The 143,219-nt window shown below is 48.8% G+C and overlaps 2 protein-coding genes across 3 annotated transcripts; one reads left to right on the forward strand and one right to left on the reverse strand.

Moving 5' to 3' along the window:
- Positions 1 to 19,761: 19,761 nt before the first annotated feature.
- On the reverse strand, positions 19,762 to 82,946 carry LRRN2 (leucine rich repeat neuronal 2). 2 transcript variants are annotated; one of them, XM_059904677.1, is made up of 3 exons: positions 82,902 to 82,946; positions 21,868 to 23,610; positions 19,762 to 19,902 (listed from the first exon to the last, which is right to left on the reverse strand). In XM_059904677.1, the coding sequence occupies exons 2-3, from the start codon at positions 23,371 to 23,373 to the stop codon at positions 19,891 to 19,893; spliced, it is 1,518 nt and encodes a 505-aa protein (XP_059760660.1). In that variant the 5' UTR covers positions 23,374 to 23,610; positions 82,902 to 82,946; the 3' UTR covers positions 19,762 to 19,890. The 2 variants fall into 2 exon arrangements, with proteins under 2 accessions (XP_059760660.1, XP_059760650.1); XM_059904667.1 differs by lacking the exon at positions 19,762 to 19,902 and having other exon boundaries at positions 21,139 to 23,610.
- Positions 82,947 to 123,480: 40,534 nt separating this feature from the next.
- Positions 123,481 to 124,937, forward strand: LOC132353466 (transmembrane protein 135-like). Its single transcript, XM_059904689.1, has one exon. The coding sequence runs from the start codon at positions 123,481 to 123,483 to the stop codon at positions 124,855 to 124,857; it is 1,377 nt and encodes a 458-aa protein (XP_059760672.1). The 3' UTR covers positions 124,858 to 124,937.
- The last annotated feature ends 18,282 nt before the right edge of the window (positions 124,938 to 143,219 follow it).

Raw genomic sequence — 143,219 nt, forward strand, 5'->3', positions numbered from 1 at the left:
ACTATATTGCCATATTTTTATCTTTCTGGTCTCCACCCATCCCCCAAAACTAGGTTCTCAGATCTTGAGGGTGAGGGCTGGGTCTTGCTTAGCTCCGTATCTCCCCAGCTATAACAAGTGCTCAATAAATGTTTGACCAGTGAGTGAGTAACTAATAAGTAAATTAGTGTATGCATGAGTAACTGAATAAATGTGTGAAAGAATGCACAAACTAGTGAATGTATGAATAAATGAATGAGTCTATTAAGGAATAGTGGGGGGGATAGGTGAATGGTGAATTAGCGGTTAGGGAGAGAATTGAATGAATGAAGGGGTGCAGGCTTCCTTCCTTCTGAAGGGTTGTGTGGTGGTGACAGCCCAAATGGTCCAGTTCCAGAGCCTCAGGAAGAGTCAGGGCTGGGGTAGCTTGAGGGACAACGATCCTGGAGACTATTCACTCTCCCTGTCCTTCCGGCCACCATACGCCGCCCCTTCATGGACACAGTGGCACTGAGGGAGTGTGAGGCAGGGCACACCTCTGGGAGGAAGGGAGCTAAGTCCATGCTGTCCTCTCCCCTGACACCCCTGCCACAGGCAGGGAGGGCCTCTCCCTCCCCCGACACCATGTCCCCGAACAGATATCTCTCCTGTCTTGTCAGCAATAGAGCTGCTGTCAGGAGTTCGCATTATGTATGTGCTCGGTAACATCTACTGGGATTTAGTATTTAATAACTGCCACTCCAATATATCTTTTCTTAATCCCTTCAGATCTGCTGCTGTAGCAATTTAAAATATTTATCAACACTGTTCCTGTGTTCACTGGTTGGGTTGCAATTTTCTTGTAATTAAAGATTTAGAAGACATTGCTCAAGATTTACCAAGGATTGGTAGAGATCAAAGGGGGAGGGGAAGAGAGATCCGGCCTTGGAATCTGCTGCTCAGAATCCGAATCTGACTCAAAGGTGGGAGGTCACTCAGTGGTTCCCATGGCCCTCTCCTGCCCCCTTTCACACAGCCCGGAGCTGGCAGTCCAGCCAGTGGGCCTCGGGGCCTGGCAGTGAGACACAGGCCGCAGTGTGGCCCTGCCTTCCTCTGGAGTCCCTGCCTGCGCCAGCCTCAGCCTCGGGCTAGGTGCTGGGGGACAGCAGGGAGCAAGACAGAAAAGGCTCCTCCTGACATGGAGCTTACATTCTAGTGGCGGAGACAGACGATAAACATGTCAACACATTTTAAAAAGTCATTTTGGATTTTGAAAAATGCTATAAGAGGAATAAACAGGTAATGACTGAGGATGGGACACTAGTATCAGGGTTCTTTACTGTGAGCAGTAGAAGCTGACTCAGCAAAAGGAAATTTCTGGAAGGATAAGAATATTTCACAGGATCAAGGGAAAGAGTAAAAGAGAGAAAGAATAAGGGAAAGCACAGGAAACAGGGTTATTTTGTGGCACCAATAGACAGTCTCTTCAGGGGTAGCCTTTGGGAGAGAGGTCCCCCAACAGTGTTCTCTGTGAGTCCAGGGACAGAAAGTCCTCAACTCTTTGGCCAGGGGAGACCAAGCCACCTTGATTGATAGCTTCACCAGGACTGGATCCACTGGGGGAGGGGTGGTTATCCAAAACAAAATCCCAGTGATGATACTAAAAGATGGGGTTAGAGATAACGGGCACAGAAGGCCCTTCTGAGGATACGAACTGAAACCAAAACAGTGAGAAAGAGTCAGACACAGGAAGAGCCAGGGGAAGAGGGAACAGCAGGTACAAAAGCCCTGTGGTGGGAAAGAGCTTGGTGGGTTTTCAAGGGTCAGGGTGGCTGGCTCTGTCTTCCCTCACAGACTTGGCTTGGGAATGGGCCCATTGCCAGTCCTCAGAGGCTCCCTGGGCCATGTTATGGGGCCAGAATTTTGTTTATTCCAGATGGAACAGAATAGAAGGCCTAGGTCCAGAGGCATTCCCCTAGCTCCCGTGACAGGGAGACCAGTGAGGGTGGAGTTTTGGTCAAGTCATGTTTCTGGAGGCCTGTGGTGGACCAGGCGCTGTGTTAGGGTCGGTAGACTAAGGATGGATACGATACATGATGCAGTCCTCAGAGCACCTACTCTTGTGGGGCAGATACAGGCAGATCACGTGATAGAAGTAAGCTTGGAGCATGGATTTAAAACCTTTCTTCTTTTTTTTTTTTCATTCTGAGTTTTTTTATTTTTTTATTTTTTAGGCCGCATCGTGCGGCATGTGGGATCTTAGTTCCCTGACCAGGGATCAAACCCGCGCCCCCTGCAGTGGAAGCTTGGAGTCTTAGCCAGTGGACCACAGGGGAAGTTCCCAACCTTTCTTCTTTTCTGAGCTATGTGTTTAGTGCTGTATACTCCCCCGTAATACTGCTTTAGCAGCACGACAATGATTATTTTTAGTTTCTCTAAGCCTTTGTTTCTTCATGTATAAAAATGGGAAGAATAATAGTACCCTAATAATATGAAATTTTTATAGGGATTAAATGAGATAATATATGTAAAGTTCTTACATATGCCTGGCACAAAATGGTAACTGCTCAACAAATTTTAGTTGTTATGATTAATAATAAAAATCATGTAGCTCAACAAATTTTAGTTGTTATGATTAATAATAAATATCATGTAAGTCCCACTATCCTGAAACCAATGATTTTGATAAGTTGTGTTTTTATTTTCATTCAATTCAAAATACTTCCTAGTTTTCTTTTCTTTGGCACAAGGATTATTTAGAGGTGTGTTGTTTCATTCTCAAATATTTAGGGATTTTCTAGGTATTTTTCTGTATTGATTTCTAATTTATTTCTATTGAGGTCAGAGAACATACTTGGTATGACTTACAACCTTTTAAATGTATTGAGTTTTATTCATGGCCCAGAAGATAATCTCTCTCGATAACAGTTTCCTGTTTACTTGATCCATGCTTGGTTGTGGTTGGGTGGAGTGTTCTGTAATTGTGGATTAGGTCAAGTTGGTTGATAGGGTTGTTCAAATCTTCTATATCCTTGCTAATTATCTGACTTGTTCTATCAGTTATTAAGAGGGGGTATGAAAATCTCTAATTGTGGGCTTGTCAATTTCTCCTTACAGTTCTATTAGTTTTTGCTTCATGTATTTTGAGGCTCTGTTATAAGATATATAATGTTTAGAATTATTGTACAATAAAGCACAATATTGTATATTGCTTTATATACAATAAAGCAATACAGCCCAAAATGTCAACTGAGAAAGCTAAGAAATCATCTCTAGATACTGAAGCAAGACGCTTTTATGTACTCTCTTCAATGCTCAGGAATCACGGGCTTTTCCGGTCTGGCCTGTAGGAACCAGCACTATTCCCAGCTTGTGTGAGGGCTCAGCACTGTTCCCTTTAATCTTCGGTTTATTCTTCCCCCAGCCTCGAAGAGGTTCCTCACGTGTACGTGCTGATCAGTACTCAGCTGAGTACCTGAAGGGTGTTCGCTTTAGATCTCCAGAGTTCTCCCTCTGTGCAGCTCTTTCCTCTCCAGTTTTCTGTCCTATGAATTCTCCCTGCCTTGTACTCTCAGCATCAGCTCCTTAACTCAGGGAGCCCATCAGGATCCATCTGGGTTCCCTCTCCCCACTTGTGGCCTGGAGATTCTCTTAAGGTAGTGAGCTGGGGCAATTATAGGGATGACCATATTTATTTCCCATTTCAAAGAGATCATTGCCATTCATTGCCTGGTATGCCATGTCTTATAAACAGTTGTTTCATATATTTTTTCTGGTTTTTGGTTGTTTAAGGTGGGAGGGTAAATCCTGACACTGTTACTCCATCTCGGCTTGGAGCTGGTCTCTGGATTTTGGGGACCAGTTTTGGGATGCACTGTGGAACCTGTGGCCAAGTCAGTAGCACAATCCCAGCGGAGGTCCTGGGGCTTTGGGAACAAGCACACTCTGTCAGCTCACTATTCTTTTGAGAAATAGTTTTGGCTTGTTGTCAGCCCTGATAGACTACATCTCCGACCACTGGGTACCACATGACCTTGCAACCAAAGCTACTCATCATGATTGACAAGCCATAAATCCAGCCTTCCCAGCGGCACTCCGCACGTAATCAGGTACGGGTGGTATCAGCGGGACTGAGCCAATACCAGTGGCGCATCTAAGTTCTCGTCACAAGTCACTCAAACTCTGAGGGTGCCCACTCCTGATGCTCTGCTCTGCCACCTCTTTCTCAGTCGACACCTGTGGCCTCAAGAGGAGGTGACTGAGGAGGAGAACAGCCCAGACTGCTCTGCAGAACTGTTCCTGATACACTGACACCCACCCGAAGGGAACTCCCCTGGCACTGGAGCTCTTTCTGGAGTGCCCCTGAAGTGGGGAACAGATGCTGCCCAGTGGGAGTGCTTTGAGCAGGACAACTTGTTGACAACTTTACTTGGAAAGAGAGATGGCCTGAGGTAAGTCTCTCACTAATTCATGTGCTTTACTAATGGTTTGGCCAGATGGTCAAAAACTCGGAAGGGGTAAGATTCAAGAATTAGTGACAAGGAAGTTTAGAAAAAAGATGTGTGGACAGGCCTCTTAGAATGGGCACAGAATATGAAACATTTGTGTTCCGTGTGGATTTCACCAAGCTCCTACTGGTAGCCATGTGGACAAGATGGTCCACTTTGTGGATGTTAGTTAGGATTCTCCCTCAGCACCCCCGGGGTTTGCTCAGTGGACTTGTGAACAGAGTGGCCATGGTGGCCAGGCCGAAGGCTTGGCATAGCTCAGCCACATCCTCTCACCAAAACCAAGCTGGTTACTGCCATTGTTAAATGCCCAACATTCCAAAAGCAGGAGCCAACCCTGAGCTCCTGACTTGCACCATAATCTAGGGGGACCTGTCGGCTGCTTTAGACCACGTTGGTTAATTCAGATAATTGCCTCAGATTTCCTCCTAATTAAGATATAATGTAGCTCCTGATCCATGGAGGGGCTATGGTTTGTTCTCTTGGAACAGATACTTACTCCTAGTGGAATGAGAGTCCCTGCAAACCAGGCTCACATTTGTAATGGTGGAGGTCTGCAGCCCTTTGTTTGTTTACCCAAGGAATAGGTCTCTGGTGAACCAGTTTGTGGCAGAGGGTTCTTACTGCCATGGCTGGGCCATCAGGAGGGTCCAGAGACAGCTGTGAGGTGGTATATGAGCCAGAGCTAGCTACAGGAATGAAAAGCCAAGTGTAGAAACATCTATGCTTTGTGTAGGACTCAGTGTTTGTCATGTTGGTGAGGGCAAAGCAGTGTGGTGGTGGTGGTGGTGGTGGTGGTGTGTGTGTGTGTGTGTGTGTGTGTGTGTGTGTGTGTTGCATGCCAACATCTCCTCCTTCTGACCAGCTGGGGAGGGCTTTAAGGCAAGAAATGATTAAAGAGCTCTCAGAGGGAAGGAAGAGGGTGAGACATCCTCTGATCTTTGTCTATTCAGGGTCTATTTGTCTATGCTGTCACAGAGTAGTTTTATTTGTTGAATGAGAAAAAGGAAAAGAAAAAAAAATGAATGAGTGGATCTGTATATCCTTTGAGTTGGAAGGGATCTCAGAGATTATCTACTCCCATCCCCAGCCATTCTGAGACTCTCTTTGTTGGCATCCCCCAACTGGTAGCCGCCTAGTTTTTGCTTGTTATTATATATAAGAATAGATCTAGCTGAAATTTATCACATGCTTACTATTGTGAGGTACTCTACTTTACATGCACTAACCTCACATAGGCCTCAAAATTTGAGGGGGTAATTATTATGCTTATGTACCAGTGAACAAACAGTTTCAAGTAACATTCTCAAAATCACACAATGAGTAAATGACAGTCAGGAATTGAAGCCAGATGTATCTGACTCCTTGGCTTAAGCTCCCAAACACTACGCTGTACTGTTTGAATATGTATTGTGACAGAGCTCTCACCACCTTGCAAGATGACTGTGTTATTATTAGGCAGCTTTGACTGTTAGAAAATGTTCTCCCTTTGAGTGGAAACCTACCTCCCTATAGCTCGCAGGCACCTTCTGAGAACCATTCTCTTCTGCCCCCAGCCATCTGAAGATGGCTCTCCCAGGCTGCAACTGGGGAAAGCTCTCCTCTAGACCCCCACCCTGATCTCTGGAGCCCTTGCTGAAGGGGGCCCAAGTTACCAATGCCCTTTGTGTGTGGCTCTCAGGCTGGGCTGGGAGAGGCCTGACCAGGGCAGAGAGTTTCCGGACCAGTGCCTCCTGTCTAGACACTATACTGTTATTAATGCCATTTCACCTTCCATTAGCTTTTTTTTGGCAAGACAAATTCTTCCACTGCTCTGGCCTGCGTGGCTGAATTACTGTGGAGCTTAGCTCAAAGCAGGAATTATTATGAGAGAGCAAGAACTGCAAGCCCCCTTGGGTCTGGCCTGAGTCATCTGCGATTCCGGTCTCTGGGTCTATGTATTGGGCAGAGAGGGAGGGAGGAGAGGTTGCACGCAAGCTGGCTGGTCCTGGTTTGTGAGATGATGCTAAGCAACACTGTCTGGAGTGGAGCTGTGGGGTGTGTGTGTGTGTGTGTGTGTGTGTGTGTGTGTGTGTGTACATGCATGTGTTTGTGTGTGATGTAGCAGAGTAATCTTTTAGAACAGTTGTTGAGCACCTGTCTTAACCTCATCTATCTGGGCCTTTTCTTTCTCACTTTGGGTGTAACTGAATCTCATTTCACTGGAAAAACCCTCTTCCAGGCTGAGCTGAGCTCTGCACATGAGATGGCCTTCGGACTGTCCCCCCATCCCTCCAGCCCCCAGTGCAAATAGATAACCAAGGAGGCTGCATTTGCGTGGAACCCAGGGGGCCCCAAAGCCTGGCTCTTGTAACCTGGGCCAAGGCTGCAGGCATCGGCTGGCAGCAGCTTCATGCAAGCCCAGGTGGAGTGCTCTGGGGCCCCTGCGTGTGTGGGGGTGGTTGTCACTCTCAGTTACTGTGCTCCTTGCAGGGGACCCCATACTAATTGCCTCGGATTTCCTCCTAATTAAGATGTAATGTCGGGGGCTTCCCTGGTGGCGCAGTGGTTAAGAACCCGCCTGCCAATGCAGGGGACACGGGTTCCAGCCCTGATCCGGGAAGACCCCACAGGCCGCGGAGCAACTAAGCCTGTGCGCCATGACTACCGAGCCTGCGCTCTAGAGCCCACGAGCCACAACTACTGAGTCCGTGCGCCACAACTACTGAGCCCACGTGCCACAACTACTGAGCCCGTGCGCCTAGAGCCTGTGCTCCGCAACAAGAGGAGCCACCGCAATGAGAAGCCCGTGCACCGCAACGAAGAGTAGCCCCCGTTAGCCACGACTAGAGAAAGCCCATGCGCAGCAACGAAGACCCAACGTGGCCAAAAATAAATAAATAAATAAATATGTGAAAAGTAATATATGCTTTAAAAAAAAAAATGTAATGTGGCTCCTGATGCACAGAAGAGGACGAGGGCGAGAGGTCTTGGACACTCTGTCTGACCCTCCCAAGTCCCAAAATGGGTAGCGGTCGGGGAGCCAAAGGTGCCCACGGGACGAGGAAGGGCGGTGTGGGCTCTGCTCGCCCTCACCTACCACAGCGCCGTTGGTGAGTGAGGGCGGGCATCTTGGGCCTTTGTCCCGACGTTGCCCTTGGCTAGCTGTGTGACAAACGAAGGGCCACATTTCACCCACCTGCCACACAAGAGGATGGCACTGGAGAGCAGAAATGGCGTGGGCTCTGTGATAATGACAGTGGTATGTACACAAACTTCCCTGATACTAGTGTTCCCAGGATGGCAGCTCTGGGGGCCCTGGGGAGAGAACGGGCATAGGGGGTGGACCCCTTTCTGTGCTCCTCTCCCCTGAATCACTGCTCTTCTCTTTTGATTGTTCCCAGGTCTGGGACTTGCTGTTTATCAGCTACAGGGGGAAGATTCAGGATGCTGTAGGGGAGAATTTTGTCTTGCTAGATCTCTGCACTTCATGGGGAATGGCCAGTTAGAGCCTAGCTCCAAGAGTTGCATCACTTTTGTACCTGGGGCCTTGGGTCCCTCAGCCAGGCTGGCTCCCTGGGTGAATGGCCACAGGTCACAGCTGTCTCCTAGCAATGGGGGGAGGATCAGAGGGGGGCAGGCGGTGGTGACTGGGAAGAAGCTGGGAAGCCAGGGAGGGTGGAAGAAACCATAAACTCTTCATTGCTCAGTGTCACGGAGTAGGGGACAGCCAGATAAATTCAAATATCCTGATAATCCAGGGCTTTGGAACAGCTTCCCAAGGAACTCCAGGGTTTGTGCTTCATTTGCATGGTCCCTGCCCCCTTTCTGGCCTATCCTCATTTCCCCATAACTCTGGGGACACTAAAGGCCATAAGACAAGAAAGAGGTCAAAAGGTGGAAGGTGGAAACTGCCAGCCCCTGCGCCTCCCAGGTCTCATCAGCCTCAGGAATCAAGCCTTCATGCCTCATTCACACATTCATTCACTCATCAAAAACTTGTAATGGGCACCTACACTGAGCCACGCTGTGTTCTAGGTGCTGGGAGGCCAGATTGCAGGCCGTTGCTCACAGAAGCTAGTGTCAGGAACACGGGCGAGTCTCCAGGGAACACAGCAGTGGCAGAGTCCTGCCATGACCCCCATGGTAATACTGAGACTCAGAATCCGGGAGGTAATGGGAGCCTTCCTGGAGGAAGCGACATCTAGGTTGGGACCCAAAGGATGTCTAGAACTACTTAGATGAAGAGAGGAAGGAGGGTGATGTGAGGGAGAATGTTCCAAGCTGAGAGAACATTGTGTACAAAGGCCCAATAGAGACAGCGAGTGTGGTATGTTCTAGCAGTTGGAATGCATTTGTGTGGCTAAATCTCAGAGTAGGAGGGAGTGACACAGCAGATGTACCGAGAGCTAGGCAGGGCTGGGTCGTGAAGGGCAGTGATTTTGTGTCAAGGAGTTTAGTCTGAGGGCAGTGGGAGCCATGAAACATTTTAAGTAGGGAAGTGAGAGGACCGGATTTGAGTTTTTGAAGGAGCCCTTTGGAGGCTAGGTTGCAGGCCGTTGCGGTGGTTCAGGGGAGAGTTGACGGTGGCCTGGACTTCCATGTTCATTGAGAATAAGGGGCTCCCCAGCCAGCCTCTCCCCCGTCGCCCCCTGCCCTGTGCTCTGCTTGCCGGTGCAGCGAGCTCAGGGTAGGGGAGGCAGCTCACTCCTGTCTTCACCCAGATCGTCCCAGTGCTGAGCGCTCCGGTTACTTGAGCGCTATCGTTCTTGGGCGTTTGCTCGCTACCTTGGAAGACTTTGTTTTCTTTGTTCTTCCCTGGCCTGCTGGAGAGCAGGGCTCCTCAGGGGCTGAGGGATGACCATGAGACCTGTGAGGAGAAGGCCGGGAAGGGCAGGACCGCAGGCATTCTGAGGTCCTGGATTCTCATTTCAAGTCCAGAGATTCTGGGGAGCCCCTCGTTCTCAGCAACTCCTTAAGAGCAAAGCAGGCTGGAGAAATTGGAACCCTTGTGTGATCTTGGTGGGAATGTAAAATGGTGCAGCTGCTGTGGAAAACAGCACAGCAATTCCTCAAAAAAATTAAAAATAGAATTGCCATATGATCCAGTAATCCCACTTCTGGGTATATAGAGGAACGAATTGAAAGCAGGATCTCAAAGAGATGTTTGCACGCCCATGTTCACAGCAGCATCATTCACAATAACCAAGAGGCAGAAGCAACACAAGTGTCCATCAACAGATGAATGGATAAACAAAATGTGGTGTATACACACAGTGGAATATTATTCAGCCTTCAAAAGGAGGGAAGTTCTGACGCGTGCTACACACGGATGAACTCTGAGGACACTATGCTAAATGAAGTGAGCCAGTCACAGAAGACTGTATTGTTGTGGTATCTAGAATAGTCAAATTCATAGAAGCAAAAAGTAGAATGGTGGTTCCCAGGGCCTGCAGGGAGGGGGAGGTGGGGGAGTCGTCGCTGAAAGGGGATAGAGTTTCCATTTTGCAGGATGAGGAGGTTGTGGAGGCAGTTGTACAACAGTGTGAGCACCTTGGGCCACTTCCGAGCTGTGCGCTTAGAACTGGGCACCATTTTGTGTTGTGTGTTTTAAACCACAATTTCAAATGAAAATTTTAAAAATCAGGTGATTTAAGTTTAACAAAAGGCAAAGCAGGGACAAGCGGGTGGGGGTGGTATAAGCAGCTCCCCCTTTCTGAGGGTGGTAGGAAGTGAGAGGTCAACCCAGATTCTGACTCTCTTCCCCTGAGCGGCCCCAGGTAAGGACATTTGATTCCCAGGTGTCCCCTTGTCCTCATGGGATTGGGGAGGACAACAGGCAGCTGTGGGGGCAGCAGGAGGAGAAGTACTGAGCTTTGGCTGGTACCCAAATGGCCAAGGTCACAGCTGCTGTTTCCCCTAATGCACCACACACACACAAACACATTCAACTTACTCTCTCCTCGATATTAGTAAAAATAGTGGGGAGGCCGAGAGGTGGGACACATGAAGTTGCCTTGGTTCCACACTCATCTAGGGGTGTCTCTGCCTCCCTGTTTCTCCTACTTTCCAGAAAACTGTAGCTGAGGTCCAGCTGGAGGCCAGGGATGGATGGGATGATAAATAGGAAGCCCTTTTCACCCATATGGGGAAAAAGCAGCACGTAGGGGAAGGCCACCACTGATTTCCCCTTTGCTCAGATGCGCCGTTGCTTTCCTCACGTCCCCCTCGGGCTAAAGCAGCCAGACCCACTGGGGTCCTGGGCATGGGCCTGCTGGCAGCACACCCAGCTGGGCTGGACTGAGGTCACCCAGGGGCTTGAGTGTTTTCTCCGCCACCTCAGGGGTTCCTCGGTCTTCCTCTGCCATTTGGTGTGGTCCATTGCATGTTTATGTTCCCGGGCTCCTGACCATAAACACTGCAGTGTGCTGGGTAGGTTAGATGTACTCGTATTTCCTAAGCTGTTGGGCCTCTTGACTAGGACATGGTGAGTATCCAGAGGACTCAGGAAGGAAGACGGGTTGTGTATGTGTGTCTTTCTTGAAAAACAAGCCTTTTCTTGGCAAAGCCTTCACTGGCCTTTCCAGTCTCCCCTGGGTTGTCCTCTCCTAATCTCAGAAGCTGTGTGCCCCTCAATTCAGCTCTTGATCATCGCTGTCTTGTGTTATTGGCATAATATAGAAACTCTTTTATTAGCTAAGACTTGACTCCTTAACCAAATTATAGATTCCTGGAGGGAAACACTCTTCATTTCTTGTCTGACTTTTGAAGCAGGATCTTAAAGAGGGTCTTCATTTTATAAAAACATTACAGTGCTTCATCCATTTCCCATGGGCCTCTCTTAATTTTGGGTATCCAAATCATTTACTTCTGAGGTGACTACTGTGTATGATCCTTGTTGATTTTCTCTTCTTCCGTTGTTAATTGGTCTCCCCACCCCAGTCTTATTTTTTCAATAGCTTTGTGGGTGATTTAAATACTTCTCTAACATTGATTTGGTCAACATCATTAGAACCTGCACTTTGGGAGGCAAGATATGCAATTTCACTTTGCAATTGGTTTGTCTATTTGTTTTGTGTGGTAGTAACTGCCCACAGCCAGCAGAGGCTGACGAAGACCTTTGCCACAGGTGTTGGGTCAGGCTGAGACTGCAGTGAAACGGGAAAGAACAAAATTGAGTGAGGGGTTAAGGTTAGAGGGTGGTTGGTTCATTAGTAAGTATTTTTGTGTCATGTTGACTTTTGTGTCCCAGCACCACCTGTGAGAACTGGCGGGCTAATACTCAGTTAACAAGAACCTCTGTATTGCCCTTCTGACACTTTGATGGTAATTAGGAACAAACTCTCAGTTTGCAGTTGTAATTTCCCCTGACCACGGAAAGCATCTCTACACAGCTGAGCCTGCATGTGGAAGGGATAGCTTGGGGTGAGTTTCTTCCAGAGTTTAGAGCTAATGAGTGGGAGTCACAGGGCTGTGGTTTCAGTTCAGTCTAAGGAAAAACTTTTTAAAACGTAGAATCGTTAAACTTGATGGGCCATCTTGCGAGGTAACGAGCTCTCTGTCACTTAAAGTATTAAATCTGGGATGAGATGATGGGGCCGCTGTGGAGAGAACTCCTGTGGTGGGTGGGAGCTGAGGCTAGAGAACACTTCCAAACCTGAGAGGCGATTATTCTACATCTTTTGTGCTAGGGCACAAACTCTTGTGGACAGGACTGGATTCTTTTCATCCCCACGTCCCCAAGCACCTCATAAATACAGTCATAGCAGCTTGGTTGATTGTTAGTGAATGAATGAATGACTGGGTGGATTGAATGAATGAACCAGTTCTCATCTTCCAAATGGTCCTCAGCACCTGGCCACTCTAGCAGCCAAAGCCAAGGTTAAGTTTCCCCCAGTCCTTCCCAGGGGAACCAGAGTGGGCAATGGGGCTCTGAGGAAAGATTAGAGGTCCTGGAAAGAGGGGCAGCTGGGCAGCTCATACAGTGTGTTTCAAATGCATTGAGCTCCAGCTACAGTGGCTCTCAACCTTGACTGTACATTTAAGTCACCGGGAGGCTTTTTTAAAAAGTAGTAATGTCTGTATCTCACCTCTAGAGACTGATTTAATTGGTCTGCAGTTGCTGGGCGCCTAGTTTTCAAAGCTCCCCAGGTGATTCTAATGCACAGCCAAGGTTGAGAACTGCTACCTGACTAAGTGCCAGGTGATTTACATCTATTTTCTCATTTAATCCTCACAGGAACTCATGAGTTAGGTCACTGTTTCTCATAGAGTGGTCCTGGAGCAGCGGCACCCTCTTGGGAGCTTGTGTTAGAAATGCACATTTTCAAGCCTCACTCCAGATTCCAGGTTGAGCCCAGCAATTTGCGTTTTGACTGCCCTCCAGGTGATTCTGATGTGTGCTCCAGGCTGAGAACCACGGACGTACTAGCAGCTCTCATTCACAGATGAGGCAGACAGGTGTAGTCAGCACCCCAAGGTCTCAGGGATAGTAAAGATCGTGGCAGGGATTTCAATCCAGGTGTATGTCTCTGTGTAGACACACCACACTGCTTATGGGCAGGAGACTGGGATCTCTTGCTGATCCTGGGTTGATTCTTTCTCCTTCTCTTCACTTGGTGCCAACACATAGCTCCATCTGGAGCCCAAATGCTTTTGCCCTGGGGAAGCAAAGGGCAGAACATCCGAGGATTCATTCTAAAACAGTTTTATTAGGTGCTTAAAATAGCGTCAGGCAAATGGCTTGTAGAATGGGGACTGGAACGGAGCTGCAAATGACATTTACAAAGTTGTGTGTGTTTGTGCAAACACATGGACATGCACGTGTGCACACAGCTCATGTGTGTGAGTGGGGGGGTCAGAGAAGTTGAGGAATTGGGGAAGGGGAGTAAAGGAGAAATAGAACAAGATGGATGATTCTAATCTACTCAAGATTAAAGAGAAGGGCTTGAGCCTGGGTTTCCCAAGGCACTTGGGTGAATCCTGTGCCCTCCCTGGGCGCATGCTTGTCAGACGGAAGTTGTTAAGTGGCTGAGTGAGCTCTCATGTGGCTCTCGGGGCTGGGGGACCCATGGGGCTGATGTGGGAGGTGCAGTGGAGTTCTAGGGAGCTTGTAGGTTTTGATGGGCTAAAAGCTTGAAGCTTTGATTGAACGTTAGGAGCAGACATAGGAGCCCCTGCTTTGCAACTGAAAACAATGAGACTTCACTTCATCTTCCTTATTTTAAAGGAAATGTCTATGCAAGCAAATCTGAATCCATTTAGGTGCAGAGATGGCGAATGTTCATCAACCTAATCCTCCCTGACAGACCTGCAAATTGTTGTGGGTGGCTCTGTTTCCCTTGGCAACTCCCAACTAGAGTCTCGAGTTCTACAGCTGTGAGTGGGACACTAGTACCCTCTAATGCAGTAATTCTTGATCTTTCTGGGGTTTTGGACCCATTTCAGAGTCTTATTAAATCCAAGGTGCCCTTTCTCCAGAAAATGTCACGTATGCATGTGCACAGAAAAATTTGCTAGCCTTCACAGCAGCCCATGGACTCTCCAAGTCCATCTTTGAATGACTGGCTCTAGTCATTCATTCAATGGAGGGCCCTAGTCCAGCCCTGCCCTGAGCCAAAAGGTTGAGATTCTGGTTCCCCACCTCTTCTCACTGTGAAATCAACAGAGATAATGATAGCCAGGCCATTAGAAGGCAGGGGCCTAAACCAGATGACTCTGTGAGGCTGGCTTCAGCTGTGAGAGGTGGGACTTCGCCAAGCAGTGGCCTCTGAGCCCTGGAGCCAGGCACTGCCGCCGCTAACCCTTCTCAGCTGTGGCGCCTCTGCCTGGGCCAGCTCCGCCTCCACGGTCCTGGAGTCCATCTGTGGGCTCTTGCTCCTGCCCACCCAGCTTCTGTGATCCTTGTCAGTACAAGTGATTCCATCTCCTCTCTATTCTCTGTAGTCAGTACCTGGTTATTTCCACCCAGCTTCACACCACGTCCCCCCGCCCTGAGAGGAGTGCACGCCACTCACTCCTTGTTTCTGGTGGAGAACATGGTGTGGGTAGGTGAGCAGAGCATGGGAATTCAGAATTAGAAGACTTGGGTTCAAATTCCAGTTCTACCTTTATTGGTTGTGTGACCTTGGTTAAGTTATTTAAAATTTCCAAGCCTCGATCTCCTTACCTGTAAAATGGGAATAATAATCATATCTGTACAGCATAACTCACTGAGTTATTACTAAGAGCAAGAGAGAGTAAATATCAATGAGCTTAGTAATGTGCCACCAAGTACTGCCCCTTATTCTTATCATGTAGGTTGAGCCTAGGTTCTTTCTTCCCTCCTCACAGGCTGATAGCCTGATCCTTTTTGATTTCTGAGGGTAGCAATGAAGGAATGAGGAATAGTGCCTTAGCACTTCCTCAACCTACTTGTGTTCTCTTGTTGCCAAGGGAGCTGCCATTCCCAACACTGGCTTTTCGTGCTCTAAGACATCCACAAGCAAGACAACCAGGTCTCTTTTTGTGCACAGTAGGGGTGGGGACTATGGCAATTGGAAATTTCTACAAACAAGGCAGAGGGGAGCTCTGGGTTCCCTGGCTGGGGACTATAGGAAAGGGAACCTGGGGGGGCACAAAGATTTGGAGTGTGTGGTGGAGGCGGAGGGTGGGGATACTGATTCACAGCTGTAGCAAGGCAATGGACGTTCACAAGAAGCAAAACCAGATTTTGGATGCAGATGAAAGGAGAATGGCTCAGGAGGGCCCTGTGGTATGAGAATGATACGGGCCACTGGGTCAGAAGGAGGCCATGGGGACCGTGTTTCCTAATTGATGCTATAAAATGGGCACAGAGGCCAGAGGAAGCAGTGACAGGACTCCTGCCACCTAGATACTTGCTTGGTGCATTGCTCGGCTCAATGTTGAGCCTCCGATGAGCTCCTGACTTGGCCAGCCGACGTCTGAGCTCAGAAGAAAAGGAAGCCCGTGGGCAAGGGCTGCTCTGGATGCAGTTCTGATCAACAAAGAAGAACCAGTTGGTGAGGAGAGAGACCAGAACCTCCAGAGGAAGCCGCTGTGGAACTTTAGAGTTCACAGTATCTAAGGAAGGAAAGGATGAGGGGGCAAAATCAGACACCCAGGCTTCTAAAATGCATGTTCCAAAAATTCAGAGAAAAGAATTATAAGCTATGATTCCCAAGAGAATATAGTTCAAGAGGTTTTAAAACTGAAGTCCTGACAATAAAGCCACAAATTATCCTGAGTTTAAAAAAAGAGGGCAGCATCTAAAAATATACGTGGCTGCACAGAGAGTGCTCTAAAATCTGCACACAGATTTTAGAAGTTCTCATGTTCTCGAAAACTATTGACATACTTTTAAAGTGTATAAATTTGAATATAGCAGAGCAGTAGTTAGAAAAGAGCTTTTGGAATCAGACAGCGTTTGAATCCTGACTCTGCCACCTACTAGCTGTGTGACCTTGGATAAGTCCTTTAGCCTTTCTGGGCTCTGATATCTAAATTTGTAAAATGGGGTTAATTGTACCCACTTTATAAGGTACCTGTGATTGAAATGAAGTGGTGCCTGTGAAATCCCCACTAGGGTGGCTAGCACATAGTAAATGGTTGACTTTAGGCATTATTACCATTCTATAAAAATTACAAGGAGATACTCTTAATCAAAGGGCATCTGTAAAAGGATAGCCCAAATGGGTAACAATCGTACTGGGAAGGCTAAGGACAGGTTGATCTGACATGTGTGAAACTTATGAGGAACACACAAGCGTTCTTTTGGTAAAATCATCAAGAAGGAAGGTAGACGTCAGGCCTGGAACAGCCAATGCGTTGTCAGCACATTGCATTTGCAGTGTCTTTGCAACACTCCACGGCAATGCGCTGTCAGGGAAGAGGCAGGATAAGGACTCCTGCCACTGCTGTTTCTCCCTTGGAATGACTGACTGCTTGAACGACAAACACAATTAAGATGGAAATTAAAGCCAGTGAGGATCATCCCTCACTACCTTACATAAGTTCCGGTCTCTGTTATGAGGCACTGACACAACTAGCAGATGTGATGGAGGAGCCTTGATCTACATGAGCTGCCTTGAAGAACCGTGGGGAGAGAGAGAGCGGTCAGGATCCTGCGAAAGAGTAAATGTGGCTTTGATTTTCAAAAATAGGGGAAAAGATAGATTCAGGAAAGAGAGGTACACTTCGTGTCCAGCCCCGGCAAAGTTCTAGAAGTGATGGTTAAACGGAGATGATTATTGCAGTGGTCTCCTAACTGACCTCTCCACTTCTGCCCTCGACCACCACACACGCCCATGCTCTGTTCTCAGTCTAGCAACCAGAGGGATCTGCTTGGGCCAAATCATGCCACGTCTGCTCAGGACCCTCCAGTGTCTCCCCTCTTACTGGAAGGAAAATCCAAGTCCTTCCAGTGGCCGATGAGGCCCAGCATGATTGCCTGGCTACTTGTCTGCCCTCAGGTCTCACAGGTCCTCTCCCTGCCCCCCTCCCCCTTGCTCCGGACACAGCATCCTTGCTCTTGGCGTTCTCCCTTACTTTCCTCTCTTTCTGGACCACTCTTCCCCCAGATAACTGGTTGGTTCCCTCCCCCACAGCATTGCTCAAATGTCAGCTTCTCAACAAGGTCTTTCCTGAACCCCGCTATGTAAACCCCCCTATCCCGACTCATCCTCTTCCCTGACTTATGTTTTTCTCCATAGTACCCACTACCGCCCAACATGCTATATATTCTTACTTATTTGTCCGGTTCATCAACTTCCTTCCCTCACTAAAATGCAAGGTTCATGGGCTCAGAGATTTTTATCTGCACCCCTAGTTCTTAGAACTGTGCCAACCGCATAGTCACGTTCATTAAATATTTGTTGATTGGGAGGCAGAAGGGAAAACGGGAAGAAGGAAGGTGACTGGTACACTTAGAAAGAGGTCACTAGACCAGGGTGACCAACCGTCCTGGTTTTCCCGGCACTGAGAGAGGTCCTGAAACAAGGGACTTTCAGTGCTGAGACCAGCAAAGTCCCAGTTGGTCACCCCACACTAGATCAGCCAACCTCACTGACTTCTGCGATACAGGGACTAGTGTGAGAGCTGCCAGGACTGCCTCACACTCACTCTCTCCTCCTATTGGCACAGCCCCCCAGGAAGTCCGCCCCCTGGGAGAACGCAGGAATGTGGGCTGCAAGAGAGTGTATTTAAGTGGTTTGTATTGACAGTTGGCTGAGCGGCCACCTCAGATGGGTTGATTGATGGGCCCGTGTCGGGCTGATGGGAAGGCTGCTGTGGTGAGCCACAGAACTGTGTCCTGGCCCGAGTCTGCTCCACAATCTGTCTGGGCTTCGGCTGAGGACAGAAAGGCAGGATAGGATCCTGCAGTGGCGTGCTCCCGCCGGGGACATATACAGTCAACAACTGAGCTGGGTTTTGAAATCATCTCAATAGATGGAAATGACAGGCTCTCTGTAACAACTTAAAATTCAAACAGTGACAAATACTGCTTTCTATTTAGGGTTTTAAAAAAGCTACCTTAAATGTCCAGAAGAGACCAGGCTAAATAGCCGTTTTGTTTGTTTTAAACCCAGCATGTTTAGTTGCCCACGCACTCAGACTAGTTTGAAAGCTAAGACTTCGAATGCCACTTCGGCTGCGTTAACAGACATGCAGGGCATGGTCCCACTGTCCTCTCACCTGGTTGCAACACACCTGAGCCACGTGCCCAGCTCTGTACCAGGCGAGAGGCTGCTTGCTCTCATTTGCTCAGTTTCTAGCTATTCTAGGACACAGCAACCCCAAAGTGCCATTCCTCCCCCTCCGCAACTGGCTACGGCCCTGCAGCTCAGCTCTCTTTCCAGGAGAAAAGAGGCCACTCACTCACATCCTTTCCCCAGCTCACCTCACTTCTCTGGGGCAGCCACATGCTCAGGACCAGGGAATTCAGCTGAGAGAAGGGCTAAATCACCGTAACTGCCTTTCCCCACCAAGAAGGGATTCATTTTCAAGGGCTCGGTGCAGGGAGCCCCTGAGGACATGGAAACTGGGAGCCAGAGCTGCAGCCCTTTTCCTCAGGGCTCACAGCTTCCACGGTTCCCTCAGGGCTTCCTGCCTATAACCGAGGAGTCTTCGGGAAAGGAGGGTAGCAAAGATGTCTTTCAACTTCCAGCCTTTCCATCCTCCAACCACAGGTACAAGTATTTCGTGCTTGCAGGATCTGTGTGCTGGGGTCACTTTTTGGGTTGCTATGACCCAGCCCTGAGGTCTTAGAGGAGTTCTGGGGTGGTAGGGGAGGAGTTGATGGGAGAGGGTTGCAGGGCTCACAGGCTTTACAGGGCTCTGGGTGCTTAGGGGACCAGCACCAGGATGCTCTTTGCCATGTGGGCCCATCAAGAAAGGCAGCACCTGCCCTTCATCCTAGACAGGAGAGGCGTTGATTTCTAACTTCAGTTTTCCATGATCAGCACAGGCCCTGGCCTGCCTCTTCCCCACAGAGCCTCTGGATGACAGAGGATGAACCCTCACCAACGGCAAATAGGCTGGATCCCACAGGCCAGCCCCAGTTAGTTGGCGTGGCTGCCCGGAACTTGGCTGTGATGGTCCCAAAGCTTTCCCAGCTCCCTCCCCTAAAGAACACGTCAGTTGCCCATGGGAAAGAGCACATGTGGATGGAGCCTGGTGACTCAGGGCAGTGGGCTGTCATTTTGAAATGGGGCTGAGTAGCCCAGCAGTAGAGGGGGGAGGAGCTGAGGGACCATCCTCCAGCCCCTCCCCAAGTCTCTCACGGGACCATAACCTGTACTGCTGTCTATAAAAAAGCCGGGACCCTGAGCAGAGGAAGTGAAACGTTCTAGCCACCGCAGGCTGGAGCTCCATGGTTCTCCACGTGGGGTCCCCAGACCAGCAGCATCGACATCAGCCGAAAACTTGTTAGAAATGCAATTCTCAGATCCCACCCAAATCCGGATCAGAAACTCTGGGGGTAGGACCAGCCGTCTGTGTTCAGCCAGCCCTCAGGTGATTCTGATGCAGGCTGATGTGTGAGAACCCTTCTGCCCAAGAGGAAAAGGCTTCTAAAGTGGCTGTTTGCTGAAGGTCTTCAGAGAACCCTGGTCTCGTTGTGCTTACCGAGAGAGAAGCAGCATCCTCTGGCTTGGGGTGAGTGTTCTCTTTCTAGGTTCCATGGGGCCTGATGCTCTATTGGTCTGGCTTCCACCTGTGTCTACATTTGCAACCTTAGGGTGACTTAGACCCCGCTTCCCACGAGTCTGCTAAACGTGTCTGTAGTGCAGGAGACGTCAAGTTCACGTGCTGCTTCTTTTTGGTCTCAAGAGACCCATCTCAGAAACAAGACCTGTGGCCCAGCGGCCTTTTGCTCTGGAACCGTCCTTCGGCTGGCCACAGCAGCCCCTCCCCTTGGCTCTTCTGCTTTTCCAACAGATGTTTCTCTTCACATTTGGTCCTAAGAAGTCAATCCATGAAAAAAAAAAATACTGCAAAAGCAAACCAGGCTCATTGCAGATTATACTGAAATGGACCAGAAAGATAAATGCAGCAATTTTCTTGTCCCACAGCCCTCCCCTCCCCAAATCCTCCATCACCCCACAACCCCCTCCTGCCCCAGTGAGCCCAAGTTCTTGCTGTCTTGATGATCTGCAATTCTCAGCATGACTCTGCCTCTTGGGTTTGTTTAATTAGAAATAGGATGGGAAGTGCTTCCTATGCACTGGCATGTTAATTGCTTATCACAGAAAGAGAAGGGGTGACAACATTGGGTGATGGAAATTTCCACTCTCTCCATCTCCAGGTTTTCCTCCATTTTCCTCTCCCACCCTCTCCTTGTCTCTTCTTTCCTCTCTCGTCAGCCTCTCCTGCTCTTTGTCCCTCTTCTCCAGGTCTCCAGGCCCTTTGGGGAGCAGGCCCAGAGGCGCCTGGCAGGTCAGAATTCAAACCTAAAGGGAAAACCTGTGCTCTCGCGCACCACGTTCCTCTCTCTCCCCTCCCTCCTCTCCCAATCCAGCCCCTCTTTCTGTCACCCTCAGGCTTTGAAGAGATTCAGAGCAGAGAGCTCTTTAGTTATACTCAGTATTCAAAGGATTATTTTTCTTTTGTTTCCTTCCCCTCCCCTTATTATTGTTATTCTTATTTATTTTTATTTTTTACAAAACAGGAGAAAAGAGTGAACTGGGTTGGGGGGAGGTGACACATTTCTCCACAAAGGTACAAAATTGCCTATAGAAAGTCAGCCTCAGAGTGCAGACCGGAAGGGTGCCGGGAAGAGGCGTTCCTGGGCATCCCTCTCCCACATGTCCTTCTCATCCAACTGGGGCCCCACTTTGGGAGCAGTCCCCCGAGGTGGGGAGGAGAGGCCTCCTTCAGCTCTTGCCCAGAAGGGGAAAGAGCAAGCAACTGAGACTGTACAGAGACAGAGAAGAGGAGGGGGTGCATCCTGTGGGCCAAGGGCCTGAGGACACAGGCAGGGGACATCCAGGCCCAGGAGCCTCTGGGCACACAGACAACTGGGGAGGTGGGCAGCTTTAGCCACAGTCCTTCCTGTTCCTTGGAGATGCTCCTCAGAATGGCAGCGGAGGAGCCCCCAGAAGGTAAGGGCAGTTTCTGGAGGCTGCAGGAGCACCCCCACTAGGGCCACAAAGCTGGCTGTCTTGGTCCAGCTGCCAGGCCTCAAGCATGTGGGTCCATGTTACTTTCCGGGCAGGGTACCTGGCCCAGATTGCTTCCCTTTTGGTAAAAAGTAGTCCTAGGTATTTCTCTACTGCTGAGAACAGGCTGAGCTTCAGGAATTTTGCGACAATGGTGGTGACAGCGTCTCCCCTTCTGAGGACCTGGGCAGCTTCCTCCCCGGATTCCAGTGCAGGACAAGGGGTGCAGATACCACCCGGGCTGAGGGGGTGCTCCAGCCCCAGAAAGCCCAGGCTGGAAGGAGAGGCCGCCCACCCACTCCCTGCCTGGGCTGGCCACTGCCAAGGTGGGCTGCCAGCCCGGCTGCCAGCAGGAGGATGGTGAGAGCCAGGATGGCTATGAGCCCAGGTTGGTCCCCTAAGGCTCTGTGACAAGGAGTGGCCTCTTTAGTCCTGGCCCATACACATGCCAACTGGGTGTGGGCATCAGCAAAGGCCACTTGCAGGCAGGCCCAGTACTCCGTGGCCTGAAGGAGGCGGGTGATGTTGTAGCTGTGGGTACCCCGTGGCAGGCGGGCCAGAGCAGTGGCCCTGGGGCCCTGGAGGGTGGAGGCACTGGACCAGGTGAGGTTGGTGGAGACTGTGTTGGGTGGGGAGACCCAAGAGAGCAGGATGTGATAGGGGTGAGTCTCCTGCACCTGGAGTTCCAGACCCCATCCCTTGCCTCTGCCTGGCTGCAGGGGACCCCGGCCAACAACCACACTAACCGTCTTAGTGTCAGCCCCTACCAGGTTCTGGGCCACACAGGTGTACAGCCCTGCCTCTTCCGCTGTCACCCTCCGCAGCTCCAGGGTCCCCTCAGGGTACACCCGGTACTTCCTGCCTGCCCGGGCAGCCGTCAGTCGAACCCCAGCTGGAGTGACCCAGTAGATCTCGGGTTCTGGTTCAGCCAGCGCCCGGCAGTGCAGCACCAGGCTCTCTCCGCTGGCCACCTGGAGGCTGGCGGGGAAGCTGCGGGGGGAGATGAGGGGCAGGCAGTGGTCCGTCATCTCCCGGAAGGGCACCTCCCGCACTGGGCGGCGCTGGAGGTCTGGTGGCTCGGCACACAGGGTGGACTGAGGCTCGATGAAGCGGACGTGGGTGCCCGTGGCATTGGCCCAGCGGATGACACAGTCACAGCGGATGGGGTTGCCATGGAGACCCACCTCCTGCAGGTTGGGCAGGGACTCCACTGTCTGCTGGTGCAAGGCACTGAGAGCATTGTTGTTGAGCATGAGGGTCTCCATCTGGGGCAGGTGATGGAAGGCGCGGGGGTGGATGAAGGACAGCCGGGGGTTGTTGGTGATGTCCAGCTTGGTCAGCTCAGGGAGGTTGACCAGGGCAAACTTGTCAATGGAAACCAGTTCCTCCATGTTGTTCAGCCCCAGCTCCTTGAGGTGCAACATGTTGGCAAAGTCCCCGGGCCCCACCCGCTGGAGCGGGTTCTTGTTCAGGTCTAGGAACTTGAGCCCAGGCACCTGCTCCAGCGCCCGCCGGGGTACCCGGGCCAGCAGGTTGTCATAGAAGGAGAGGCTCTCCAGGCTTTGAAGCCCCTCCAGGGCGTAGTCAGAGATCTCCCGCAGGTTCATGCCCGCGAGCACCAGGCTGCGCAGGTTGGCCAGGGGCCGGAAGTTCATGTCCAAGATGGCGTCCACTTTGTTGCCGCCGATCATGAGGATCTCCAGGCTGGGCAGCATCTCGAACCAGCGGCTGTCCACGGCCCTCAGCAGGTTGGAGTTGAGGTGTAGCCGCAGCAGGTTGCTGAGGCCGGCGAAGGCCCTTGGGGCGATGCGGTAGAGCTGGTTGTGGTTGAGATAGAGTTCCTGAAGGCTGGCCAGCCCTGCAAAGCTGTGGTCCTCCAGCCGGGTCAGCTGGTTCTCCTCCAGGTGCAGGCTCAGCAGCTGGGGCAGGGCACGGAAATCACAGTCTCGGGTGTCTGAAAAGCTGTTCTGGGACAGGTCCAGCTCTGTGAGATTGGCCAGGTAGCCGAGCTCACCCTGGTCCACGCGGACGATGCCGTTGCTCTGTAGCAGCAGGGTCTGCGTGCCTGTGGGCAGCGCCGGGGGCACAGCTGTCAGGAATAGGTCATTGCAGTCCACCGTGGTGGCCTCGCGGTAGGACGATAGGGGTGTATACCAGGGCCGGATCTGGCAGGCACACCGAGGGGGGCAGGGCACGTGCCAAGGTACCACGGGCACAGTGGCAATGGCACCAGCCACCCAAGCTAGCAAGAGGGGGGCCACAAGCAGCCTCATGGTGGAGCTGCAGGGCAGGGGACCATTCACAGGAAGAGTCTAGAGTCCTTGTGCTCTTAGCGGTTTGCAGGCTGAGGGTCAGCAGCCCTGCCAGGGCCCGGGGAACCACTCTCCCTGGGCAGTCATTCTATGCGGGGATGGGTGGGCACCATTTCCTGCCCTCCTGGGTGCAGCTGTCCATCCTTGTCCACTGGCGCTCGGTCTGCTCACTCATTGCCATGCCCCATCGGGGCAGCCCTGGAAGAAGAGGATGCAGAGTTAAGGAGGTTGCAGAGAAGCAGAATCTACTCCCTCCTCCTGTGTCTCCCCTGTTTGACTCAAGAGGTCAAAGGAGCTGAGAGGGGTGGACAAGATCAGAGCCAGGGCTCCTGGATTCTGTCCTACAGTCCTTAGGCTTTGCTGTCCTTTTCTTTGATCTGCTGGGGGAGTGACTGGGAGTCTTCAAGGAAAGGGCAAGAGATTGAGCCTTGGAAGCTTCCAGGATAACTCGCAGAAGGTGTGTGTGTGTGTGGAGGAGAGGGGATGGCTGAAATTGTCATCTTCAGAGTCCTTCTGAGCCCAGAGAGATGTGGAGTAGATTCTCCAACCTTCCTCACATCTCTCCTCACTGAGTAAGTGGGAAATAAAGTGACAGTTTTCAGACATCCCTCTGAGCAGTGTGGGTAGAGGGTGGTAGAAACAAACGTGGCTTCTCAATTCCAGGGTGCGCTCCCAGGACTTTGAAAGTTGAAAGGCAGTGGACCCTGACCCCACACCCAGACAGGCTGGGGAAGTGAGGTGGTCACCTGGGGTCTGCTTAGGCTCTCCGGGGATAGGGGACAGCTTTGGCTTTTGCCAACTTCCCTGCCTGGAGGCAGGGGCTTTCCCTTCCCCTGTAGCCTACCCAAACTGCCAGGAGGAGGTGGTGGGTTTAAGAAGCCTGGGTCTGAGCACCTTAGTCCTGACCATATGTGATCTGGCCTCAGCCAATTCTCCTGGCTTTTGCCATCCTACTGACTCACTGTGACCAACCTTTCAGGTCAAATTTACCGTACACCCCCCATCCTGTCTCCCAGACAACTCCCAGTTGTTCTTCAAGACTCAACCTAAGGTCAGTCCCCTCCTACAGAAAGCTGCTTCTAACCCTCCCCACCCCTGGATGGCTAAGGGGCCTGCTTTGTGCTCTCGCAGTACCCCATGCTTTCTTCTGTCACAGCCCTGATCACATCACGTGGAAATGTCTCCCCAACTGGGGACCTGTCTCGCTCATCATCATGCTTGTAGCCCAGGACAGGTGCCCAGTGAGGGTTTATCGTATAAATCAATCTCTATGGTCCTAGGGCCCCTTCCTCCAGGAGGTTGGGTCCCTACCCCCACTCCAATCTAGAATCCAAGCCCCTGCTGTTCCTTCCTCCCGGGTATGGACAATCAATCCTGGTTCTCTAGAAGAACCCATGGCTAGGATGCTTTGCCCTAGACGAAAGTCCAGCCTTGGCCTAGAACCAAGATGGGGGAACCAAAGGGGGCCCCTGGGCCTAGTCTGACTCCTGAGTGGAGGTCTGACTGGGTAGTTTTCCAGCTGCAGACATTAGGGGAGTGCACAGTTATTGAATGCCTGCTATTTGCCAGGACCTTTCAAAGACTATGTCTTATTTCATTTAACCCTCATAAAGAGTCTACAAGATAATCATTAATACCTCCAGTTTGCAGATGAAGAAACTGAGGTTTGGAAGAGGTTAAAGAATTTGGCTCAAGCCATACAGCTGGTAAATGTCAGGAGACAGGAATTCAGAGGTTGTGCCATTTACACTGTACTTCTCTGCCCCCAGATCTGGCCCGACCCTACCCTGGATACCCTGAGCTGTACTGGCTGCTGAAGCAGCAGGCTGGGTGCCCATTCTTGTCGCCTGAGGAGATGACTCCTTATCAGGGAGCTGCAGGAAGCTGGGAGCTGTGTCTTCCACCACCTTCCAGGCAAGTGCCTCTCAGCTGGCCAGCGGGGCTCTTTGCCCACCTCATCCCACTTCCAGGATGCTGGGGCCGGGGAGGGGAGCAGTTGGAGGCCTCCCTTGAGCAAGGGAGCGGCATGCCTGTTTACATTTGACTACTTCCCACCTTCCTCTGCAGCTATTTCTGAAGGTGGGAAAAACAACATGACTTAAAATGCACAGAGGTTTTGCGTGGGGGTGTGTGTACACTGACACGTAAAACTAAGGCAAACACACGTGCACACACACATGCACACCCGCATCCACGTGCAGAGGGGAGCCTGGAGTACTCAGCCACCCAGGCCGGTGAGCGGCGGTCAGGAAGAGTGGTGGGGTTCTGCCGTGTGCTATGTGAGTGGAGAGGCATCAGGGACAAGCTGAGTCCTGGGATGGCCCTGTCACGGAGCTAGGGCTGGGGTCCTGCCACACGTACACACCAGAGGCTCCTGTCTCCTGCCCAGGTCTCACCCAAGAAAGTAGGACCCACCAGCAAAGAGATCTTACTATTACTTACCACTTCCTACCAGAGCACCCTGGGGAAAGTTCACTGCTCTGAGCATCTGTTCCTCATGTGTAAAACGAGCTTGTCATTGGGATGAAAGGAACCGGGTGTGGTGCACCCAGAGAGCTCAGCAAGGCTTAGTTCTCTTTCATCTCCCAGGGTTGGGAGGCTCCCCAGCTATAGGACTTCTTAGGGGGGGATAGAAGTTGGAGCCCAGGGCTCAACAAGCCCCTATTAAGCTTGCCCACTGTGGGCCCAGTGTCGCCCCCAGGTGGGATGGGGAGCTGTGAGCAGGACTAGATAAAACGTCACACCTTTAAGAGTGCCACTCTGGCAGTACCAAAAATGCAAAATGATTAGGAGAGCCCAAGACAGTGCGTAAGGGGAGAGAGGCTGCGGTGGGTGGAGAGGGCCTTCAGACCTTGCCCGAGCCCCAGGCTCCTCCTCCAACACCTGTGTCCTGGCACCTTTGTCCTACCGATGCTCAGCTATATGGATGGGATCGAGAAGCCATTTAAAAGTTCATTAAAAACATCCAGAGACACCGCGATGAAGAGTGGCCCCCGCTTGCCACAACTGGAGAAAGCCCTCACACAGAAACGAAGGCCCAACACAGCCAAAAATAAATAAATAAAATTTTAAAAAACACACAAAAAACAAAAACCAAAAACATCCAGAGATTCGCCTTTCCCTCCACTCCAGGCTCACCCTCTTCCTTGCCCCTGTGGCTGGGCTGGGGGGCGGGCGGTGAGCCAGAGTTCCAGCCCCTCAGCCAGGAGCCTCGGGCCGGGGCTCGGCATCCAGAGGCCCAGAGACGGGCAGCGGCTGGATGACTCATGTTTGTAGCACCTCGGGTCCCAAGGCTTGGCAAAGGCCCAGACAAGTCCTCCCCCTCACTGCTGAACACACAGCCCCTTCCAAGATAGAACTCAGAGCTGCCCACTCACCTGCCATCACCACTTAAGGCTGTCTTGCACATGGCCCACTCATGCAGGCTTGATTAGCAATTTCTGCTGGGAGCGGGAGCTGCAGAGAAAGCTAATTGTCTTTTATCTATAATCTCCCGGGGTGAGCGGGAGTTCAGACTATCACGTGTACGTTTTCCCCAACTGGATTTCAAGCTCTTTGCAGTAGGGGCTATGTCTTGCATGTTTTTTGTGTTCCCAGTGAGCCAAGTGTAGGATTGAGCATGCAGAGGGTACTGGTGAGTGGATACAAATTGTGAAGTGTGTGACTCTCCCATCAACCCTGTGTGCAGACAGAGAAGGGATTGTTTAGTCTCATTTTACAGGGGAAGCAACTGAAGCAAGGAGAGGTTAATTGACACGTCAGAGTTTGCACAGCTTCTGACGTGGTGGGGTCAGAGTTCAAACCCAGGTCTTTGACTCTGTAACCTGCCCCACCAGCCCAGCCAAGGTTCACTGCCTGGCAGCTCAATGCCCGCCTTACAGGAGCAGAGTGCAGGGCTGGTGGCCCCGAATGCCTACTTCAGGTGCCATCCTTTCACAGATGAATGGGTCCTCTGCTCCTCCTCCCCGACGCTACCTGCGGGGGCCCCTCAGACACCATTCCTTGATTTCTGGCTAGAGTGACTTCCCTGGGGGATACACGGGGAAGACCCTGTTCCTCTGTGTGTGTGGCTGGGCCTGGAAGCACAGGGACAGACAGAGCCAGCAGGCTGCACAGAGACCTCAGCCTGCCTTCGGATTGGGGGCTGGGCGCTCCTCTTTGTTCAGGGACAGCTGGAGCCATGACCGTCAGTGGCAGGGGAAGCAGGGTTGCCCACTGCAGGAGCAAAGTTCCTCTTGGAAGGGCTGGCTCTGCAAGCCCCAACGGACCCACCTCCTCCCGGCAGCAGCTCTGGATTTAGCAGAAAGTATGGAATTGATCTCGTACACTCCCCATTAAACTCCAACCCTTGGCAAAGCCCTAAATGAAGAATTTTGGAGAAGCTGACGTCAGGAGCCGGAGCTGCTCTTCTCTCTTTCCTCCATCTCTGGCCCTGCCCCCAGGACAGTCCCGAGCTCCTGCCAGCACTGACAGCGTTGCTCCTCCAGGTGGCTGGTGGATGCAGAGTCTCTCCCTCCCCCAACTCCTCTCCCTCCCCACAGCCTCTGCCCAGCCGCCCTGAGCTGGGAGCCCTCCGGAGGGAGGAACAGCTCGGCAGTGATCAATTGCCTGGCCTTCCCTGCTGCTTCAGTGCCAGGTCCCCCTGAGCTGCGGAGACAGATGGGCAGCATAATTGAGTGTAGCATTGATAAACTCCAGCCTCCTCACCAGCAGATAAGCGCTGGGTTGGGGGATGCAGAGGTGGGGGAGGCCATCGCTCCATCTGTACACCTGGCCTCCGGCTCCTCCCGAGAGGTGAGCATGGCCCCTCACTCCCACCTCTCATTTAATCACAGACAGCCAGGACCTCAGAGCTGGAGGAGACCTCAGCGTTTATCTAGTCTTCCAGAGTCTGAATTCCATAAATAACTTATGCAAAGGAGGAGTGGTGGAGCGGAAGGAGCCTGGGCTCTGTGATCAGAGTTTGAGTTTGGCTCTGCCGCTCACTGCGTGACCTTGGACAAAGTTAGACGACCCAAGCTGGGAAATGAGGATGAGACCCTCTCACAGAACTGCTGTGAGGAGCCAGGATGCAAGGTCTATGACGTGCCTGTTAGTTGCCTTCATTGCCCCCTTCACCATTGCCTCTCCTCCCATCTTAGCCCCTACTTCTCATCTCTCACCTATCGTCGGAAACTTTTTCTTTCTATTATGGTATAACTTACATACAGGAGAGTATATAAATGGCACGAATCCCAAGTGCACAGCTTGATGAATTTCTACCTTAGTAGATACCAGTACAACCACCACCCATAGCAAGATATTAAGTATTTCCAGCCCTCCCGAGGTTCCTATGTGGCCCTTCCCAGTAAATGTCCAGCCCCCACCTGGAGTTAACCATTGTCCTGACTTCTATCATCATCAATCAGTTTCATCTTTTAAACCCAGAATTCCCCTTCCTTCTCCATCGCAACTTGGAACCAGGGTCTTTGGAAACAGTTGACTCTGGCTTTAGGGAACACCAGAACCTCAGACCTGAAATTCACTTAATTCATCCTCCTGCTTCATAGTGGCTATAGCTTCTCAGGGTCTCACACTTAATCAGCGATCTCCAGGAAGGGAGACTGATTCCTCTTATTCCTCTTTCTTGTTTTACCATTCCCATATCTAGAAATTGCTCTACGCCCTAGGGTCCCCTCTCCGGTTGGAATCCTATGACTTGGGCCTGTGAGTGTCATGCTGCCTTGAGGCAAGAAGATGGCAGGATAACCTCCTGGCAGCCCTTCCCCAAAGCCCTGCTGGGTCTTGGCCACCTCCTGGGGCAGCACTGCTGGCCCCTTTTTGTTGCCAGACCCCTAGGTAATCTGATTACAGAATCTGGGGCACCAGGCAGAGGACAAATGGGGGAGTGACCAGGAAGGAGAGACCCAGACTCACTTCTAACTGCCCCAGACCTCTCCACTTGGCCATTTCAGAGGCTCCTCGCACTCAACTTGTCCCAAGCCCAACATCTCCCACCAAACCTGCTCAGGAGGCACTGCCATCCACCAGTCTCCAAGACTGGAAATCTCCGCCATGGTGACGCGTCCCTCTCCCACCTCACACACACCCACCACAGTGCTCACGCTAACGTGCCCTTTTCATTTCTTGTCTTGACTCTCACAGCGGCCTCCTCACCCTTGAGTGACCCACTCGTTCCCAGGCACCTCATGCTCCTCCTAGACTAGACTTGCTATTTCCTTCTCCTCCTCAGGCCTCTCACTCAACCAGCAAAACCTCTCCCCAACTTCAACTATCAAACTCCTCTTCAGCCATAAAAACCCATCCCAAATGCCACCTCCTCTGTGACATGTTCCCAGAGGCCCTCCTAGAAGGGTGGTGACACCCACCGCAGTCCCAGAGACTCTGAACAGACCTCCACGGTAACAGCACCTTCCTTATTGTCATTCTGAGAGCCTGTGTTCTCAACCAGGCTGTGAGCTCCTGGAGGAAAGGATGGTTTGTTATTTATTTTTGTCTTCTCAGAGCCTAGTGCAGTGCAGAATTTCCTGGTAAGGGTGGGAGGTGTTCTACAGCCATGAACTATGAATCGCAACCCATTAGTGGGTCATGAAAACAGTTTAAAGTGGATAACAATATACATTAAAAAAATGAAATAGAAAATAGAGTGCATTGTATGTAGCTAGACTAAGCGTTGTTTTGAGAAATTTTTCCCCTCTGTTTTACACACACATACACACACACACACACCTGTGTACAGACGGATGTGATGCAAAATTGTGCATTTTTGCCCTTGAGTCGCAGCTATAAAAGCTTGAAAATGATGAGTCTGCAGAGCCTCTCTCTTTGAGTGAGGTGAGTCCCTTCAACTCTAGTTGATGCCGCTGGAAGGATGACATAAATCAAAGTGTCAGAGGGAAGATACGACGCCCCCGAGTGCCTTCTATGTGCAGGATTTCTATTTGCTGGCCACTTTAGAGATACCTCATCCCATCCTCCCAACAACCCTGTAAGTAGGTACTTTTTAGAAGAGAAACCTCAAGCTCAGTGGAGACAAGGGATCAGACCCAGGTGCCACAGCTAGAATGTGGAAGAGCCTGAGTGTGAACCCAGCTGCGTCTCATACACCAGCCCTTTCTATTTCCATGATTCTGGTGCCAGAAGCTGAATTTCAAGAGTGGAGGATACTGGGGAGACTGGAGGAGAGAAGGGAGAAAAATGAGAGGGCATCTCCTGGTGAAAGGATGAGGTTTCTCTTGTCTACCCTTGCCCTCCCCTCCCCTCTGGAGTGAGAAGAGTCAGTTCCAGTAAAAACCCTTTCCTGGCCCGGGAGGGAAGGGACTTGTTCCCAGGAAGAAATATCTACATTCCCAGGTCTCTGGACTGGCCCTGGACAGAGGGTGTTGCAATTCTACTGCCTGGAAGGGAGCCTGCCTCGTTATTTCTTAAGTAGGAGTGGAGGGCGCCAGTAGGTAGCCCACAGTCATTTTTGTCTGGTCGCACTGCACCAAAGAGGCTTCAGGGGAGTGGAGCCAGCTTTGCAGGGGCCTGGAGAGCAGCGCCAGGCTGAGCTCCACCGCCACACGCCGCCAGCCTTCTGCTGACTATCTGCCCATCCTCAGGAAACCTCCTCTGACCCCTCCATGCCTCTCCTGGGCTCCTTCCTCTGGTGCCTCAGCGTCCCTCCATCATCCACTGGCTGTTTACTTGTCTGTCTGTCTCTCCCTCCAGACTGTGAGGCCCTCGGGGGAAGAACTGTGCTCCAAGTTGCCAGTTCCTCCAACAGTCTGGCACACAGTAGGAGCTCAGAAGATACCTGTGGAAGGAGAGAAAGAAAGGCAAGGAAGGGCAGGGCACGAGAACAGAAGGGGGCTGGTTGCTTCGGAGCTCCGGAAGAGCAGGTGGACCTGAGTCTGGCCTCGTGAAGGAGACCCAGAACGCACCTCCTGTAGGCACACACCCGGGCTCCCCTGCCCTGGCTCTGGCCGCTGCATGGCCACTGTAGCCCTTCCTTTGATGGAGAAGGCACTTCTGACTTAACTTTCTGCCTCTGGATTCTACCCTACGATGATCCGCCCCCTCTGGAGCTCCCTCAGGCGCCCCCTCTGGAAATCCTGTGGACACTCTGAGATCTTAGGTTAGCGGTTCAAAGGAGGGCTTTGGAGTCGGCTCTGCATCTGAATCCTGGTGCTGGCTGTATGACCTCAAGCATCCTTACTCAGATTCCTCCTAATGCAGGGAGAGAGCCTACCTCATGGGGGGAAATCTGCAAGAATGATGCCTGCTAAGTGCCTGGCGCTCACTGGAGCGCTCTTCCCTTTTCATCTACCTCGGTCTGTCTGAGGCACAGTCCCTGGCTTCCAGGCCACCTATATACCAGGCCCGCACCAGACGGCCTGTCCATGGTCATGTGGCCTCTCACGCAGGCAGCCTCTCCTAGGAACCCTTCCATCTCAGTCTGACACTCCTTCCTGACGGAGCTGCCCTCTCCTGGGTCAACTTTAAGCACTCCCCGGGGCCTCCAACCAGGGTCCAGTTCTAGTCTTTAGGACTCGAGAAGGCTCTAGAACTCAGTTCATTTACAGATCACCAATGTCTGACACACTCTCACCCAACAGCTCACTCTTCCTGGCTTAGGTGAGCAGCTCCTCTGTTTGCCCAGGTGCTCCTTGGAAGGGTCGAGAGGGCCCCCTCCTAGCAGAGCTCTAAATGTCCCAGCTTGACCGCAGCCTGAGGACATTCCACACTGGCCATAGGCGCAAGCCAGAGGGGCAGCCAAGCCCAGCTACTGACCTCGAGCCTCTCCCGCCTCTCTCCCTATAATTCTCCCTGCCCTTCCTAGAGTTAGCCGGGGTGCTGGGTAGACCCTGCAGCATTCTTGAAAGGCTCCCTCCTGCAGCCCTTCAGACACAGTGGATCCCTGGGAGTTAGGTGCAGCGGAAGGAGAGGGAAGGCTTCAGAGAGATGCAAGCAATGCTCTTTCCTGCCCCCGTGCCTTTGCACATGCAGGGGCCTTGCCCATAAGTCCCTGTCACCGCTTGTGTATTCCCATCTCTGAAGTCTCAGCTCACACTGCCCCTCTCTGAAGTCTTCCCTGACCACCACCCACGCCCCACTAATCAATCCCTTGCTCCTTCCCCCATCCTTGAAGAACCCATATCCACTGTGATGCTCAACTCCTCTCTCAGACTGTGAGCCCCTCGAGGGCAACTCTGTGACTCAGGAGCCCAGAACTAGTAGTGAGAGAAGCACCAAGGCATGGTGGGGGTGGGTGTGGGAGGAGTGCCTGGGGAGAGGGTTTGGGGCCTGGGGGGCTGAGGAGAAAGAGGCAGAGCAAATGGGGAACAGACCAGTTAAACAAGGAGAAAGGCCAAAGCTCTTCTAACGGAAAAAGAAAATGAAATCAGAATGAAAATTGATGAGGCGGAGAGAAAAGGAGACTCGTTTCATCAGCAGGTTTGCCAGATGAAGCTCAGAGATAAATCACGAGGCGGAAGGAGCCTTGGTCTCGGAGTGGCTCACTGCCTTCTCCTTCTGTCAGCTGTCTCGGGCAGGCCTGAGAGATAAATGGCTGCAGCTGAGGCCCCGCAGTGGGTTTTTTCCCATCCCCAACCGCAGTAAGAATGGCCTGTCAGTCCTCATCGCCTCCTCCAGGCCTGCCCTGCTCACGCCTTCACGCGCTCCCCCTCCCGTGGCCCTCCTCTTCCCCTGCTCCCCTCCTCGGCCCCGCTGGCCTCTCCCTCAGCAGCCCCCCCATCATCCCTCCCCAGCTCGGGGTCAGGCCTGTGGAGAGCATTTGTCAGAAGCCCTGTCCGACCTTCTGTGCCCCTATTCAGCTTCTCTGAAGTCAGGGTGGGAAGGAGAGGTCAGGGCATGAGAACTGGTGGTAGAGGACATGGGACAGGACAGGGCTGGGTTCTAGTTCTGGCCTGGGACAGACCTTGGAGTGTGTCCTCTTACTTCTCTAGCCCTTGGGCTCCTCATCTGTGAAATGAGGAGGCTGGGCTAGAGCAGTGGTTCTAAAGCTGAGGTCCCTGAACCAGCAGTATCAGCATCACTTGGAAACCTGTTAGACGTGCAGATTCTCAAGCCCACCCCAGACCTCCGGAATCAGGAACTCAGAGGGCGGGGCCTAGTTACCTGTGGTTGAGCAAACCCTCCAGGCGAATCTGATGTATGCGCATGGAGAATCACTGGGCTAGATAACCTCCAAGGACCCTCCAGATGAGATTAGAATTCTGTAAACGAGAACAGTGCCCGCTAGGAATGCTCAATTAAAACTACGTGGGGATTTCCCTGGTGGCGCAGTGGTTAAGAATCCGCCTGCCAATGCAGGGGACACAGGTTCGAGCCCTGGTCTGGGAAGATCCCACATGCTGCAGAGCAACAAAGCCCATGCGCCACAACTACTGAGCCTGCACTCCAGAGACCACGAGCCACAACTACTGAGCCCACATGCCACAACTACTGAGCCTGTGCACTAGAGCCCGGGAGCCGCAACTACTGAAGCCTGAGTGCCACAACTACTGAGCCCACACGCCTAGAGCCCATGCTCTGCAACAAGGGAAGCCACTGCAATGAGAAGCCCGCCCACTGCAACTAGAAAAAGCCTGCACACAGCAACGAAGACCCAGTGTAGCCAAAAATAAATAAATAAATAAATAAAAAGTTATTAAAAAAAAAAAAAAACCTATGTGTATGATGAACTCCTTATCATTATCCTGATAGATAAGAGTTGAGTTTTCCAGACCCCTCTCACCTTCTCTGTCCCGGCCACAAGGAAGCTCTCTACCCAATGAGCATTAATAGAGTCCTGACTGTATGCTGGCACTGTGAGGGGATAGGGATACAAGGTCATGGGGAGGGCAGGCGGGAGTCACAAATTTAAAAACAAAACAAAACAAAACACTCTACTAAAGTATGATAAGAATTGTCACAGAAGTACTTACCAAGGACAACAGGGGCATAGTCTGGAGGAGAAAACACAATTCTGCGAGGAAATTTCTAGAAGTCATTGAATTATACACTAAAAATGGGTAGATTTGATGGTATGCAATGTACTTCAATAAAGTTGTTGTAAAAAAAACCTCCCAGGGAAGTGTTGCCTAGGTCAGCAGATGCACAGATGGTAGAAGACCATTCTATACATACTGGGGACACCAGGAGCAAAGGTCCTGGGATAAAAATGATGAAGTGAACTCCAAGAACTGAGTGGTCCCCCTTAGTTTCCAAGAGTGTAGGTGATGTGAAGAGGCTGGAGCAGCAGGCTGGAGCCAGAACAGTCTGAACATGATATTGGAGGTAGAGGGCAGCCAAGAGGGCATCTAAGGCAATGATACTATAGCCATCAATAATATCTATTATGACTGGATGCACCTTGCAATTTAAATTCTTCCATCTCCACGATCCTGTGTGATATTCACAATAGCCTTGCAAGGTCATAGATGCCATTATCCCCATTTTAATGGAAAAGATATTAAGTGACTTGCCCAAGATCATACAGCAAACAAGTAATGGAGCCAGGGCTAAAAGACAGTGTGCCTCCAAGTCCAGACTTACTTTCTCAGTGGGACGGCAATGTTAAAAATGGTAGCCATTGGCCAAGGACTGCCTATGAGCCGGGCCTCGGGCTGGGCTCTGAAATGAGTGGTTGCACTCAATGCTCAAAACCACAGTAAGATACGGGGATTACTAGCCCCATTTCACAGATGTGGAGGATAGGTAGGTACCTTGCACAAGAATATCCAGCTGGTAAAGCCAGGACTCAGACAAGGTCTGGCTGGCTGCCAAAGCCCATGCTCTACACTCCGACCCCACATCACCCTCCTCCAGCTCCCACTGCCCAGCTCTCTTCAGGCCCAGAATGGAATGGGAGATTTCCAGCTGACTTCTTATTCAAATTCCCTTGAGCCTGGGCCAACCCAAGAGAAAGAAACTGGCCCCCAGCCTAAGCTGAACAGCCCTTCTTTAAGGGAAGGCCCTTTCCAATCTGGCAGGGGCTTCTTTCCTCCAAGTCCATCAATGCCTTCTGAGCCCCACACACCCACTGGGGGACCAGTGCCTTCCAGGGCCCGGAGCCCAGTGGATAGAAGCACTTCCATCTCATGATCAATAACAGGCATAATTCAGTGACTGCAGCAAGTACAAAGGAGTGTAGGTTAAATCAATATTTAGAAGCTTCGAAATGAAACTAATTAAGAGCGAGCCTTAATGATTTTTACTGTCTGGGAATAAAAAGGACAAAAAGCCTGCCCATATTTCATGAGTCCACCTTAGTAGCTTGTAATCATTTGGGAAGAGCAGATGATGAAAAGTGCTCCGAGCCAGAGCCCCACTTGCTGCATTGCAGGAGAGGGGAGCACCTCGTCCTTGGTAGTAGAAGACGAGGAGGAGAAAATGAATGGGATGGAGCACAGGATGCAAACTGCATTGTGGCAGGCCACTGGCTTAGGTCAGGGATCATTATGTATTGAATTGTGCCCCCCCCCCCCGCAACCCCCCGCCAAAGATACAGTGAAGTCCCACTCCCAGAACCTGTGAATGTGACCTTAATTTGGAAACAGGGTCTTTGCAGATGTAATCAAGTAAAGATGAGGTTATACTGGGTTAGGGTGGGCCCTAATCCAATGACTGGTGTTCTTATAAGAAGAGGGAAATTTGGACACAGACACAGAGACACAGGAAGAATTCAATGTGGTGATGGAGATCGTGATTGAAGTGCTGCAGCTGCGAGCCAGGGAAGCCAGGACCAGAGCCTGGGAGAGGCAAAGAAGGAGTCTCCCCTACAGGTTTCAGAAAGACCACGGCCTGGTCCTGCCACCCTTCTGACACACTGATTTCAGACTTCTAGCCTCCAGAACCTGAGACAATTAAGTTTCTGTTATTTAAGCCATCCAGTCCAGTTTGTAGTACTTTGATACGGCAGCCCCAGTAAACTCATGCTGGGATCCTGGATTCTGGTTCCCACTCTACCACTTACTAACTGTGCAAGGTTGGCAAAATGCTTAACCTCCATGAACCTCAGTTTTCACCTCTGAAAAATGGGGATAAGACTAGTTCCTTCCATCTTTTCTGTCCAGAGATCTGGTTCAGATCTAATGAAAACATGAGTCTGAAATACGCTATGAGCTGTGAGTGCTACGCAAATACCACCTAGGCTCACTGCTAGTGGAAACGATCTGGGATCGACTCAGGAGCTGTCAGATGGGTAGGAAGGAAGTTCCTTGCCAGCTCACAGGGCTGTGATCCAATCAGATCACAGGTGTGAGGTGTCTTTGCCTCATTAGAGATATTACATACATGAAGAGTATTTTTATTGTCGTTCTCAACAGAGATTTTATTTGTTGCCCACTTGGCCCTAGGTTTCTCATCTGTAAAGTGAAAGGGTTGGACAACATTATTAAGGTATTTTTCAGCATCAATTCCTGGGCTTATTCATATATACATATTAATATATATTTGATATATATACTTAAAGTAGTATATCTTAGCATCCCAACCTCATTCTCATCCCAGTAGCCCAGGACAATGCAGAGGGGTGCCAGCTAAGTACTGTGGTGAGAGATAGGAGTGCTGGGGTTTTGCATTCCTTTGCCCTCTACTGCCTGGGTTAAGAGAGGAACCAGAGCACTTTCCTCTCTCCTCCCTCAAGCTTACCAGGCATGAAAGGAACAGGAAACCACGCAGGCAGCAAATAAAATCTCTATCGATCATGGGATGGCTGGTATCCCAAGTCCGGCTGGCTCAGAGCTGTTCATCTTAAATAAACGTTCCTAATGATCCGCTCATACTTAATGCTGGAGCTGTCTTGTTAAAGTGCAACGGAACAGGGTGGCTAAATGTGGGGCTGCTGCCTCTCTGTCGGGCCTCTTCCAGGGCTCCAGGGGGGAATAAGGTTCTCAGGTGGCCTCTCAGAATTTTGGAAGGAGCTGCACCTTGCAGCAGTGGGGTTCTCAAATGGGGGGACCAAGCTAGCTTCCTGCCATACGACAACCAACATTCTTCCCAGATGTGTATCAGCGTGGCGAATGAGCATCTGTTTGCACGCCGCCCTCACAGGAAGGAAAACATCAGCAGCATCAACATGATAACTGCCACCATGATGCTGTCACCTGAGATTTACCAGCACGGTGGTCACCCCACCTGCAGCACACCATCTCCATCCATGTCACCACCCCATTGTCATCATTGTCCTCAGCTGTGATCACTAGGACCCCCTCGCTCACTGTCATCACCACACATCACTTTGAACACCCTCCACTAGCATCATTATCCCTCATCCACTGCTGCCACAATCCTGGTCATCATAGTACCCTGGTCATCATAAGAGAACTTGTTTGGCTTCATCTCTGTGACTTATTCAATATCCGAAACAGAAATGGATTTTGCCATTGGGACATATGAGACCTTATAAGGCTAACATGAGAACGAGTGTATTCACATGTACACAGAGATCCATCCTAACAGAAGCATAAACATGGGCATGTGATGTATGCACGGAGAGCGCCGGGGGGAAGGGGAGTGGGGTTGGAAGGATAGGCAGGGGACAGGTCAACCAGAGCTCCACATTCTCCTTAGGAGAAAAAAACTACAATCCTTTGTCTCCTGTTATCTCTGTTTTCCAACTCTGGCTGCACCATAGATTCATATGGGGATCTTTTAAAATATACTGATGCCTACATCCCACTCCAGACCAGTTAAAATCAGTCTCTGGGGGTACAATGCAGGCATGGAATTAAAACTCCCCAGAATTTCTTTGTATGTAAATTTTACATCAAAAGAAAAACAAAACAGTAAAATAAAGTTGAACTCCATAGTTGTTAAAGTATTTAGGGAAAAGTGTACTAATGTCTGCAATTTACTTTAAAATGCACCAAAAATAAGATGGATTGATGGATAGATGGAAAGAGATGTGATAAAGCAAGTCTCATAAAAGGTTAATGGTAGAATCTAGGTAGTGGGTATATGATTGCTCACGGTAAAATTCCTTCAACTTTGCTGTATATTTGAAATTTTTCATAATAAAATATTGGGGAAAATATCCAACTGGTGTTACTGTGAAGCTAGGGCTGAGAAACACTGCATCTAAAGGAAAAATCCATAAGCAAGTGAGTTTCTTTCCTCCGCCCTCCATGTGTGAAAAAACATACCCCCTTTCTCATCAAACCAATCAGACTCTCGTCCAGTGTTACCCACCCTTCTTGGGTCTCATCACACATAGACAAGTGGATTTGGATGGTGCACCGGGGGAAATGGAGGCAGCTGCTTGCTGTAGGAGCGGGCGGCTAGGGAGACACCTGGCTGCCCAGCCTCGCAGGGCTGGGCCTGGGACCCACTGCCATACCAGTTGGCCAGCTCTGCTCTGCTCAGATGGCCCCGAGTCTCCTCTTTCTAAAGCCTCGGCTCAGCATTCTTAGCAAGGATTAAATCCTTTCCCAGGAAAACCAGACCAGAGTCTATTGCAGAGAGAGAGAGCGTGTGTGTGTGTGTGTGTGTGTGTGTGTGTGTGTGTTGGATACCGCGGGCGGGGCCAGGCCCCATGTCTCATCTGCATGCTCCTCCACAGCTGGCTCGTGCTGTCGGGGGAGTGCCATGGCAACACCGTGCTCTTTAAACACAGGAGTTTGTGCTGCCATCGCAAAGCAGCATTAGGCAATTTAATTAAGGAGCTGGCAGCAGACAAACTTTGTGAGTTAAAGGCATTTTATTAAATCCCATTGTATTATGCAGCTCAGTTCCCCCAGGAGCTGCAGAGCTGGGGGAGGACAGAGGAGAATTTGCTGGGGTTTCTTTTCTCTTCTTTGCTTTTTTCTGGCCTCCTTGCTGCTTCATGAATGCATTCACTGAACATAGGGGGACCCCAACTGTGATTGCCTGCTCCCCCTAGCCCAAGCATCAGGCCCTGGCATAAGGTCTGCTGGCTGCAGTCTGGGTGGTATGATCACCAGCACTGACCCCGTGTGTGTATCACCATTCACAGGGCACTCTCAGCGCGCTATCTCAGGGCCAGGCCTCCAACCCGAGCTTCAGTATCTACTCAGCACCAAGCTCAGTGTCTCCCATGCAGGGTCTCACTGAATCCCCCCACACCCTCAGAGTAGGAACTTCTGGCAGCCCCATTCTACAGATAAGGAAAGTGAGGCTTACAGATATTACGAAGCCTGCCCAGGAGGATCTTGTAAGTAGTATGTAGCAGAGAAGCAAGCCAAGACAGGCTGACTGCAGAGGCCGAGGTTCACAACACTGCTCCCTGTTACCTCTTAAGGTTGGTGACTTTTTTCCTGTTTCAACCTTCGGAATGGGTTCCACTCCAGGCGCCCAGCTAGGAAAATAATTCCAGGATGAAGCTGGGGTGGGACTAGGCATTCTCCAGGACCCTGACCTCCTAACCCACCACACCTAGAATGTGTGAATGTGCCTCGTGAAAGGTCACACCCAAGCGCTGAGAACATGCTGGCATGTTCAGGGGGTCCAACCTGTCCTCCTGGCCGCCTCAGGGAGAGTGTCTGGCTGGGACCTGAAGCCAAGTCCATCTCCTCTAAGGACCCAGAGGTCAGGAAACCAGATGAAAGACCATAGGCTGCTGTGGCTGGATGTGGGGAAGAACTTCCTGGGTGAGAGAGAGGTGGAAATAAAAAAGGCATGTCTTGCCAAGAAACTGCATTTTAGCTCATCTGCCCCAAGAGGAGCCCACCCAGGCTCCTGCCTCCCGGCTGCGGAAGCGTGTCTGGGGCTCGCGTGCCTGCCAAGGACCCCACCCTGAGGCCTCCCTAACCTGGCAGCCCTCTCAGCTCCTGGCTTGTGAGAGTTCCTCCCGTGCGAGCAAGCCTAGGGGAGTCCAGCCCAGCCCCAGCGGTTCTGGGGAGGCCCACTGTCCCCCTGGGATCCAGCTGACCCCTGGGCCACAGGGCCTCCCTCCTCAGCCTCTTCAGGTGCCCAGAGTTGTGCCAGCAAGGGGAGAAACGCCTTTCACTCTGCAAACGTTCACCGAGCTCTACCCAGTGCCTGCCCTCCAGACCTGTAGACAGTTCTCTTGGGCTCAGTTTCCTTAATCCTAAACTAGGGGCAATGGCATACACCTTGTCCAGCTAAAACAGATGCAAAACAATTAGCTAATTTCATTAAGGGCTTTTTCTCTGCCAGGGACTTGCCACACATCACCTCTTTTAATCCTTAGATGAAGGAACTGAGACTAAAAGAAGTTAAGCCTTGGGCCCAAGCTCATACAACTAGGAAGGGGCAAGAACCAGTGTTCTTGACAACCCCATTTTATATATATATAAACTTATACATATGCATGTATATGCATATGTAGGTATATATATATATATATATGTATATACATGTATATATAATTATTACATAATTATATATAAATAGCAGCATTGAGATATAATTCATGTACCATAAATTCAATCACATTATGTTTGAAAAATAAATTTAATGGCTGGATTTGCCACCAAGCTTAAGGATGTTTTACTGTTACCCAACAGGAAGCTCCTCTTGGAAGGTGCATTCAGTAGTCTCAGCAAACGGAGCCAGACGAGTCCAGCCATGGGGCTCCTCAGGAGCCAGCTGTGGGGTCTGTGTCTTCTCCCAGCCTCCACCTCTTTTCTTAACGCTCCCCCCTCTTCTCACCCCTCCTCCACTTTGCTCTCATCCATCACCATCCTCTCCCTGCCCCCACCAGGCTCTGATGCTTCCTTCTGGCTTCCGGGTCTCCTCTACCCATCCCCACTCCCTCACCCCCACCTGGCAGAGACTGAGCCACAGCTGCAGGTGCTGTCCAGGTGACCCCTTTGAGAAGTCCCCAGAGGGGTGGCCATGTGTGCAGGCAGGCCAGGGAGGACAGAGCTGGCAGCAGCGGGAGGGCAAAGGGCCAACTCGACGGATGCCCAAGTCCATACTGCCACCATGTAAATCTCCCAGGGAAACAGCAGCATTCTAATCCCAGCTCCACCACTTACCAGCGATGGGACTATCTCACAGAGCCCCAGTTTCTTCTCACTTGTAAAATGGGGATAAGAATATCTGCTCTGAATTTTAGTAGGTAAACTTCATTGAATACTTACTCTGTACTGGGCCTTTCACAAAGCTTAATTCTTATCTGACCCACATAACAACCCCCTGAGAGTGGCAGTTATATTTACTGAAGAGGAAATGGAGGCTCAGAGAAGTTAAGCAACTTGCCCAGGTCCCACAGCTAGTACATGTAGGAGCCAAGATCCAGGTCCAGCACTGTGTGATGCTGAGCCCTCACTCTTCAGCACACCAACTGCCAGGCTGCGAGGGAGCCTATGGGATGGATGTGTGCAAAAGTGCTTATCAACAGAAATCTCCAGAACAACTAAAGCAGAGGGTCTTTCCCCCAACTCTCACAGGGCTCTGCTATATAGCCTGGGCAGTTTTCTTCCACCGAGATAAGAACAAGTGCTCCAGGGGCTATGTACCCTCCCTTCTGCTGGAGCAGCGTGGGCTGCACATGTGTTTGTGTGCATGTGTCTGTGTGTGTGCACTTGTGTGTTGGGGAGAGGCACAGTGCCCGGCCAGGTGAACCAGCTAAGAGAGGAGCAGATTTGGAGGCTGTTATTTTGCCATTGCTTGCTCTCCTGGGCTCAAGGCCTGGGTGGTGCCAGCTCGTTTTCAGTCATTTTCCCAGGGAATTAACAGGGGAACATTCTCGTCTGTAATAATGATAAAAATAATAATAATTAACTCAGCTGTAGCTTATATTTCTCCAGCATCTCTCTCCCCAGATCTCAAAACTCTGGGCAAATAGCAAATCTGCTGGCTTTCTAGCCATACCCCAGAGCCTGGGAAGCCTAAGTTACTGGCAGATTTTCTGTCTCCTCCAGCTGGGTGGCAAGTCAGGTGCACAGGAGACTGGTCCCAGAAGCTGCCCTTGGAGTGCCCCTAGCAGAGCTGGGAAACAACCCCAGGTGCTCTGCCTCTCCACCTTCTCACTCCATCACATTCTGGGATCACCCTGTGTCCAGGAGCAGAAGAAGAGGTAAGGAAGGGAGCAAGGTGTCAGCTGTCTTTGCCCAAACTTAAGAAGTTCCCCCATCTCTGGGCTCCCACACAGTGGGCACTGCCTTAGGGAGAACAACCCCTTGCTCCTCCAGCCAATGAAACCACATCCGGCAGGTCTGGTCCCTGCAGAGGATGGCTGATGGCTTTTTCTGATCCCAGCCAGGAGTCATTACGCACCAAATGTCTAGTTTAAACAAGTGATTAGGCAGCTCTATTAAGAGCACACGTGCTTCCCGCCAGGGAGGGACAGGAACTTCCAGAGGAGGCGGAGGACCTCAGGGCCTTGCAATGGGCTTTCTCCTCCAAAGCATTCTCCAGTGAATCCAGTGCAAGGAGGAGCTCCCAGGGTTCCGGGAGCCAGCATCCTGGCAGAGTTTTAGACACAGAGCCCACTCCTCAGCGTCCAGGCAGCCCACCCATGCCCTGATAGACATGAAGGACTCTGAACAATTTAAATACATCGAAGCCAAATCTCTCCTGTGGCCTGGGGCTTCAACCTCTCCAAAGACATTCTTGAAAAGCAATTACTGGATCTGAGTTATTGATACATTTCCTTTGCTTCCTCCAGGAGCTGCAGGACATGGAAAGGGTCAGAAGGGTAAACACAGTCAGCAACTGTGCTTATCATAAACATATTCCCCCAGCATCTCCAGAGAGAAAAAGCCTACTTAATCTCGAGTCCACAGATGTACTGAAGAGCCTGGAAAATACCTGAAATTGTGTGTTTGTGTGCACATGTGTGAGCGTGAGCGTATGGGTGCATTTTTCGGGAGAGAAGGTCCATAGCTTGTATCAGATCCTCAGTGGGGTCTATGACCCCCAAATGCTAAGGAGCACTGCTCTACTGATTCCTTGGTCAGTTCTAAAGATGATGGGTTGGCCCCTTTCCATAAAGGTCTCTTCATCCTTCAGAAACAGCAGTGGATTTTGAGGCCTGGATTCTACCTGCTTGAAGAGGGGGGCTAGGACGAGTCTGGGGACACAGCTGAAGCAGAACTATGACAGGGAGTCTTTTGCCAGGCGGAGCTGTGGCCGCCTATAATCTAGCTGCAGTGATGAAGTGCCTTCCTCGTCACCTCATTTTTCCCGTTGTGACAGCTCCATATCTGCTGTTCTCTGTCACCCCAGTGACAGCCTTCTAATGATGAAGGCAGCAACAATGTCATATAAATCCCTCCAGAACCCCAGGGGCTAGAAGGAGATCAGGTTCAGGAAGCTGGGAGCCAAATGCTCTACACAGCAGAGTGGAGAGAACAAAGTCTTTAGAATAGGAAAGACTTGAGTTCAAATCCTACTTCTGCTTCTAACTAGCTGTGTGACCTTGAACAAATTACTTAACCTTTCTGAGAGTCAGTTCCTATATCTGTAAAATGGGAATAACACCTCAAGGGTTATCTTGAGGATTCAATGAGGTAATACTGACAAAGAATCTGGCATAGTGCTGGCACACAGCAGGAGATCAATAAATGAGTTCTTTTTCACAGCAGGCATGGATAGGGACGTGCACACCTACACCCTCCTGCTGCACTACTGCAATATCAGAGAAAAGGGACCCCAGGGGAGAATGGCTTCTTGGTAACACGTGAATGGCAGTCAGAAGCCACGTCTGCCCACACTGACCCGAATCTCCCAATCCTTCATGGGTCGCCAGAAGGCCCCTTCTCCTCTGTACAGTGCTCTTTCCTGACATCCCATAATTGCCATCTAGGTTTTCCATCTGTATCGTGCAGCCTCTCCTCTCCATCTCTCTGCTTGTGATGAGGGAGGCCACTGGCTCTCCTTGACCCCTTGGCTGCTTTAGCAGCAGCCCCCCACATCCATCCCCACCCACCTCTCCAGGGCCTCCCCTCCTCTTCTCTTTCCCTGAACTGTATAGCAACTGGCTGTTCTCTTTTGTGCTTGCAAGGCCTTTGAACTTGTTGTTCTGGAATGCCCTTCCACTCTCTGCTTGGGGAGCTCTTTTTTTTTTTTTTTTTTTTTTGGGTTTTATTTATTTATTTTATTTATGGCTGTGTTGGGTCTTCATTTCTGTGCGAGGGCTTTCCCCAGTTGCGGCAAGTGGGGGCCACTCTTCATCGCGGATGGGGAGCTCTTAATGATCCTCCGGTGCCAGCTCAACTGTCACCTCCTTTGTAACAATCCCTGCCCTCCCTCCTCTTGCTCCTCCAGAACCTACCCTAGTTCAGCAGGAGCCATGGAGTGCCTGCCTCCCTAGCTTGAGTTTCTCCAGAGCAGGGGCTGGCCCTGCTCTAGCCTGGCTTCCCCTTTGCCTCGCACAGGGGTTGGCACATGGTTGGTGCTCAACAAATGCCAGTTGGGGTAAAAGAACAAATGGTGTGATGGCCCATGGCGGGCAGTGGGGTTGTCCTTAACAGGAGGCTTCCTGTAAAGGGGGCAGACCCACCCCATCTGTAAAAGGTGGCTAGCTTGGGTCCTGCTGGAGAAGGCCTAACCCTGTGTCTAGACTAGATGAGTAGCAGGTGACAATGAGAAGGCTGATGTGCTCATCCCATTTGGATTCTGCACTTGTCTATTTCAAGCCACGGGGTCAGGGCAGAGGGCTTCTGCCAGTCACCCCAGAACCTTCTCTACCTTGCACCTGCACCGGGAGAGGAGGCGGATGGAGGGGAATTAACCATCGTGAGCACTGGCAGTGTTAGGGCGATCTCTGTGAGGCTGGCGTCCTCGACTCATTTCACAGATGAGGACACGGAGGGTCAGAGGTGACTCACTGGCCCAGAGCCAGGCAAGAAGCTGCACAGAGCTGAAACTGGAGCCAGGTTGGTCCAGCTCTAGAACGAGATCTCTTTTCTTCACAAGATACTGTCTTCTGCAGAAATCATAACACAGCATCCAGAGGGAACAGGAATGGAGAAAGGCTCACACTGAAAGATTGTGTGTATCCATGTGTGCGTGGGTGATACTTCTTCACCAACGACAAAGACAGAGAGAATGGATGGAGGAAGGTTTGGACAGCCTTTCCTCCCACATGTCTGGATGCGGGTCAGAGGATTCCACTCTGGGGTTCAGGTTCACAAGGCAAGCCTCTGAGCAGGCGTCAGTCTCCAGGTACCGGTGGGGAACGGCTCTCTTAGCACAGCAATAAACAACCCAGGGGGCTTCAGCCCACCCCTGTTTCTATGCCGCCATGTTTGGTTACTTGCACTACTTGGCCAAAGTCTCAACCCCAAAATCATGGGAAGGAAATGCGGGGAGGGGGGGCAAGCCCTCCACCGTGAGAAAAGAGGGGAGTCCAGACACAAGGGTGAAATGAGGGGAAGGAGCTGGGGACAAGCTGCTTGGACTGAACCAACCCATCTCAGAGATTTAAGTACCTTTATTTTTGATCAGAAATATGTGATCTGGAAAATCTTGGGACTTCTATGCTTTTTGGGTTTTTGTTTTTGTTTTTTGCATGTGTGTTATTGTTTCTCTTAAATTTTTAGTGCTCCTTTTCAAAAATCTACTCTTGTTTCCATTGAAATTGAGAGAAAATCGGGATCGTAAGCACCTGGGTTCGTGAGCAGCTGGGGAGCAGCACAGTCTGCTGGGGACTCTGGAGGAGCTGGGGGAGGGCAGGAAGGAGAGAGGGGTAAAGGGAGGGAGGACCAGCAATCACACCCAGGAATGAACAGTGGCTGTGAAGAAGGCTGGCGCTCCTTGCACACGGGAACTGTTTCAGGTCCAGGTGAGCTTCACAGGCACCCCCCGCACCTGGATTCAGAGCCAGGACCCTGCAGCAGCCGAGCAGCTTTTCCGGCTCCTGTACGGGTGCCTGGAGGGCAGCTGGTTTGCCTCCTGTTGGAGTGGGAGAAGGTGCCAGGGAACCTGTGGTGACGGCAAGATTCTGAATCCAGGTAGCCAAGGAGCAAGAAGGCAAAAAAAGAGGCTGGAAAGTTAAGGGGAAAGGAAGGCCTTGAGGAGCCTGGTGTGGCAGGGTTAATAGTTTCCCTCAAGAGAGATTTCATGCCCCATTGAATAAACGAAATACTATGCAATTGCAAAAGAGCCGTCCCGCAGCGTATTAGATACCACCACACTGCTCTCTGTCAGTCGCCATCACGGTGACTGATGACTTATCAAAAGCCACACTGACATTTCCAAATGAGATGTTTTGATAGAGGTGCCATTCAACAGGGCCCAAAAAGCCAGAGAGAACTTGAATGTAAATGAGGAACATTTGTCACCTTTGTCTCACTTATTTAAAGGTTTCTTGTCTGACAACAAGTCCTCCAGGAGAGAGCTATGGAGAGAGGTGGACTGCAAGATGGGCAGGTGAGAGGGAAGGGAAGAGCACGATCCTGAAGGAGCCCAGAGGAAGAGGAGGTCTGCGCCCGGGAACAGCAGGAAGCCAGGGGCAGCAGAGGCCGGGGAGATGGCTCTGATTTCTATGCCGACTCACTCTGTGACTCAGCAGAAAGGAGCCGCAGCAAGAACACAGGCCTGCACCGTCCAACATGGCAGCCCCATATGCGGCCAGTGAACATTTGAAATGTGGCTAGTCCAAACTGAGAAGTGCTGTACACGTAAATGCACACCAGCTTGTACAGATTTAATGTGCAAAAAGAATGCGAAGTATCTCATTAATAACTTTGTTACGCTGATTACATTTTGAAATGATAATTTGGGGGGATATATTGGGTTAAATAATGTTATTAACGTCACCTGTTTCTTTTTACTTTTTTAATGTGGCTACTCCATATGTTAAAGTGTGGTTTACATTATATGCCTATTGAACAGCACTAGCATAGACTGTGGATCAGAAAGATGTAGGTTCAATCCCACCTCCACCACTTACTCAAGGCTCCCCCGTCCCATTCCTGGGAGCCAGGACTGAACACTCTCCTAGCCTCATCACTTATTAGCTGCATGCTCAGCTTTTCCACTGGCTCTCCATGAGAATCTGGGAAACTATTACCCCTTGGCACCTTGGTTTTCCCAAGTGTAAAATGAAGGGATTAGGGCAGATGACTTCTGAGTGCTCCCCAAAGCTCTATGACCCACAGTATGAATCAGCCAACCTCGGCGCACCTGTTTCCTCACCTGAGTCTTTGCGAGGGGCAAGCAGCAGCAGCGGGCTGAAGGGAGGAAGTGCGGTAGTGATGTTCCTGACCTCCTAGGGTGGCTCGATGTGCCTGTGCCTTATGGCAGACACCACCGCCCTCCGGGCTGGGATCTGGGCCATGGGGTGCTGCGCCGAAGCCCGCACGCCACCAGGGTGTGGAGCCTGGGGCTGTGACCAGCCGAGCGAGCCCAAGTGAGGAATTCAAAGCGCTCTGCTCGTGAAGCGTGTCTAAAGAAGGTGGGCAAGGCCTTAAAATCTTTACCCAGGAGCATCACGGCATTGCCTAATCCCTGGGGAAGTAAACATCCTTCCTACAGAGCTGGCCTGGGCTCCCAGCTGCTGCCCACAACCAGCCCCTCTCCTCTCCTGAGGCTCCCACCTCCCCAGGCCAGGGCAGGGGTAGGGACGAAGATCCGGACTACCAGGGGGACCAAGGTAGGAAGAGGGTGCTGACAGCAACCTGAAGACCTAGTTAGCCAGTGCTCCAGGCCTCTGACCAAGTCTGGCTGGGGGCTGATGGCTTCTCTCTCAGACTCTGAGCTTCAAGGCCTTAAAGAACAGGGGACAGAGCTCTTCTTGTCACATCCAGATCAAACAACCTTTCACAGAGGGTGGTCCATGGTCCCCTTAAACCAGAGTTAGGTTCAGAACAACCATACAGGGTGCTTGTTAATCCTGCAGATTCCTGGAATCCACCCAGACTTCTGGAATTGGATTCTCTGGAGGTGAGACCCAGGAACCTGCCTGCCTAACACACTCTGGAGGTGGTGTTTGGTAAGCACTGATGGAGATCCCAGTGAGGGTTAGTGTAATGACTTCCGGGAGGGGGAGAACCCTCCCTACCCCCAGCCCGGAGCAGGCTGCATTTCTGTCAACCCCATCAGCAGGCGAGCGGGAGATGTTAGAGCAGAAAGTGAAGGACCAGGTATGCATTGCAAGGGGAAGGGAAGGCTGGGGTCAATGCACCCCTCTTCTCGCATCTGTGCAGCCCTATACATCAAAGACGGTTCCCAGGCACCTGAGGAAAATGGGTCAAGCTGCAGCAGCAGCGGCTGCGGTAGGAATGTCCTGCCATGAGGAGCCAGCCACCCTGGAGCATCTGGCTTCTTTGCTTTAGAGACAAGAGACAGGCCTATGAGGATGAGCTCTAAGCGCCCTCCAAGGGGAAGGGGTCCTGAGGCTGTGGACCCAACCTTCCCAGGCCTTTCCCTCAGGTCAGGCCGAGGAGAGAGATCTGGCAGCAGGTGGAGGCAGACACGGGTGGGGGAGGGAGAGGAGGAACTCAGGCAGGTGGCCCAGCCAAAGCCAAGAGGAGCAGTGGGGAAACAACACAGGGCTGGAGCTGGTTGGTCCGGGGTTGGGGGGGGAGAGGGAGGGGGAGGGGGAGGGGCAGGCCATGGGGAAGATGCAGAGAGAATGCTGGAGAGGGCTGCCCTCTGTGTCTCCCTCAGGAGGCGGTGCCGGAGGGGCCTGGGTGGAACCCAGATGAAGCTGTGGCCTCTCCCAAGGCTGCCCTCACTGGGGGATAAATCTCAGCTGCTGACCCGCCTGTTAGCAGTGGAAGCCTGGGAGAGGACGTGACCCAGTGGCCTGGAAGCTGAGGCTCTGAGAGGAAATCCCTTCCCCTCCTGATTCCCACCTCCATGCGCTTTTCACCTCCCCACGAGCCTCCAGTCAGCGCTCCCACCAAACTAAAGGATGGCGCTCAGATGCGGTGGCACCCACCAAAGACGCCCTCTCCTGCAGCGCCACAGGCTTTGTTCCAGGGGTCATGCAAGGTGCTCCATGCCTGCCTGCTGACGTGCAAACCTTCACCTGCCGGCCTCATACCATCCGCCCTGCTTTATCTACGAGGAATGGGAGGCTCACAGACTCAGGTTATCAGGTGGTGGTGGCAGCCCTAACCCAGGCTGCCCCTGACCAGACGGGAGCCTTCCACCAGCGTGGAGCCGGGTGAGCTCCTGCCAGAGTCACCAAAGGCGGCGGTGGAGGCACCAGAGCCAAGGCCCTGGCTTCAGGAAGGAGGAGGGGACTTGTGGAAGGTCACAGAGAGAGCCAGTGGCAAAGCCAGGATGAAGACCCTGAATTCCTGGTTCCAAACCTAGCTCCTCAAGCAGCAGGAACGCGACGACATGGGTGAGCTCAGGGTCGCTCCGCAGCCAGAGGCGGGGGCCAGGAGCCAGCAGCTATTCCCTCACCTGCTGCTGCTCAGGATTAGTCAGTTCTCACTGAAAAGTGACCTACTGGAGGCTGGGACCCAGGGCTGAACAGCTCCACACAGGACAACTACGAGGCTGTGAAGTCCTGGAGGGCAGGGATGGGTCTTGTCTTTGGATCCCAGCACGTAGCATGGTTCCCAGCACACAGTGGCAGTGATGGATGAATGAAGGAATGTGTGAATGAATGAATCAAACAGGCCTAATGTGTGAGGCTAAGTCGGGGGAGGGGCTTGGTAGACTCAGGACTCTGCATGCGCCTCATTTCCTGCCTCTGGGAGGATGCCAGGCATTGTGCTGGGGGTAAGCCATGGGCAAGAGAGCAAAGAAGCACCCAAGGAGAGGAGAGACAAGTAAGCAATAAGAAGCATGATGGGCTGCGTGTTCCTCCTGAGGCCGGACCCCTGTGTGACCTTGAGCAAGTCCCTTCCTTCTCCAGGCCTTAGTTTGTTTAGTAGGAGCGGGGCTGAACTAAATGATGCAAAGTCACTCACACTGACCCCATGAATAGCAGGTGGTGGGCACTGGATCCTCTCCCAGCTGCAGAGAATCACAGCTTCACCACAGGCGGGCACTGAGGGGGTGTGGAAGATCAAGGCCAGGCAGAGATGCCCCAGCCCAAGGGAGGCAGACGCTCCTGGAAGCTGGGTCCCCAGAGATTGCGCAGCCAGAGGTAACTGGCTGTGACAGAGGAGCGAGTCAGTAGTCAATTCCATAAATAAAACTTTGATTGCCTAGGAGCCTTGTAAACAGGCAGCTCCCCTGTGGGCCCGAGGCACTCTCTTTCCTTCTTCCTCCTGCCAGCACCGGCTCAGCCCAACCCCAGCCTGTACCAGCCACCAAACATCCCTCAGTCTCTGGTGCAAGGTGGGCAGCCAAGGGTTAAACGCCCACTGGCAGGTGAGGGCCCAGGGCCATGGGACAGTGGGAGGTGGAGGGAGCCAGAATCACTTAGCTCTCAATTAGTCCAAATTCAAATCAGGAGTAAGATGACAATTACAACTTGCAGTGGGCTAACTGTTTTCCCTCAGAAGCTGATCGTTTTGCAGACTGGGGAAATTAATTGTTTGAAGTCCCAGGTGGATTGGCTTTGAAACCAGCTGAGGCAAGCAGTCCCTGCCTCCTCCTGGACTGGTCCTCCACCTCTCCACCACCCCTCAGGGCAGCCACCTAGCCTCAGGCTTCTGCCCTTTGGGATCCTCGGGCAGGGACAGACTGAGGGTCTGGGGGCTCTGGGTAGGCGGAGGGGGGACACTGGCAGAGAGGCTGGGCTGGGGAAGCAGCTGCGCAGAAGGTGCAGCTGGTCAGAAGCCAGCAGTGCTAGGGGCTTCCAGCCCAGCTGCCAGGAGGGCCCACTGTAGCTGCAGGCGTCTCCCTGCCTGACCTCCTGCCGTCTGCCCAGCTGAGGGGTGGGCTCTAAGAAACCTCTTTGGATTTGCCAGAAGTTGCCATATCCAATAGTCATTATAACATTCATGCAACAAACACCAATGTGCCAGGCACTAAAAAAGGACGAGGGACACTGCAGTGAACAGTACAGATTCCACCCCCTCTCTCGTGGAGCTTACATGGGGAGGAGGGGGATAGACAATAAATGGAGAATAAATATGTAGGTAAATAAAACGCCCGATAGTGACAGGGTTCTGAAGGAACATGGTAAGCAGAATGGCCCTCCAACGACCTTCACACACTAATCCCTGGAATCTGCTGAATCTGTTACCTTACATAGCAAAAGGGACAGTGCAGATGTAACTAAGGTTGTGGACTTTAAGGGGGAGTGTCCCGGATTACCTGGGTGGGGCACATCTAATCACATGAGTCCTTAAACACAGAGGACTTTGTCCAGCTGGAAGCAGAAAGGAAGTCCAAGCATGCAAGGATTTGGCGTCCTGTTGCTGGTTCTGAGATATAGCGGCTACGCACAAGGACTGAAGAGAGGCCTCCGGGAGCTGACAGCCAGCGAGGAAGCCGGGCCTCAGTCCTACAACCGCAAGGAACTGGGTTCCACCTGCTACCTGCATGAGCTTGGAAGTGGATTCTCCCTAGAGCCTCCAGATGAAGCGTCCAGCCTGGCTGACACCCTGATTTTGGCCTTTTGAAACCTGGGGCCGAGAGACCAGGAGAGCCATCCCAGATGGACTTCTGACCTACAGAGCTGAGACAACAAATACGTGTTGTTTTAAGCCGCCAAATTTTTGGTGATTTGTTACAGCAGCATTAAAAAACGAATTCAGGAACTAATCGTATAGGATAGTGACTTGGTGCTGCTGTACCCTGGGTGGCCGGGAAGGGCTCTCTGAGGAGGGACCTGTCCTGAGACCTGAATGAGGAGGAGGAGGCAGAATATGATGATCAATCTGTCCCCATTTCCCAGCTTTAACTCTGAAGTCCTGAATATCAAAAAGCCCTCAGTCCCAAGCAAACCAAATGGTCGGTCACTGTAAGGCAGAGGGGACAGCAGGGCAAAGGCTCTGAGGTGGGGGGCTTTCGGGTGAGTCACCACTAAAAGCATCCTGGGGGAAGGGCTGTCGAATACAGGAGCAGGTGATGGAGCTGTGGGGACTCTCGCTCAGAATGGGGACTGAGCAGTTCTAGCTAAGGTGTGGGCCTGCCCAGAGGTGGGGCACTGGCTCCTTCCAGAACCCTCTCCTTCCAGCTGCGGGGCTTAATTATCACTGCCTTTCCAGTCCTGTCCCTGGGCTACTTCCTCTCTCCCCTGCTCTGCCTCCTTCCCCAGCTGGCCTCTGCCAGTGCCCAGGTGTCTCCTCAGTGCCAGGGTACCAGGTGCTTACTGCTGCTTTCCCTAGTGGGATGCTGGCGCACCACCAGTGGCTCACAGCAGGGGGAATTGTTTGAGGTGTCTTTAATTAGTGAGACAATAGGAGGCTGGAAAGAAGGGAAGACAGAGGTCATGGATGGCTTCACGCCCCGTCAAAACGTGCCTGGGGGCCTGAGAAAGCCTGAGAAGTAGAGGGAAAGGGAAAAGCAGAGATGGGCAGGGGGCTCCTCTACACCCTCTGTCCTGCTGTCCCACGGCAGCCCCACCTTTACACGAACCCATCCCCCTCTCAGTGCAGGTCACCTCCAACACTGGAGGCATGCAAGCAGCAGCTGTTGGCCTAAGCAAGGAGTGAGAGTTGCGTAGTGTGAGAGTAAAGAAGGACCCCAGGCAAAATTTTGGCTCTTTGTCTCGTTAGCTGTGTGATGTCTGGCAAGTTAATCGTTCTGGGTCTCAGTTTTCTCTTCTGTACAATTAGAGTAATAATACCTACTTTGTAGGGTGGTTGTTGTGAAGATTAGAGTTGTGGAAAAGTGCCCTACATGGAGTAGGTACTGGATAAATGGTAGCTATTTCGATTATGAGCACTGAACCTCCCATCCCGAATCCGAGACCCCTGAATCCAACATATCTCAAATCAGAGTGCGCCCAAGAATCAGCTGGAGTGCTTGTTAACATGCAAATATCCACCCCACTCCTCTGATCCCTGATTCTGCAGGCCTGGGGATGGAGCCCAGAAACCTGCAGATTGACTCACTTCCAAGCACGTGAATCTGATGTAGGTGCCTGGGTCTGCACTTGCTGTCCCAGGCCAGTGTCTGCCTCCTGGGGGGAAAGAGCTGGCCCCAAACTGTCCAGCATCATATCCATTTCAGAAGCTGCCTCCACATATGAAAAGAGCTGGCTGGGAGGTAGAGCCTTTCCCCCCATCCTCTACCCTCACATGGAGGTGTGTGCCTTAGGCAGCCTCCACACCTAAGCAAGGTGAGTTGGTCCTCTGCCTCCTGGGACGTATGCTGTAAGAGCCTCAGGTGGTCAGAGCTCACCTAAGCCACCTCATTTTGCCTCCTTGCTTTTCAATGGAAGAAACTGAGGCCCAGAGCAGGAAGGGACTTATGCAAGGGTACTTACCGGAACTCGGCTTCTGAACCTGATCTGCAAGATAAAAGTCCTTGGTTATGGGACCACTGGTCCCTTTCAACTCTAATGTTTAGGGGATTATTTACTCCAGTTGGCTCCACTCGCCCCAGGTTGAGAATGCCCAGGGCTGATTGCCTTCTTTGATCTCTAATCAACCTCTCTGACTTCCAGGCCAGGAGGTCTGTAAAACTTTGATTGCATCCCAACTCCCAGGTCTCATTCACTTTATGGTCTATGTTTGGTGGGCATTCTCTCTTTCCTATTTTTGTTTTCCTCCTCCCTCTCTCTTTCTACACATTCATTCAAGCTTTGATTCTGTGCCTGCTCTGTTAGCACTGGGGATACACGAGATGAACAAGACCCAGCTCTGCCCTGGGGAAGCTCTCAGCCTAGCAGGGCAGACAGACAGACAGACACAGGTCTCATGTAGGCCCAGGGGCTGTGAGATGTGTTAGACAGGGGCACCCACAGTGGGGGCTAATGAAGGTGAGAGCCAAAAGGGCCCTCGGAGAGCCATATCCTTCCTCTCTGTCCTTTGGACCTCTCTCCTGCCTTTGGCTCTCTGCATTTGCCAACAAATATAGTCATTTAGGTACAATACAGCACTGTTACTGAAAAATGAGAAAAACACATGGAAAAAATTTAAGTAATCTCCTTTCCCACCTCCCAATTCTAACTAACTGCTATTAACATTTTGGTGCACGTCCTTTCAAGCTTTTTCTTACGGTAGTAAATATTCTTACTGTATGTCCCTCTGCCTGGGTTTCACGTCACCTTACTTGTTTTGGTGGAGCACACTGTCAAGGTACTTTTGAAAAAGAGGTGAGTTTCTTGAAAATGTGCATGTTTGAAAACGTCCTCATTTAATCTCCGTAATTAATTGATAGACTGACTGAAAATATAATTTCAGATTAAAAAAACCTTCCCTCATATGTTCGGAGGAATTTTTCCATTATCTACTTGCTGCCGGAGTTCTATTGAGAAGTCTGCTGTTATCCTAAAGCCTGTCTTTTTCTTTCAGATACTTGTAGAATCTTCACTTTATCCCCAACGTTTTGAAATTTTAAAATGTGTCTTTGTGAGGCTCTTTTGTCATTAATTGTTCTGGGCACCTAATGGATCCTTGTGATCTGGAAAGTATGTAATCATTTTCGTTTAAGGAAATGGAATATATTTTAAATATCTAAGAGTTCATTCCTGTTTTCTGCATTTACACTGTCTGCAAATCACCCAAATGTCCATCAAGTGATAAATGGATGAATGTGAAATGTCCATACATGCAATATTATCCAACCATAAGAAGGAATGAAGTACTGATAATGCTGCAACACGGATGAATCTTGAAAACATTATGCTAAATGATAGAAGCCAGACACAAAGGCCACATATTATACGATTCCACTTAGGAAATGTCCAGAATAGGTAAATGCATAGAGACAGAGGGTAGATTAGTAGTTGCCAGGGTCTGGGGAGAAAGAATGAAGAGTGACTGCTTATGGGTATGGGGTTTCTTTTTGAACGCGGTAGACTGAACAGATGATGTAACTAGAAATACATAGTGATGATGGTTGCACAACCCTGTGAATATACTGAAAACCACTAAAGGGCTTCCCTGGTGGTGCAGCGGTTAAGAATCCGCCTGCCAATGCAGGGGACAGGGGTTCGAACACTGGTCCGGGAAGATCCCACATGCCGTGGAGCAACTAAGCCCGTGCGCCACAACTACTGAGCCTGCGCCCTAGAGCCCGCATGCCTCAACTACTGAAGCCGGCGTGCCTAGAGCCCGCGCTCCTCAACAAGAGAAGCCACCGCAGTGAGAAGCCCATGCACTGCAACGAAGAGTAGCCCCCACTCGCCGCAACTAGAGAAAGCCCGCGCACAGCAACAAAGACCCAACTCAGCCAAAAATACATAAATAAATTAATTAAAAAAAAAAACCCACTAAATTGTTCATTTTGAAAGGGCGAATTTTATGGTATGTGAGTTATACCTCAAAGTTTTTCCTTTTTTTGGCCGTGCCATGTGGCTTGCGGGATCTTAGTTCCCTGACCAGGGAATGAACCTGCGCCCTCAGCAGTGAAAGCACCGAGTCCTAACCACTGGACCTCCAGGGAATTCCTGGTAGCTCAATTTTTTTTAAAAGGCCCCTTGCTCTGTGAGTATAAAATCCTCCCTTATTTCTCTGAGGATATCAATTGTGATGGTGGTGGTATTTACATTTTCTTTTGCTCCCTGCATATATTTATCTTCTTCAATTTGTTTTATTTTGGCTAATGCTTTTTTTTTTAAAACATCTTTATTGGAGTATAATTGCTTTACAATGTTGTGTTAGTTTCTGCTGTATAACAAAGTGAATCAGCTATATGTATACATATATCCCCATATCCCCTCCCTCTTGCATCTTCCTCCCACCCTCCCTTGGCTAATGCTTTTTTATATTGGATGCCTTCCTTAAAAATCTTGTAGTGCTTGGCTGATGGCTCGTATTTACGAGTGAGGCATTTAGAAGCCGACTGGAAGCTCTGTGTGCATGTGTGGGTCTCGCCATGGGAGGTTTCAGTGGAGTCCCCCAAATGTCACTATTTGCCCAGCTACCAACATTCCTAGAGCCAACAGGAGGAAAAGGTCAAGGAGCTCCCCCTCTGGCTTGCAAACATTCAGCAAATCCCCATTTTTCAATATATTGCCTCATCTCCACCCATACTTTGTACCCATGTTCCCAAGCCAGCTTTTCTTGGGTTCAGTCTCTCTGGAGAATAAAGTTCTCTCCAAGATGCTGTTAGGGTAAAGCAGGGACAGTTCTGTGGTGAAAAGGGGTGAGGAATCACTCTCCTGTTTTTGGCCCTACTCCACATTCTATCCTCAGATGTCACTGATTTCTGAGTCTATGTGTCGTTCAATGGCAGGAGTCTGTCCATTTCTCATTGGCTTCTCCACTGCGGATCTCTAGGTTTTACTTACTCTATCAAGCCAAGTCAGTTAGCTTCTCAACTTCCAAAGCTGCACAGACATCACTGATTCACCTTGGTCTCCTCTCCTTTGCCCTTGTGGGCTGGCACCTCTTCTCCTTTACTCTTGTTTACGTGTGGTAGTGGAGAGAGAGAGTGTTCAGTCTACCACGTTCAATCGCAGTCCCTCTCTGCTTTCTGTCGTTCGAAAAGCAGCAGACACTTGGCATGCTCAAATTTACCATAAGGTGGTTTCCACTGCAACAACCAACCCCGATCTGACATGAAATAGTGCACAGTGCTGACTTGCAGACTGTGAGTCTGATTCAGGAAAACCTCCTGGCAAGCTGAGAGTTAGGTGACTGCCCTCACTAGCCATCCTCATTACATTTCTCAGCCATACTTTACTACATTTTATGGGGGAAATTATAGGGTAGTCTCTAATCCATGGATTCATGACAGGCTATCATGTCTCTCTTGAGAATGTCAAGGGTCTAGTGTATCTCTGTCGCTATGGAAACTAGTTCCCTGGTGACAGTCAGGCTTAGAGACATCACAGTGGTGGGATGCACGTGGATTCTGGCTCTGGTAACAGGCAGAGAGCAGTCCCTGGAGAGTTGGCTACACTCACCCTAATGACCAGCTATATCCTTCAAGATGTCTCCTCTCTTCCTGAGCACCTAGCATGGGGCCTGGCTCGAAGCACTTCAGCTCAGAGAATGAGGAGGCAGAGGGTGAGCCTGTCTGACCCACCAAGATCTGGAATCGTTCAAGTACTTCTGGAACTGCTCCCAAATCCAGCCCCCCAGGACTTCTGCTTCATGCTCACCCAAGCGAGGGAGAGTTGGCTCAGAGTTCTTTCAGTGGCCAACAGTTCTTTTTTTATAAACATTTTTTATTTCTTTAATGTTGTATCTATTTTATTTATTTATTTATTTTTGGCTGCATTGGGTTTTCGTTGCTGTGCGCGCGCTTTCTCTAGTTGTGGCGAGTGGAGGCTACTCTTTGTTGTGGTGCGCGGGCTTCTCATTGAGGTGGCTTCTCTTGTTGCGGAGCATGGGCTCTAGGTGCGTGGGCTTCAGTAGTTGTGGCACGTGGGCTCAGTAGTTGTGGTGCACGGGCTTAGTTGCTCCACGGCATGTGGGATCTTCCCGGACCAGGGCTCGAACCCGTGTCCCCTGCATTGGCAGGCGGATTCTTAACCGCTGCACCACCAGGGAAGCCCCTGGCCAACAGTTCTTAATCAACTTTCAGAGTGGGGAGGAAGGAAGGAAATGGATAATTTTAAAAAGTCACTAGTGTTTGGCTTTGAACTACTCCTCCGCCCCCAGCGTATTTACTATGCAAATGAATTAATACAGTTAAGTGCTTAAAACAGCCTGGCTCCTGGTAAGTGCTTTATAAGTGTTTGCTATTATTATTATTACAAAAGTTGTATTTAGCTTGAGTTCATATGAAAACAAATTTGCATTGCCTGCCTTTCTGCGACTCCCTCAACTCAGAAAATGCATAAGAGAGAGACCCAGGGATGGAGAACTCCTGGGTGTTTGACTCCTGTTCACACAAGAGCAAGTAAACCATCATCCAAATATTCTGCTTATTAGTTCTCCCCATTCACTAGATTGGTGAGCTCATTCCGTCAGCCCTACTCCTTGACGCTTTACCAAGAACCAATTAGTTGATGTCTGTAAAGCCATTTGTGAGAGCTCCCTTTCCAGGCTGTCCTCATGGCTGCCGCTTCCTGGTCCAGGGGGGGACAGGCAGGCCCAGCTCCTCCCCCTCCCAGTTCGTTCCTCCCTGCTTTGTACCTACGGCTCTAGTACATCCCTGGTCTTGAACCGGCCTTGGCTGGCCGTAGGGCTCTGGCTCCTCTGTTCAGCTCTCCTGCCCATCCCTACTTCTCTCTTCCAGCGCCTCCCCCCCCTTTTCCAGATGTGTCTTCTTGCCTTTTCTGTCACTGTCCCCATCATCTCACCTCCTCTCTTTTCATCCCCTGGGCCGGGAGCCCCTTAAGGGCAGATCTTCTCTACCTTTACAGTCTGAACACCTAGCATGGGGCCGGGCACATAGTAGATGTTCAAAATATTTCTTTTTCTTTTTGGAATGATGGAATCTTCTTTCTGTATTGCCCTGTTTCTGTATCTGCTTTGCATCCTCTATCTGTACGCCCTCACCCCACCCCACCCCACTCACACCCTGGCTGGCTTCCTCTCAAAGCCTCTCGGGCCGCCCCTCTGCCAGGCTGGGTGCGAAGGAGCTAGTGTTCCCAGCGCCGGAAGAGCCCTGCTGACCTCAGCAGCAGGGAAAGGCCTGAACAGGTTGCATAGCTCAGTGTGTCAGAACAGATCCCTACTGATGAGGAGTAGGCTTGTGCTGTGCAATTTCCATCTCATTTGTCTCTTCATTTGTAGCTTAAGTTGGCGAATTTCGTCTGGAATGTGCCTGGACTCTGGCAATCCGCACACGACAAATGCGCGTCCCCTGTAGCTGTGACAGAGAGTCTGGCAGGGGAACAGGCTCAGGTCCTCCATGGTGGCACAGCCCTGGGTCCTGAGCCTCCAGAAGTGCTAATGCTTGAAGGATGGTGACCAAAAGTGATTTCTCCAAGGCCTGGGGTGGTGCAGGGACAGGGAGGAAACTGCAATGAGGGGGGTTAGGGTTAGGCCCTGGAAAAATTTGTTTTCTTTTTTTCTTTGTTCCTATCTACCTACCTATCTTGAGGGAGAGATTAAAGTGCAGGGAATGGAAGATACGTTGTTTGGGCCTTTAAAAGTGGGCAGCATAGGCACAATGTTGAGTGAAAGAAGCCAAGAAATCCGATCATATAAATTCAAAAACTGGCAAAACTAAAGTATGTTGCTAGAACTCTGAATGGTGTCAGAGTGTCAGGGGCATGAGGGAGGCTTCTGGGGGGCTGGAAGTGTTCTACATCTTGATCTGGGCTATGGTAACGTCGGGGGTATGGTACACCCTGTGGACAAATTCATCAATTTGCCCACTTATGATGGTGTGCTTCACTGTGTGAGTTCTACATCAATAAAAATGAGAAAAAAAAAGTCACACTAACGGTTTTCCAACTTTACTATGCATAAGAATTACATGGGAGCTCATTTAAAATGCAGATCCCACTACTGGGCATATACCCAGAGAAAACCATAATTCAAAAAGACACATGCACCCCAATGTTCACTGCAGCTCTATTTACAATAGCCAGGACATGGAAGCAACCTAAATGTCCATCAACAGAGGAATGGATAAAGAAGATGTGGTACGGAATATTACTCAGCTTTAAAAAGGAACGAAGTTATGTCACTTGTAGAGATGTGGATGGACCTGGAAACTGTCGTACAGAATGAAGTAAGTCAGAAAGAGAAAAACAAATATCGTGTATTAATGCATATATGTGGAATCTAGAAAAATGGTATAGATGATCTTATTTGCAAAGCAGAAAGACAGACACAGACGTAGAGAACAAATGGATACCAAGGGGAAAGGGGTGGTGGTGGGATGAACTGGTTGATTGGGATTGACATATATACACTACTGATACTATGTATAAGATACAGAACTAACGAGAACCTACTGTACAGCACAGGGAACTCTACTCAATGCTGTGTGGTGACCTAAATGGGAAGGAAATCCAAAAAAGAGGGGATGTATGTATATGTATAGTTGATTCACTTTGCTGTACAGCAGAAACTAACACAACATTGTAAAGCAACTATACTCCAATGAAAATTAATATAAAAAAATGCAGATTTCTGGACACTGGAGTGCTGTCTGGGAATCTGCACTGTTAACATCCCTCTCCCCACCAAGAGTGATTCTGAGACAAGGGTCCACAGACAAGACCACATGGGGCTTGGACGTCTGTCCAGTCATGACCCAAGTGCCATACTGCTGGGAGCCATGAGGGCCAGCTGGGTGGTTAAGGGCTCCCAGACACCGTGGCAGGAAGGGCTAGGGGCTGCCGTGCTGCGGCACAGAGGGAGCACTGTCAGACAGAAGTGGTAGTGGGAAATGAGGGGCAGCTCTCTGCGCTAACTCACATCAGCACAGGGAGTAGGCCCCCTCATCAGGGGAGGGAATTACTCTGAGCAAGGAGCCCTCTCCATCACTCCTGTCCCCTGGGCACCCTGCCCCAGGACGGCCAGGCAAACGGCATGGAGATGCAGGGGTGGGGAAAGCTGCTCCCCAGCAGAGATGGAGTTCCACAGAATGGCCTAATGACTCCATAGGGACCAAAGACTGTGTTCGATGAGTCATGCATTCCTCAGCAAGCACCTGCTGTTGGACAGGAAGAAGACACCCAAGACTGGGACATGCAGCTAAAGAGGGGACCCTGGAGAGGGTGCAGACAACGTGGCATGTCCACAGACAGACGCAGGGCAGGAGTGTCTGGAAATGTGTGTAAATTATGTCTTCTGAGCCGTCCTTGATTTGAGGGCCTGGGAGGGGAGCTATTGATAGACAGGGGGGTGGGGAAAGTGAAGGGAGCAATGTTTGGGGAGCATCTACCACATGTCAGACCCTTTCCAAACACGTCATTTGATTGTCACGATATTCTGACTGGCTTACTCATGTCCACTTTACGATGATGAGACCAAGACTAAGAGATGTTCACCAGCTTGTTCAAGCCCACAGACTTACAAACAGTTGGAATCTGAACTCGGGTCCGTATGACTCAAGCCCCATGACCTTTCCATATTCCCTGCTACCTCTCCCTCTCAACCTCCAACAGCGGTCAGACATTTAAGAATTTGCAAAATGCTTTCTCACACGTTATCTTGTTTGATTTTTCACAAACACCTGTGTCAGGCATGTATAAGTCCCACTTTATGGATGAAAAATTGACCTTCAGGTAAAGAATAACCTGCCCAAGATCAAACAGTTGGTAAGCAGCTGGGAACTGGGCCTTAAGCACAAGTCATATGGCTCTAAATTTGCCACAATCCCTTGTCTGGACACTGAGAAACACAGTCCAGCCCTGTCATAAGTCTCAGAGAATCTGGGGACACCACTGCTTAGAGCACAGCTTGGTTTCATGACGACTGGTTTTACTAAACCCCTTTATGAACTGAGAAAAATGTCCTAGCAGAGAAATGGAGGACCAGAGAACTCAAGATTATACAGGACACTGAGGCCGGAGCTGAGACTAGAACCCATGTTTCCTCAAACAGATCATTTCCAGAGGCCTTTTGGGATATTCCTTCAATCTCATTCATATTCTTTGCCTCAGGGGCCCTCCCCTCCATCCTTCACTTGGACCATGAAATGATGTCACAGATGCAAAAGAAGCAGTAACCATCCCTGACGGTGGGGTTGGGAGGGCAGGGCAGCAGCCCTGGGAGTCTTCAAAGTTCCTCTGGCAAAGAGTGTCCGGAGGCATCAGCTCGAGGACTGGGGGCGTGTCGGTGAGGTGCAGGTAGGCACAGGGATGTGTCATCTTGGGCATCTGCCCTGACTCCACCCACAGGGGTTTTCCCAGGCATTCTCCCCGGTACACCTGGTCATCAGAGGCCAACACATAACACATGAGGAGTACAGTGCTCTGGGGTGCCCCGCAGTATCTGGACTGCTCTCATGTGCTGAGTGTTCACATAGGGGCAGCCATCATGGACCCTCCATTCTGCTTGTGTGTGCACCGGGGGATTATTCACTGGGTGGCTTCTCCCCACGATACCAGCAATCATTCTTTGCCCATCCTGGTTTCTCCTTGCTGCCGCCTCTCCTCTAGGCGATGCAACCAGTGCTCTCCAAATCAGACCTAATTAGACCAGCAAATCAGTGTACTCAAGTCATCACAGCACACTCCAAGCACAAGTGGAAATGCTGTTTGGATTATCCTGCAAGGTGCTTGTTGTGTCTGTTGGTGTTTCCTTGGATTATCCGTTCTCTGCTTACCGCCTTCCATCACCTCCCTAATGGAGAGGCAGCACGCAGTCCCCCACAGGCCAGCATTCATCTTCCCAGTCTGACCCTCTTGCAGGCTATTAAGCTGCTGTTGCAAGATCGAGGAGGGGAGAAAAATGAAAACAGTGCACAGAGAGCAGCAAGGGCAAATGGGACTCTTTTAGAACCGGATCCATTGATAAGTCAGGACAAGAAGAAATAGCCTTAAGCTTTGAGAAGTGGAGAGCTCCCCAGATGGCAAGGCCATGTGAGCGGACCTCCTGGCTGGGCTGTTCACAGGAGGAGGCCAGGCTGGGAGGGTCTCTGTAGAAGGCTGGGCCTCCTAGGATCCCAGGCCCGAGGAAGTGAGGCAAAGGTTACTGACGTCAGCGCTGCCCCTGCCTCAATTAAAAGATGAACTATTCTCCCTATCCCACCCCGGACCTCTCCTTCCAAAGCACTGTAGGAAGGAAAGAGAGAAACCTACAGACCAGCCATATAATAGACCCACGATACCAGCCTCACCAGGCCCTCTCTGCTGCAATCCTTTTATTCTTCTCTTGCTGCCGCCCCGGCACACTCTGCAGAGCCCTTTCCTAGACCTGCTTCTCACTGTGCCCCCGTCTGCACCCTGTCCTCTGGACAGGTGGCCTTGCCGACTCGTGGGGCTGACGGGATGGGCAGGCATGACCTCCTGGGCCCTCCAGCACTGTGCCTCCCTCCCCACACACACCTCTGCCCAGCTAGTCCTCTCTTCCTTCCCTCTGTCTTAAGGAAAGAGGTTTTCTCCTTTTAAAAACCAACCTCGTCCCTTCCCACTTCCTCAGGAAACTCAGTCCCTCACTTACCCTCTCGCTGCCTTTAAAACCAACAATAAAAATGCCACTTTTGTCTGGTCCTCCCCCTAAGCAGAGCCTTCTTGCTTAGCCACCTGTGAGCTGCTTTTCAATCTCACAGCTCTTCTCAATCCAGCATTTTCTCTGCTTTCAGCCTCCGGGAGCTCTTGATGGACTCATCCAGCACCGCTAGAAGCCCTTCCTTCTCGGAACTCTCTCCCTGTCTTCTGTGCTCTCCTGTGCTCACCCTCCCTCCGGGACCAGCATCTCCTGCAGGCTCATCCCCCCTCTGCCTTGGCCACCTCCCCGGTACTCTCTTGTCCCATTGGCAGCACCACCACAGTGACCATCAAGTCCTTTCTCTCCATTCAGTCCCTAAGCTACAAAACTTCAACTTGAGCCCTTAGAACAGTGGCCCTAAAGCAGACACGCCACACCCTCTACCCCAGTATTGGCTGCACCTCCTAACAAGCCCATCCTCTCAACAGTCCATTCTGCCTCCCCACCCATGACTCCGCTCTCTTTAGGGAGAGGAGTCAACTCTCCCTTTGAAGTGGCCCTAATGACAGAGAGTGGTCATGCATTCCCAGGGGTCTGAGGACATAGTCCCAAATGGCCTGCAGAAAGGTCAAAATGACTCTGGAGTCTTGGTTAAACCTCTGTGAACTTCCCACCAGACTGTATTTGCTTTCCTCTAGTGTTTCCTCCCTGAGCCTGGGAGTCAAGGAGGTACCGCTCCCGAGAGGCAGGTCCCAGGCCTGTTCTTCCGTGTCCAGCCGAGTCGCACCTCCTCTAGGACACCTTCTCCAGGAAACACGGTCTCTCTTTCCACCAACTACCACTGGCTTTAGGGCCTATACCATTTAGTTTGGTGTTTAATTAATTGCTTTGAGGCTGGGTCAACACCGTTAGCAGTTCCTTGAGGGCAGGGCCCACGGTCTCACCCTTTTTGTCTGTCCCTCTGACACATGGCCCTTGCTAAGGCCTTGACTGGACTAAAATCACAGGTTCCCTCTGAGGCCACGGGACACGTTTCCAAACTCCCTCCGTGAAAGTCCCGCCCTGGAGACCCCACTTATCCCCACTGTGTCCCCGGAGGCTGAGACTGGCTCTCTTGCCACCTCACCTCTACAGACAGAGGGATGGCACAGGGGCTCAAGCAAGCCGTCCCCGGGGTGCGGTGCCTGGCATTGAGACCGGTTAGCTCCTGGGGCCTTTCCAGTCACTTAATCCCATTTGGCTCCACACCTGAGGTTGAGGATTCCAACTGCTCCGCAAATCCTCCTTAATTAAACCTCCCGAGGCCCCTGCCGAGTGGCAATAACTCAGCTCCTCTTCTACAGGCAAAAACGCCCCGGTGGCCTTCTTGGCTTAGGGCGGGCACTTTCTGGACCCAACCCATGGTCTCTGCAGCCTGCACCAGCACAGCCTGCCTGGAGCAGCTGAGAGGGCGGTGGTGACAAGAAGCAGGAGCTGGAAGTCGGCTTCTCTGCACTGTGCTAAAATGAGCAACCTGCAAATTAGATGCAAAATACCATGCAAATATGGCATATAGTAATTTGGAACCAATAGCTTTGGGCATTTTAGGCAATAAAATGCCAGCACTGTATGTGATCATATTTACTGTCCCAATTTTCCTTTTCTGATATTCCAAGTAAAACTGAAAGTGCAGTTATGTAAGATATCGAGAGGGATGTGTTTCTCTCTTGTGAATGTCTAGGCACAGGGACAAGTTAGACATTACTGCTACCTATGTAAACACAGATGCTATTTCATCCACATCCTCTCTGGCAAACATTACTGAGCACCTACTGTGTGTAAAACACTAGGCTGGGCACTAAGAGAAGAGCATGAAGCACCATCAGTTGAGCTCAGTACAACAAACAAATCTATTAGGTGCCCATTACTAAACACTTATTAAATGCCACTTACTAGTTGTGTGACCTTGGGCAAGTTAGTTTTCTCACTTGAAAATGAAGTAATGCAAACGTACTTCAGTGGGTAAGTAGTTAAACTGTAGCACATCAGGGAACACTACTCAGCAACAAAGGGGAACAAACTACTGATACAGGGGACAACTTGAATGAATCTCAAGGAAACTATGCTGATAGAAAAGAAGTCAATAGCAAAAGACATAGATCGTATGATCCCATTTATATAACATCTGTGAAATAACATGATCATAGAGATGGAGGGCAGATTAGAGGTTGCCAGGTGTTAGGGATGGGGGTGTGTAGCTATGAAGGTTAGCACCAGGGAGCCTTGTGATGGTGCAGTTAAGTATCTTGATTGTGGTGGTGGTTACACAAAGCTACACACACACAAATGAAATTTGGATAAGCTCTATGAATTTTATCAACATCAGTTTCCTGGTTTTGATATTGAACCATAGCTTCATAAGATGTGAATGTTGGGGGAGGCTGGATGAAGGGTACTCGGGACTTCCCTTTACATTTCTTTGCACTTCCAGTGAATCTATACTTATTTCGAAACAAAAAGTTTTTCTAAAAATAGGGTATATAGTACCTACAAGATAAGTTTATTCTTAAGGTTCAGTGAATTAATATAAAGCACTTAACATATCTAGCACACAGTAAGCCTTCATTACATGCTGTTGTTGTTGTTACTACTACCTGCCAGGCGCTGGGAGCACCAATGTGAGTAAGTCACGGTCTGTGTTCTCAAGGAGCTTCCAATCCAGCATTATAGGAAGACGCAGCAAAGACATGTTTAATACGGCATGCTGAGTGTGCTCAGTACATGGGAGGAGGTCTCTGGGCTTTGGGGAAGGTTTCCCGGGAAAGATGTCACCAGAGCTGAGTGTTGAAGTACAGGGAGAGTCAACCAGGTGAGGAGTGTATGAAGGGCACCCAGGCAGGAGGAACAGTCGAGCAAAGCTCACCGGTGTGGAGCAGCATGGGAAGGCCAAGAGGCAGCTGATTTTACTTGGGCATTTAGAAGGCAGAGGGTGGTAGGGTGAGAGGCTGCAAAATAGGCAGAAGCCACTCCAGGGAGGCTGTGTATGCCTCAAGAGCCCAGGCATCCTCCCTCCGGAGGTGAGGGTGAGGGGCCACTGTCCGACACCCTCCTCAACCACCCTCGTTCTTTCCTCTGGATTCTCCAGGCACTCCTGCTCCTGGGACCCAGACAGCCTGATCTGTCACTCTGTCCTGGCGCTGAATGAGGGACTCTAAGTATCTGAGAAGAGTGAGAGGCCCAGTGCAGGCTCTGCAGAGCCCACGTAGACTGGTCTTAACCGCACAGGAGGTAAATCTACACAAACCAAACTACACATCACGTTCCACCCACCTCCTCCTTCCCACCCCATGTAGGGTTTTTTGCTTTTTTTTTTTTGGTACCACTCCTCCTTCCACTACTGTGGATAATCCAGAACTTGGGGCAGCCTCTTTTCTACAAGCATGTATATGCAATGGTGCAGAGAGCACAGAAGTGGGGCCACAAGCACCAGGTTTGAGCTTAACTCTTTGTTGACCAGTCCCGTGGCTGCAAGCAAGCCACTAAACCTTCCTGAGCGGTAGTTTCCCCCACTGTGAAACAAGTGATCATAACACATACCCCAGCTTCTTCATAAGGGTGGCTCAAAGGACATTAAAAACAAATCAAAACACCATGATATATGTGAAAGAGCTTTGTAGGTTGTGAAAAATTATTGGTACTGTTCCTGAAAGAACTACTGGTAAGGAGGAGTCTACACCTCTGATTGGAAAGTCAGAGTAAACCTCCTTTGAAGCTGGGCAGAGTCTTTAGCTGGGGAAGGACAGCGAAGGGAAAGGAAAGGGGAGAGGAGAAGCAGCCCTGCTTCCTCCTACTGCAGAACACAGGCAAGGCAGCGGTCATCTGGTCACACTTGGGCATGGCTTTTCCCTTCAGCTTTTTCCATGAGATCCTTTTTGTATTTAAAGACCTTTCACTAATTAATTCACTCCCCAAATATTTTTTGAATGCCTAATCTGTGCCGGTGTTACAACAGTGAACTAAACAGACAGTGTCTCTGCCCTCATGGGGTCACAGTCTAGTGGCAGGGACAGACATTTATCTAATAAGCACACCCAATTATATAATTAGATATCATGATGTGTGTTATGAAGGAAGCATATAGGGCATTATGAGAGTGTTTAACAGGGGGCTGATAAAATTCTGGAGGTACCCTGGGGAAGCTTTTTTAAAGAAGGGTTATTTGAGTTGAGAGCTGAAAGCTAACTAGAATTGAGGGAGAAATATGGAATAAGAAGAGTGATTAAGGGACAGGGAACAGCATGTGTGAAAACCCTGAGGCAAAGAGCTTAGCAAAGAATGGTAAGAAGCCAATGTGCAGAGTGTAGAGCATGACAGTGGTAGGCACACTGGGAATCGTTGAAGAGTTTTGAGAGTATGGGAGACTGTGACCAGATCAGATTTGCGTCCTTAAAAGATCATTCTAGGGACTTCCCTGGTGGTGCAGTGGTTAAGAATACGTCTGCCAATGCAGGGGACATGGGTTCCATCCTTGGTCCGGGAAGATCCCACATGCCGCGGAGCAACTAAGCCCATGTGCCACAACTACTGAGCCCGTGTGCTGCAACTACTGAAGCCTGCGTACCTAGAGCCCGTGCTCCGCAACAAGAGAAGCCACCACAACAAGAAGCCCGCGCACCACAACGAAGAGTAGCCCTTGCTCGCCACAACTAGAGAAAGCCCGCGTGCGAAGCAACGAAGACCCAACGCAGCCAAAAAAATAAATAAATAATAAAAACACTTAAAAAAAAAAGAGCATTCTAGCAGCTATTTGGAGACTGAATTGGCAAGGGCAGATGTAAACACGCAAATTAGAAGGGGATTCCAGGGTGCAGGTGAGAGGTAAGGGCAGCCTGCAGTGGAGGATGTGAGGATGGGAAGGAGTGGATGGACATGGGTGCTGTTCCAGAGATCAGACAGGACCTGGGCATGGACTGGTTATAAGGGGGTAAGAGGAAGAGTTGACAATGACTCCAGTACACAGAACTGGCTTGAGGTGGTACCATTCAAAAACCAGGCAATGCTGAAGGGGGATCAGGCAGCGGGTGGAGAGGCAGTGGAAGATTAGGAGAATCATGACTCTGTCTTTAGATATGCCAAGTCTGAAGTTTCTTGAGACACCCAACTTAGTCAACTAGGCAGGTGGACATAAGGATATGGAACTCAGAGGGAAAGGTGCAGGCTAGAGATGTACTTTTGGGTATCACCTGCACGTGGCTGATACCAGAAGCCTTTCATGAGATGACCTAGGGACAGCTATCCAGTCAGAAGAGAATTCCTTGAACCAGACCATAAGCAATGCCAATGTTTAAAGATAGAGAAGGGAAGGATGAGTCAGCAAAGAAGACTTGGAATAACCAGAAAAGACAGGAATATGGGGTCAGAGAAGCCAAGGGAAAAGAAGTGTCAGAAAGGAGTAAAAAATGCTTCTGAGAACTAAAAAATGTTTCCTGCTCTTAGCGATATGGAAAGCTGTTTCAGTAGAGCGATGGGGGAGGAGGCCAGACTGAAGTGGGGCAGAGGAAGGAGTGGGAGGTGCAGAAACGAAGACAGCTAGTAGAGCCAGCTCTTTCAAGAAATCTGGCCCCTAAGAAGAAAGGAGATAAGGCGGCAGGCAGTGGAGTTGGACTTGAGGAAGGTTTCTGTTGTTGTTGTTGAAGATGGGAGAAGCTTGAGCGTGGCGGGAAGGACGTTCCTGAGGAGACCAGAGGACAGGATCTGGAACACAAGTGGAGGAAGAACTGCGCTGCAATGGAAGTGCTGCCTCCTCTGCTCAGACAGGAGGGAAGGGGGAGAGGACTGGTGCACAGGCAGCTGGGTCTGAGGCTTTGGCGAAACGAGTTGAGGGTGTTTTCCCGATGGCTTCGATTTCTCTGTGAAGTAGGAGGTGAGGTCCTCGGCTGAGAGTGAGGGCGTAGGTAGAGTTTTGGGGAGGGAGGTGTGAAACAGTCATTGCGGAGAGTCGGGAGGGAGATAACCACAGGAATGTGGTAGGAACACCAGGCACTTTTGAAGAATAAGTTGGGTTGGTAATGGTGAATTTTTAGAGGTCCCAACCTGCCTCATTTTGTCTTTTTCTAGCAGGTTTGTTGTCTGGATGCAGGCAGAAAGCAGCAGATAGAGTGATTAATCTGGAACTGGGATTTTGCCAGACCAGGGCAATAAAGACAGAGGGTCAGGAGAGTTTAGGATATTGGCAGGAGAGTTCTTAAAGTGATGCAACATGGAATTTATCTGGACTCAGAGAAGTCAGAGGAAGGTCACGGATGGCAAGAAAGTAGAGGTGCCAATGGACCAAAGGATCTAGAACATAGGTCCCAATGGACCTACGTCCATATGGACCAAAGGTCTCAACGAGGTTAAAAAATGGCTATGTGGGAGTCTGAGATAACAAGCTGGGGAACCAGGAGGTGGTGACCAGAAAGCAGGGTGCTTTATTAGGTGATTTCCAGGTGATGGCAAGATCTAGGGTGTGACCTTGGGAGTGAGTGGCTGAGGTGGGGAAGCTGGTGAAGGGGCTGATGGGTCTGGGGGTAGAGTGAGTTGCCCATCTAGTCTTTGATCTCCCCCAAAACAATGGACAGACTTGGAAAGGGAAGGATGTCTATGGGCAGATGCCAAAGGCTTCACTGAACAAGAGGGTGGTTGGTGATGATAAGGGGGAAGCAGAAAAGCAGCCTGACTTTTATGAGATTCGGGGAATAATGGTCTCTTAGAGAAATTACATTCCCTTGTACCTTAAGTATGTTCTCCAGAGTGAAAGGTCAGAAAAGAAAGTGGAAGGAGTCTTGAGAAGAGGTAATAGATATAGCGCATGGTCAGAAGTTGGGAAATGTATACCTAGTCCTGATGACACTTACAAGCTATGTGACCTTGGGCAAGTCTTTTCCCCTCCCTGGGCCTCAGATTTTGCATCAGTAAAGATAGGTTGGGGGAACCGGCTAACCTAAAGCTCCCCAATCGATGTTAGGGTGCCACAGATGGGTTACAGGTGTGCTGAGACATTGACCCCCTTAGCCCTCGGGTCAGAGTCCCTGAGCCGCTATCATTGTGTCTGTGTGCTATACTGTGAACAAGAGGGCGGGGTAGCGTGGGCCAGATACTCTCCAGGGCCCCAGCCGTCTCTGACGTTCTGTTTGCGCATCTCTGGCACTCGGTCTTGGAAGAGGCTGCGGGGAGGCTGATAGAAGAACAGACAGACTCCTGCTGCAGGCAGAAGTCCATCTGCTGGCAGAGATGGAAGCCAAGTTCCCAGCTCCCTCTTGCTCTCCTCGCCTCCCTCCCAGCACCGGCTGAGCGAGCTGTGATCTGCTCAGCTGCCCAGGTGAGGGGCAGGTGCATCTGTTCCTCTTCCGTCTGGTGGCTGGGTGGTCGCTGGCAGCCCCCTCAAGCCTCAGCAACAGCTTATGAAAGTGGAGGAGCACTTCATCCACTTTCCAGTTCTAAAAACAGACTCACCATTTCTGAGGAGTCGGGCAGAAGGTCTCATTGCACATGACCCAGACAGAGCCTTCATAATGCTGACCTTTCTCTTGGGGCCAGCCACTTCTCAGAGATCCATGGAAGATCCACTATGTGGCTGACCTTGGGCCACCCTCTCTCTGCCACTAGCCCTCCCTGGCCTCTCCCTCCACCTCCCGTCAGATGCTATATGCTTAGAGAATGCACAGGCAACCTAACTGCACCCTGATCATAAAATATTAGGAAAGACCAGCACCTGGCCCAGTACTTTGTACACAGTAGATACTCAGCAAATATTTACTGAATAAATGAAGACTATTCTCAAATACTTAAAAAAAGAAAACCCTACCAAGCCCACCAGAATTTTTTAAATTATTGATCACTTTGCTATTTATTGGAGTAGATAAAAAATTACTTTTAAAATTCTTTAATATTTATTGGTGCCTACTATATGCCAAGTATTGAAGTGTGAGCTGGTTTCACTTCCACAACCCTGTGAAATGGGTATGTAACTCTCATTTTACAGATAAGCAAACTGAGGCTCAAAGAGAGGTTAAGAGACATGTCCAAGGTCATAGAAGTGGTAGACAGCGGCCCCAGGATTCTAACCGAGATGTATCTAACTTCAAAGATGGTGCTCTTTTCAGCACACCGGGCTGCCTCTCTGCCTAAACAGAGACCAGGATGGAGACAGAAGCGAAGGAGGAGGCAGCGAAGTGTGGAAGACTGCGTGGCACACAGGCGAGGCTCCCCGCTGCCTTGCCCTGGGAAAGTGGTTTTGAGGTTGGGTAAGCTTTGCTGAAGAGAAGTGGAGAGGGTCAGGGCCTCGCTCATCTCTCCGCCTTTGATTGCTTGGCTGGTTCACCCACTGCCTATGCAATCTGGCATCCCGCTCAGCCACCGCCTAGCTTGGTTCTCTGAGCGTGTGAGAGGTCAAGACGTGGCAAAGACCTGTCCTGTGGATAGACCTGTCCTGTCCCCTCCCCACAAGGTGGGACGACTACTGGGCCCAGGAGAGACCCCTGTTCTCAGGGCCCAGGGAGCAGGCAGGAGACGTCAGAAAACACGAGTGGTCTGACCTGCACGGATGAACACGGCTGTCAGCCCCCCACGCCTGCCCGCTGCTGCCTGACAGGTGAGCAGCTGTGCTCGACATCTGTCTGTCCATCTGTCTCCAACTCAGGGGCCTGGAGAGAGCTGATGCTCCTCAGAGAGGGGAGGCCCTGGACCTGAAGCAGCTCCTTTACTGCCGATATTCATCAGCAGGGAATAGGGAGGGTGGGGAGGGAAGAAAAGTGTGCCTCTATCACCATCCCAAACTTGAACGTCCTCCCCACTGCCAAGCCCCCCTCACTCCCCCCCACAACTAGCTCCCCTAGCTCTGCCTGCCAAGCTCTGCAAATTACCACACATGCCAATAAGTCATTAGAAACCAGAACGGCAAATGTGGGGTTGCCATGGAGACCAACACCGGGAGCCGGCAGCGCTGGGGGCCGGCCAGTGGCTCAGGTGTGCTGCGGGGGAGAGCTGGGTAGGCCAAAACGCCTGGCAGAGGGGAGATAAGGCACTAGCGGAGTGCTGACTTCAGGTGGGGCACCGGGCTCTGCCACCTCCACTCCCCCCTCCCCCAAGGCCCTGTGTGCTGCAAGAGGGCAGGTGCAGCAGGGCCAGCGGGCCAAGCCCCCTCCCTTCATAGAACTGCATCTCTGCCCAGAGGAGGTGGCTGTGACCAAGCCCACCTGGGGACCAGCCCCAAGGTGAGGGAGGCTGACAGCCTTGAGCAACCTGAGCTGCTGGCCTATGTCTAGAGGAAGAAGCCCCTCAGTGAGGGGCTGAGGGCAGGACCAGCACTCAACCACTTTCTCCCGTATTCCTGAACGTCGAACTCACTTGTGCTTCTGCCCAGTGCTGAGCATAGCACCCGGCTCTTCATAGGTAAAAGCACACACATCATTTGCTGCAGATGGATAAGCGGATGAGAGAACGAACGCGGGTAAGCACCCGAGATCTCTGACAGGACAGGAGCAGGCCCTGGACTGAGTCTACCAGTTCAGTGTGACCTCTGACAAAGCCACTTCTCTCTGGGCCTCGGTTTCATCATGGTGAAAATAACCAGATTGTGTTTCAGACACAGTGTATTTCAAACTGGTTCTTCAGAGCCTCGGAGTTCTGAAAGCGATTCCTCCAGGGTCACAGGTCAGGAGGAGGCCGAGTAGTGGGGTTCTGGTCCGCTGGCTCTGCTTCAACTACAGCACCCTGTATTAATTTCCTGTTGTTGAGGTAACATACTACCACAAATTTAGTGGCTTAAAGCAACATAAATTTATTATCTACAGTTTGAAAGGTCAGAAGTCCAAAATGGGTCTCACTGGGCTAAAATCAAGGTGTTAGCAGGTGTGTGTTCCTCCGTGGAGACTCCAAGGGAGAATCTGTTTCCCTGCCTCTTCCAGCTTCTAGAGGCTGCCGCATTCCTTGGCTCACAGCCCCTTCCATCTTCAAAGCCAGCAAAGGCCAGTCAAGTCTTTCTCATCACTCTGACACTGACTTCTGCCTCCCTCTTCGACATTTAAAGGACTCTTGTGATTACATTGGGCCCAGGTGGATAATCCAGGATAATCTCTTTATTTTAAGGTCAGCTGATTTGCAACCTTAATTCCCTTTGCCCTGTAACATAACAAATTTACAAGTCCTGGGGATTAGGAGGTGAGCATCTTTGGGACGCCATTATTCTGCCTACCACACATATAGCTTTGTCTTGAAAAATGGATCAATTTCTAGAAATGTTTGAAAGCCACATGACCAGAGGACTCAGTTGTCATCAGTTTTAAATGCTATGGCCTGGACTCCTCCTTTCCTCCCTGGAGGATCCTTACAAGGAAATTCAGAGGAACTCTGGGATCTGCCCATTGAGTGTGAATGCTGGCAGGCTTAGGCTGTCCTGGTGCGGTGTGCAGAAAGGTGGGTCTCTGTGTCCACCTGTGTCCACAGGGAGGAAAGCACGAGGGCTGTTTTGGAGAACCCACCAGTCTCAGTTTTCTCCTCTCCCCTCCCTCTGTACCCACATATTCAGATTACCCTGCAGTCACCTGTTCTTGTTTTTACTTCCAGGTAAGGTCAGATGGAGCTGTGTGTGCATGTGAATGATCTTCCCCCATCAGACTGGGTGATCCCTGAGGCCATGTCCTTGTTTTCCTTTGCTCCCCATTACCCATCCCCATCCCTTGGCACTGCACCTGGTGCAAAAGGTGTACTGATTTGACAGTAAAAAAATTGAGACAGTGGCCCTTCTTCCCACATCATGACCTTCAGCACTGTCCCTTCCTAAATCCATCCAGAGGAGCCCCCAGATTATTTGTAATAAACTCCAGAAACAGTACCCAAGTTCAGAAGGCACAGGTTTTAGAATCTTCCTGCTAGCACGTTTCTAGGCCCATAGTGATCAACACTTGCCCCTGGGGGAGATGGTGGCCTCGCGTTCTCCTCCCACATAGCATAACTCTGTTCTCATCTCTGCAAGATACTCTCTGCTGACTGCCTGGAACCCAGTGGGGTTGAATAACCAGATTCTTATGAGAAAGGTGCCCTAGGTATTAATCACAGCCCTAGTGTTTTATGATTTTATGCAAATTACTCACCCTCTCTCAGCCCTTTTTTCCCCCTTGGTGTAAACCATTCCCATTCCTACTTCTATCATATGTCCCAAGGGATCCTGGAGAAGAAATGTGATGCAGGAGGGGAAAGCTATTCTTTGGAGGTGCGGCCCTGGGGAGATTGAGGAGAAAAGGAACTAACGTTTACTGAGCTTCTACTTTGTAGCAGGCACTGTACTCAGATTAGCCCATTTAACGGGGTGGTTGAGAACCAGGGCTCTGGAGTCAGAAAGATGTGGGGCTGAATTCTGGCTCTGCCACTTGCTGGCCTCGGGCAAGTTACTTCATGTTTCTCAGCTTTGGTTTCCTCAATGGTAAAATGGGGGAAAATAACATCTACTGCACAGTGTTCTGTGGATTAAGTGAGATAAATGCAGTAACGCTTTTGGCACATCAAAAGCACTCAACAACTTAACTCTTATCATTAGCAACCCTATGAAGTGAGTGCTATTAACCCAGATGTATAGATGAGGAAACTGAGGCTCAGAGAACCTAGGAAACCACGCAAGGGCGTGTGGTTACAGGAGGGACTCTAATCAGCTCCGATGCTGGCTCCGCTGGATCGCGGGCAAGCCCCAGGCTCAGGCCTGCATTGTGGAGGTGGCCGTGCCGGGAGCCTCGGGGACACAGCTGGTGGGCCCTCCTTCCTCAGGCTGCTGCGGGCCCAGCGGAGGGAGAGCAGACCGTCGAGCAGAATGCTTAGCCCTTGTGACTCTTGGCTCCGGCTCTTTGGCTGGGGGCCGGGAAGGCACCACCAATGCTCCCACCCCACCTCAGGGCAGTCTCTCTCCACCCTCCAGAAGGAAGCCCAACCCCCAGGACCCAGGCGGCCTCTCTAGGGGAAAGAGAGACTCACCCCTCATGGCCGATGGATGCTCTTTTGGGCAGAATTTCATTTCCATTTCGCTATACACGAAACTAATTGGAATGTTCCAGGAGAAACCTACCAAAGAGGAGCTCAGGCAGTGAGAGGAAGGGAGAAGAGAAGCTGGCTGCAGACAGGGTAGAGAAATGGAGCTCAAGGGAATTCCAGAGAACTGGGCCCCAGACAACAGGGGGCTGAGTGGGGGCTGGTGGATGGCACCAGATTAGAAGAGAGCACGTCTATGAAAACAACTCGAGAGCTGGAAATGGGACCTGAGAAGAGCAAGAGGGCTTCAAGGGACAGAGATCAGCCAGCTCTGCAAAGGAGAGGCCCAGAGCACTGGCCGACGGTTTCCATTCTCTAAAGGGCTGCTCTCCTGCTTCCTGAGAGAATAAAGGGGACACGAGAAACCTGGGTGATGGGGAAGGGGCTGCTCCAGAGACAAAATGCCTGCCCTCGGCAGCTTACGCACCTGCTGCCTTACTCCCACCCACGTGCCCTCCCCGGGCCTGGCCGCCCTTCCCCACACCCACAAGTTCCCCTCCTGAGAATCCTCCCCTCTGCAGATCCAAACCCCACCCGGTTTTCAAGGCCCAAATCAGCTGCACCTCCTCGGGGAAGCATTCCCTATATACTCCCACACAGAGCTCACAGTTCTGATAACATTTATAGTCTAAATCACACAGTTTAGCACTTGGTTTTAAATACTGTCTGGTATTATTCCCTCCTTATTTCTTGTGAGTATAAGTTTTGCCTTTCCAGCTGATTGGTGGGTTTCCTTACCAGTAACGAGTGTGTCTTATGCTTCTTTTTATTCCCCCCTATCCACCCCCCACCCCGACCCTGCCTAGGAGGCAGTGCCCATCATGTGAGGACTTGGTGGGTCAATACTGATTGACTAAATTCGCTTCAATGCCTGGAAAACTTCTTGACCAGCCACCTAAGTAAAACGCAGAAATGGATGGCCCAAACCTTGGGGTTTTAAAAGGTCAGATCATATCACCCCTGCCCTAAACCCTGCAAAGCCTCATCTTACTCTGAGGAAACAAACCCCTCACCCCAGCTCCAGGCTCTCCAAGATCTGGCCTCCTCAAACCCACCAGGCACAGCCCTGCCTCTGACCCCTTGCACCTGCAGTTTCCTCTGCCAGGCGTGCCCTTACCATCTGCCTCCACTTCATCTTTACTCATGTCATCTTCTCAGTGAGGTTGCCCTGTACAAAGCTACAAAGTCTCCTCTTCCTAACAATACACTCTTATCCCCCTTCCTGGCTTTATTTTTCTTTTTAGCACTTGCCACTTTCTAATACACAGTTGACACTTGAATGATGTTGGGGATCGGGGCACTGACCCTCTCTCTGCACAGCTGAAAATCTGCGTATAATTTACAGTCGGCCCGCTATATTTGCGGTTCCTCCGTATCCACAGATTAAACCAAGTGTCGTGTAGTGCTGTAGTATTTACTATTGGAAAAAAAAACCACGCAGTTGAAACCCGTGTTGTTCAAGGGTCAACTGTACTATTTACTCTACCCTCAGACAATAAAGTATAATCTCTAGAGATCTCTGGTTGCTCACTGTTATCTATACGCCCAGTGCCTGGCACAGATGCTTCATAAATACTTGCTGAATGAAGAGACCCCAGCCCCACCCTGGGTCTGAGATGGCCAAGGCACAGTTGTGCTCAGAGATGGGCAATGGACAGGAAATTCTGTAGGTTCCCCCTAGACGTGGGATTCCACCATTTCACCCCTGGGCCAGCTCTGGGGAAACACTTTCTGAGGTTCGGAGGCCTGGAGCTGTGTGAGCCCCAGTGACCTTCATCCCATTGGGAGGTCTGTCCAAGAAGTAGAAGGTGAGGGGGCAGGGGTGACTGCCAGGCAAGGTAAAATGTCAAGTCCCTCCCCTCCGTGTGCACAGCTCTTAGGTTCCTAGCGTGCCCAACAGCCAGCCCTCTGTGGTCTCTCCATCTCCTGGGCATCACAACCTCTGCCCTCCCAGGCCAAAGACAGACACTTTCGTCACCTGCCTCTGATGCTCATTCTGAGAACGCTTTGTAAAGGAACACGACCTTCCCTGACTTTCTTCTCTCCTCGCCCCTTTCCTCCCCCTACCCACCCCCCCGGTAGAATGAGGGAAGACAGACCCGCCTTTCCTGGGGGACCTGTGCTGGTTGCCTAATAACTGCTGCCCCTCCTTCCACATGTTTGCTCCTGAAGGATCTGCCCCGTGAGATGTTTGTAAATAGGAACAATTGTACTTGTTCTTCCCAAGACACAGGATTCTCCCTTGTTAGAGACACCCCACTGACAGTGCTAATCTCAAGCTTTCCCCACCTCCCTCCGCTTCATCTGGGGTCTGCAGCCCACCCTCCCAGAAGTCACTGGGACATCAGTCACTGGGAGAAGACATCTCCCAGAAGTCACCTGTGCATTGGTTCCCACTACTGTGGCCCTGGGGACTGACTCTTAGGGTCCAGCTTCTCTGAGGCCACTAGCTCCACGTGACCTCCGAGGCATTTAGCTGAGGCAGAGGAAACAATGTTGGTTCTCCAGGAGCTGTGACCTCTGGGAGGAAAAAGAAGGGAAACCCTCTCTGAAGGTCCCAAAAGGGGGACAGGCAGCCCCTGGCTTGGACAGGACTTGGGGAGCTTCTTACTGTAGGGGCGGGGAGAATGGGCAGGATGCCCCCAGAGCACCCTCCAGGCCCAAGGGACACTGGATTCTGGGGGTGTTAAGGAGAGGAGCCCACCGGTCAGAAAGAAGGTTAAGTCCTCCCTCGGTTTTTTTGCAGCTACATGTCCTTGAGCAAGTTATTGAACCTCTCTGAGTCTCAGTTTCCTCATGTTTAAATTAGAGATAATAAGAAGACTTACCTAATGGGGTATTTTTTGAGGACTTAATGGGAAAATGTAGGTAAAGCACATAGACAGTGCCTGGCACATGGTAAGTGCTCAATAAATGCCAGCTGCTATAATTAGTGCCATTACAATGTGCAAAGTGGAGGCTGAATAACAGTTAGTGCCCCAGGAACCCTCTGCCTGCTCTTCGTCTTGGAATTCACTTCAAGACCATCGAATGCTGAGCAGCAGGGAAGGTGTGGGTGGAAGAAATGTACAGAGAAACTGAATTCTAAACCAAGCCTGGGTCAACTCACCCCCTAAAAGGCAGGTCCCTCAGGCCAAGGTTTCTCCTGGGTCCCCAGGAAGCGCAAGAATCCAGAGGACAAGGGCCATGGCAGCTCTGGGTTTGGAGCAGAGACTGCTCAATGATGGCTTAGAACATTTAGGAGGCCAAGGTCATGAGACCAATCCCAGCAGGGATGTACCAGGTCCCCTGCCCAAAGGCCAAATGTTTTAGGCTGGAGAGTGTGGGGATGTTCTGGGCGACATGCCAGCCCCACTGGAAGCTCAGCTCCGAGCACCGGGAACAAAGAGGCTGAGGTAGGATGTGTCCGAGGTGCTCCTGGTATCTACAGAAGGCAACACACACACAACACAGCCCCTTTCCACACATGATTCCTGAGCTCCAGGGTTTCCAGGCCCACCACCTCTGCCTGGTTGACTCCTTTTCAAGGCTTGCCCCAATATCATGTCCTTTGATGACCATTTCCTAATCTGCCGACAGAGACAGTCACCTCTTTATCTGCTTATCCCTATGTTATAACACTTGTTTCATTATTGTTAAGACTAACTCCCCCATTTAAGAATAATATTTATCTGGCACTTACTAAACTCAGTGCATGTATTAACTCATTTAATCGTCACAACAACTCTATGAAGTAGGTACTAGTATTATCCCATTCATAGATGAGGAAACCAAGGCACAGAGACGTTAGATAACCTGCCCAATGTCACCCGGCTAGAAGTGGTGGATTTGAGACACAGCTGTGTGGCTCTAGAATCTGTACTCTTACTGTGGGCTCCTAGAAGGCAGGGGCAACACCTGATTTGTCTCTGTCCCTAGCACCTAGCACAGGGCTGAACGCACAGTAGGTACTTAGAAAAGATAGGCTGACTGAGTAAGCACACGCCTGCATAAGGCTAACATAGTGAATGTTCCAGCCTCTAAGCTGCGGGACAGAGAGACCAACGCCCTCCGGAAAGTATCAGATAAAGGCATCCTACTTATTCACCCTCTCTTAGCAATCCCACCGCACACTGCTGTCTGTCCTGCCCATTGTGTCTTTTCGTGCATGTCTCCTGCCTTCTGGTTTTTGTTTCTGTTTTATCTCCTGCCTTTGTCTGTTCCTAGGTCACTCTCCCCCTTTCCTGTCCCACCCAGCCTCCATCCATTGTCCCTGTCCTTCTCTGTAGTTCTTGCAGGCTTGAAAGCCTCCCACCCCCATTCTTTGCCTTGGAGCTTTTCTAGAATCCAGACTTGCCCAAGGAGGCTGAGAACACCAATTACGTTGACTCATTAGACTGGCCATGGACCAAGCTCCTACACACTGACCCTGAATGGAAACGGCAATTTCTCATCAACTCTACTTAGCTGCTGTGTGTGTATGTGAGAGACTGCCTGCCTACAGTTTGCCACAGACCTGTGTGGGATCAGGAAGATCCATTGCCTTCCCTGCCTCCTCTCCCAGGTTCCAAACTCCTCCAGGAAGCTTTCCCGGATCCCATGAGAAAGCTTATTCATGCAACCATTCATCAAATCCTTATATATTTTAATATTCTGAGGAGACAAGGCATGCTCCTGAAAAATTCGGTTAAAATGTAATCTTCAGATAACTGTATAAGTTACCAGGTGTCACAGACATAGGGGCCAAGTGAACTGCAGATAATCAGTGATTTCAATACGGAGACCTTTGTGACCTGGGACAAGTGGTTTATCCTCTCTGGTCCTCAATTTCCTCAGCTATAAAGCAGATGATAATCCAGAATTTAGAAGGTTATTAGGAGGATTGAATGAGATAATTTCTGTAAAGCTCCTGACAGGCTGGTGCTTATAGGTACTCAATGACAAATATGTTTCTTTCTCCCTTCTCCATCTAAAGCACTGGCCTTCTACTCAGCCCTCCCAGATAAATGGTAAGATATGAACTGGTCCATCCTTTGAGGTCAGAAATGTCTTAAGGACAGGATGACCCTGGGTCTGTAAGCTTTGCAGTACCTGGTTTACTGTAATAAGATGGGCCTGTCATGTTAGAGGTCACTCAGTATGATAAAGATGACAATTTACTAGGATTGCTCACACGCATCCCCCTCCGACCCCACAAGTAGTGGGTCTTTGAAACAGCCTGGTGAGCTCAGAACTAATCAGCTGGGAAGTCCAGATACAACTCTGGTTCTGCCCTGAGATATAAAGGTTTGTTTAATTGCTGTATCCTCAGCTCCTAAAATAGTGCTAAGCACAGAGTAGGTGCTCAATAAATCGTTGAATGAATGAATATTTTTTTTAAAAAAAAGCAATGGATTTCCTTTCCCCTTTCTAATAATAATAATAAAAAAAAAGAGGGTAGGTAGGAGGGGCAAGTGGTAAGGTACAGGAGTCATGCAGGGGGAATGCAGCTGCAGGCCCTCCACCCAGGCTCCTCCTCTGCAAAGGGGGTACAGCAAAGCTAACAGTGCATGTGTTCCCACCATCACGATGCTCGGAAGCCAGGAGCCAAGTGCACACGCCTGGCTTGAGGTTGAAGCTGCAGTTTATAGAAGAGACCGGGAAAAGGTGGAGACAGACCTGGAAAGGAGGGAGGGAGAAGTCTGGGGAGAGGATGAGGGTGAGAGAAGAGTGAGAGCAGTCTGAGGGGAAAGGGAGAGGAAGAGATGCTTGAGGGGGAAGTGAAGAGTGAAGGAGAAAGAGAGGAGGAGGAAGGAGTGGGGGAGGCACAGGAAATAAAGAATGGGGAGTGGAGAGGAATGGTGGAGAGTTACAGAGGAAACTTGCTGTCTCAGCTTGGGTGGAATTTGTCTTAGCAGACCTCTGAGTTCCCCCTGCCATTCAGTGTCTTCTTTGGGTTGGGCTGTGCAGGGGGAGGCTGTAGATTTGGGGGTGCTCCTAGATGCCAGGTGTCTGCCAGACCGTGGGGAGGTCTCAATCCCTGAAGCCTGAGGCCTTTAGTTCCATCCTTTCCAAATAATGAGGTCTCAGCCCAGGTCTAGAGGGACACCCCCTTCCCACCCCCCACGGGAAGAAGGAGACTCAGTGTGAGCCAAGCCCAGGGGAAGGAAAGTGGTCTAGAAGGCTCAGACCCCTAGCTGTGTTCTCTTTCCGTCTTCTCCCCATAAGGACACCTGGCCAGCCAGGAAAGTGGGTCAGGCCACCCACATGTGACTTTTTTCTAATAACAGCAGGGCCCACAGGCAAGGGGGCCTCAGTGCCCTGTACATAGCCCTGCTCATCCCATGCCCAGTACTCTTGTTGGAGGGACCTTTAAGGAGCAGTGGGCAGTGGGAGGGGATCCCTGCCTTCTCATTCAGGAAGAGGACATGGGCCAGAGCCCACCCCAAGCTGGCGGGGAAGGGGGAGCCTGCCGTCTGCCAGGGTTCATGGAAAGACCCAGATCTCCCCATGATGATGACCAAGCTGGCAGGGAGCCGCCTCTACTCCCCTGACCTGGGGTGTCTGTTTTCTCTACCACCGCACCTTCTGGGGTCTTCAAGTAGAGGGCCCGATGGGTCCATTTCTGGCAACTGAGCGCTGCGCCCAGCCCACCCCCTCCAGGCCCTGCAAGGTGCCCTATTAGAAGCTGCGTTGGCTCCAGCAGACTGGAGCTGCGGCAGCCTGAAGAACAGAGCACAAAGCCCAGCTGACATCCTCCTTCCTGTTCCTTTGATGGGGAAGGAAGGACAAGGACAGAGGGGGAGCACAGCAACAGCCCTAGGGCCCACTCTCAGGGTCCAGGTCTCCCGCATCTCTTTAGCTTCTCAGCTCAGCCCTAATGGGGCTCAGGTTCCCCTCACCCGGCGGCTCCCCGCTGGCTGGGCCGCCGGAGCCTGCGCCGCCCTTCGCCTGCAGGACAGACGCACCACCTGTGGCTGGCCAACCCCTCCCGTCGGCGGCTGGGTGCCGCGGTGGGCTTGAGCTGGCCTTCCACTCCCGGGGCCCGCAGGCTGAGCCCGGCGCCCGCAGGCTGAGCCCGGCGCCCGCAGGCTGAGCCCGAGGCCGGCCCATCCCCCACCCCGAATGTCCCAGCCCAGGCTGCGCGCAGACCCCTGCCGCCCGGGAAGAGGCAGGCTCCGGGTTCCACATACTTCGGACAGACGCCAAGGCCACCTTGGACACCCAAGCTCCAAGGAAGGGGAAGTCCCCGGGCTCTGGAGCGCTTCCCCTGGCGAGTCCGCCCCTGTCACGCCCTCCCTACCCTCTCTGCCACCTCGCGGCTCCGCGACATCTCAGGGCCCCGCTCTGCCCAGCAACAGTTTGGGGCAGTTCGGGCCTCTCCAGGTGGATTCAGGCCCGGACGCCCCATCCTCGGGTCCACCCTGCGCAGTCGGCAACCGTCTTTCCAGTCTCCAGCCCTCCTTCCCTCTCCCCTCGCGGCCGCCTCCCCGCCCGAGTCCCCGGCTCCCTTACAGGCATCGCGGCAGAAGCCCGCCCCTCCCCTAGCGCCCGCCCGGCCCAGCGGCCCCCCGCTCGCGCGCCCGGGGTCGCGAGCCGCACACTCACCCCCGGCCGCCGGCCGCCGCCTGCGCCGCCGCGCGCCGCTCGGCTCCGGCCCGGGCTGGGCTGAGGAAGACCAGTCCGCCCCTCCCTCCGCGCGCCGCCCGCGCAGGCCGGGGTGGGGTCGCGGGCGCCTCCCCACCGCGGAGTTTTCCTGGGAGTGGTCCCGGGGCAGAGCCGGGTTAGGGTGCCGGCAGAACAACCACCTTCCCACCCGCGCCGCGCCGCGCCCGCGCGTCCGGCGGGAGGCTGGCGACCGAGATCGTGCGCTCCTTCCGCTCGCCGCCCGTTCGCGAGTGCAGCGAGCAGGCCTCCGCGGCGCCTCGCGCCCCTCCGCGCGCCCCTCCCCCCGGCTTCTCGCTCGCTGCTCCGCCGCTCTCCCAACCTCCCCAGCCCACTCCGGTCGCCTTCTCCCAGTCTGCCTGCCACGCCATCCCCCACCCCCTCCAGTCCCGCTGCCATTTTAACTCCAGAGTGGCCAGAGGCCCCTTTCCCTAACACACACACACACACACACACACACCAGAGGGAGGAGTTGGGTGGGGCAAGATGCTGAGGCTTGAGCGTCTGGGGCCGTGGTGTTCTTGTGCTTTTACACGCAAGGCTTGTCTGAAAGAGGAAGGGGGCACAACGCGCGGATCTGAGAGGGGAAAGGGAACGGCTCTTCTGATATTGCCTCTTACTCCCTTGTAAGGGCCAGGAGGACGGAGGAGAAATTCAGCAGCTTTTAGAGCACAGGTGCAACTCGTAAGCATAGCATTTTTGCTTTGCGTGGTGTTATCCTCCCCCAGGTTAACAGCAGACTAAGGAATGCAGAGAGTGGGTTAGAATTTGTCCATGTGTACGGGTACCGCTCATCCTAAAGAATGGTATGGAATATCCACCCCACCCCCACCAGTTCTCATGCCCTTCCAGCATTGCCCCCTGAAATGGGCAGCTCTGGCTTTCTGGCAGATTCCATCCTGGCCCTTAGCAAAGATATCAATCTCCATAGGTGTTAGGCAGGAACTGGCAAGCCCACTGAGGGGCTTGGCTTTGGGGGATGCCCCTCTTGCAGGCTGGACGTTGTGAACGCTGGGAAAGGAGTGCAGGATGCTGAAGGTGGGTGCTGGGCTGCTACCTGGTGGCTTAGAAAGGCTAGGACACCGCCACTGGTCGATGCTTAGGAGAGTGCGTCTCCTGCTGGAGCCAGGTGCCTGAGGCCCATGCCTTAGCGGGGCCTTGAACCTGGACCACTCAAAATGGACGTGACAGGCTCAGGTCCATGACAGGCCACACCCTACTGGTTCTGGTTCTGACCAGAGCCTGCAGAAGCAACCATAGGGGAGTAGGTGGAGTGGAGCCCAAGGGATGGGGAGTCCTGCCAGGAGTGGCATCTGGTCTGCCTTCCTTCATCCAGGGCTTGAGCTCAATGCCTCCTGTGAGCTGAGTTTCAGAGAGAACAGGGACAGAGCTTTCTGGCTCTGTCTTCTCCAAGGGCACAGCCGGTGGTAACTACGTGCCTGGAGGCTTTTATCAAATCGGCTTGAAGGTCTGTGTGTTCTGTATGCACAGAGGGGGTTCTCACCTTCATGTATTCAATAAGCACATATTAAGTTCTCATTGTACCTCCTAAACCACTCCCATGCCCCCACCCTCCACCCCTGCTGTGGGGTGTAATGGCCTCAAGGAGCTTAGAGGGACAACTTGGAACTATATGAAACACATTTTAACATTTCAAGGCAAAGGAAGTGCCGTAGAAATACAGAAAGAAAAGGCTGTTATAGGTTACGGTTATTCATGAAAGCTTTTACAGAGGAGTTGAGCTTCAAGCTGAGCCCAGATGGAGGGACAGGTGAAACTGGCAGAGAAAACAGGGACTAGCAAATGCAGGAAAGTGGAGACCAGCAGAGCAGAATGGATTGCCTGGTAGGTAGGGGGCAAGGGAGGGAATTTATAGAGCTACGATTGGATGCCAGGCCTTTTCACGCATCTCCCTCATTTTATCCTCTGAGTTGACTCTTACCCCATTTAACAGACAGGAGAATGGAGGCTCAGAGAGTTTAAGATCTACAGGCATAATCTGAACCCTCTTCTTGGAACCACAGTGCCCTTGCTATAACACCATATTGGGTCTGCAGAGTGGGAGTAGCTGATGAAGAGCCTGAGTTTCCAGGCTGAGCAGTTTAGCTGTGGCCCAGTGCACAAGTGATTTGGGATGAAAGAGGCTGGAAGATGGGAGGCTAGTGAGGAGGCTGTTGTAGGAACAAAGGGCAGGGGAGCAGTGAGACGGGAGAGTAAATACAATAGGCCTTTGTAAGGAAGACTTGGTAGAACTTTGACACTGACTCACTGAGTGAAAGGGGTCAAAACTTGACTGTAAGCTTTTGAGCATGAGTGTTGGGGGCCCTTGTCAATTCACCATCCTGAGGGACGATGTCAGTGTATTCAGACTGATCATGAAAAGGGGGAAATGTTACCAGTCCTTTACCAGCTCAGTGACACTCCAGTGCCCCAGCCCCCCAGCACCTATGCATACTGCATAGTGTGTCTTAGCTCCCAACCCAGATGGTAAACTTCTGGAGGGCTAAGACTGTCCCACACAGCATCGAGTCAAGACTAGTGCCTTATAGTAGATGCTCAATAACTGATTATTGAAGAAAAAATGGGGTAAAAGTAAGTAACATTTGCCAATTGGCTGGTTCCTAAGTGGCAGATCCTGTAAGACACGTAAGGGATAAGGGAATTGTATCGTCTGTGGGCAGAGAACTAGGTAGAGAGTGTGGCCCCAGAGCAGTGGTCCTCAGGCTTAAGCATCATCTAGAGCGTGTGAACAAATGCAGACTCACAGGTCCTACCCCAAAGTCAGATTCTGCAGGAATCTACAGTTTGACAAACTCTCTAGGTAATTCTGATTCAAGTGACTAGATGAACCCTGCTTTGAGACACACTGGCCTGGTGTGCCCATCACTCTGATCTCTCCTGCCTGGGCTCAGCAAGTACAGAGCCCCATATTCTGGATATTGGGGAACCACAGTGAAAGGAGAACACAGGGTCCCTGCCAGAGGCAGGTTCACGGTGAAGCTGATGAAGCTTAAGCTTTATGGTTGTTCACTTGTGGGGATGAGGGGAAGGGAGGCCGGTTTGCAAACAGGAAGCATTTTTATGCAAGCATTTCTGGTGAACTGAATGAAGAGGTGTCATAAGGAAGGGATCTGAATTTCCAAGGCTTACATAAATTATTTTGATCTTTCTAGTTCTAAAGAAATATCACCATTGGGCCTAATTTTGTATTTGTTCTTTTTCTTAAGAGGACCCTACAAAACCTGGCTCTTCCCCTGGCCCCTGCCTTCAGGGAGCTCCCAGGATCCGCAGACACCCTTGGAGCACAGAGAACCAGAAAGGCAGGAGGACACTGCAGATGGCAGAGCTGTGTGGAACTGCAGGGAGTCCTCAAATTTATCTTGGGTTATATTCCTGGAAAAGGTACTGCAGGTAAAATGATGTAGGTTGAATCTGGTTTTGCCCAGAAACAATGTGATAATGGAAATTACAATCGTCACCAAGGTCCTGGTGCCCAACTTTTTGTAGAAATAAGTATAAATACCATATTTAATCAACTGTAAATGATACACCTGCACTCTGTATTTGTTAAATTGAATTTGAATATATAAAACAGCTAAACTGGGCAATATGGTAACCAAATCCCATTCTGTTTAACGTAACGTATTCAAAAGATTCCTGGGAGAAATGCTCTTTTGGAGGGAAGGAGGGAGCCATGGAGAAGACTGGAGAGACTCCCCCTTCCCTTCATATGGAATCTGTTTAGGCAAGAGGGAGACTCTCAGAGATCTGAAGCTGGGGGACAAGGGTTTTGTGCCCCATGGCAATCTGAAAACAGCCCAACCAGGCAGCATCATTTGTGGGTACACCTGGCCAACTCTGAAGTGCATATGTCTCTTAAGACAAATTAAGGGCTGCCTACATGCACAGCCCAAATGGGGGACATTTGAGAGGGATTTGAGTACATGAAGTTGGATGAGGGTGATCTGGGATGGCTTTCTTGAGGAGGAAATTTTTGAGAAGATACTTGAAGGCAGGAGAGGAGAATGGTTAGGCTTCCTGAGAGGTCAGTGCCAGGGACCCTCAAAGACCTTTTCATTTGACTCTTAACCCACCTCATTGTGTAACCTATAGGCTGCCAAGAAGACTTTGTCCCAAGGTGCCCGTCTCTCATCTCCTATCTACTTCAGTGTTTCTCAAACTGCAGGTGGAGACCCATTAGTGAGTTACAATAAGAACTTTAAAAAAAAAATGAAATAGAATAGGATAGAACATATTTCATTAATACTTTTGTTCCAGTTTCATGAAATCTTATGTGTGTACTATGTCATGGTGTTCAATGTATTTCTTACCATGGGTCTCCATAAAACCTTGGCTATTTATTCCCAAAGTCTGCAAATGAGATACTTATGAGGTATCTCACATGTTAAGAGTAAAGTATTTTCTCAAATCCAGCCTTTTCACATGGCATTACTTCTGTGATTTCCTTCTTTTCCAATCAGACTCTGTTCATTTCTGAACATTTTATTTCAGAAATGGTTGACAGGGCAAAGAAACCGGGACTCCATGTAGCCTAATCCTGTACTTTTCTCTTTGCACTGTCTCTGACCCCTATATTTTCTTTCATATTTTCTCTCAGAGAAGGAAGTCTGTATGGTCTTACTGCCAATATTTGAATTAGTTCCAACATAGGTCTTAGAGCTCACAGGACTCTCCAGAGATCATTCCTAAGGCCTGTCCCAGCAGCCAGCGCCTGGGTCTATTTTTGCTTTGTAAACTCAAGCTTCTGAAACTGTGTGAGCAAAAGAATTACCTGGGGAACTGATTAAAATGCACTTTCCTGGATCCCATCCATAGATCTGAAGTGGGGCTCCTGAACTGCAATTTTGACCAGTTCTTTAAGTGATTCTGAGGACCACATTTTGAGAAACACAATTTATAAACCATGGAGAAAATTCAGCTCCTTCCAGGAAGCTTTCCCCCATTCACTCTTGATTCTGATCCCTCCTCTGTTTCCCTTCTGCAGGAATAGTCTTGTTTATGCCACTTTATGTTTATTTGCAATCATTTGCACTTTGTCTGGAAAGTTATTTTATCTGGGCATCCCGCCTTCCTACTTAAATTATTAGCTCCCCCAAGGAACTGTATCATTCATTACTGTTTCCCCAGAGTACCCAGCTGAGGACCTTGCTCATGGCAGATTTCTCATGTGCTCTCTGTGCATAGGACAAAATCCTCCCATATATCCCCCTGCCCCTCTCAGCCCCTAGCCCCCTGGGTGGTAGTCTCTATCCTGGAGTGCTCGGGGTAGGGGTAGGTGTCTGAGTTGTTCCCTGGATCAAACAGTGTTATTGATTGGGTGATTTCAGCTCTGTCTGACTTTGTCCTTTCCATTTCACCTCCATAGGTTTAGAGAGAAGTGAATCGGTAAAAACTAATGAGTCCAGATGACCCCCCTGGGATAGTAGCTTCATCAAAGGCTATTACATGCTCCCCACCCAGAAACACATTGAACAGCAAAGGCAGAGGGCTGAGCAGCAAGGCTAGAACCAGAATGAGGCAAGCTAGCTGCCTAGGGAGCAAGATATAAGGCAGCACTTACCCTCAGGTGCTGACCCTGCACATGCAGGACCCTAAGAGTGGACACCTCCTTAAATTTCAGCTCTAGGCACCTTTCCTCACCCTAGTGCCAGCCCTGCTAAGCAGCCTAAAGCAAGTATCCTGGGCCCCAAGTCTTGACACTTAAGCCTTAAAATGGATGGAAGGAAAGGGGGCTGAGGAAGGCGTGGCCTGGACACTGTTCTATTCCTAGATTAAATGGTTCTTCAGGCAGAGGTCAGCTTGGTCCATTCTCCTGTCCCAAGGCATTGTCCTGCATGATAAGCAACTTGGATAAAATTGACTCTTAGCTCCTGATTCTGCGCAGGGAGCGGTCAGCGTGTGGTCTCACTTGGTCCTTTTGAGCTCCACAGCAGCTGGTCTCCAGCTAGGAAGAAGCTCAAACCCGACTCAGTCCCATGTCCTCTGGTCGAAGTCCACTGGGTTTTTCTGTTGTTGATCTTTCCTTTTCTTCCCCCTCTACAACTCCTCTGCCTCTCGTGGAAGACATCCCACAATCCCCGAGAGCCACTTGTCAAAGGGATTAAAATCTTCACTGTCAGAAAACTCATCCTTATGTTTTATCCTTATTGCTCCTCCTATCACAAACCACATTTCTTCTGTTTCAACCTCAGGGGGGATGAAGAACAGCCTGTCACTGGTCACCAGCCTCTATGTGGGAATCCCGGGTCCTTTGGCTTTGTGAAGTCTTTTCTGTCTTCTTTTCCTCAGGCACTGTAAACTCATCTTCTTTGCTGGGGGGTTTCTTTTCTTTTTTGGGAGAAGAAAAATTATAAGGAGAGGAAGGAGGAGAAAAGTAGGAGAAAGAAGAGAGTTGAGGATGTAAATTAGCGCCACGTCTTCCTGAGCTGAGGGAGACTGATCTGCCTGGAGGCAGGACCCGAGGAGGTGACCAAAATGCTGGGCTCCTTGCAGGCCAGGACCCTGGCAGAGAGCCTAGTGCCTTGGGCCGCATCTGTGTACTTCTGCACGAATGGCTAATGGTCCACATCCCTTCACAGACCCCAGGCCCCTGTCTCTGCTGGATGGGTCCCACCCTGGAAGGGAAGATGGATGAAACGGCTACTGGAATAAGTTGCACCTGGCTCACCTGGATGCCCCCGTCACAGAGGAGTGGGACTTTCGGACTCCAGATGGGAGAACAGAAAGCTGAGGCCCCGGGTCGGGCACCCAGCCCTTCTCCTTCCCTGTCCCCCTGCAGTGTCAGAGATGATCTCCCCACACACTGAGTAGGGTGGCTGGAGTGGATGACTAATGCACGTCATTTTCAAGATGCTCTCTCTGCACAGGAAAGTACATTCAGATCCAGGTTTTAATTGTGTGTGATTTTAGCTGAGATGGTGTTAATTTATTTCCTTTGCTACTTCAGCGGTTCTTCCTCTTTCATCACGGTGAAAATATCTGGAATGTATCTTTTTTTCTTAAGGACAAAGAAAAGAAGCTGATCTTGCTCCTTTTCCACTGATTGAGGTTTAGAACATTCTAGGGCTGCCAGATGCTCTTTAGTGGGTACTTCAGGACGGAGGCCCTACGGTCTCCCACTACCCAGCCTTCCTGTCCTCCTGCTACCAGATTTGCCAAAGGGAATGCTTGATGCGGCAGGACCCTTACCACCCAGACAGACCTTCTGACAAGTTCACCGAAAGAGGGGATTTTTTCAGCCAGGGCCGGCTCCAGTTAGTTTCCATAATGTGAGGTGCTTTTTTCTTTTTAGAACCTTCAGAGAAAAGGGGAACAACTTGACATCTGCAAAGGGCTTCGTGGAGGAAGGAGACAGTGTCAGTGAAAGAAAGATGGGACAGGAGGCATCAAAGGTCCCCTGGTTGGTGGTCCAAAGCTCGTGCTTTCTGACTTTGGTTGGAAGAGGGTCTATTTGAGAAAGTAGGCAGGGTCAGGGTAAATGTGATAACCCACTAATACATTTTTTTTCTTTTCACTCAAATTCTCTTTGTGATAGCATAAAAATAGCACACACACCTTCAGAGATTCTCTAGCATCTTGCCCCAGAACTTTGCCCTCTTTGAGAATTATTGTTTTTCTGTGTATCTGTACTAGCTAAGATCATTTTATCAAGCCTTACTTACTCTAATTTTTATTATAAAAATAAAATAATTTTAATTTTCCAAACGTAGAATTGTAGTATCATTTTGAATATGTTCTTTCAATCTGTATGTAAGTCCCAAATTGGAGATCAAACTTCCCCACCCCTCTGCACTGGAGAGTCACTGAATCACTGCCCTAATATCCAGCACAGGATAAGCAGAAAAGCCTCAGCCATACCAGGCTGGGACTATTCAAGGACACTTTTGCCTCTTGTCCAAGTCACTCCCCCCATCTCGTGAAATCAGTGTCTTCTTCGGTCATTTGGGCACATAGTAGGAAATTAATTAAGTATATATTGCATGAATCTTACACTATTAAAGTCCAGGTCTTCCTTGACTTACAGTGGGGTTACATCCCAATAAACCCATCATAGGTTGAAAATATCTAAAGTCAAAAATGCATTTAACATAACCTACCGAACAGCATAGCTTAGCCTAGCCTATCTTAAATGTGCTCAGAACACTTAACAGTAGCCTACAGTTGGGAAAAATCATCTAACACAAAGCCTGTTTTATAATAAAGTGTTGAATAGCTCATGTAATTGATTGTAACTGTACTGAAAGTGAAATACAGAATGCTTGCAGGGTAAGGAATGGTTGTAAGTGGATGGGTTGTTTACCCTTGTGATCCTGTGGCTGACTGGGAGCTGCCGCTCACTGCCGCTGCCCAGCATCGTGAGAGAGTGTCATACTGCATGTCACTAGCGCGGAAAAAGATCAAAGTTCAAAAGCTGAAGAACGGCTTCTACTGAATGTGTATTGCTTTCGCACCATTGTAAAGTCAAAAAATCGTTAAGTCAAACCATCGTAAGTCAGGGACCATTTGTATTATCAAGTGCTTGGCACCGTGCTGGCGCCTGGCGGTGACAAAGTACTCAGTAAGAGTTAACCACTTTCCCTAAGGTCCCCAGCAACCTGCCTTCTCCACATATCCTGTAGCCTGCCCTCTGTTAAGAAGTTCTAGCTGGTTGAGATGCTAATTTTCTTAAGGTACCTTGGGACAGCCCTCAACCTTCTCTCCAAATGGTGACCACCTACTGGTTTCTTTTGGTTGAATCAGAAGCCTAACACAGTGCTGTACACATAGTAGGGCCTCAACAAATGCCTGTTGAGGGAGTGACTGAATGGTCTGGTGCCTTCCGCTTGGCAGCCCCTCTGGTCGAGGGAGGCAGAGCCGGGGGAATGGTTGGGGCTGGACCACGATGCAGCTCCTTAGTGAACAAGTAAGCTCTTCTGATTGTGCAGGGCTCTGACTTACCAGGACACAGCTATGGCTTGAAAATCATTCTGGGCAGCCCATCTTTCTAGCATGTTTAGGGGCTTGTTGGAGGCCAGAATTATTTTGCTGCTTAAAATTTGTTTCTGAGTTCTCTCTAGATTGCTTGGGATAGCTTTGGAGTCCAGATAGCTCTTCCTTCCAGTTGCTTTTGGCCATTTCCCGCTGTGTCACCTGCAGTCTCAGTCTCTGTAGGGCGATAAGTATCGGTTCCTTTCCCACCTGGGCCCGGCCTGGACTTAGTGGACACCTCTGACCACGAGCTGAAGGTGCTTGCACTTCCCAGATGTGCCTGTTTATTTGCCCCAGTTGCCATTTCTTAAAAATTAAACATATACTTACCGTATGATCCTGCAGTCATCTTCCCAGACGTGCGTCCCGAAGAAATGAGAACTTAGGTTCACATAAAATCTTGTACACGAATGTTCATAGCAGTTTTATTTGTAATAGCCCCAGAGTGGAAACAGCCAAAATGTCATTCAATGGATGAATGGTTAGACAATCTGGTATATCTGCACCGCAGAATACGATTCAGCAACAAAAAGGAATGAACTAGTGATACAACAACTTGGATGGCTCTCAGGGCATTGTGTTGAGTGAAAAAAGCCAATTTCAAAAGGTCACATGCTGCATGATTTCGTTTATATGACATTCTCAAAATGACAAAATTGTACAGATGGAGAACTGATTAGTGGTTGCCAGGGTATGAGGAGGAGGGGTGGTTTAAGAGGAGAAGAGGGGTATGATGTGACCATAAAGGGGCAGCACGAGGGATCTGTGTGAATGGAACGATTCTGCATCTTGACTGTGGTGCTAGTTACATGAATCTACACATGTTATAGATAAAATTGCGTAGAATTACACACATACATACACACGCACACAGGAGTGCGTGTAAAATTGGTGAAATCTGAATAAGGTCTGAGGATTGTACCAATGTTCAATTCCTGTTTTTTGGTTTTTGTTTTTTAAAAAAACCTCTACCCTTTGTTACCACTGTTTGTCAGCCCCTGGGCTGCCTTTGATCTCTAGCATGATGTTCAGGATAGGTTTGGAAGTACCAGATTCTCCTGGCATTCTTAAGTATTAGGAATATAGCTAAAATACTTCAGTTCTCCTTCTAACCTATAATGAATCAATTTTCCCCAGAATCATTATAATCTGGTTTGGGAGCTCTACCTATTTCCAGCCTATGCCTCCTCTTGGGGTATTGTATTCTAAGTGGTTTATCTACCCTGTGAAGTAGGAGTATAAACATATTTTGTTTATTTGATTATTCTAAGCCTAAGCAGCTTCACTTTCAAGTTTAAGGAGGATCCTGAATTCAATTGCCAGAGGACTTGCTTCTTCTGCTACTTTATTTTGGGGCCAAGTCTGCATTTTCTGAACCCATGGTGTGGTCCTGGTGATCCGAGGCTCCACCCTGCTGTTGGCATGGGATACAAAATGTGGCTTGCCCTGGGGGAGTTGGGGGTCCAGGGTAGGGGGGCCTGAAAGAGCCATCCTAAGACTTGATTCATTTAACCACCCTCACCCCCACCCCACATGAGCAGCCCCAGTAGCTCTGTTCTCTCTCCCCACCCTAAGTCTCTGGGAGGGAAAGACATAGGCTTGTCCTGCCTCGGTCGCACACCATCTCCTTACTGCTCATCTAGGCCCACCTTCATCTTTTGCATCCTGATCTTGTGGGGCTCCCAGGAAGGTAGACAATCATCCAGGAGTGCATGTCCCCGCTTTCCTGTCTCCTGTCTAGGCTTGCCTGGACAAAACCCCTCATTTTGTGGGTGAAGACCCTGAGACCTTGCAGCAGTTAATGGCAGAGCTGGTCTATAGCCCACTGTGGGACTCCATGCTACCTCTTTCGGAGAATGAGTTTCATAAATTTATTTCTGACTGACAGTTCTGGTTTGTTAATTGGGGGAGTTTGATGACAACGGATGTGGGACTTCACCTGAGCTGCTCTGGCAACAACTCAGAGCCAGCTCTGTGGCTCTGTGCCCCCACCCCCTACTTCTCCTGGGGCCAGTTCTTCAAAAGGGAATGAAGGGATGGGGAAAGCTCAGGAAAAAGGAGGAGTTGCCTCTGGCTCTTCTGGAGGCTCCTTTGCTTTTTGGTGCTCTGGCCTTTTGGAGCACCAGGTTTACACTGAAGGATCAGCCCAGGCCAGAGGCAGGAAGTCTGAGCTTAAGGGTGTGGGCGGTTGGAGTGATGCTGGGGAGTACTGTGGGCAGACTGGAAAACATCCTCCAGTGGCCTAAACAAACACCCTTCCCAACCGATACCCACGCACACACGCACATGCACACATGTATGCAAACATGCATGCCATGGGATTTAAGCATACTTCTTCTTGACCTCTAGTATGGTACATGGTTAGGGACATAAAGGTTAAGGCTCACCTGACCTAGTTTGAATCCTGACTCTGCCACTTCCTGGCCATGTCACTTTGGGCAAGTCTTGTAAAAACTCTTAGCCTGCATTTCTTTATCTCTAAATAGGGGTAATGAATAGCATCTAGGGATGTCACAAGTATTGGAAGAGAATATATGTAAAGTACACAATCTAGCCCCTGGCACTTAGTGAGGGCTCAATAAATGTAAGTTATTTTGACGATGCTGATTATGATAATGGTGAGTATGAATGTTTTTTAAATCATTCTATATTTGTGTCCCTCATGTTTCAGCTTAGACACTACTTCCTCTAGAAATCTTGCCTGACTCCACGGGCATGGATGGAGGACCACTCCTCTGGGTCCCCTAGCACTCAAACTTGTCTACCTTACTATTTTCACATTGTATTGTTGGTCTTGCCAACTAGACTGTGTTATTTGAGAATAGCATCCACACCCTGTTCATTTCTCTATCCCCAAGGTTTAGCACAATGCCTGACAAAGAGTAGGTGCTCAAGAAATATTTGTTGTGCTGGAGAGGGTGTGGAGAAAAGGGAACCCTCCTACGCTGTTGATGGGAATGTAAGCTGGTGCAGCCACAATGGGAAACAGTATGGAGGTTCCTCAAAAAACTAAAAATAGAGTTGCCATATGATCCAGCAAACCCACTCCTGGGCATATATCCAGACAAAACTATAATTCAAAAAGATACATGGGGACTTCCCTGGTGGCGCAGTGGTTAAGAATCCGCCTGCCAGTGCAGGGGACACGGGTTCGATCCCTGGTCCGGGAAGATCCCACATGCCGTGGAGCAACTAAGCCTGTGTACCACAACTACTGAGCCCACGTGCCACAACTACTGAAGCCCACGCACCTAGAGCCCGTCAGCCACAACTACTGGGCCCACGTGACACAACTACTGAAGCCCACGCACCTAGAGCCCGTCAGCCACAACTACTGAGCCCACGTGCCACAACTTCTAAAGCCCACGTGCCTAGAGCCCATGCTCCGCAACAAGAGAAGCCATGGCAATGAGAAGCCTGGGCACCGCCACAAAGAGTAGCCACCCCCACACTCGCCGCAGCTAGAGAAAGCCCGCGTGCAGCAACTAAGACCCAACACAGCCAAAAATAAAAAGTAAAAAATAAATAAATTTATAAAAAAAAGATACATGGACCCCAATGTTCATAGCAGCACTATTTACAATAGCCAAGACATGGAAGCAGCATAAATGTCCATTGACAGATGAATGGATGAAGAAGATGTGGTACATATATACAATGGAATATTACTCAGCCATTAAAAAGTATGAAATAATGCCATTTGCAGCAACATGGATGGACCTAGAGATTATCATACTAAGTGAAGTAAGTCAGACAGAGAAAGACAACTACCATATGATATCACTTATTTGAGAAATCTAAAATATGACACAAATGAACATATTATGAAAGAGAAACAGACTCACAGACTTAGAGAACAGACTTGTGGTTGCCAAGGGGGAGGGGGGAGGGGAGGGAAGGATTGGGAGTTTGGGGTTAGTAGATGCAAACTAGTATATATAGGATGCATAAAGAACAAGGTCCCACTGTGTAGCACAGGGAACTATGTTCGATATCCTGTGATAAGCCATAACTGAATCACTTTGCTGTATAGCAGAAATTAACACAACATTGTAAATCAACTGTACTTCAATGAAAAGAAATATTTGTTGAACAAATGGGTGAGTAAAGGGATGAATGAGTGAATGAACAGATGGTATGTAAACTCAGGACTCATTATGCCCTCTCCATACTGAGACACAGCCTGCCTCCAGGTCTTTGCTCATCCCATTTCCAACTTTTGGAATGTCTGTTCCTACCTTTCTGTTTTTCTTGAACATTTCCCCCTTCAGGGCCCATCTGGAGTGCCTACTTCCTCTGTGAAGCCTTCCATGATTACCCCAACCCGCTGTGATCCCTCCTGGGTTAGAATTCACATGGGAATTATTTGGCATTGACTTGGACTATCAGTTATCTTTTTATATTTATGTTCTTCCTCCCCAAACTATAAGTTCCTAGAGGGCAAAGATGCCACCTTATTCTGCTCTGCATCCCCAGACTGTTTTGTAAACCTCCGGGGCTCAATAAATGTTCATAGGTTGAGAGTCAGAGGAATTGTATATGAGGCGCAGGGACCAGGAGAGCCACAGGCAGGCCTGCAGGGTGGACCCCACAGTGGTGCTTCTCCCACCTGCTAGCTGGCTCAACTTGGGCAGTTTACGTTCTCTCTCGGAGTCTCATTTTCTTCAACTGTCCTGAAAAGCAAAAGTGTTTACTCTGGAGGATTGATGGGAGAAAGTACACAAGGAGTCCCTGACACACAATCACCTTCGCTGCCGTTACTGTTCTGCCTTCTTCCACTGTTTGCCTCCCGTGCGCTACCATCTGCTGAGTTCATTCTATTGCCCTGCACTTTGCTTCATCTTACCCTGATAGTTATGAGAACCCTGTAAGCAAGGCATTCGTCCCCTCATTTTAAACAGGAAGAACCTAAGATTCAGGCACGTTGGGTAACTTTTCAAAGGTCACACAACTAGAAAATGGCAGAACGGGGAGTCAGGTCCAGGTCTGTCTGACACCAAATCCATACATATCACAATATAATTCTGGAAAGAGCACAGAGGTCTAGCCCTTGCTCTGCCACCAGCTTGCTCTGTGACGCGATATTGAACAAGTCACTAAATTTTCCCAGTTGCCTCACAATGAGGTGGTCAAGCTAGACGGTCTGTGACATCACTCCTGCTATCGTGCCAGGATTTTCTACTCCCCTGTGAGCCCCTCAAGGGCAGGGATGAGGTATCCCTCAGGGTTCCTTCCCTAGCATCTCTCATTCTCCTTACTCAGAGAAGGCCCGCACAGGTTGCTGAACGGAAGCTAGACTAACTGGGGCTGTGGCAGGTGGGTAGGAAGGTAGGGGGTGGTGCTAGTTAAGAGTGAAGGACCGTGGTGCGGGAAGCCGGCGGAACACAGTGCAGTTGCCATCAGCAGAGAGAGCCTGGCCTGGGCAGGAGGGAGAAGGAGGAGGGGCTCTGATCTGACCTCTGTCTGGGTCTGGGTCAAAGGATGGCGACAGGGGAGTTGCTTAGGTCGGCAGTTCTAGGGAGAGGGATTTCTGAATGGTTTAGGTGAGCCTGTGGTTTGGGTGGCTGTAGAGAGAGGGTGGTCCTGACTCAGAGCCGTGGCTGGGCCTGGTTATCTGTGCTGAGCCATGGCAAACAGGATTCAGCAATGGAGTAACCACGACCTACCCAGCTTTCCGTGGCTTGAATAGCTGTCTCCCCTTCTCTAGCTGGGAACCTCAGTTTTCAATACTCAGCTGGGTGACACACTCCTGGATGCCCCGGGAGACACCATCCTTCTCCTCTGCTCGTCCAGCGTGATTAAGGAGAAGAGGCCAGGCCTTAACACTTCTCTCTGCAGGGGAGACCGGCTGGGGCCTCAGCATCTAACCAAACACATCCTGTGTTTGACCCACCACAGAAGAGCGGCTGTCAGACGTGGCCAGCTCCCCAGCCTTCCTCCCCAGGGCCCAGCAGGAGTGTGGGGAGTGCTCCCAGCTCTTCCCTGGCTGGTCCCTCACACTTCACACTCAGCACCCTCATGGCTGCCTGCTGCCTCCTGCACATGCTCTTGTTCCTTCCCCTCCCAGAATCACACCGTTTAATCCCTGTGTGTACCAGTCACCTGCCCACTATGGGCCCAGCACAGATGTGCTAAGAAGGGGGCCCCAGAGCAGTCTAAGGGATCATTTTGTAGAAGACATCGTTCCCCATGAGGGCACAGTGCCCATAATCAAGTGCTGTCGCTATGGGCCCTGAGGGCTAGGGGTGGGCAGAGCAATGGTCGGGCTGTCCCCAGGCAGCATGGAGCCCCGGGCGACAATGTCATCACGGCCTTCCTTCTGCCACACATCGTGCTTGGCACTTCTGTGCCCAGCAGCACCGGGGAGAAAGGGCGGCAGGGCAGTCCAGGTATGCTGAGCCAGGAGGCAGCAAGGTCTGGGCACGTCCTCATTTGTCTGGAGGGGCTGAGGTGTCCAATGCAGGGAGCCAGCTTTCAACGTGTTTCCCACCAGCCCCCTTGAATGTGTCTCCCTCCTCATTGGGGCTTGGGGGGGTCATTTTGGAGGGTCTGTCACAGAGCACCTCAACTCCCCAGCCCTACAGACAGAGGCCCTGACCCTGCAGAGAGACTGGGAGGGCCCAGGCAGAGGGGAGACATTGTTCCTCTGGCTACTTATTTCTTTGGTTTGTGGCTGTTTGACAACAGCGGTAAAAACAGCTTATAAATTAGGAGCCCTGCTATAAAATGCAGAAACAGCTGTGGTGCAGGGGGCAGGGAGCTTTCCTCCCCCTGGTCTCCTGGCGCTCCCCAAGCAGGACAGGACCCCATCTCTCCCAGCACCCCTGGCCCCGGGCAAGGCAGGGGGGAGGGCTGGTGCCTGACACCCCCCAGTGCTTTCCCCAATCACAGGAGGGCCAGGGAGCGGCTGTGGCTCCTCAGAGGTTCTTCAAACACAGAGACGTTTATATCTTTTCACTATGGTCCAAATTACAAGCAGGAAATGAGCCTAGGGAACGTAAACCAAGGGGTACAAGGTAGGAATTTTTCTGTGAAGCTTGATTTAAATCAGCCTCCAGAAGATCTCAAATGAGGCCTATGGGGAGGAAGAGCTGCAAGAAGAAGGCAGGGAGGCCGGCCTCCAGGAGTTCAGTGACCTGCTGCGTCCTTTAAGTGTCCTCCTTTGTGCAGTGGCCTCTCTCCCAGCCTGTTCAGAAGGCCAGTTACTCTAGCCCAGAGGGAACCCCCGACGGAACTGAGGATGGGCTCTCAGTGCAGCTTTCCGCACGACCAGGACAGGTAGCCGTGCTTCTCTGGCCACAGGAGGTTGCTGGCCCAGCCCTCTAGGGAAGTGCCTCCCCTCTACCCCTTGGCAGGGACAGTATCTGGTCTCCTGCGGCTTTTCCTTCCTGCCCCAGACCCAGTGAGAGCCTAAGGACCTGGGTCAGAGCCTGGGGGTGTCTAAGCAACCACCCAATTGTGCTCAATGCAGACTGTCTGTAGAGGGGCCTCAGGACTTATGTACCGACTAGAGCTCACCCTTAAAGTTAGTTCCTGAACCCCAAACACAGCTGCCTGGACTCAGCACCCCCAGTTCTATGCTCTGCTTGTGCTATCCACCCCCCTGGCATGGCTGTGTAAAGCTCCTGCAGCTGGGTTACTCCTCTGCATTTGTTTATGTGTTTTCTTTGCCGGTGTCGAGTCACTGTGTGTGTACAGCCAGCCCCCATGAGGAGAGCCTGGAGAGCAGGAACGGGGCTGCTCCCTCGTTCAGATCGAAGATTCTGCTCTCAAGCAGGCCTGGCCACAGGATGCCAGTAGGCAGGGAGAGGACACCCAGGACACCCAGGGAGAGGGTGCCCAGGTGATGTGTGTGTGTGTGTGTGTGTGTGTGTGTGTGTGTGCACTCACATAAGCAAATAAACTGACATTGAGGTGCAGTACACAAGTCTTATAGGCGCTGCTTTTTCCTAGGCATTTTAGTTTTTTACTTACTCTCTTGTCCTGCAAGGCAGCTGCCCACACATTCCACCCTGGCCCAAGCCCAGGAGGTCTGAGGGGCAAATTCCTGGGCTGTATTACACCAACGTTAGACCTGATGTATTTTAGACCAGTGAGCTACCAAGCAATGTGCCATCTCTTTTCGAGAAATAAGACATTTCTGACCCACTGGAAACATCCGGGAAGTACTTTATCGAATCTAATAAGCTGTGTGACCTTAGGCAAGTCAGTTAACCTCTCTGAGTTCAGCTTTTATCTTGGAAGTTAGGAAAGTGATCCCGGTGAAATTGCTTTGAGGATCAAATGAGATAATAGATGAGAAAGAGCTCTGGAAGGTCAAAGTTCTCTAGAAGGTCTAGAATTCTAGAACAACCACAACCACTGTTATGATCAGCAGGTATAGACTGTGGTGAATGCCAGAAAGCTAAGTGCTCCATGAGGCCTTATTGAGAGTATGCTCTCACCACCTGTGCTTGCTATCCTGATCTTCTCTTTTTCTCTTTCTATGTGGTATATGTGATCCAGTCATTTTACACACACACACACACACACACATGCATGCACACACAAGCCTCAGATGCTGTTGATTGATGCTTGACCACCCCTGCTGCCCAGCGTACCCAGGATCCCATATTTCCCCACAGTGTGGGGTCCTGGACCAGGAGTGAAGGCTCTCTGCATGACAGTCCCTCTCCTCACTACCCTTCGTCCATACTCTAGGACCCTGGAGACTTAAAGATGACTCTGGATACAAGTCTGCATGCATCTGGAGGGGTCTCTTGGGCCAACAGTTTCTACGAGGGGCAGGGTGACACCCTGGGACACCCTTTGGCTATCCTGTATCTAGTGTAGCTCTCCAGTGTCAGGGGGGCTCCTTGGTGGGTAGTTGTTCCCCAAAGATAAGGATCTGTAAGCTTCAGGAAATGTGTTTACGGGTCATTAGGAATAGCTCCCATCTCACTGGGTGGGTTTACAACTTAAAGAGTATTTCTATTTTAGCAAAATGGGAATCAAAGGACCTTCCTCATTACTGGCCTTTAGTTTCAATTCCGGAGAAAGTCTTCCCAACCAAGCTGTCCACATCAGACGTTCAGACTGACCCGCGTCCCCCCTGCCAGGCCCAGCTGGAGGGCCTTCCGGCGTAGAGGCCTGGCATGGGGGTTCCTTCAACTCTGGGAGCACCCGCAGCAGAGACCTGGGCCTCCTCCCCCTCTCATGTTCATCAGTACACGACGCTGTCCACGAGGCTTTCGGTCCGCTTTGGCCAAACTGCAAATGCAGAATACCTAGGATTTCTGCGGGGCTGGTCCCAAGGTGAACCACGTTTAGGAAAGTTCCAGTTTTCCCATGGGTCTGAGACCCCAGTTAGCTGCAGGGTGGCGACACAGAAGAGGGGGCTGGGTGTGGCCCCTCTCTCCTCCGCTGAGTCTTGGTCTCCTGCCGCCCAGGCCACGACGCTGGTTTTGGGGTGGGGTGCGTAGGTGACCTGTATCCTTGGGATAATGCCTCCCGGGATCTCTGCTCTGTTCCTTCTGCGGCAGGAAGATGACACTAAAGCGTTCCTCCCTGCTGTCCCCAGCGCGGTGTTTTTCCACCTACTCTTCTGGCTTCCCATCGATTTAAATAGAGAGAAGGCAGGTTGGGAGAGGGAAGAGTGCGACCCAGGGAACAAGAGGCAGACTAAAGCGGAGAGGGGAAGAGGAAGAGGGAGAGCAGCATGGTAGGCGGGGAGGGTGGAGAGGGAGCAGGAAAGAAAATGAGAGCTGCAAGAAGATAAGCAGAGCCCAGGGAACAAGAAAATAAAAGGGGAGGAGGAGAATGGGGGAGCGAGGGGAGACTCAGCTTCCCGGGCTTTGGCAGAGCTTCCTCCCAGGCCTCCCCTCCTCCAGCCAGCTGAAGGGATCCACCTCCTGGAGCCGCAGGCCGCAACCCAGGGAGGACAGAGCAGGGCCACACCTCACCAGATCCCTCGTCCTGGTGATGAGCCCTGGGCTTCATGGGATATGCGTGGGCAGAGCTGTGCCACCAGCTGTGCCCACCTGATGGGACACCCCTCTTCTGCTCCCCACAGCCCCACAATTCCGGGTGCACAAACTACACCATTTGATCGCTTTCTGTAGATGAAGGCACTTTGCATGAGGGGCTTCCCTCTGTTCCAAGGGGAGAGTTGACCTCTGAAAGGAGGGCAGATGATCCTGCCCACTCCACACCCCTGGCCCAGGGCAGTGTCCAGACATGATGGGTGCAGGCTCTCTGGGGGTGATCCTCACACCCCGGGCTCTGCTGTCCCGGTCCTTTCTGTCCTGGGGCTTTGGCTTAGGAAAAGACTCGAACACAGTGGTGTTTACAGCACAGTTGGATTTGCCTGTGTTGCCATGACAACAGGGAGGCTTGCCCCTGTTCTTGTTCCCACCCCATCCTCTGCTCCTTTCACAAGCTAAACACCTCTCTCTGTCTCTGTTTCTCTCTCTCAATTCCCCCTCCCCCACCATTATTCCTAATTTCCATGGGACTTAAATCCCTGCCTGCCCCATCTCTCCCTTTGGAAGGATTAAAGCTGTGCATTTTTCTCTTCAGTCCTTCCAAGATTGTAGATTCCCAAGAGCTGGTTCCAAGCTCTGAAGGGAAAGTGTCCTATGCTGTAACTGGGAGGAGGGGGCAAAGGACCTGGGCGCAGTTTGTGGGAATGCTAGGGCCTCACGTCTCCAGCATCCTCTGAGAAATTGTCTTCTCCTTCCTCAGAGTACACCCCCAACACACGCCATCCCAGATCCCAGGCATCTGAAAGGACCCCTCTGCCACCTCTGACCCAGAGACATGTTGCCCTCTTTTTTCAGATTCCCAGTCAAGATTCACCTCTCCCTACAAGCATTCCCTGTTTAACTCCACCTGACCTCAAACGCCAGGCTCCCCCTCAGCATTTAAGTGCACTCTGAAGTATTGATCTGCACTTGCTTCTGCTGTACATGCCCACATCTATGTTCTGGGCTGGGTGTGGGTGGGTGTCTAGCTTCCTCAGCAGCCGGGGGCAGTGTTTTTATCTGTCCATCCTCCCACCTCTGTACCAGAGCCCTCTCCTATGGCAAACCTGTTCTGTGTACATCAGTAGGGCTGACCAGCCCACCCCCCTCACCCTGCCCCACCCACCAAGGGATGGACACCTGGCCAGGCCACACTGTGTCTTCTCTGAGACTTGATATTAGGACATGGGACTCTCCCCCTGGACGGTGAACTGTAGGACAATTTAGCCTTGGACTTCTAGGGGCCACATTTCCCACCACAGGAAAAGGAACCCATAAATGGCAGGCAACAGTGTCATGACTAATATATTTACCCATTATACTGGGAACTTCCTGAGGGCAAGAGATGTGTTACTCCTACCAGATTGGTGTTCCCTGGGGCAGGAGCTGGGTTCCCCCATCTAACAGGGAGCTCCCCAGGTAGGAGTATTTCTTAGTCAGATTAGGTGCTAAAGTCTTGGTAGTTTAATTGGTAAAATATCAGGCATCTAAGGCTCATCATTCAGGGTTTAATTCCTTATTTGGATAACTTTATAAAAATCGTACCTGATTATAAACTCCACCTGGGTAGTAATGGTCTCGTTCTCCCTGCAAGGGGCTGAACCTAAAGAGAAAGGCAAGGTAATCTTTGCCTTTTGGGATTTAAAGTATGGCAAAAAGGCTTGTCTGTGCTCTGACAGAAGTACAGATAGTGTCCAGTGAGAGCCTGGGAAGCAATGGCCATACCATCACAGGGCAGGTCTGGAAAATCTGAGAAAAGGTCCCCAAACCAAGTCCTCAAAGAGGCATAGGCACTTGTCATCTGGGTGGGGTGGAAGATGACTTTCCAGACTGAGGGAGCAGGCTTAGCAGAGACGGGAGGTGGGAAGTAGCCTGGGGGCTTGGAAGGTGTAGGTGGGTGTGGGTGCTGAAGGCGGGATGAGACTGGGGACACCCCTCGTGCTGAGGGGTATCTTTACTTCTCCTGGCCTGGACCCTCCCTTGCAGCAAACCTTCATGGAATCATCTTCAGCTGCATGGACTCTGCAGTCTTTCAGGGCAGGGTGAAGAAGCTGGGTTGCACACCACACAAGAAGACCTCCTTCCTTACCTCGCCCTCAGGTTACCATTAGTCAGAACTCTCAGTTGCAAGTACCAGTAACCAGTCTCTGTTAGAGACATAAATAAAATACGAAGTTTATCAAAAGATAACCGGTGTGATGTGCTTCATCAGCTTAGGGTACAAATCAGGTCACAGATTTTTTTTAGTATTTAAGTTAATCCTCTAAGCATCCATCTGCCCAATTTAGCAGGAAGTCCAGAATCTCTTTCTTGATGCCCCTTTCTTCCTCCACAACTCCTGCCCCTTGTAATTGTTAGAAAAGTCCTAGGGCTTGTGAAGTGGGAAGGGATGGGTGAGTAGATAACTGGAGGGCCTGACAGTCCACGCTCCTGTCACTGCCTCATGACATGATGCTCCGACAGTGGTCTCCCACGGTCCAGTGGTGCTTTTCCACTGCTGCTTTGATGTCCTTGCTGATCAGGTTCCTACACAGACCAGCACAGGGATGTTCCACTCTCGGGCCCCTGATATACCGCAAATGAGTGTATACTCGTGTGCTCAGCCACTGTCCCCAAAGGTCACCAGCTAAGTAGCCGGACTGGGAAGAGTTGCTAGACACAGTAACACTCTGTGCCAGAATGAGCCACTCTGCCACCAAGATAACCTGAGCTCCAGCATTAAGGCCAGATGACCAGTCTAGACTAGTGCTTCCCAAACTTTATTGGGTACAGTATTATAATTCTGCAGAGCCTATTCAAGCACAGACTTTGGGCCACACCCTCAGAGATTCTGATTGAGCGGGTCTTCGATGGGACCTAACAATTTGCACCTCATCCCACAGGATACTGATGCCAGTACAGGGACCATACTGTGTAGCCCGGTCTAGACTCTTCTTTCCTCAGGATGAGTTCTCCCTTGAAGACCTCGGTGTCCATTCTCACCAGTGATGTCTAAGGTTATTACATCTCAGTCCATTACAACTTACTGAATTTGAGATCAGCGACTTGATCCTGTTCCTTTCAAGAAGTTTCATGGGCCCTATGCAAATTTGTCTTTTCCTTCCCCAGTTACCTTTGAACCCACCTTCTCAAAGTGGGCCAGCGGCGTCAGCATCACCTGCGAACCTGCTGGAAATTCAAATCCTCAGGGCTCACCCCAGACCTATTGAACTATGTTCTTTTATGTGATGGTGAGTCAGGTGCAGCCACAAGAAGAGACACAGGAGAGGTTCAGGAAAACATGTTTATTGTACTCACATCTTCTAGAAACAGGAAGCATGCCGCATAGGGCCACATGAGGAAGCATTGTCAGGAAGCAGAAGGGGCAGGAGGGAGGGGAGAGCATAGGTCACGGCCTTTATCGGAGCTTCTGTGGGAAAAGCAAGGCAGGGCAGGGTAAACAGTTTAGGACTGGCTAGTTTGAATAATTCTGGTGGGCTCTAAGCGATAAGGTGTCCCTAGTTGCCTGGTACCTGGCCTTGGATGATTAAGGCAGAAGCATTGTCTCTTGGGGTGTCCCAGCCAAAAAGAAGAGGTTTGGCTCGGAATAGTTAGTTTGCATATCAAAGGAAGATGTGTTCCCAGCTGGGCCCTTTGCTACCTCTAAGAATTGATTAGCCCGGGAGACGCTCTCTCCCTAGCCAGAAGGGTTTTTAAGATTTCAAAACATCTTAAGATACAGAAAATAAAACATATAAACATACACTAGCTGATCTAGAAACTCCGGGGGTGGGGCTCAGCATTCCATTTCAACCTCCTGCAGGTGAGTCTGATGTACACTGAAGTGTGAGACGGTCCTACACCAAGAGATATCAGAGGGGCAGCATTTGTCAAGCCATAAAATAGGTCTGTTAAATGTCCGCTCTCGGGGAACCCCTTCCTGAGCTTTACCTAAGCTCCCCCCGACTCCGTATCCGCCACGTGCAGCCCGGGGAGGAGGGCACAGGGTGCCGTGACTGCTGGCCTGTCAAGCTCTTTCCAGTGAGCCCTGCCCCTGCCTGGCTGTGTGTCTTTGGGCTTGTCACTATCTTCCTTGTGTCTCCTCAGCAGCAAGTGAGGACTGCACCAGATGATCTGCCAGCCCTGTGTCTCCTTGCTTTTCCTTCTCACTCCCCATTGTCCTTATCTGTAAAATAGAGAGAATGCCCACCCCTGGGATTACAGAGACAATGAAATGGGGTGATATGTGCGGAAGCACCCAACATATGGTAGAGGCTTGATAAATGTTAGTTGAATTTTTAATTATTTTCTTGTCCTCCCAATTTTGCCAAGATCTCCCTCTTACTTCTTATTTCTGCCCTTACTCTGGGCTTTAATCAGGCCTCAGGACCCCTCTCCTCTCCAGAACTGTCTTCTCTTTATTAGCTTCCTTACACCTGACAAATCTTGTGGGGAGAGGAGCTCCCCTTATATTTCCTCAAGAATCAGGTGAAAGAGGGAAGAATTGGGGTCATGCAGATTGTACCAGGCACCCGGGGGATGTATGACAGAGCTGGCCTGCTCCACGCCTCTGCTTAGCTGCTTCCTGCTAAACCCCAATTCCCGTTCTTCTATCAGGCCTCAACCAGCCCCTCTGATGAGCGGCTCAGATCCCAAAGAAGACCCCCGAGTCTCTTCACTGCCTGTCCACCCCCACTCCATCTCCTCCCCCTGCCAGGGTTGCCTCTGCCAACGGCTGGCTATTTATATCCCCGAGCAGCTGCTGACAGACAGCTGGGAGCCGGGAGGCATCTGACAGGGAGGAGCGAGGCAGAGATGGCAGGGTGGTAGGTGGTGCTGTCACTCTCAGAGGACTGCCGGGCAGAGCCTCCTCCCCTTCACCCAGGCAGAGCTGACAGGGACATCTGGCAAGGGACACTTCAAAGGCAAGGGAGCAAGGGGTATGAACCTTGGGACAGGAGGCAACAGGGGTGGGGCTGGGGGAGATCTTTGCCCCAGATCTTTTTCAGAAGGGGAGGGACCAGCTGTAGCTTAATTATCTGAGCACTTGCCCTTGGCATCTGCTGCTCAGGAGCGGTATGACCTTGGGTAAGTCACTTCCTTACTCCAGGTAAAGTGAGATGGTTAAACACGATGTTCTCTAAGTTCTTTTCTAGCCACATTAGTAGAGAGGTTATAAACACAGATCCTGGAGTCTGAATCCTGACTCTGCCACTTGTTTGCTGTGTAACCTTGGACAATTTACTTAACCTCTCTGTGCCTCTCTTTCCCTCTCTGTAAAATGAAGGCTCTTGGAGCACCTATATCACAGGCTTTTTGTAGGGATGAAATAAACTAATTAACACATGTGATGGCATGAGAGTGGTGCCTGGCACATGGTCATTTAGTCTAAATAGAACTTCAAGTCTATGATTCTTTGGATGTGCCTCCTTGCTCTGAGAAGTTAAGTGTATTAGAAAATATTAAGAAAAAAGGGTGGTACCCTCTTTATATATATATTGCAGGAGGAAGGGGAAGGTTTAATGGGTTCATACACCTTGTATTATAAAATAGGTAACCTGCAAATTAGGAAATGTTTGGGCTAAGGCTACATTTGTTCTGAGTCTGAGACCTCGCCTTCTGACTATTCCTTCACTAGTAATCTCTGGGGACTGTTGTTTGTTCAAAATATCAAAGGGTCAAAAGTTATTGTGCTGTTTTTCCGACCCTGTCTGTCTGTCATTCTCCCTCTCTTTGCCTCTCTCAGCTCCTGTCTTCCGCTGAATCCTTTGCTGTCCTTCTATTTCAAAAACCAATACCTGGTCTGGGAAAGAACAGAATCCCAAGCGTGTAATTAAGTCTCTGGGCACAGTTGTGCCTACAGCACCAGCCTAGCTATCAGGGTGGGGCTGTGCCTGAGCAGGAATCTGGGGGCTGGCGACCTTGGAGCAGGGAGCCCATCAGTCCCTCCACCAGCTCTGAGCCCCACAGGCAGACACCTCAGGTTTCCAGCAACACCTCCTCAGCTACAGTGTCTGTGAGCAGTTGAGGCCGGGGTGGATGAGGGTCCCTTCTCTCTTTTACTAATCTTGGCCCTCCTGTTTAGAAAAGGAGTATACCCATAACAGAGGAGGGGGAGAGAGGGAAGCAAAGGAAGCTGATGGGTTACCATGGAAACCAGCTGAACACAAACTCTTAGCTTCAGCTAATACTTGACTTGCAGAAATACTTCCATAACCACAACTTAAATGCACACACACACACACACACACACGCAAACACATTCACCCCTGTAAAAGAAGAATAATTTTTGACTCATTCTTCTCTAATCACAGCAATTAGGCTTCTAATGATCAAGTCCAGATAAGAGATGAGGATGGGATGAATCTGTTCTCTTTTAGAGAGACCCCTTGCAGTTCACTCTCTTCTTGGAAACTTGGGACATTGGTTCCAACATCCTAACATTGCCCAGAAGTCACATATGGAGGATTACATCCCCAAGTCCCTTCATCCTTTGCTGAGTCACGCCAGCGATAGACCTAAATTGTCTGGTTTCAAGGAGTCCCCTGCCTTTGGTGGATGCCACAGCAGTGGGGAGGAAGGGAGTGTCAAAACTGGTTAGTCATTCATTAAACATTTCCTGATCACCCATAATGCACCAAAGTGCCAGAAATTAAAAGTGATAATAAAAATAATAAAAATCTGGTCTCTGTCATCAAAGGGCATGATAGTCCAGGCAGTGGGTGGTATAACACAAATTATCTGCTACTACTAATAAAGGATCCACATTTGCAAATGATTTTTATATATGCACAAATATTGCATTCAAGGTGACCCCTCTGACGTTATGCTTTCTTCAGGGGAGAAAGTGAGAACTGGGGCTCAGGGAGCGAAAGGGCAAGACCACGTTCTCTAACACCCTCAGCGCTTCCAGCTCCTCTGTCACTCTGCCTCTGCAGTCACCTGCCCCAGCTGCACGGCTGCCAACCCCTTCGCTCCCCTGGGTTAACTGCATTCTCAACTCAAAAGTTACCTCCTCCTGAAGGGGGTCAACCTTATGCCCTACAGGAAGCAACACAAGTTTCTGTAAGACCTGCACTGAGAAGGTGCTTTTAAGTTAGCACACTGCCCACAGATTTAAACTCCACAGACGCTTACACAGTATCTCATTTAATCACCAAGTAGCCCTTTAGGTCCCATTTAACAGGTGAATTACTGGGAGTCAGTCGTGCACGAGGTCGCGCAGCTATCTGGGGTAGAGCCCGAGCTCCCCCCAGGCAGGTCTGTGGATCTTCAACACTTTCACCCCTGGGTCCGGACAAGTAGAAGATCTGGGTGGCCAGGGGGAGTCAGGCCTGGACCTCCAGCCTCACTTTTTGCAAAATGCTCTGCTCAAATGTCCCTTGATCAGAGCTCTTCCCTGACTACCTTTTCCAAATTGAGTCGTCCCCCTCACTCTATATCCTCTCCATCCTGGATTTTCTTCTTCATACTCCTTGCCACCTGCTATAATATATCCACCCATTTGTGTATTGTCTATCTCCCTTCATTAGATTGGAAGCTCATGTCTAATTTGTTCACTGCTATATTCCCGGCACCTGGAATATTGCCTGGCACATAGTAGGCACTCTGTGTGTTAGTTAATGAGTGAATGAATGAACAAATGGAACGTCAGACAGGGTCACCAGGAGATGGCAGCTGAGGAAGTGGTCCTGGACCATCCCAAGGGCAGTGAACTCGCCCCCTCCTAGGGACCCGGGAAGCACACATTCCACGGCCAAGTCTGCCAATAGATAATTTCAAGGCTGAAATGAGCCAGAGTTTCCCAAGAGTCTCTGCTCAGAGAGGGCCCAGAAACTTTCAATAAGACAAAATAGCAAATGTAACAGTTTGGGGTTTGGCGCTGCTTCCCTCCCCCCTCCCCCCACCCCCCGCACCCTGCTCTGCTTAGAATCAGTGCAGCCCCTGCGACTGCAGAGGGGCCTGTTTTCCCCGCAGTCTCTGCTCCTGTTCCCACAGCCAACTTCCTCCCGCCCCACACTGATGCTCCCAGAGCTCATCTGGAACCTTCTGATTTGCATCTCGAAAGAAAGAAAATAAATTCCACTAAATGCTGTTTATTTTTCCTTCTGTTTTTCCTGAGGCAGACCTTTTGTGGCTCCTGGGATCCGGAGTGGGTAATCAAGGCAATTTCAGTGGTTGGGGAGCTGGGGACCTCAGGGGCCTTCACAGTAAAAGATAAAGGGAACTGCAACTCCAGTTTGAAAGGGGTTGGGAGTATGGGTGGGGAGACACTTGGGAGGAAAGATAAAATGGCAACAAAACCTGCCTGACACAATTACAGCTACATCTGCATAACAGAGACAGAGAACTCACTTAGGAGTGGTAATTAGATTCTCCAGTGATTAGGGACACTTTCCAAACATGGGGAGAGGAGATGAAAATCCAACCTTGAAGTGGAAAAAGCGTGTAAAGAATTGAGTGTCGCTAGTGGGTGGCGGGACAGGAGGATGGCCGACCGGAGAGCTAATGGATTCCAGGCCTGACCCTGCTAGCAAGCAAAGGTTTTCAACCCAGATCTGCTTGTCCGGATCAAGGAGGATAGTGTTGAAGACCTGCAAACCTGCTCTCTAGGTAAAGGGAACGGTAAGAGCACAGGCCCCGCTGAAGCATACCTGGGTGTTCAGGAACAGCAGGGAGCCTGGGGGCTGGAGCCGGGGCTCGAGGGGAGAGTGGGCAGAGAGGAGATCGTAGCTCACGCAGGCGTTGGGCATCCTCTATGGGTCCTGGATTTTACTCTGAATGAGAGAGAGGCCATTGGAGGGTTTGGGGAAGAGCAATGATGTGACAAGATTTTCCATAAGGGCAATTCCAGTTGCTGTTTGCCAGACTGTACACGGCAAGGCTAGAAGCAGGGAACCCAGTTCCGGAGGCAAATGCAGCAGTTAGAGGGCCTAGGTGGTAGCCATGGACATGGTAGGAAGTGCTTGGAGCCAACAGAATTGGTTGCTGGATGGGATGTAGAATATGAGAGAAAGGATTCAAGGATGATGCCCAAGATTTTAGCCTGAGCAACTGGGGCTACTGTTTTGGGATGGGAAAGAATGGGGAGGGAATAAAAGTTCTGTTTTGTAGATATTAGGTTTGAGATTCCTGTTAAATATCCAGGTGGAGATGTGGCAAAGGCAGTTGGAAATTGGAGTCTGGAGTTCAGGGGAAGAGGTCTGGGCTGGAGGTATAGATTTGCATATAGATGGTACTTAGAGTAATGAGAATGGATGAGATCACCTAAGGAGTGAGCACTGATAGAAAGGAAGGGAGGGAGGTCTGAGGCTGAGCCCGAGGCTCTACCTATTTAAGTTCTTTCTGGCAGATTGGTGGTATAAGAGCATGATCAGTCTGGGTAAACTGAGGCCTAGATTTCAAGCATTCTATTCCCGTCCACGCCAACTCCTACAAACCTCTCAGGGCCTCAGATCCCGGAGATGCGTAGTGAGGCATCCGAGTGTCATTACGGGAAATGGAGACAGAACAGAGCTAACAGTGACCTGGACAAGTCCCTTCCCTTCCCCAGACCTCAGCTTTCGCTTCTGTAGAAGGCGTGGTGGATACTTGTTCTCTGAGGGCCCTTCCAGCCTGAACTCTCTGAATTTCATGCCAGAAAGTCTAGTGCACTCTGGGGGCATAACTGACCTCAGGGAGACTGTTGGGTTGATACCCTGTTCCCCTCATCTGGCTCTCATTATCTACAATATACAGTTGATCCCTGTTACTGTGGATTCTGTATTTGCAAATTCTCTTACTCACTAAAATTAATTCGTCACCCCCAAATCAAAACTCAGGGCGCTATGTTGGTCGTTCACAGACCTGTGCAGAGTGGTGAAAAATTTGAGTTGCCAGAGGCATGTGTTCTCAGCTGAGGTCAAATGAGGCGACCCTCTGCCTACTTGCTTCAGCTCTCCTACTGTAAACAAGTGCCCTTTTCATGGTCTATTTAGCGCCACATTTTCCTCATCTTTGTGCTTTTTGTTGGTCATTTTGCTGTTTAAAATGGTCCCCAAGCACAGTGCAGAAGGGCCGTGTGGTGTTGCTGAGCAGAGGAAGCTGTGATGCGCCTTATGGGGAAAACACGGGTGTTAGCTGAGCTTCCTTCAGGAGTGAGTTTTAGTGCTGTTGACCACGAGCTCATTGTTAGTGAATCAACGATATATATTAATAAGATGTCTTTAATAAAAAAACACACATAAAACAAAGTTATGTGTTGATTGATTGACGAAGATGTTGTGACCAGGGGCTCACAGGAAGCTAACCTTGTATTTCCCCGGGAGCAATAGTTCAGGATTTGCTAATTCAGTGTCCACAGTGACTTGCAGACCCTAACTACTGCGGATAACCAGCAGTGGCTGAATTTAGTTTGTTAAACTCCAGTACACGCACACATGAGGTAGCTGCACAAATGCTAATGCATAGCCCTGTGAGAAGCAGATTTCCTGACTAGCGTACAATACCTGTATACAGTCCTTTTGGTCTGTTCTCTTATCGTATCCAGTCAAAACTGTTTTCTAAAGTTACTTAGTTTAGTTCTTTTCTTTCCCATTCCCTTCAGAGTAGGTATATGGTTCATTTATACACAATCTGGTTTATTTCTTAGTGTATTCCATTTTGAGTTCCCCCAACATTCTGGTTATTTTTTAAAAATTTGCATACAGTGACATTCACTTTTTGTGCTGTACAGTGCAGTAGGTCTCGACAAATGCACAGAGTTGTGGATCCACTACCTCAGACATGATATAGAACAACTCCATCACTCCAAAAATTCCCTTGTCCTGTCCCTTCATGGTCAGTCCCTCTCCCCAGCACTAACCCCTGGCAACCACTGATCTGTTTTTTGTCCCTAAAGTTATACCTTTTCCAGAATGTCATATAAATGGAATCATATAATATGTAGCCTTTTGGATCTGACATCTTGCACATAACAAAATGCATTTAAGACTGATCCACATCATTGTATGTCAACCAGTAGCCAAGTCATATTCCACGCCATGGAGGTACCACAGTTTGTTTATTCATTTGCCTGTTAAGGAACACTTGGGTTGTTCCAGTTTTTGGTGATTTTGAATAAAGCTGCTGTAAACATTCATGCACAGATTTTTGTGTGAACATGTTTCCATTTCTCTTAAGCCAAGAAAAGTGGGATTGTAGGGTCATATGGTAGGTGTATGTTTAACTTTATATGAAACTGCCAAGCTGTTTTCCAAAGTGGCTGTATCACTGGCAATGTATGAGAGTTCCTGTTGCTCTACAAACTCATCAGCACTGGGTAATATTGTCAGGTATAAAAAAATTTTTCTAGCCATTCTAACAGGTTTGTAGCGGTATCTCATTGTGGTTTTAACTTAACATTTCCCTAATGACTAATGATATTGAACATCTTTTCATATGCTTATTTGCCATCCCTGTACCTTCTTTGGAGAAATGCCTGTTGTAATCTTATGCCCATTTTTTATTTGGTGTTTGCTTCTTTATTGTTGAGTTTTGAGGGTTCTCTATATATTCTGAATACAAGTCCTTTGTCAAAAATGTGATTTGCGGGCTTCCCTGGTGGTTCAGCCGTTAAGAATCCGCCTGCCAATGCAAGGGACATGGGTTCGAGCCCTGGGCCGGGAAGATCCCACATGCCACAGAGCAACTAAGCCCGTGTGCCACAACTACTGAGCCTGAGCTCTAGAGCCTGCAAGCCACAACTACTGAGCCCACGTGCCACAACTACTGAGGTCTGCGCACCTAGAGCCTGTGCTCCACAAGAGAAGCCATGACAATGAGAAGCCTGTGCACTGCAACGAAGAGTAGCCCCCGCTCACTGCAACTAGAGAAAGCCCACGCACAGCAATGAAGACCCAACACAGCAAAAATAAATCAATAAATAAATTTATTAAAAAAAACAACAAAAAAATACAATTTGTAAATATTTTCTTCCCATCTGCGGCTTGTATTCTACTAACAGTGTAATTTGCAGAACAAAAGTTTTTAATTTTGATAATATCTAATTTATCATTTTTTCTTTTTTTCCCAACAAACAAGTCTCTGCCAATTTTAATTGTATTTTGAGCAACAAAAGATTCCAAGGTTACAAAAAGAGAATAGAACTCTAGCCCTTGGGGCTGGTCCTACTGCCTTGCGGAGGCCAAGTGCCGCTGTGAGAACAGAAGCCCCATCAAAAGAAGTTTAAAGCAAAATTAATGTTTCTTTTAAAAAAAAATCTTTATATGATGCTTTCTTTCTTTTTAAATTTTTTCCCTCAACATAAAAATTAATTCTTACATCTGGTTACATAGTCTGCTCCTTCCTGCTGCCAAATTAATCTCAAGGACAGCACAAGAATGTCATGTCAAGGCACTCCCTAATCAATATTCCGGTCTAGGGGAAAGAAGAAAGGTGTCACTGAGTGGTGCGGGGACTCTTTTTTCAGCTTGAGTCATCTCAATGGTGGTTACTCTCAGCACCTGAGTGACTTATGGGATAGGACAACCCCACAGGCACTTCACTGCAGGACAGTTAGCACCAAGGGCTAAGGTTGGGAGAGACTGCAGCCCTGATCTATCTACTGTGCAGGGAACAGAGTTCCAAAGTGTGAAGCATCAGCCTGGGAAGGCACCATCAGAGAAGCAGCAGCATTCCAGAAATTCCTTTCCTTTGGGACATGTGTGTGGGTTCCAGTCTTTGGTGGCCAATGGAATCTGTAGCTATGTGACAGCCCTTTGAAGTAGTGTATGTGCAAACTGTTTTAGACCACAAGGGTCACTCAGACCATAGCTTCTCATTTAATTCCATAAAAAGATAAGATCAAGTGGGATAAGGAAAGGATCCAGTGCTCCCACTCTACTGAACTGGGCTTGGAAACCAATCAATGCATATTATCTATTTTCTGGCCAAATCTAATGGGGAGAAATCAAAGATGAGTCAAATGTTGCTTTTCCCTTTAAGAGTCTATCTGCTAAATTAAAATATTAACCACTTATTTTTGGAGTGGGAACATTCCAAATGGCTTATTACCTCAGCTGAAGTGTCTTTAGAGGAGTGACTAATTGTGGATTTTTCTGCCTTCATCTAGAAATGGTTAAGGGTTGGGAGGCTCTGGGCAACAGACCCCAGTGTCAATCTGTTAAATGAAGAAAAACACCCCTACCTGTGGGCAGAGATGGACCTGTACCTACAGATATACTACTTCTAGTACACTGATAAATTTTTTTAACAAAGAAAAACACATTTTCATTGTCAAAATCTTTACAGAACATATCCAAAACCAGAATTAGAGCACATGGACACCCAGTCGCAAGAGTACCTCAGTCGCAGGTGAGTGAATTATTTGAAATGGAGCACTTGCTCCAGGTTCCCAAGTGCAGGAAACTGCCCTTTTCTTATAGGGACAGTGAAGAACAAAGAATACCCTTCCTTCTTCCAACTGCACAGGTCCCATTAGAGGGTCACTGGCTAATCGCTTGGGTGGGCCTTTGGCCCCAAGTCTTGGCCTTCCCTGTGGTAAATCCCAGTCAGTTCCAATGAGACTTCACCACCCTTTACACATTCTTCTGTCTTGGGTTAATAAAGTGCAACACATCATGTACCCTACCCTTTTCCCCCCTCTGCTCCTTTGCAAGCCTGTGGGTCAGGCCTCAATAGGAGCAGAGATCTCTTGGTTATCTGATCAACCCAGGTGTCTTTTCCATGGCCTCTCTCACAAGTACATGGTATCAGTTATGACCTGGAACCAAATATAAAGGTGCAGAGAAAGGTAAAGCTATCAGAACACATTATATCTATATATATAAAATTCAATTTTGAACATGGATACATTTTTTTCTTTTATGAATCATGCTTTTGGTAATATATATCTAAAAACGCCTTGCCTAATCAAAGTCACAAAGACTTTCTCCTATGCTTTCTTATAGAAGTTTTATAGTTTTTTGTTTTACATATGACCCATATGTAAACTGGTCCTTATGATCCATTTTTAACTAATTTTTAAAAATTTTGTTTACTTATTTTAGTTTTGGCTGCGTTGGGTCTTCGTTGATGCGTGCAGGCTTTCTCTAGTTGCGGTGAGTGGGAGCTACTCTTCGTTGTAGTATATGGGCTTCTCATTGAGGTGGCTTCTCTTTGTTGCAGAGCACAGGCTCTAGGTGCATGGGCTTCAGTAGTTGTGGCACGCGGGCTCAGTAGTTGTGGCTCGTGGGCTCTAGAGCACCGCTCAGTGGTTGTGTCTCACAGGCTTAGTTGCTCCGTGGCATGTGGGATCTTCGTGGACCAGGGCTTGAACCCATGTCCCCTGCATTGGCAGGCGGATCCTCAACCACTGTGCCACCAGGGAAGTCCCCATTTTTAACTAATTTTGAGTTAATTTTTTGTATAAGGTGTGAGGTATAGGTTGAGACTCATTTTTGTGCATATGTGTGTCCACTTGTTCCAGCACCATTGTTGAAAAGACTAAACTTTGAGAAGTCTTTTTAAGTCAATTTAAGAGAATCTTTTCATGTGCCTCTTGGCCGTCTGTATGTCTTCTTTGGTGAAATGTCTATTTAGGTCTTCCACCCATTTTTTAATTGGGTTGTTTGTTTTTTTGATATTGAGCTCCATGTGCTGTTAGTATATTTTGGAGATTAATCCTTTGTCCATGGCTTCATCTGCAAATATTTTCTCCCATTAAAAAAATTTTTTTTATAAGTTTATTTTCATCTTGTTTATGGTTTCCTTTGCTATGCAAAAGCTTTTAAGTTTAATTAGATCCCATTTGTTTATTTTTGTTTTTATTTTCATTACTCTCGGAGGTGGGTCAAAAAAGATCTTGCTGTGGTTTATGTCAGAGTGTTTTTCCTATGTTTTCCTCTAAGAGTTTTATAGTGTCTGGTCTTATATTTAGGCCTTTAATCCATTTGGAGTTTATTTTTGTGTATGGTGTTAGGTAGTGTTCTAACTTCATTCTTTTATATGTAGCTGTCCAGTTTTCCCAGCACCACTTATTGAAGAGGCTGTCTTTTCTCCACTCTATGTTCTTGCCTCCTTTGTCATAAATTAGGTGACCATATGTGCATGGGTTTATCTCTGGGCTTTCTATTCTGTACCATTGATCTGTATTTCTGTTTTTGTGCCAGTACCATACTGCCTTGATTACTAGCTTTGTAGCTAGTAACAGCTACAAAGTAGCTTTGTAGTATAGTTTGAAGTCTGGGAGCCTGATTCCTTCAGCTCCGTTTTTCTTTCTCAGGATTGCTTTAGCTATTAGGGGTCTTTTGTGTTTCCATACAAATGGTAAAATTTTTTGTTCTAATTCTGTGAAGAATGCCATTGGTAGTTTGACTGATAGGGATTGCATTGAATCTGTAGATTGCTTTGGGTAGTATAGTCATTTTCACAATATTGATTCTTCCAATCTAAGAACATGGTATATTTCTCCATTTGTTTATGTCATGTATGATTTCTTTCATCAGTATCTTATAGTTTTCTGAGTACAGTTGTTTTGCCTCCTTAGGTAGGTTTATTCCTAGGTATTTTATTCTTTTTTTGCAATGGTAAATGGGATTTTTTCCTTAATTTCTCTTTCTGATTTTTCGTTATTAGTGTATAGGAATACCAGAGATTTCTGTGCATTAATTTCGTATCCTACAACCTTACCAAATTCATTGATTAGCTCTAGTAGTTTTCTGGTAGCATCTTTAGGATTTTCTATGTATAGTATCATGTCATCTGCAAACAGTGACAGTTTTACTTCTTCTTTTCCAATTTGTATTTCTTTTATTTCTTTTTCTTCTCTTATTGCCATAGCGAGGACTTCCAAAACTATGTTGAATAAGAGTGGCAAGAGTGGACATCCTTGAAAAGATGCTCAGCATCACTAATAGTTAGAGAAATGCAAATCAAAACTACAATGAGGTATCACCTCACACCAGTCAGAATGGCCATCATCAAAAAATCTACAAACAATAAATGCTAGAGAGGGTGTGGAGAAAAGGGAACCCTTTTGCACTGTTGGTGGGAATGTAAATTGATACAGCCACTATGGAGAACAGTATGGAGGTTCCTTAAAAAACTAAAAATAGAACTACCATATGACTCAGCAATCCCACTACTGAGCATATACCCTAAGAAAACCATAATTCAAAAGGACACATGTACCCCAGTGTTCACTGCAGCACTCTTTACAATAGCCAGGACATGGAAACAACCTAATTGTCCAATGACAAATGAATGGATAAAGAAGATGTGGTACATATATACAATGGAATATTACCCAGCCATAAAAAGGAACCAAATTGGGTCATTTGTAGAGATGTGGATGGACCTAGAGTCTGTCATACAGAGTGAAGTAAGCCAGAAAGAGAAAAACAAATATTGTATATTAGCACATATATGTGGAATCTAGAAAAAATGGTACAGATAAACCTATTTATAGGGCAGGAATAGAGACATAGATGTAGAGAATGGACATGTGGACACAGGGGGGACGGGGAGGGTGGGATGAATGGAGAGATTAGGTTTGACATAAATACACTACCACGTGTAAAATAGATAGCTAGTGGGAACCTGCTGTATAGCACAGGGAGCTCAGCTTGGTGCTCTGTGATGACCTAGATGGGTGGGATGGGGGGGGAGGGAGGTCCAAGAGGGAGGGGATATAGGTATAGCTAATTCACTTCATTTGTACAGCAGAAACTAACACAACCTTGTAAAGCAATTTTACTCCAATAAAAACAAACAAATAAATTGAAAAAAATGTCAATTGAGGAAAAAGACTGAGTTTCACATTGGGTTGAGATGGTGGTCTGGTTCTGACACTGATTCCAATGTGTGTTTTTTTTCAATGCTACCAAGAAATTGACTCAATTCTGACACTATCTACCTGGAGCCAGCATCATATCCCACATCTTAAGGGCTCAGTCCCATAAGATTGCCCTCCCCCTCAGATGCCAATCAATAGTCCAGTTACCTGTGCTTCTGATTGACTGGCTATAAATCAGTGGTTCCCACCACCCCCTCCTTAATTCAAGTAATTTGCTAGAGCAGCTCACAGAACTCAGAGAAATAGTTTACATATTGTTTATCAGTTTATTTTGAAAGGATATGATAAAGGATAGAGATGAACATCCAGATGGAAGACATGAGTCTTCCAGATGGAAGACAAGGATATGATAAAGGATAGAGATGAACATCCAGATGGAAGACATGAACATCCAGATGGAAGACATGAACATCCAGATGGAAGACATGAGTGTGTGGGAAGGGACATGGAGCTTCTATGTCCTGCCCGGGCACACACTGCCCTAGCACCTCCATGTGTTTACCAACTTGAAAGTTCTCTGAACCCCATTCTTTTGGGTTTTTATTGAGGCTTTATTACATAGGCATGACTGATTAAATAATTGGCCATTGGCAGCTGATTCAATCTCCAGCCCCACTCCCCTCTCGAGGTCAGGAGCATGGGACTGAAAGTTCCAGCCCTCCAATCACGTGGTTAGTTCCCCCTGCAACCAGCCCCCATCCTTAGGTGCTTTCCAAAACTTACCTCATTAACATTAACTCAGATGTGACTGAAAGGAATTTGTTGTGAATATCAAGACACCTTTATCGCTCTTATCACTTAGAAAATTCCAAGGGTTTTAGGAGCTCTGTGCCAGAAATAAAGACCAAATATATATTTCTCATTATAAATCACAGTATCACACATGGGAACTGGAAAAGGATGGAGGAGGGATCAGAGAGATGGTCCAGGTATCAAATAATCCATCAGCAGCTCAAAACCTGAGGTGTTTAAGAGGAGATAAGTCACCCAGGAAATTATAGAAAGGCTTTGGATTTTCCATGAAGTCATTAAAGTGGGGAAAGGTTGTTGAGTCAACCTCAGGCAGATCTGAGGTCTGAGATCTAGCTGAGGTCTGAGTACCCCCAGCAGTGAGGTGCATTCTCTCCCAGGTTCTGGCTCCTTGGCATGGCCGGTGAGGTCGGTGTTGCAGCCTGGGCTGGGAGCCAGGTTGACTCATCAGCCCAGGGTGTGCGTCTAGGGGAAAGGTTGTTTTGTTTGCTCTCACAATGAGCCCCATTACAATAACAGAACCAAGGTGTCCTGGTGCTTTGACTGCTTTCTCCCTGGGCTCCTAATGGAGATTGACAGGATCTAGCATCCCAGGTAATTCTATTGTCAGTTTCAGCAGCCTCCTGTACCTCATTAGACAAAAGCAGGGAGAAATGTCAGCCCCAGAGCAGAGGGGGCCTATCAGAGTGAGCAGCTTTCGGAGATGACAAGGTAGTGAGGAAATTATCTGGGCCTTCCAACCAGCCCCTCTAGGTCCCGGGTGGGAAACTGGGACATTTGCAACAAAGCACTGTGTCGGCGGGTGGCCAGTGTGGACTGTTCGGGTTCTGCTGCAGACCCTGCTCATTGAGGGACGGAATGAGGGGAGGCTAAGAAAGGCTGTATTGGTCCAGCCCTTGGGTCAGAGGCTCCTCCTGGTGGTGGGATCTATCAGGGAGGTGTCTCTGGGTGGCTCCGGTGTAAGCAGCAAGTGGATACATTGTTGGGGGTCAAAGCCTTAATTGATTTATCCAAACCTTTAGGATTTCACTCAGGATGGATAAATTGTAACAGACTATGGGAGAGAGAATCCTGGGCCTACAGGAAAATAGGAATCTGTCATTGTCCCACACTAATATCCTGTCCCCAGCCCTGGCCAGAAGCACACACAGACTTACATAGATACACACATAACACACCCAACACTCACATATAGAGCCTCATGCACAAATGCACACAACACTCACTCATCTACTTGTACACATATTTGAACGCACAGGGCACTAGACCAAACATATATGCCCAAACCACACAGACACATGACACATACAGGTTCATGTTAGAAGCATTCGTCTACAAAGTTTTTGTCTGTGGCTTATGGCATCAGCCTCTTTGCCATCTATTTACATCTTGGATGTGTATAGCTCACATGCACATTCACACCCACCCACCATTCTCACAACATACAGCATGCACTCAAACACCCATGCCACAAACATACTCATGTACACATAAACATACATGCCTCTTCCATGTTCACCATGCATGAAAGCTCCCCACCACACCCGGCCACTCCCCATGTGTGGACACCCACGTACTTACACTCCCTCCCGCAGACTTTTGGCAGGCTGAGCTGACATCCACGCAGACCAGCGGAGCCGGGAGTGGTTTCCGCCTCCCTCCGGTCATTGACGTGCAGCACCTGTCCTGTCTTTAGTTCCTCACACTCCGGCTTCGACTGGGTTGAATGCCAGAGGCTGCCTGCACAGAGCCCAGAGCAGCAGTCCAGAAGCAGCTGTCCTGGGGAAATGCGGCTCCCTGAGCCTGGGAGGGGTGTGTGCCAACCTGGAAGAGCCATCAGGAAAGTGACCCTGGAGTGACCAGGTGCTAGTGACCACCCCACCCCTCAGTGGTGCTCTGGAGTGCCATGGCCTGAGTCAGCACATGGCACCCTCTTTCCAGCCCTCTTTACTCCCCCTCAGAATCCTGGACATTTGGGGGATTCTAGGCCTTCCCCAAACTAGAAGAATGAGTGGGGCCTGAAAGAGATAGCAGCTCAGAGAACTCAAGTCAGAGTCTGGGCTGCTGCCTTTTCCGTTAGCATTTGCTTCTGCATCACTAAAGCCCCGTAATCTAGAACATGCCTGGAACAATGCATTTCAACTGAAAAAATTTGAAGGTACATCAGCCTGGAGATAGGACCAACACTGCTTTGTCTCTCAGGGCTGTCTGTACATTACAAGGAGACATGCAAATATGAGGAATTTTTGCTGTTACCGTGACCAGCACCAGGGAGGTTAAATCATTTTCTTCTCCAGTTCATGTGTTTCTGGCCCAACGCACTCCCCATACCTTGCACTATCTGTCACTAGTCACCATTATCTGAACATCTGTTAAGTCCCAGGTACTATACTAAATACTTTACAAATATCTCATTTAAGCTTCACAACATCCTTGTTAAAGGAATATCACTCTCCCCATTTTATGGTCAGGGTTCCGAGGTTTTGAGAAGCTGAGTAGCTTATCCAAGATCACACAGCTAACGAACAGCAAAGATAGGGTTTGAACTCAGGTGGTTGTTTCTCCAACCCATGCTTTCCCCTCTGCATCAAGCTTACATCTATTATCACCAGCCATAGAATGTAAATTCTGTTCATATATCCATTATCTAAGTCTAAAACTCCCTTCCTGTCTATGTTCATCTATCAGTCTTAAACTATAAACCAGATCATAGATGGCAGGAACTGTGCTTATTGAATTCATTTCACAGTGCTCAGCATACTTCCAGGAATATATAGTAGATTACTATCTTTAAAAAGCTAGGGTTCTGTGATTGCAAATTGTGTCTGGAGTTAAGAGAACAAGTTCTAGCTCTGTTTTTATTTTTATTTATTTATTTATTTTTAAATTTAATGTTATTTATTTTTTATAAAGCAGGTCCTTATTAGTCATCAACTTTATATGCATCAGTGTATACATGTCAATCCCAATCGCCCAATTCAGCACACCACCCCCCCCAACCCCCGCCGCTTTCTCCCCTTGGTGTCCATACGTTTGTTCTCTACATCTGTGTCTCAATTTCTGCCCTGCAAACCAGTTCATCTGTACCATTTTTCTAGGTTCCACGTATATGCGTTAATATACGATATTTGTTTTTCTCTTTCTGACTTACTTCACTCTGTATGACAGTCTCTAGATCCATCCACGTCTCAACAAATGACCCAATTTCGTTCCTTTTTATGGCTGAGTAATATTCCATTGTATATATGTACCACATCTTCTTTATCCATTCGTCTGTTGATGGGCATTTAGGTTGCTTCCATGACCTGGCTATTGTAAATAGTGCTGCAATGAACATTGGGGTGCATGTGTCTTTCTGAATTGTGGTTTTCTCTGGGTATATGCCCAGTAGTGGGATTGCTGGATCATATGGTAATTCTATTTTTAGTGTTTTAAGGAACCTCCATACTGTTCTCCATAGTGGCTGTATCAGTTTACATTCCCACCAACAGTGCAAGAGGGTTCCCTTTTTTCCACACCCTCTCCAGCATTTGTTGTTTGTAGATTTTCTGATGATGCCCATTCTACCTGGTGTGAGGTGATACCTCATTATAGTTTTGATTTGCATTTCTCTAATAATTAGTGATGTTGACCGCTTTTCATGTGCTTCTTGGCCATCTGTATGTCTTCTTTGGAGAAATGTCTATTTAGGTCCTCTGCCCTCTTGGATTGGGTTGTTTGCTTTTTTAATATTGAGCTACATGAGCTGTTTATATATTTTGGAGATTAATACTTTGTCCATTGATTTGTTTGCAAATATTTTCTCCCATTCTGAAAGTTGTCTTTTCGTCTTGTTTATGGTTTCCTTTGCTGTGCAAAAGCTTTTAAGTTTCATTAGGTCCCATTTGTTTACTTTTGCTTTTATTTCCATTACTCTAGGAGGTGGATCAAAAAAATCTTGCTGTGGAGCTTCGGCTCACCGCCTCCCGGCCCCTGCGCGCGGCTCCTCGTCATGGCGGCCCTCAGCAAGTCCATCCCTCATAACTGCTACGAGATCGGCCACACTTGGCACCCGTCCTGCGGGGTCTCCTTCGTGCAGATCACCAGGGGAGCCCTGGAGGAGTCCCTGAAGATCTATGCCCCCCTGTACTTGATTGCAGCAATTCTCCGGAAACGAAAATTAGATTATTATTTACACGGACTGCTCCCTGAGATCCTACAATCTGCTTCATTTCTGACTGCTAATGGGGCCTTGTTTATGGCTTTCTTTTGCATTTTAAGGAAGATACTTGGAAAATTCTACTCATGGAGTCCCGGCTTTGGTGCTGCTTTGCCAGCTTCTTATGTGGCCATTCTAATTGAGAGAAAAAGCAGGAGAGGGCTGCTCACAATTTATATGGCCAACTTGGCCACAGAAACACTATTTAGAATGGGTGTAGCAAGAGGAGCCATCACAACGTTAAGAAATGGAGAAGTCCTTTTATTCTGCATCACAGCTGCCATGTACATGTTCTTTTTCAGGTGCAAAGATGGTTTGAAAGGATTTACATTCTCTGCACTTAGGTTCATTGTTGGGAAGGAAGAAATTCCCACACATTCTTGTTCACCAGAGGCAGCATATGCAAAAGTGGAACAAAAGACTGAGAAACATGAGGAAAAACCAAGAGGAACGAATATAATTGCTCTAGTCAGGAAGCTTGTGGATTCAGTATGTAAGCATGGACCAAGGCATAGATGTTGCAAACACTATGAGGATAATTGCATCTCTTATTGCATTAAAGGTTTTATCAGAATGTTTAGCGTGGGATACTTGATCCAGTGCTGCCTCCGGATTCCCTCTGCATTTAGGCATCTGTTTACACAGCCATCCCGGCTACTTTCTCTCTTCTACAATAAAGAAAACTTCCAGCTCGGAGCTTTCCTGGGCTCTTTTGTTAGTATATACAAGGGTACTAGTTGCTTCCTGCGCTGGGTCAGAAATCTGGATGATGAACTGCATGCCATTATAGCTGGATTTTTGGCGGGAATATCAATGATGTTTTATAAAAGCACAACAATTTCCATGTATTTAGCTTCCAAATTGGTAGAGACAATGTATTCCAAAGGCATTGAAGCAGGAAAGGTTCCCTATTTTCCCCATGCAGACACTATCATCTATTCCATCTCTACGGCAATTTGCTTCCAGGCAGCTGTCATGGAAGTTCAGACCTTGCGACCATCTTACTGGAAGTTCCTTTTAAGGCTCACCAAGGGCAGATTTGCCGTCATGAACCTAAAAGTCCTTGACGTTTTTGGTACTGGTGCATCTAAACACTTGCAGGACTTCATCCCTAAGTTGGATCCAAGATACACAATTGTAACTCCAGAGTTGCCCATCGAGTTTTCTTGAAGATGACTGTAACTTATTAATGTGACTTAATGTTTCATTATTTTGTCCTAGAGAGTTAATTATGTTGAACACAAAGAAGGGGGCCCGAGTTTGAACGTCAGTGTTATTTCAATGAGAGATGACGCTCTTTTTTTTGTTTTTCTTACCAATCAGAAATACAGAAGCTTTTTAGGAAAGTGTTGCTTAATAATTAAGCTCCCTCTATAGCCAGAATCTCATTCTGGATCACTGTAATGGTTGACATTATGATATATTATTATCGATTAAATTATGTCCACAAGCAATATTAAATAATCTATGTAGAAATACAGTAACAAATAAGAGTATACTTAAAATTACTTTAAAAGATGTTTTACTTCATTCCAATATAATTCTTGGTTAAAACTAAGAATATTTCTACATTTTAGGATACAAAGGATCACGGGTACATGGATTTGGTCTGTATTTTTTTTTTTTTTTTAACTTCTGAATTGGTAACTATAGTAGTGAAATGTTATGGGTATGGAGTAACTCTTCACAGACAATGCTGCTTTATTTAGTATAGAGCAAATTAATTGGAGAAAGTGGCCATTCTTACTTCAGGGATGCAAAGACGGGTCTCATACTGGTTGGATAAATGCCGTGGTATCCATGCTCTTTTTCCACTGATACCTTCATCTCTCTCTATGATCAGTTGGGTTCTTTGGCAGCCCAGTGAACCTATGTATTAGTGGCAGGTTAGGAGCAAATGGAAATTGACATATCTGATAAAGTTGAAACGTATGTTTTAATCTTTTACAGAAGCATTACACTTGAATATTCAAAAACAAATGAAGTTACTTTTAAACCTCCAAAAAAAAAAAATCTTGCTGTGATTTATGTAAAAGAATGTTCTTCCTATGTTTTCCTCTAAGAGTTTTAGAGTGTCCAGTCTTAGATTTAGGTCTCTAATCCATTTTGAGTTTATTTTTGTGTATGGTATTAGGGAGTGTTCTAATTTCATTCTTTTACATGTAGCTGTCCAGTTTTCCCAGCACCACTTATTGAAGAGACTGTCTTTTCTCCATTGTATACCCTTGCCTCCTTTGTCATAGATTAGTTGACCATAGGTGCATGAGTTTACCTCTGGGCTTTCTGTCTTGTTCCATTGATCTATGTTTCTGTTTTTGTGCCAGTACCATACTGTCTTGATTACTGTAGCTTTGTAGTATAGTCTGAAGTCAGGGAGTCTGATTCCTCCAGCTGTTTTTTTCCCTCAAGACTGCTTTGGCTACTCGGGGTCTTTTGTGTCTCCATACAAATTTTAAGATTTTTTGTTCTAGTTCCATAAAAAAATGCCATTGGTAATTTGATAGGGATTGCATTGAATCTGTAGATTGCTTTGGGTAATATAGTCATTTTCACAATATTGATTCTTCCAATCCAAGAACATGGTATATCTCTCCATTTGTTGGTATCATCTTTAATTTCTTTCATCAGTGTCTTACAGTTTTCTGCATACAGGTCTTTTGTCTTCCTAGGTAGGTTTATCCCTAGGTATTTTATTCTTTTTGTTGCAATGGTAAATGAGAGTGTTTCCTTAATTTCTCTTTCAGATTTTTCATCATTAGTGTATAGGAATGCAAGATTTCTGTGCATTAATTTTGTATCCTACAACTTTACCAGATTCATTGATTAGCTCTAGTAGTTTTCTGGTGGCATCTCTAGGATTCTCTATGTATAGTATCATGTCATCTGCAAACAGTGACAGTTTTACTTCTTCTTTTCCAATTTGTATTCCTTTTATTTCTTTTTCTTCTCTGATTGCCGTGGCTAGGACTTACAAAACTATGTTGAATAATAGTGGTGAGAGTGGACATCCTTGTCTCGTTCCTGATCTTAGAGGAAATGCTTTCAGTTTTTCACCACTGAGAATGATGTTTCCTGTGGGTTTGTCATATATGGCCTTTATTATGTTGAGGTAGGTTCCATCTATGCCCAGTTTCTGGAGAGATTTTATCATAAATGGGTGTTGAATTTTGTCAAAAGCTTTTTCTGCATCTATTGAGATGATCATATGGTTTTTATTTTTCAATTTGTTAATATGGTGTATCACATTGATTGATTTGCATATATTGAAGAATCCTTGCATCCCTGGGATAAATCCCACTTGATCATGGTGTGTGATCCTTTTAATGTGTTGGATTCTGTTAGCTAGTATTTTGTTGAGGATTTTTGCATCTATATTCATCAGTGATGTTGGTCTGTAATTTTCTTTTTTGTAGTATCTTTGTCTGGTTTTGGTATCAGGGTGATGGTGGCCTCATAGAATGAGTTTGGGAGTGTTCCTTCCTCTGCAATTTTTTGGAAGAGTTTGAGAAGGATGGGTGTTAGCTCTTCTCTAAAAGTTTGATAGAATTCACCTGTGAAGCCATCTGGTCCTGGACTTCTGTTTGTTGGAAGATTTTTAATCACAGTTTCAATTTCATTACTTGTGATTGGTTTGTTCATATTTTCTATTTCTTCCTGGTTCAGTCTTGGAAGGTTATACCTTTCTAAGAATTTGTCCATTTCTTCCAGTTTGTCCATTTTGTTGGTATAGAGTTGCTTGTAGTAGTCTCTTAGGATGCTTTGTATTTCTGCAGTGTCTGTTGTAACTTCTCCTTTTTCATTTCTAATTTTATTGATTTGAGTCCTCTCCCTCTTTTTCTTGATGAGTCTGGCTAATGGATTATCAATTTTGTTTATCTTCTCAAAGAACCAGCTTTTAGTTTTATTGATCTTTGCTATTGTTTTCTTTGTTTCTATTTCATTTATTTCTGCTCTGATCTTTATGATTTCTTTCCTTCTGCTAACTTTGGGTTTTGTTTGTTCTTCTTTCTCTAGTTCCTTTAGGTGTAAGGTTAGATTGTTTACTTGAGATTTTTCTTGTTTCTTTAAGTAGACTTGTATAGCTATAAACTTCCCTCTTAAAACTGCTTTTGCTGCATCCCATAGGTTTTGGATCGTCGTGTTTTCATTGTCATTTTTCTCGAGGTAATTTTTGATTTCCTCTTTGATTTCTTCAGTGATCTCTTGGTTATTTAATAACGTATTGTTTAGCCTCCATGTGTTTGTGTTTTTTACATTTTTTTTCCCTGTAATTCATTTCTAATCTCATAGCGTTGTGGTCAGAAAAGATGTTTGATATGATTTCAATCTTCTTAAATTTACTGAGGCTTGATTTGTGACCCAAGATGTGATCTATCCTGGAGAATGTTCCGTGCACACTTGAGAAGAAAGTGTAATCTGCTGTTTTTGAATGGAATGTCCTATAAATATCAATTAAATCTATTTGGTCTATTGTGTCATTTAAAGCTTCTGTTTCCTTATTTATTTTCATTTTGGATGATCTGTCCATTGGTGTAAGTGAGGTGTTAAAGTTCCCCACTATTATTGTGTTACTGTCAATTTCCTCTTTTATAGCTGTTAGCAGTTGCCTTGTGTACTGAGGTGCTCCTATGTTGGGTGCATATATATTTATAATTGCTATATCTTCTTCTTGGATTGATCCCTTGATCATTATGTAGTGTCCTTCCTTGTCTCTTGTACCATTCTTTATTTTAAAGTCTATTGTGTCTGATATGAGTATTGCTACTCTAGCTTTCTTTTGATTTCCATTTGCATGGAATATCTTTTTCCATCCTCTCACTTTCAGTCTGTATGTGTCCCTAGGTCTGAAGTGGGTCTCTTGTAGACAGCATATACATGGGTCTTGTTTTTGTATCCATTCAGCAAGCCTGTGTCTTTTGGTTGGAGCATTTAATCCATTCATGTTTAAGGTAATTATCGATATGTATGTTCCTATGACCATTTTCTTAATTGTTTTGGGTTTGTTTTTGTAGGTCCTTTTCTTCTCTTGTTTTCCCCACTTAGGGAAGTTCCTTTAGCATTTGTTGTAGAACTGGTTTAGTGGTGCTGAATTCTGTTAGCTTTTGCTTGTCTGTAAAGCTTTTGATTTCTCCATCGAATCTGAATGAGATCCTTGCTGGGTAGAGTAATCTTGGTTGTAGGTTCTTCCCTTTCATCACTTTAAGTATATCATGCCACTCCCTTCTGGCTTGTAGAGTTTCTGCTGAGAAATCAGCTGTTAACCTTATGGGAGTTCCCTTGTATGTTATTTGTCATTTTTCCCTTGCTGCTTTCAATAATTTTTCTTTGTCTTTAATTTTTGCCAGTTTGTTTACTATGTGTCTTGGCATGTTTCTCTTTGGGTGTATCTTGTATGGGACTCTCTGTGCTTCCTGGACTTGGGTGGCTATTTCCTTTCCCATGTTAGGGAAGTTTTTGACCATAATCTCTTCAAATATTTTCTCAGGTCCTTTCCCTCTCTCTCTTCTCCTTCTGGGACCCATATAATGTGAAAGTTGTTGCGTTTAATGTTGTCCCAGAGGTCTCTTAGGCTGTCTTCATTTCTTTTCATTCTTTTTTCTTTATTCTGTTCCGCAGCAGTGAATTCCACCATTCTGTCTTCCAGGTCACTTATCCGTTCTCCTGCCTCAGTTATTCTGCTATTGATTCCTTCTAGTGTAGTTTTCATTTCAGTTATTGTATTGTTCATCTCTATTTGTTTGTTCTTTAATTCTTCTAGGTCTTTGTTAAACATTTCTTGCATCTTCTCGATCTTTGCCTCCATTGTTTTTCTGAGGTCCTGGATCATCTTCACTATCATTATTCTGAATTCTTTTTCTGGAAGGTTGCCTATCTCCACTTCATTTAGCTGTTTTTCTGGGGTTTTATCTTGTCCCTTCCTCTGGTACATAGCCCTCTGCCTTTTCATCTTGTCTATCTTTCTGTGAATGTGGTTTTTGTTCCACAGGCTGCAGGACTGTAGTTCTTCTTGCTTCTGCTGTCTGCCCTCTGATGGATGAGGCTATCTAAGAGGCTTGTGCAAGTTTCCTGATGGGAGGGACTGGTGGTGGGTAGAGCTGGGTGTTGCTCTGGTGGGCAGAGCTCAGTAAAACTTTAATCCATTTGACTGCTGATGGGTGGGGCTGGGTTCCTGTTGGTTGTTTGGCCTGAGGCAACCTAACACTGGAGCCTACCTGGGCTCTTCAGTGGGGCTAATGGCGGACTCTGGGAGGGGTCACGCCAAGGAGTACTTCCCAGAACTTCTGCTGCCAGTGTCCTTGTCCCCACAGTGAGCCACAGCCACTGCCCGCCTCTGCAGGAGACCCTCCAACACCAGCAGGTAAGTCTGGTTCAGTCTCCACTGGGGTCACTGCTCCTTCCCCTGGGTCCTGATGCACACACTACTTTGTGTGTGCCCTCCAAGTGTGGAGTCTCTGTTTCCCCCAGTCCTGTCGAAGTCCTGCAATCAAATCCCACTAGCCTTCAAAGTCTGATTCTCTAGGAATTCCTCTTCCCGTTGCCGGACCCCCAGGTTGGGAACCTGACGTGGGGCTCAGAACCTTCACTCCAGTGGGTGGACTTCTGTGGTATAAGTGTTCTCCAATCTGTGAGTCACCCACCCAGCAGTTATGGGATTTGATTTTACTGTGATTGCACCCCTCCTACCGTCTCATTGTGGCTTCTCCTTTGTCTTTGGATGTGGGGTATCTTTTTTGGTGAGTTCCAGTGTCTTCCTGTCGATGATTGTCCAGCAGCTAGGTGTGATTCTGGTGTTCTCACAAGAGGGAGTGACAACACATCCTTCTACTCCGCCACCTTGGTTCCTAATCCTAGCTCTGTTTTTAGAAAAGAACAAACTTCAGAGAGACCTGGGTTTTGAATCCAACACCATCACTTACTAGGAATGTCTTTGCTCTTGTCATTTCCTCTCTCTGACCTCAGTTTCCTCATTTGTAAAATGAAGTACTAGACGTGATCTGTTGGGTTCCTTCCAAACATGACTCTCCAAGAGCCTACTGTGTGCAAGATGATGATACAGAGTGCAAGTGATGATCTAAAATCATTTCACGTGCTTAGAGAGCAGACCACTTCCTGAACACCTTCTCCTGCCTCATCCTGTGCGCTTTCTCGGTTGGTAGGCTCCTGCAGGAATCCAGATCAAAGACACCCTTTGACAGCCTGCCTAGAAGACAGGAACTTCCCAAAGCCATAGTCAGTCACCCTACCCATGAGCCCAGCACTTCATATGCTCTTAATGAGCCTGTGTTAGGAGAATGGTCCAGAGAGATGACTGAAGGCTGTGAGAAAGAGAGCTGCAGAGGTACAGGTGAGCTGAGGACATGGGTGGTCATACTCTCCTGTGTGGCAAAGGTTCCTGACATCTGTTGACAAAAGGGGAGGGAGGCAGGTCCTCAATAGGACCTGGTGGGAAGACAACAGCCATGCAGGTCCACATATCCATTTCCTGTCATCAGCAGGTGCTTGGTAAAACAGCATCACTGTCCTACAAAGAGCTGGTCTGGGAGAAGGAGTCGGGATTCTAGACCTGGCTCTGAGGCACTGGTTGACTCCCAGCAAGTCATTCATCTCTCTGAGCCTCAGTGACCCTGTCTTTATGCAACCAGGTTCTTTCAGGCCTCACCGCTCTGGAGGTATAACCAGAATGTGAATCACAGTAATGGTTGCAGACACTAAGGCTCTAGGGTTCCCCAGGGAAAGTACTGGAGCCTTAGTCCCCAAATACTCCTAGTTCAAAGGCTTCTTGGGCCAAGAAAAAAGGGGCCTCCTCTTCTTCTATACCTGTGGCATCCGCCCTCTGTCCTCTATCATTCTCCATTCTCTCGCCCACTATATCCCTTGTGAACCTCCTGTAACCGGAAGCTCTGGTCCCAGCAGCATGCAGGTAAATGTTTAAGCCCAGCTTTGTGGTGAGGGGAATGCCTGATTTATGGGGTTTGCCATGTGTCAAGTTGTAAACACTCTCACCAAAACTAATTTCAAGATACCAAATGTGACATCATTGAATGCAAAGGCAGGAAGAGCTGTGCAGAAGCACACCATTCTACAGTATTTTCACCATGCAGATACAAAAGACATAAATAACTTCAAAAGCAGAGATAGTAATAAAATGTTGTAAAATAATTAGGAAGTGATGAATTTTGAGTATTTATTACCTTTTCTTTTATAATTTATTTAATTGTAACTTTATGTAATTTGCTTTTTAGTAATGGGTGTGTTTTAACAACTGTCTCATAAAATTTCTGAAAAATGCATGGTCCTCCCCATTCTGTCCTTCTCAGAGGTATGTTGAGATTTGCAGAGGTACATAGTTGAGGCCCTGGCTGTGGAAGCCTTGTGGGTGAAATAGGGGCATTTATTTCTGCATGCCTGTTTTGTCTCCCTTCTTCAACTTCAGTTTTCCCATCTGTCGTATAAAATATTCCTCTCAGATTCTCCTCCCTTTGTTAAGATGGTATTGAGAGAAACGAGGTCCAGTAGTAGTAACACCCTGCGTCTCATGGAACCTTACAGTTTACTAAGCCCAAAGTGGGTGTTAATTCTCACAGCAATTCTGTGAAGTGAGGTAGATGGACAAGTGAAATTAGTGGATGGACCATTTCACACCGGATCAGCAAACTTCTTCTGCAGAGGGCTAGAAAGTAAATATTTAAGGCTGTGCAGGCCATATGGTGTCTACCGCAACTGATTCTGCTCTTGTAGGTTGAAAGCAGCCATAGACAATGTGTAAAAAAAAAACAAGAGCAGCTCTGTTCCAGTAAACTTTACTTATGGACAATGAAATTTAAATTTCATATAATTTCCACATGTCAAATTATTCTTCTTTTGATTTTTTCTAACCATTTAAAAATATAAAGCTCATTCTTAACTCTCAGGCCATATAAAAACAAGTCATAGGCAGAATTTGAACTGCAGGCAATAGTTTATCATCCTTAACAGAGGAGGAAATTAAGCTTTAAAGAGAACATGACTAGTTCAAGTTGATATACATGGGCAGAGTTGGGACTGGCTGGGTTCCAACTCTGCTGAGCTTTCCACTAAACCAATCGGCCACCCAAAGGAGCCACTCTTGTTCTTTAACACATTCACCTGCAGGTGAATTTTCCACTGTGGGAGTCTCTGTAATCCCTGGGGGATTGTGAGTCATCTTCCCTTACTGTCCATTTCTGACTCTAACTGTAGTGGGCTGTCCTACACATCAAAGTCAATCAGAAGAGGTTTTTGGACAATGTATACTTACAAGCAATTTGTAACCTGCTCCCCTTCTGTTAAGGCAGAAAATAAAGAACCACTGTTGTTACAAATGTTGATTTTATGACTCTGTCCTATTTTCTCCCAGGTATCCTAAATTTTCACAAAGCAGGGACTACCTATCCATTCATTATTCTGTATTCTCAAGTGTGTAGCCCAGGACTCTTCCTGTAGGAAGAACTTGGTGACTAATGACCAAGCTCCCTCGAGCCACAGTGATGTGTGACAAGAGGTGGGTGTGACTCACCTGTGTGATTTCTTCTCCCTCAAATATATTTTTGCAAAAATTTTAAACATCCAGAAGATTTTTTTTTTTTTTTTTTGGCCGCGTTGGGTCTTTGTTGCTGCGCGCGGGCTTTCTCTAGCTGGGCAAGCAGGGGCTACTCTTCGTTGAGGTGCACAGGTTTCTCATTACGGTGGCTTCTCTTGTTGCTGAGCATGGGCTCTAGGTGCGCGGGCTTCAGTAGTTGTGGCTTACGGGCTCTAGAGTGCAGGCTCAGTAGTTGTGGCGCACAAGCTTAGTTGCTCCGCGGCATGTGGGATCTTCACAGACCAGGGATTGAATCCGTGATCCCTGCATTGGCAGGCAGATTCTTAACCACTGTGCCACCAGAGAAGTCCCTAGAAGAATTTAAAGAATTGCGTAGTGAACACCCACCGCCTAGATTCTATAACTAGCATTTTACTATATTTGTTTTATTACACATCTGTCCATCCATCAGTCCATTCTTATGCTTTTGACACATTTCAGTGTAAGTGGCATACATCAGTACACTTAACTTTTAAACATTTTATCATCTTATTAACTAGAGTTCAATATTTGTTTATGCTTATAAATTTATCTATTTATTTATTCTTGGTCTGGTATACATTTGAGAGGCTCTAGAAGCTGCCTCCAGAAAATAGCTCCCCACTACACTGACCCCTGAAGACTTTACTTGGGCATTTCTTTCTTTGACTTTTCCAGGGCTTTGCTAATGCAAATGCCTTTGGTGAAGAGAACTCATCTCTACCCCGCAGCAGCTGGAGTAGTGGAAATAGAATTTGGCCAGGCCAGGGTTTGAATCCCCACTCCATCACTTAATAGTTGCATGTCCTTGGACAAAAAACATTTTTTAAATCTCTTTGAGCCTCTTCATATGTAAAATGTGGTTAATAATAGCTACCCTGAGATAATAATAGTGAGGACCAAAAACTGTGTTTGTGAAATACCTGACAAATGATAGTGTGGTAGGACCAGATTGAGAAATGAATTGTGTCTCTATTTTCCTGTCTATAGGCATGTCACAAAAGAGTGAGAGCTGTTTCCAGCTTCACCCCAATTCCACTCCAGGGAGATCATCCACGCTTTGAGTACTAAGGTTTAGGCTCTTCTTACCCCTTTGGGTCGACAGGACTGCTTCCTTGTGTCTCCACTCTAAAATATGAAGCAAAAGAAAATCTAACTTACCAAAGCTGTGGCTGGGAAGAGTTGGCTCCACGGGAGGCTGCTGCTTGGACTGGAGCTGGTGGGAGTGGTTTGAACCCCAGGGGAGAGTGAGGAGGAGTGAGGGAGTGGCAGGTTCTGTGAGTGGGGGAGACCTGCCCTCCACACCCACACAGCGACCCAGGACACAGCTGAACCTCTTATAGCATCTGGGGGACTACGGCCAAGTTGGCACGGAGAGACTAGCCCCTAGGGGCAGCCCTCACTCCCTTGAAGGGACCCTACAGGTTTGGACTATGGGCAGAAGACTTTCCCCAAGCTTTCCAAATTGAGTAAGTACCCTGAACACTCAGACCACCTTACAGAGGGGAAGGGGTTACCCCAAGCATAGTGGAATGTCCCTCCAGCTAGCTAGGTAGAATCTCACAGTCATATTTCACTTAGAAAATTAACAATCCATCCTTGCAATTTCTTTCCTTCTTTTTCCTTCCAAAAAGTCTGTGTCTTGAGAGATGTGCCAATGGGAAATTGTTACATGGCAGAAAGGGAGTTAGGGACTCTGGAGAAATTCTTTCCTTCTGGCAGAGACAGACCTGAGAGACACTGAGAAGAGAGATCTGGCTCAGGAGTACCCACCCCCCCATCTGTGGGAAGGAAGAGAGACTGAGGAAAGGGCAGAGGGAGCCGAGGGGAGAAAGACAGAAGACTGGCATCTGGACTCCCCAACCTTCTATCCCAGAACCAGACAGTCTCTTCTGCTCCCATTTATGTCCCAAGCTGCTTTTTCCTGTAGCTTGTCTGCTGGAGAGTAAAAAACAAATGGAGCATGCAAAAAAATTCAGCAGAAATAATTACAGGTTACTACAAATCAATTGGAACTGTGTAAATAGCTGCAGGCAGGTAGCCCAGTCAGGGTTCTTCAGCTTAACACCCGGCCCTCCCATGGCAGCTCCAGTGTTGGTCTCCCGGGACACGAGACCAGAGAGTCCTGGATGTGATGTCCGAGGATCTGGATGTGAGTCTCAGGCCCACGCTGACCAGCTGCGTGAATCCAGGCAATCCACTCCATCCCTCCTCGCCTTGGTTTCATCACCTAGACTGAGATCCGAATTACATGTACTACTCAGTATCTGTCACGGCTTGTTGAGGGAGATGAATCTCAAAGGATGTAGTAGATGCAAAAGTGCTTCAGATGATCTCTTGAATCCATCCACTTGTCTCCCTCTCTATCAGTGGCTCCTTGAACTTACTCCCACCGTCTCTCATCCAGCCTGCTGCAATGGCCCTACTGACTGGCCTGTATCCACTCTAGCCCCATTTCTAATCTCTTCAGTAGGCTTGCAGCCAGCTTGATTCTCTACGATCCAAAGTCTGACCATGTACCCAGGGTTGTCTAGTCCCTGAGGACTGAAGGGAAAGTGGGACTGAGGGTTGCGGTGCTAAAGGTAGTTTGGATTAAGAGAGAGAGATAGTGCTGGAGAGGAGGGTGGAAACGAGGTGGTACAATTCAACAGCATTCATTGCGTGTTCTGCGGCGTGGTGAGGGGATGTGAGGGGTCTGTTACAGTGTCCCGTCCTTGTGCTGCTTAACAACTATGGGGGAAAACAGAGTTTGCAAGTGTGAAACAAATGGAGTGCAAATAAGTGCAAAGTTGTGTACTTCTAATTATAAAATATTTCCGTCTGCTGCAGAAGCCCCAGGAAGCTCATGGTAAAGGCTGGAATTAAGACGAGACCTTGAAGAGCAAGCTGGATTACAACGAAGAGGGAAGGATGGGCTTCTGGAGAGGGGATCAGACTGGGCTATTCTTGGTCGGCTGGGGATAGCGGTGTGGGGACCAAGTAGTGGGGAGAAGGGGCCCAGCACTAGCAAGCTGGCTGGACTCCGTGGGGCGGCTGGCTGGGTAGTGGAGTCAGGTGAAGCAGGACTTCAAAGTCTAGCCTGAGGAGATGAGATCTAATTTAGACTAAATGTGGATAACCTGATGAATTATTGATTTGCTTAATGGATAATTTCATAGCTCAGAAGTGGGGGAAGCAAGGGAGAAATTCACTGCTCTGGACTTAACTCTGACCAGCCCCAGGGAACACTTGTTGGCCATCAAGTGACCGAGCCTAGAGAAAGTGACTGTCAGCCTGAAGTGGTCACAGCAGAGAGGGCACCATGGCCCAGCGGGCATCGGTGCTAAGCTTGAGGGAAGGGAATCTGAAAATCCCTGCTTGGGAAAACAGAGGGGTCAGTCCCTTGGCCAGAGACTCAGGAACAGTGTCAACAGTGGTGGTTTGGGGAGGGGTGGCTGAGTTCACAGAAGATACGGGTTCTGAAGATGGAAATCTGCAATTGGCCACAAATAATTCTAAAGAGAGAAGGCGTTGGCTCTTCCTTACCCCGCCCCCCACACATACACACTTGTTCTCTGCTCCTGTGTCTGTCATTAGGCATTCAGGCAGTTAATTCTCCCAGACACCCCGCTGAGAGTACCAGGAGCCTTGCACAGTGGAACTGGAATGGTGTCGCAAGGCTCGTTACAGAATCCCTGAGGGAGGCAATAAGGAAGGGATTTCCCCTCCCTTGGCCTCTCCAGGTGGCCCTGTGCCTCTCACCTCAACTCTGACCCACTCTGGCAGGCCGAGTCCCTCGCCCCGACTCCCAGCCCTCCTCGGACTCCGTCCCCTGTCTCTGGCCATGCCTACCCTCTCCGGGTCCCCCTCCAGCTTCCTGATCTGAGAAAGGTCCTCGCCCTGTGCTCTTTGGAAGAGAAGAGGGCAGGAGCTGAGGTGGTCGGGAAGCGGAGCCCAGGGACTCCCAAGCCAACCATGCCACCTCCCCCCAGAGTTAGCCCAAAACAGCACAGAGGGCATTCCACGCCCCCCTCCACCGTCACAAGGGGGCTTCTTGCCACCACAGGGCAGCACCTGGTGCAGGGTAGGCACACCAGGTTGAAGGAACAGTGGATGTCTGAAGCACTTACCAGGCGCGGGCCCTGTGCCGTCACCCCAGGCACTTGGGATGCATTAGTGAACCGAAGCGGTGAGAATTCCCGCACCAGTCAGGCTTCCACTCTAGGGAGGGGAGAAGGGCAGTAACAGCACACCTAACAAACGAGAGCACTGAGTGCTACATTAGAAGGTGATAAGTGCTACGGGGAACACAGAGCAGAGTATAAGGGGATGGGGAGGGCGAGGGTGCTTTAAACAGGGCGGTCAGGCCGGACCTCATCGGGAAGGTGACATTTAAGCAAAAACTTGAAGAGGTGAAGGAGAATCGCAGGCAGTGGAAACAACTAGAGCAAACAACTAGGAAGGAGAATCGCAGGCAGTGGAAACAACCCTGAGGTGGGAGGGGCTTGGCCTGCTGGAGAAACGGCAGGAAGCAGAGAGGGTGGGCAGACGTGTGGACTGCTACACAAACGAACAACTGAATTCAGGCCTTAGATCAAATGTTACCTACCTCCGAGGTCCTCCTTGACCTCTACACAAAACAGCACCCCGGCTCTACCCCTTCACCCTGCTTTGTTGTCTTCATTACCCCCACCATCATGAGACATGTTACATATTTATTTGCATTGTCTGCCTCCCTGAGAGACGATATAAGCTTCATGAAGGCAGGGACTTTACCTGTGTGTTCTGCTCTGTCCCCAGGGTCTGGCTCATAGTCAGTGCTCCATCAGCACGTGCCAAATGTCAGAACTGCTTGTGAGTGTGATGCCTTCCACCCCAGAGGCTGCAGAGGAGGCTCACAAGGTAGTTCTTTATTCCCTGAACTGCAGGGAGCGGTCTGACCCACCATGACTCTCATCATCCTGAGGGGAAGTCCATAGCAGTGCCACAGGGCTCTTTCACTGGCCTTGAGCAGTTGAGGAGAAGGATGAGCCGTGCAGGCCGAGTCCCCTGTAAGCATTGTCCTGAGACCTTCCTCGCAGGCAGGCAAATATTTTGCTTTCGTTTATTCACCAAATATTTGTTGGGCAGCTACTATATGCCAAGCACAGAGGAGCAGTTGGAATGATGCCGCCCTAGCCCTTAGCAGGACCCCTAGGGCCAGCCTTCGTTGGGCAGATGGGTGGAGTATGCCAGGTGCATGCCAGGCCCTGGGAATGCAAAGATGAACAGCACAGTAGTATCTGCATTAACCAAGCTGCTGACAATCTAGTAGATGTGAAAGACACGTAAACAACTATCTCACAGTGATAAGTACAATGACTATGTATACAGAGAACAAACTGAAAGTGAGTGTTGTGTCACCTTGCGGTCTGGTTTGAAGTGCCCCCCCAATCCTATTCCTGCTGAGCCTGGAAAGAGGAATTTACTTGTGTGGGTTAGGCATTGTGCTCCCCTGGTGGCCTGGACATGATTAATATTCCTGAGAGAGTGACTAACACATGATGCAATTTAGGCGATCACCTTCTGATGTATAAGGACAGAAGATGCCGTGTGAGGGGGCTGATGGAGAGAAAGGAGGGGCTGAGGGACCCCCCTCTCCCAGCTCTCTGTCCCCTCTCTTTGAGTGGTCTCCATTTTTAGGTGCCAAGGCTTTCAGGCTGTCTGGGGGGTTCTCTAATCCTAGAGAGAAAGATTTGATAAACACATTAATTAACACATTCACTCTAATAGGCTCATGACCTGGGGTCTCCTCACAGCTATGCTTTCTTCTCTCCCTTGCTGCACCCACTGGGGCAATTAAAATTTCCATCTCCATACAGCTGGATGTGGCTTCCTGAACCCCTTCCTCACCCCCTGTCTCTGAGGCCAGCCCTTACCATCCATGTCCTGGCTGTGGATAGGGCCTGATGAATATGGGGTTTCGTGATTTTTAGCATGAATTGGAGAAAGACTCCTGTAACTACCTTTGTGGACAAACTAGAGGAATAAGTTGGATGATAGCATATTAGATAGAGATCTTTTTGGTTTAATAGCCAAAAAGTATTGATTATTATCATCACAGAGATAAACAACAGGGCTTTTTCACTGGTTTTGACTTTTTCAAGATTTTAATCAGTGGCTTGGATAAAGACTGAATAGCACAAAGTTTAGAGGAAAACATAACACAAAAGTCAGTAAGCTCAGATATGTAAAGACCCGATGAGGAGGGACAAACCAGATTGTCTGCTGGATGACCTTTGGGCAGCCCAGTAGAACGCTGGCTCTGTAGGAGGGCTTCAAGAACTTGGGTTGGAACCAATGCTGATATGCAAACTTCTCACACAACTCATTGGGGAATAGGATATTTCTCATGCCAACAAGGTTGTAACCCAGGTTGCAAAGCTCAGGATCTATCCCCTCTGACCTTCATCATTAATATGCAAGGCAATGGGACACCAGGTTCCCTCTCTTGGATCACAAACACACACACATGGCACTCCAAGTCATGGTCGGCCTAAGCATGCCTCTCCTTGAGGTGACAAGTGTCTGGGAGGACTGTGTCCATCCTGCCAGCCACATGCCTGAGCACCTCTACTTTGAGTCTACATTGTATGTCATTTATACAGTGTTTATCTTTGCTCCTTACTCCACAGATGAGTCAAAACAAGATTTTTTTTTAGAAAGATATAATGTTATATAGATAAATATGCTGCATGTAGGCTAAAATATCAATTATATAAGTCCACGAATGTGGTGGAGACTTGCCATCATAGCTTGAGAGAAACCAACGAGTTTAGTGGACTCAGAATGAGCAAGGGGAGTGATATGTGGTCTGTGGCTTGATCCAGATCTCAGGAGAGGACCTTGCCCACCCCTGGACAGCTATGCTTAGTGCTGCCCACTCTAGTCCCAAGGAGAAGCCAGGCTAACGGCTGCTGCTGATGTACAGTGTACTTACAAGGCTAGTGGAGCAGCCAAGAGAACCAGACTGGAGCAGACTAATTGTTCGAGGCTGACAAATTTAGAGTAAGGTTAGCCCAGGCTCATGTCCAGGATTCTAAAGCAGAAGGGAAGGTCGAGAGAGACAAGGAATGGACCTGGATGACTATGAGAGGACCGAGGGAGAAGTCAAAGCATACCATATTGGGGCAAAAAGGAGCAAGTGGTTAGGGGGCTAAGTCAGTCACTGAGGAGGGAAGCTGATGTGGGCTGAAGAAAAGGAAGAGCACGGTGGAATGCTGCAGCCGAGGAGCTTCTCTGGAAAAGGTGGTTTCTTTGAGGAAACTCCAGTACAACTGTCTCCCTTATTTTAAAAACTACTTATTCTTTTTTTAAAAAATCAAAGTAATGCATGGGTACCGTTTTTTGTTTTTTGTTTTTAATTCAATAGTACCACTAAGTCTACAGTGAAAAAATTGCAATCCTTTCCCCCTACTTTTTTGAATTCCTGCTTCCTAGAAAAAACTGCTTTCGACTCTCTTCTCTGTTTCTTTTGTTTTCCCCCAACCCCTTATTTCTAAATAGCAGGATTATACTGCTATCTCTTGGTTTTTCAGTTTTAGCTTTTTTGGATCCTATACCAACCTTTCCTGCACTCCTGCCACACTCACAATCAATTCTTCCCATCCTCCCATTATAGTACTGTCACCTTGTGGGTGAAATCAGTGTTCAGTGTTGATGGTGTTATGGTTATGGAAATGTAATTCACTGCTTATCTGGGGAATACAATAAAACTATTTTATTTTTTGGACAACTTTATGTTTTGCTGGAGTTAGTAGTTGCCTCATTGTTTGCCTGCTTGCTTAGTTTTCCACGTACTTATCACTAATTCATTTCAAATTCTCTGGCCAAACAATAAAAATCATCTCAGTATGTGCAAACATATTAAGTAGTCTTTTTTTTTTCCTTTTTTCCCCTCAAAGATTTCTCTCCTATACCCTTTTTCTTTCTGTTATATTTAACTTGTAACTGTCGAAGCTTGCTGCACAACTGTTATCACGAGCATCCCTTCAACATTAATCTGAGAATTTCTTTTGCCTCTCTCTTGGGTTAAATTTCTTGTTTTCTGAATTCCATATTTTTCTCTTTCTGAGGTTATTTACTCTTTTTGGCAGAATACATCTGCAAGTAGCTTCTTGTGAAAGATAAATGGGAAATTAATTTTTGAAGCCTTGAAAATGTCTGAAAATGTCTTTATGTATTTTTTACAGCTTTATTGAGATATATTTCACATACCATAAAACTCACCCACCTAAAGTGTACAATTCAATGGCTTTTAGTACATTCACAGTAGTATAAACACCACAATTTAATGTTAGAGCATTTTCAACACCCCAAAAAAGAAACCCTGTCCACATTAGCAATCATTCACTATTTCTGCTCACCTTACTTCCCCAAACTCCCTGCCTCAACACCAGACAGCCACTAATTTACCTTCTGTCCTTATGAGTTTGCCAATTCTGGACATTTCACCATATAATATGTGGTCTTTTGTGACTAACTCTATTCACTTAATCTTTTCAAGGTTCACCCATGTTGTGGCATGTATCAGTACCTCATTCCTTTTCATTGTTAAATAATAATTCTGGCATATGAATATACCACGCCTTGTTTGTTCATTCATCAGTTGATGTATATGTGGGTTGCTTCCACTTTTTGGTTATTTTGAATAATGCTATGCTGGACATTAATGTATAAGTTTTTTGTGTGGACCTATATTTCATTTCTGGGGTATATACCTAGGAGTGGAATTGCTAGGTTACATAACTCTATGTTTAGCATTTTGAGCAACTGTCAAACAGTTTTCCAAAGTGACTGAACTATTTTACATTCCCACCAGCAATGTATGAATGTTCCAATTTCTCCATATCCTCACCAATACTTGTTCTCTTTTTAATTTTAGCCATTCAAGTGAGTGTGAATTGGTATCTCATTCTGTTTGGCTTTACATTTCCCTAATAATGATGCTGAGCATATTTTCATGTGTTTATTTACCACTTGTATATCTTCTTTGGAGAAACGTCTATTCAAATCCTTTGCCAACTTTTAAATTGTACTATTTGTGTTTTTATTGTTGTAAGAGTTCTTTGTATATCCTGGATATATGTGATTTGCAAATATGTATTGTTCTATGGGTTATCTTTTCATTTTCTTGCTAGTGCCCTTTGATACACAAAGGTTTTCAAATTTGATAAATTCTAATTTATCTATTTTTCCTTTTGTCACTTGTTTTTAGTGTTGTATCTAAGAAATCACTGTGTAATCAAAGACCACAAAAATTTACTCCTATGCTTTCTTCAAAGAGGTTTATAGTTTTAGCACTTACATTTGGGTCTGTGGTCCATTTTGAGTTAATGTTTGCATATGGTGGGAAGTAGGGGTCTAACTTCAGCCTTTTGCTTATGGATATCTAGTTTTCACTGACCATTTGTTGAAATAAAAAAATCTATTCTTTCCCTCATTGAGTTGTCTTGGCACCCTTGTTAAAAATCAGTTGACTATATACTTGAGGGTTTGTTTCTGGACTCTCAATTCTATTCCATTGATCTATATGTCAATTCTTATGCCAGTACTACATTGTCTTAATTACTGTAGCTTTGTAGTCAGTTTTAAATTGGTAAGTATAAGTCCTCCAACTTGCTCTTCTTCTTCAGCATTGTTTTGGCTATTCTGGATCTCTTGCATTTCCATATGAATTTACAGTCAGCTTGTCATTATTTGCAAAAAGAATCTAGAATTTTGGTAATTATTGCATTGAATCTGTAGATCAATTTAGGGACTATTTACCATCATGACAATGTTAATTCTTCCAATCTATAAACATGGGATCCCCTTCCATTTATTTGGATCTTATTTATTTTTAAAATGTCTTGTAGTTTTCAGTGTACAAGTCTTGCATTTCTTTTGTTAAATTTATTCCTAGGCATTTTCTTATTTTTACTGTGATTATAAATGG

The sequence above is a fragment of the Balaenoptera ricei genome, chromosome 1, assembly GCF_028023285.1.
Source record: "Balaenoptera ricei isolate mBalRic1 chromosome 1, mBalRic1.hap2, whole genome shotgun sequence".
NCBI classification, from domain to species: Eukaryota; Metazoa; Chordata; class Mammalia; order Artiodactyla; family Balaenopteridae; genus Balaenoptera; species Balaenoptera ricei.

Excerpts from the sequence above, each read along its gene's own strand:
- LRRN2 (XM_059904667.1), bottom strand. The coding sequence starts at position 23,373 with ATGAGGCTGCTTGTGGCCCCCCTCTTGCTAGCTTGGGTGGCTGGTGCC.
- LOC132353466 (XM_059904689.1), top strand. The coding sequence starts at position 123,481 with ATGGCGGCCCTCAGCAAGTCCATCCCTCATAACTGCTACGAGATCGGC.